Consider the following 124,158-nt stretch of genomic DNA (forward strand, 5'->3'; position numbering starts at 1 on the left):
TTTATGAAAAACGCTCATTAGAAAGCATTGCCCATGCAATCATAAGCAAGTTCAACCAGACCTTTTTTCATTGCCAGAACCAGTCCTGTAGTTTCCTTCAATTCATTTTCCACTCAAAATACTACACAGGAAAATCAGAGACTATAATATGTAGCATGGCAGTCCTGCCTTACAATTATGAAAGTGTCTAGATTATAGTTTTTTCACAGTTGTTTTGGATTTGTTGTTGAATTGCAGTTGAAGTTGTCAAAGCAGCTACTACTTGTGCATGTCAGAAATAGCATTTCTTGATCTTTGGAAATATTTGCTAATTATTTAGGGGCTGACCAGCACAGTTGGTTACAATTTGAACAATTACTGGATCTAAATATATATTTGTGAGCAAAATAAATCATATATCTATCATTTGAGTTAAACTCCCCAAAATAAGTTATGGTATTTCAGTGTGTTGTGTCACTAGATCTAAAATAGTCCACATCTGCAGAGGATGTGAATCAGATGCAAGAGTTGAATGTAATACTTTTAGAAAGGTATTGCATTACTCGCCCTGTGTCACAGATTTTGAAGTAATGTATTTCAAACTAAAGCCACAGTAATAGCACTGTGTGATTGTTGCTGCAAATACATTATATTTTTTACATGCAGTCTTTTATCACTGTGGGCATGGCCTAAACCAGAACTGGTCTACTTTGTCAATTATAAACATTTTTTACTTAGAATTCAGAGCTGCATTATGATAAAATTGTGAGGTTTTGCAGGTATAAATCTTTCTCTTCTATTTTCTTTTTTTATATAAACAAACTTGCAGTTGAAGTCCTCGATGTACTAAAGCGTCACACCAAAGAAACATGACAAGAGCTGATTTGGTAGACACTGTACAATCAGGTATTTTTTCCAGTGTAAACAGACTAACAGATAACAGCACGTGAAAAAGAGGTTGTATGCTAAAAAAAAACAACAACAGAAAAAACCCCACCATAACTATTCTAATCCAAGAGGGTCAAATCTGAAGTGGTCCACTCTAATAAGAAATTAAAGAAAAAAACAAACCACCATCGTAGGAGGAAGTTAATTAGCTGTGCAAGACGGGACACCGATACTTAAGCTGCTATCTTTTTAAATTAACAATTACTTGATCAATTCTGTTTGATTAAAGGAACATGATTGTCATTGTCATTGCTTCTTTCTTCTTCTTTTTTTTTGCTAGTGTACAGCATCTCATTACTACTGCAGATTGCATTTGAAGGCTTTTCAGCACATCTTCAAACAGAGTTGGTGGAGTTGTGGATAGCTTTATATAGGTCTTATTCCAGTCCACTCCTTATAAAAGACATGTCTTATTCATTAAAACTGAGATTTCAGTGTTAAGAATTACTTTTTATATCTGAGACAAATTGGCTGGTGAAAAGACGATGAAAGAAAAGGTATTGAAGTTAAGCTTACACAGTCTTTAATTGTTCCAAACTCTTAACCACATTCAGCATGCATTTAAATTTTAATGGTTTGCTCGAGCTTGTTGTGGTCATGTAGGTTGATGAGGGGAAAAACTGTTCTACACCCCTGGGTCACTCCGGTCACATCACCCAACTGTCCACATATTCACAGTCCAGTCCTCTTCATAGTGTGGGAAAGCGTGAGTTAAATCCAGACCACTGCTCTGAGTACAATGGCCCAAAGGTGGTTATCTCATTGCCTGAGTCACTGATCAGGGTTTTGTCTTGTCACCTTTTTTCACTCAAGCAGCATCAGACAGCTCAATCCACTCCATCAGATCAGAGCTGCTCTCTCCATATCTCTCCTTTCCCTCCTTTTCTTTCTCTTTCTCTCAATAATGGTCAATCCCACATCAATACGCAAGGCTTCTTTCACTGTGTCCATTCCCCAAGGTGGCCTCATTACCCTAGGGTGTTTTGTTTGTTTGTTCCTTGGTTAAAGAAGCTGAATTGAGCAGCCGGCAGGGGTGGATTGGAGAGAGAGAAGGGCTAAAAAAAGGGGAGGGGGAATAAAGATGTGGTTTTACAAGGGAACAAGGGGCAGAGGACACAAGAGCTCCTGTGGCTCTGGAGAGGACAGATCAGCAATCACAGGGCAGGAGGCCATGGGAGAATGCTTGCATCAGTGATGATGATAATAAGAATGATCACAGGCAATATGATGCTGGCACCGATGATGATATATGTTGTGCTCTGTAACGCCATATGTACACGTTAAAGTGAACACACTGAATGTTGTTTTAGTGACTCCCAGGAATGCTGTCAGCTTGTTCATATGTGCAGGTAAATTGCGTGACCAGGCATGAGTGTTTACTTCAAGCATGCTGTCACAGACAATCTTTGAAGTGCTTTCCTAAATACTAGTCATAGGAGAGAGCATTTACTCTCTACAAATACAGCCTGCTATTATTGCTCTAGTTTTACTGTTATTCAGATAATAACTCATTGATTAATTAAGTGAAGTGAAAAATACACTTCAGTTTAGAGAAAGGTATAGTACGTCAATCCTGATCATAGACTGTATGGAAAATATGGATGTATCTACCCTTGTTTTTGTGTTTTAGATTATTTATTTATTTGTTCAAAAAGACGTTGGCATACTTCGACAAGTGGAGAGTGTTGGAAATTTATGAGCTGTTGCTAGTGCTGGCTCCCTAGCACTTTTCAGAAGATGCATTTTTTTATTCACTCAGTGTTCTGAGTACTATTTGCCAGGCATATCTGTCCTTTGTTGATCATCCCAGAAACTGAGACAATGTTCCACATTTTAATAAGCTTATGTTTAACAAATATGTTGCTCAAAAGGAGATGTGCATCCTTACTAAAACCCAAAGAGAGCAACAACTGAAATAACAATTAATTATTTAAGTACTTTTTGTAATAGAAAAAAAGGGAATAGGAGTGTAAAATGACAACTTCATAATCTCATAAAATCAATATATTAATGATTTTTGTATTTACTTATCATGTTAGTTGAGAAAAACACAAAATAAAGTACTTGTATTTGTTCTTTATAGAACTGATAACAAAACTGTAATCGTTTTTTTTTTTTAGGGTTTTTGTGTTTTGTTTTGTTTTTTAAAACTAAGATATATAAAATTTTCAGATTACCTCTCAGCATTAGTAACACAACCGGTATTACCTCACATAATCACGCTCTTTGCTCTAACGCATTACGTATGGTGGGATTGGCCACTGGACCAAACAGAAACTCCATGTCAACACACTTTACAAGGGCGTGTTGCATAGAAATAAAGTTCCTGTGTACAGTTTTCATGAAGATACAATTTAACTATGGATGCCAAACACATTTTTTCATACAACGCTGTAATCTGGTTTTTTAGCATTTAACATGGGAGTCATTCCTGGAGCCAACCTCTAATGGCTATTAGACGAACATCAGTTTTTGACATTTCCAGATTCATTTTCATGCATGATTTTGATGCCTCACTTCCACAAGAAGTAAGCAACATTTGTCAAGCAAATATTTCCTGTTACATAACCCAAACGTTTAAATGTGGAAATTGATTTTCTCATTGGAAAGTCTTATAAAAAATTTAAAAGAGGTGTCAAATAGTATTAAGGTTAAAAAATGAAATAAAACTAAAAATAATACATCACATTTGAAATCCAGGATAACAAAGATAACCAAAAAGCAAAGCAAGTGGTTATAGTTATTATTTCAAAAGGGATAATAAGACACCTCTTTATACGAATTCACCTCTTTATACGTTACACAGTGAACTGTTTCAAAACTTTAAACTGACCATCCAAGTTGTTAACATGTATCTTATATTTCTGCTGATTTCCTTTCATATTTGTGAATCTGAATAGAAAATGACATATTCACACCAACCCACACACGCACACACTTTACACTTAGCGAAGGACATGAAGGCCGATTAATTACTAGGAGTAGGTCATTTTAAATCTGGTGGAAGGACAGCCTGTTGTTCCTGCAGAATGGGTTGTAATTAAAGGAAGCCGAGCTGCAGCAGGCAGAAAAGGCCACACATCAGCCCCTCATGGGCCTAAGATGCCACTGATGGGAATTTATGGTTCCCGCTCGCATGTGTACGTGCCCACTGCACCGCTTCAAGCCTTCTAAATCACCTTGCAGCCTGGAAATAACTGTTAAGATGCAACAAAAGTGAGCACCCTTTATAAAAAAAACTGGAAAGTTTCCTATGTATAACAAAAAAAACATTAGCTGTACATTATGCAAATATAATATGTATTCACTAAGAAGAGGTCACTAGGAGATAACGTGAAATATAGTCAATAGGTAGCAGTCAATAGAGGCAGACATCGTGCATCACGTCCACAAGAAGTACAATTTAGTATAGACAAATTTGAGAATGCTCTCTTCCCAAACAAATAGTGAATTGATTTTATGACTCCTCTCCAGCGGGGGAAGGGGATTTATTTGAACAAGCCTAAAGTGTCTACAGTACTTGACTAGGCAATGAAAACGGGACACTACATATTAAACTATTTTTCTCTCCCTTTCCATAAAAATAATATTTTTTTCTCATTTTCTACTTTTCTGCAACATTCATCGTCATTACATCCTGCCTCAAATACACATCTTCTTTTTTCTTTTGCTCCCTCCCTTTTTTGTCCCCTTCCCCTGAACCGCGCACACATCTGCCCGCTTTTACCTCTCTGGGAAATTTTTTAACACCTCGATTCCTCTCTTCTGCCGCTCAGTTCTTTCCCTATCATTCCATAAAACACTCCTTCTACCCGCTGCTTTCTGACGTCTCTCCTTCCACCTCCATCCATCTCCTCCTCAGTCCCTCCCTCCCCTTTCCCTCTCTATCCCCTCCCGACTACCCTACCACCACCACCACCACCTCTCTCGCTCTCACAGCCGTTCACTCCATTTTTCTGCACATGAGATTTGCCTAACAATAAGTGGCTCTGCCCAAGGTCAGATAAGAGAAGCACAGCCCAGGAAGCAACAGCCACTGTTTCTTTCATCCCTTTTTTTTCTCTCCTCTCTCTCCTCACAGCTTTCGAATTATCTCTGCAGCACATAATAATAATTACTGAGGACGGCAACATAGAGATAAGAATGCAGGAGCTGAAATGGCGAGAGAGAAAGAGAGAGGGGGGGAGGGAGGGAGAGAGAGAACGAGAGAAGGGGGACAGGTTAGAAAAACTATAGCAGCAAGAAGAAGCATAGTAAAGGTATATTAGAGAGGCTGTGAGGCATGAGAGAATGAGGATGGAAGGTAGAAGTCAGATGACAATGTAGAGACAGGCACGAGGAGAAGCAATAAAGGAAAAATCCAGGGAAAAAAAGAAAAAAAAAACATGTTGGTGTTATTCCATATTTTTTTTCACAGTCCAAAAAAATCCCACGACTAGACTAAAATCAACAATGTATTAGTCCTTTTAAAATAACTTCCCAGTGCTGGCCTTAAGCTATAAGGCAATTGGTTCCTACCGAAGACATAAAATGAAAAACAGCTCACTGATATATGATTTAATTTCTGAAAGTAAATTTCCAAAGCTAGGGACTGTAATTTTTAACATATACTGAAAAGCAAGGATGAATTATAGAATTTGTTGGGGAACATTTTCCACTACCGAATAATGCGTAGTTTGTGCTCTGTTGTGAGTATTTACCAGTTCAATGTGACTGGGATTTATGTCCATATTGACTGATTCTGCAACTTATTTAGCTCCGGTGCAAATGTTACATGCCAGCAGTTATAATAATGCAACAACATGCTACTAAATGCGGCAGAGTGGCTGACTGATCAGAGTGATAACAACTGGTAACAACTGAGCTCTATGACACAGAGGAATGGGACACCGTATATCAACATAATCACAACGTCATTGTTGGTATGGGTCATTTTGGAGATTTGTTGCCACCTCAAACGTCTTGTGCATGTTGGCGGTATTTCCCCACTTTGTTGTGAGCAGTGTTTGGTTCGTTACTCAATAAAAGTAATGTATTACAGATATTACACAGAACACTTTTCTTTAAAATAATCCAGAATGAATGACCTGAAATGAATTGTCTCATAATTACCATTTATCAATATAAACCTATAGACTACAGTCCCACACATCAAATCCCTATTCTAATGAGAACATCTTATGATCTTTCTCTTAGCATTTAGGTATGAACACAAGTATCACATAGATATCACCAGTGATTCTACTGTACAAACATGAAGAGGTAGAAACAGACACTGCAGTCTGACTGCTCATTAGGTTGTTACCTGTTAAAGTTCAAGGTCTGGCTGGTGGGCTAGGGTCGGCATTCACTCAGCTAACATCCCTCTGGGTTCTTGGCTAGTTTAGCATGAGCATGGTGTCTGTACATTTTCTTGCAACAACTACAGTTTTTGGAATAATCCCACTGTTCTGTTCTGCATGCAATTAACACTTTACCATCGCACAATTGTTCTGTTGTGGAATAAAAATGAATGCCTATATCCACACTGCACTGCTACTTTCCTCCTCCTGCACACAAACTGAAATCAGCTGATTGTAGCACATGTGCAAGTGGAACCGATAAGAGGAATCAGTAGGCAAGCAGACTAACCATTCCAATGAACTGAACTCCTGGGACCGTTTTCAGTTCTCATCCCTAGCCTATCTGGAAGCTTGCCGTGTAGTTTCTGTGAGTGAAATGGTATTGGTCAACAAAACTGCTAGCATATACAGATAACTCAGCACTCCACCCACTCCACTCCTGTCCAAATATTGTCACTTCATCTTCAGAGATTACATAAATCCGAGTGGGTGACAGTGAAGTGGCTACATCCATCCTTTATATACAGTCTATGGTTGACATTTAAGTGATAAATAATTCTAGCAGCTATATTGCCCTTAAGATTTGTCCATCAGCATTAAAAGGCGTAAATAGTGTTGCTTTATTTTGAAGCCACAATAACTGAAACAGAAGGTTTGGTTAGAGAGATAGTTGGGTCAACAAAATGATGGGTTTTGATATAACAGGCTGACAATGTCTAATAATTATATTCACCATTTTTCACCATCTTAACTAGGCAAATGTCTTTTTTCTTTCTGATTCAAGTTCTTTGACTGTTATTCTTCTGGAACTGTGATTTTTAGATGCATTGGAAGGCACTGAGAATGGATGTTGTTCTACAATATGGGAGGAAGCTGAGAACGCACTTATATGTGTAGCACATGTTTTTTGGCATTTAATTTGGAGGACTTGTTTATAAGGTAATACACAGAAAACATGACTTAGTAACACGAATAAACTAAGTATTTAAGTAATCATTTTTTTAGACTCTTTCATACCCAGACAAATTTCTTCATTAATTTCTGGCAAACTTCTGCCCATGTGTCATCTAATCCAAGCGAGAAGTAAATCCAAGCAGACACAAAACAAAGGAAATTGCTTTCTCTCTTTTTAATGCTAACATGTGGTTCCATAGCATTTCTGCACCTGTGACAATACAGCCCTCGCTCTCTCATCAGACCTGTGCTCTGCAGGGGTCAAATTGCCATTTTGCCTCACGATGAAGTGTCTCCTAAATTGATTATATTTTCTCAATCACTCTGAAAAAGAAAAAGAAAAGAGGGCAATTTCTCTTCATGAGTTGTTACACCTGCACACACACTCATCTGCCTGGCTGACTGCTGGGTACTGGCAAAAGCTATAAACATGTAGAACTTGCAGGGTGTCAGTCAGAACACACATATTAAGAGTCTCAGAAATTCTGATTATCTTGGCTCACAGGAATGATTTCAACAAAAAGTCAAGCAAACACAAGCACCTACACAAGCACACATACACAAATTTGTTCCTCGAGCCATCCTGCCCTGCCTAACCCCTGACCTCCATATCGCAGGGAGCAGGGTAAGCTTCAAAGTCCCTGAGCTGCTGCTCCCATACCCCTCCACACACACGCACACACAAACGCTAACCGCCACTGCTCGCCACCTCCACCCACCCATGTCTCACCCCTCAGTACTCCGCCCCCAACCCCCAGAGGACCTGCTATCAGCTGGGCTGAGCCCTTCTGCACCAGCCTGATATCCACGTAGGACTGGAGGGAGGGGCACCAGCAGGGGTGAAGTACAGAGAGCTGTGATTTACAGTGAGAGACAGAGAGTGAATAAGAAGCAGTCTTTCTGTATTTCTATTTGTTATCGTGGCTCTGTCTTTGTGTGCACCTTCCATATGTGTGCGTGTATGTCCTTCTTTCTCTGTGTGTAGCGATGATTATCACTAATGTGTTATTACTTGAAATGATGGCAGATTAGCCCCCACCTCCACTGGCCAAACCATCCCAGTTCCACCCCCTCTCACCATCCATCCACTGCCCCAGTGTCACCTCTCAGAGTGCCGGCTATAGTAATGTCATTTTGACCACTTCTTATCTCCCAGCTCAGGCCCTGTCACCTGGGTGACCCATGAACTAACCATCAAGACAGAAAGAGAAGAAAGAGGAGTAGGAGGGGTTTAGCAAGTTTGAATGGATGACTTAAGAACATGAGGACAGAAAGGCAGGGTTTAGTGAGGGTGGCTTCTCTACTTCTAAAATAGCAGTGTTAGCAAAAAATGTTTTTGTTTGAGAAAAAGATCCAGCACAGTTAATATTTCTTCATTTTCGAAAAGAGAGCCAAAGAGAGATTTGTGGAAACATTCAAGCCTTTAAATGAAGGTCTCCCATGTCAAAGTTCACTGTCTTGGATTGTGCCAGAGCACTGTACCATAAGATTATAGATATATAAAAGATGGATGCAACCACAATGGCCCTCTTCCTATTGAAAAAACAAAAGTTGTATCCAAGATGGCCGACTTCTAAATGGCCACCATGGTCACCACCCATCTTGAGGAGTTTGCCCCCTCACATATACTAATGTGCCACAAACAGGACTTTAATATCACCAACCATTCCCATTTTATTACAGTTTATCCATATAAATGGCCCACCCTGTACTTCTCATACCTGTGGTGTTTCTGTGAAAACCTTTAAGGTTAGCTATGCATCATCAAGGGCTGCACAAGACTGAGGCAGTCAGCAGGCTGTACAGCAGGTTGCAAGACTCACTTCAGAAATTACAATGCTTTGAAATGCTTTTTATCATGACCATCTACTTTAACCTTTGGTGTCAAAATGTGAGACTTTGCAGACTTTCCCTTTATAGAGCCACATGAAAAGTACAATTAATGCAGTCCTGACGGTAGAGTTTACGTTGTTCCCTTACTGGTCTCCCTGTGTGTCCTTAAGTGTTATTCATTCTGTAAAGCTGTTTTTTCTTTGTGTCCTTATTTTAGTTATTGCTTCTCACTTTTCATTTTATTTTGACTGTCTTTTATCTCCTGTGTATTTCATTTAATTTTGCTTTCCTTTTTATCGTTGTCTTGATTAGTTTCAGCCAGCCCTTGTTCCCTAGCTGTGTCCACTTTCCCTAATTCTCTTGGGTGTATTTATAATAATAATAATTTTTTCTCTGTGAACATTTGCTTCAGTATCATGGACTGCTGAAAATAATACATCCTAATTAATGCATAGTTTTCAGTTTAACCTGATTCCGAGTTCCCTGAGTAATTTCTGGGGACAGCTCTGGGAATTCCTGAGGAATAACAATTGATTGGCACGAGACTGGGCTATGACTGTTTTGTGACAGTTGGTCAGAAACATGCTCATGAGGTCATTTTGTGGTGGTGTTTGTTCTGTTCCTCCTTGCACAAAGAAGTAGATACTAATCCTTCAGCTGGGTTGATGCTCTTCTAAAGCCCTACCTAATTCTCCCTTGTAACAGCCTTTCTCCTGGTATCTTTACCACACTCTTGAAGACACAGCAAATATTCTTGCAACAGAAAATATGGATGTTCCACCCTGGATGATCCAGTGTTTTTCTGGCATCCAATCTTCTGGAATATTACCAGTTTTTCTTTTATAGTGTGGCTGCCAAAACTGAAAGAAAACTGGAGACTGTCACAATGAGGTTTAAATGTGACCGTATCTGTGTTTGATATGATATCCCTCTAAGTACCACTAAAGTCCTAAAAATTAGAACTAATTATGCTATTGCTGAACAGGTTGATTATGCATCCAAGATATTTATCTTGGAATGGGTTGGAAAAGATTAAACAGAAATAGAACTAATTGTGAGCTTACACAATTACAACAACAGCAACATGGTGGGAGATTTCAGGCAATGTGGACCTATAGAAATATCATAGCCAATTCTTCCAGAAAATACTGAGAAAGATACAATGCTCCTGGGGTCTGCTATGAATTTGACAGTGACTGTACATATGTACATCTGATTTGCATACTTGTCTGTGCAAAATCCAACACCCTCCTGTCTGATTTGGAGGCAGACTTTATCTCTATGTTTTTTCTCTCCAAATCTGCCAATGACTGACTGTTAACCCTTCAGAAATTTATCATTTGGCTGCATTGATTAAAAGATGAGTGAACTTATTATGCATTAAAGCATCATGTCAAAGCCCTGGCACGGCAAGATAGCGGCCTTATCTCGTCTCTACCTGATAAGAGACAACATGGGAGAGAGACAGGGCAGCGGCAGCAGCAGCAGGGTGGAGGGGGAGGCAATGAGCGGGTGGAGAGGTAGGCGAAAGAAGCAGAGCTGGAGGAGAGATACAAGACAGGAGGCTGGGGTAAAGGGTGGTGGGAGGTGGAGATGCAATTTAATGGAGAAACACAAAACTGAGGATATAGAACATTTAGAGCAGATGGAAGAGAATGAAGAAATTGAGAGGGATAGCAGAAAAATCTAATGTTGCCTCTGTCATAACATTAACCTCTTAACTTTGATTCTTATATTGCTTTTTCTGTCTGTATTTGAATTTTTCTCTGTTTTCATTTTTACTGTCCAGTGGCAGACTGGCAACTTGTCCCGAGTGTAACACACATTTTGCCCTAAGACAGCCACAACCTCAGCAGGCTAATCATAAGAGACGTATGGATGGATGGATGGATGGATGGATGGATGGATGGTCTAGTGGCTTATCTTTCTTTTTCCCTCTCTCATTCTCTCTCCCTCTCGCTCTCTCTCTCTTCAGAAGGTGTCTGTAGGGAGTCATGAGGGAGACAATGCAAACACAGGCCCTCTGAATAGAGAATGGGAAGAAGACAGCTGTTGGAGATGACAGCGATGGCTGTTAAAACGCAATCTGTCTCTCTTCCCACCGGCCTGTTGCAGACACACACACACACGCACGCATTCATCTGCATAGACTGTGGCTCATGTCTTTTCACAGAGGCCAGGATGTCACGGTGACACTCCCAACTGTCAAACATGAGTGTGAGAGCACACACTTCACAGCATGTGTCATGACGCACACATATGTAAATGCGCAGTATGCGAACAATGAGCACACGATGAAACGTGTCTCTATGACACACTGGTGTATAGAAAAGGTATAACAATGGATTAACATGGCACAAGCATGAGAGGGTAAGTGAAGGCTATGTGAATTTCGTACCATATTGATCACTGGTGAAGGAAATATTAAACAATTACTTAAATACAGATGCCAGTAACAGCCTATAGCTGCATTTTTCCATATTATTTGGTGAAAACATTTAATGTATATTTTTAAGGGACAAAAGCACTGTCATGACTACATTATAAATAGCATTTTATTTGTGAAGTTGGTCAAAACCAATTGTTTTTATACTTTGTGGTACTTTAATGTGTCACAAAGTGTTGTTTCATGTTATAATGAAGCAGACCATTTCTTGAGCTAATACATAAACAATTAAATAAATAATTACTTTAAAAAGTAAATAAAAAGTGTCAAAAAAACTACAGTTATTCAAATGTCTTGATGCATGCTCAATCATCCAGGTAAGGAAATCCAGGAAAGTCTGTTCATCTGGTTGTAGCGTTTTCAGTGGGAGAAACATTTCGTCACTCATCCAAGTGACTTCTTCAGTCTCAGCTGACTGCAGGTTTTCCCAATCTTATAAACAGTACATTGCATAATGACTGAAACCAGCCCAGTGAAGGAGCAATGGGCTGGGAGGTCAGTTCCTTAGTCTTAATTATGCAAATTCTCATGACCGTTGACCAACAACGACTGACCAAAACCCACTGATCAAAACCCACTGATCAAAGCCCAGTGATCAATGGCCATGAGTACCATTCACAGAGAGTTGGAGAATGGCTGCAATCACAGCACTGTAACATGGCGACAGGTGTACCCTTAGGCCCCCTCTTCGATTCAAAATGGTCTTTCCCTTTTCATGTAAATGGCCTCCTTGACTCCGTGCTCAAACCAGCATTCCTCCCTGTCCAAGATGTGTACATCCTCATCATTGAAAGAGTGTCCACTGGTCTGTAGGTGTGAATAGACTGCAGAGTCCTGGCCTGACGAGGTAGCTCTTCTGTGCTGTGCCATCCGCTTCGCCAGAGGTTGTTTGGTTTCCCCGATGTATAAATCCTGGCAAACCCCAAAACATGCTGCGCCAAAAATTGGTCCACCCCAAGTATCGGGTCCCCCGACACAAACAGAGTAACCTAGTGTACGCTGTTAAGTGCCAGGAGGATCGACACAGGAGGATCGGGTTTTGGTCAGTCGTTGTTGATCAATGGTCATGAGAATTTGTATAATTAAGATTAAGGAACTGACCTCCCAGCCCATTCTTCCTTCACTGGGCTGGTTTCAGTCATTATGCAATGTACTGTTTATAAGATTGGGGAAACCTGTAGTCAGCTGAGACTGAAGAAGTCACTTGGATGAGTGACGAAATGTTTCTCCCACAAAACACTACGTCCAGCTGAACAGAATCAACTTTTGGAGATAACTTTGCAAATGACTGAAATGGCCAATTCAGGCTCCCACAGTCAAACAACCTCCATCAACTACTATGTTAACATATCTAACTAACTTTGCAGCAAATATAACAGTTATAGATAAAGGGCTTGGCCACTGTGAGTTACAGGTAGGTACCAGTGGTAGTGCCATTACTGTCCACTTCAGCTTGAAACTGGAGACACTGGACTTCTCAGCTATGTTTGCAGTGTTAGTATGATTTCTTACAGATAGTATAAATTGCTCTCTGGTTAACTGTACTAACAGACTTTAAGTTTATTTTAAATTCTAGTATTTTATTAAGTTAGCATGTTAGCAGATATGTATCTTTGAATGCAGCTTTCATCAGCTTCTCAATTTTGCTTTAGTCTATAATTAGGAATTCAACACTTTGAACACAACACAACACAATGAACACATCCACATATTAGTTATTTAGTCAAAGAAAGAAAAAAATATTGATGAGAGCAGCTTTAAGTGTCCATCTTAATGAACAAATAATGAACTGTTTCCATCTTCATTTTGTAACTGCATCTTTGTAAAAACTCTTTTTGGATTGTACAACTGCATCAGCTATGTGAGGTAGTATTCTCAGCAAAGACCCTAAAATACTTTTCTTTTTTTGTTCTATCATTGTGTGATTACCTTCATAAATCAAGTAAACATATAGTTGAAAAAAAAAAAGTTTGGAAAAAACTTGGAAAAAGTTTGCTTGACAATTATGAAAATGGCACTGAAAAATAAAGCTTATTTTCAGAGACTCGCACATGGCTGGGTCTTTTTGCAGTTACAACTTTCTCAGCAAGAATATAAAAGTAGAGTGTATGCCAATATGAAACCATAATTCACAAAAAAGCCAGTCAACTTTTTTTAAATTAGAGTTTACACATTGCAACTTAAAATGAAATGAAAACTTTTCACTCTACAATTATGTAATTTATAGGATTCATTTAATGAGATTTCCTTGAGAGATTATGTGACAGTATGTCCACCTAAAGCTTATATCAGGAATCGTCTCAGCTCTGCATTTGCTTTGCTTTCCCTTTAAACACTTTTAGAGGCTCACTGAGATATTCTGACACTTTTTTAAACAAAAAACAGTTTGTTTGTGTTCACCATTATTTAATATAACAGAATAACAGTCACTAAATCCTGAAAAACACCTGATAGCCAGCAGCTATCATAATGTTTTCATCCATTTTTGAATTACAGCCTTCTAAATTATCATAAAAGGTGTGTAAAGGTGCATTGTTGTAGCATAGCATGTAATGCATTTTAAAACAGTGACTTGATATGTGCAGACTTCAACAAATTTACACAAGGGAAAAACTTTGAAGCTAAGACCAAAATAGTGTGCAAGTTTTGCTTATTTGTGCACAGAAGGAATGGCATTTAACTGGAAATATTCCTAACTACAGAGAGAGCAGGTTAAACATAAAACAGTGAGAGTGGGAGAGACTGGTTTAAAGTCTATTAGTCAGCCTGCAATCAGCACAAACAGCTAACTGATGGGATTCTGGGGTGGACAGAGCAATGTAAACGGGCAATTTGCTCTGTATCTGGCATCCTCATCCCCCCATGGAGGAGTAAAGAGGTGTGAGGGAGGGGGTGCAAGGAAGAGGAAAAGCAAGAAATCGCAAGTAGCGACAATCCTCTGTCGTTTTTGTTGGTGTGTGTGTGTGTGTGTGTGTGTGTGTGTGTGTGTGTGTGTGTGTGTGTGTGTGTGTGTGTGTGTGTGTGTGTGTGTGTGTGTGTGTGTTGCAGTGTGTGAGCAGTATCTCAGACTGCATACTCCACTGACAGCAGGAGATAAACATAGGCCTGTGCTACTGACCACATGATTTATCAACATGAATTTCACCCCCATCCACTATCTCCCTCCTTCACTTTCTCACTCACTATGCAGACTCAGGTGGAGCTCGCATGAAAACGCACCAGTCCACTCATTAACTGTCAAAATGCACTAATGAGAAATAAAGAGACTGTCTGAATTTTCTGGATTGAGGAGAATGAGCAGCACACCAGCACACACAAAAGAAGAGAATGAAAGAGAGACAAAGAAAAGGAAGGGCAAGGCAGACAAAGAAGAAAATGTCAGAACAAACTTATTTTAGAAAGATGACCAAAAAAAGAAAAACAGAAGACAGCATTAATCCGAAAGTATTAAAGATGAGAAGTGTCACAGACGTTGTTAAATATAAAGAGAAGGCCTTGCATTAAAGCTGTTTTCTTGCAGTCAAAGAAATATTCAGAGCTAGTGAGAAAACCTTGATGGGCACTCACTATTATGTACATGAATCTATGCACGTGCACATAGACACACACACACCTTGCAATTAGACTGTTCCCTCTGCTCGGTTTGTGCGAGGGGGCTCTGGTGTTGAAAAGGGTGTTAATACCTTGTCTTCCTGCATCCTCACTCCTTCCTCTCCTTCCTTTATTTCGTTCCTGTTACCCCCCTCAGCTTCTCCCCCACTTGGAGCACGATTGGGGCAAAAGGTGCCAGACACTCTGAGCCAGACCAGGGACTAACTCTGCTGGAGAGGGAGAGGGAGAAAGAAATAATGATGTAAAGAGGCTTGGAATTGTGCGCGTGTGTGCGCGTGTGTGTGTGTGAGCCTGCGTGTGTGTACAAGCAGTTTTCCATGTGTCTGGTTCGAACAAGTGTTAGCCTGTTTACTTACTGTTTGGACTGTGTTGATTGTCCCCCTCTAACCTTGCTTTGCTTGATGAGAATGACTTTACAGAAGTGCTAACTAGAACCCAAATGCTAGCCTACAGATAGCATGTCTCCCTCCACAATCTACTTTCTATCTGATAAACCATTCAAAGGAAAGCTGAGCAGTGATGGCAGTGAAGAACGTTACACTGATTTGGACCATTAGAAAATCCCACCTGTGTTTCCTTTATAGACATAATTTTTCTCTGGGCTAAGCTTTAAGATGACCCGTTCTACTCCTCAGTTTGACATTTATTTTTCTAGGATTCTACTAGAATAGCTTTGTATGACTCAGAGTTCAACATAATCCTTATTTATTATTTATCTTATACTAGGCTTCAATGCAAACCCACATTGCAATCTATGTCTGAAAAAAGCCATTTAAGCTCTTTTCCCTTCAAGGCCACCCTTGTTTTAAATCAACATCTTGTTTAAACAGCAGTTAGGAAGGGGTTTTGTGCTCACAGTCCGAGCTGTGCTCGAGATGACCATATTAGTGAAATCCTCTCTGTTTGTCAAGACTACTAAAACTTGTCTGAAAAGGAGCATTTAGAGCAGCCTGAAGCCTGAGAGTTTGGCTCACCAAGATCACTTCTACATACGCTGATCTCTTTATTTGAAACTTAAGCAGTGTTTAATATGAGCATCCACCACTGTAACAGGATATGTGACAGAAAATTAGCACAACAGGTTCAATTAAAGCCTTGAAAGGGACTCCAAAAACTGTTGTCCCTAGGTGTGGTTGCATTTGTGCATATTAAATTAACAGTATATCCTTTTCATGGTTCGTACACTGTCACGAACTGAGCTGCAGTTCTCAGTCTGGTGTGCATGATTTGATTTTTTCTACCTAGTACTCACAAATATTGAAAAATAGACACTATTCAGGAAAGCTAGAAAAAAAAGACAAAAAGAAAAGTCCAGTTAGTCTATTCTTGGATCTTATCCTTTTCTGCACACATGGCATATTGATCAGGATTGTTTTTAACAGACTGCTGTGAGGTCCATTAACCTATGGTGATGACAAAGCATTAAGAGGCTAATGTGTCCCTAGGGACTACAAAGGGCCAAAGAAGGATGACTAGGACAGTTCAGCAGACAACACTGCTCTGCTCCTTTTATTCGGAGTATTATTAGTTTAAAGCAATGATGCTGATGGCTTAAAGTCTCTCAGGAAGATATTATATTAAGATGTCTGTGCCTATTATTCAGTAAATATCAATGAAAAGCACTCCATTGTGTTTTGTACAGTTTTATGTTCATATTTATGTGGATTTCATGCTTTAGCTAATGAATTTACACCTTAACTGACCAATAACATCCACTTTTGGCTTTATTATTTACAATCCAAACACACTGATGCTGAAATTGTCAGAACTAGCCACAACTAGCCAGGACCAGCTGTGAATTATCCAATCAGTGTGGAGCCAATATGTATCACATTAGTCATAAACTTTTTCACAAGTATATTTTTTTTATCTAAATAAAATGCAGAGGTAACACTATATAACCGGGTTAATAAACAGTAAATTAGAAGGTAATTAAAATTCATTAATTTTATTAGTTAATTTACTTTTCACAAACAATGAAATAATAATCCATAAAACCATCAAATAATTGTCAAATAATTGGTTTGTAAAACAAACTATCAGAGTAACTCTCTGGATAATTATTTAAAATATACTTGCTGTAAAAGAAAAAAGCATGCTGACATATAACTGATGATGCATTAATGGCACAAATCGAAAGACTGGGATCTGGGGCCTGCAGTTTGTGTCCTTTTTCATTCACTGTTTAGTTTTTGACATGTGAGGAATTCAGTTGCCCTCATGTGCCACAACATGTATTTCAGGGCCAACACTGAGGAAGACCTTTGGTGTTGTAGAAAACAGAGCATTTCATTTCAAAGATCACACTAGTAACAATAAAAAATATATAGATCATGGTATATAACACATTATGTGCAGATATCATCAGAACGCTATCTCCTATAAGCTGTGATGCAATAATAATATATTCAAAAAGTAATTAGTTTTCATTTAAAAAGCTGACCTACAGTTAAACTATAGCATCAGTGATGACTGCTAAACAATATTATTGTTTCTGTACAAGTAAAATACAGTAAAGTACAGTAAAAGTGCTATTTACTACAGCTTACATCAGTTCGCTGTATACTGGCGCTGGTTACTAATGAAAAACTGATATGAAGCATGAGACACTGTCTTTGTTTAACCTTTGCCAGCAAGAGAGTAGCTTTAGGCCTCATATTTCCAAAGATAGAAACGCTGAGCAACATAGCAACACTGCTAATTATCCTGAGCAGTCAGATAACTAGGCAAGTTTAAAAATACAAGAACAGGCACCACTTTAAATATGAAGAAGTCATGAAAAAAAATATATAACAAATATATATATATATATATATATATATATATATATACATATATATATATATATATATTAGGGGTGCAACAATATTCGTATTGATATTGAACCGTTCGATACAGTGCTTTCGGTTCGGTATGCATATGTATCGAACAATACAAAATTTTTAATTTATTTTATCAACTTTTCTTCTGACGATGCTGTCTGTGTTGAGAGCTCAGTGGATCTCCATTCGACTACTCCGCCTAGGCTGCACTGTCGAGCGCAGATCCACTGAGCGTAGCACAAGCTAGCAAGACAGAAGCTAAGCTCGTTGCAACATGGCAAATTGAACCTCCCCCACCCTCATTCAGATCTGGCGTTTGGAACTATTGTGGTCTTCATGTGAAGTATGACCCTGAAGGTAAGCGCGTCATGGACTAAAGTAAAACAGTATGTCGGATGTGCCACGCAATGCTCAATTACATGGGTGGGAACTACTGCGTTAGCGCAGTTTGCTCGTTAACGTGTTAACGCTGTCCAGCCCCTCGCACGGGGCGATTCACGGTAGCTCGTTAACGGAGATTTGCCGTGTTGTGGCGTTAACGTCATTTCAGATTAACGCTGACAGCACTAGTGGGAACACAATGAATATGACTGCACATTTACACCGACATCATCCTAGTGCAAAGACAAGTGGAAGCAGACAAAAACAACAAGCACTAGTGATGTGTCGGTGGCGAATGAAAGGGGATCTTTGACGTGAACAACACGAGCCAGCTCCTTATCGCAAGCCGTGGGTTTTTTGTTTTCCTTTTCTCACCCTCTCTCTCTCTCTTTTTCCGCTTCACTCAGCATGCGAGCCTTGTGCTTTGCGCTGGGAAGAGGAGGGAGGGGCGGTACTTACACTCGCAGTAGCACAGGAACAGAGCGGGAGGAAGAGAGAGAGAAAGAGAGCCAGGGACAACAACGTCACATTAGAAAGGTATAGTAATCCTCCACATCCAATAAAGGATTCAGAAAGTTTATTCATGCAGGCCTATATGACAGAGAATGTGCATCTTCTTTTTGTTTTCATATTTTAATTTATATTTAATTGTGTTGTGGTTTGCAGTGTTTTGTGTTGTTTCAGTTTAAATTTGTTTAAAAGGAAAAAGCTGAAAATTTAAATAGTTAAAAGTTGAACTGTGACTAGTTGGTTTTTGTATTATATGATTTAGGCATGGATATGATTTATTTATTACATTTTATGTGGAGTGAATAAATAAAAGTATACTTACAGTGGCCCCTAGAGACAAAGTACGTATAAACTTCAAAACACGTATGAACTCTGAAGTACGTACAAATCCTAAAGCATGTACAAACTCCAAAACACGTAAAAACTCCAAAACAGGTACAAAACACAACAGAAGTGCTCCAGGATGCTAGGGGCAGTGTTGAGCGTTTGTTACCTAGTGGCTACACAAGCCAGCAAGTACCAACAACTGGATTTGGTGTGTGGTAGTAACAGGTAAATGAACATTTATTTTTTATTATTTGAATATATATGATTGCTTGTGTATAAATACACAAACAATACACATATGCTTTCAATTGTGTAATTTAAGTGATCTAGGTAGCTCTGTTTTGGAAGTTCAGTTCATGCTAGAAATGTGTTTTGGAGTTTGTACGTGTTTTGTCTCTAGGGGCCACCACATATATTTATATATAAACATATATAAATAAAACCACTTTTTTTTTTACATTAGTAATTCCTTTTGTGCATAATTTTATATTGTTGTTAATAATAAATGAATTAAAGCAACAAAACAACCTGAAGAGCCGGTTCGGAGCTGAAAGAGCTGGTTCTCTAAAAGGAGCCGGAAATCCCATCACTAACAAGCACGCATGCTACAAACTTTACCCGAGTCATTTAGACAGCCGTTAGCACATGATTCTCCTTATGGGGACCTGATATGTTTAATATGCTGCTGAGAATATAGCCCAGAAGAAGCGTATAGTATAGCTTTTATTTTGGAAAGAGACATTTCTCTGTAATAAACTCTCCTTTCCAAAGATGAGTGTTTTCTCAATCAGAGAGAATTATTATTTTATCCCATTTTTGTTTCAGCAACATTAAATTTAAAAACTGTACATTTGAGTTAAAATATATATTTATAATTTTAATAAATGACAAATTAAAAAAGCATGAACATTTTTTTGTATTGAAAAAATATCGAACCGTGACACCAAAGTATTGAACCAAACCATGAATATATATATATATATATATATATATATATATATATATATATATATATATTACAATTAATAAGCAAGTCAATGTAAAAGTGAATCACTAAAACAGTCTACAGATGTTTAGAGCTAAACATTTTGAGACCTTTTTCTTTTTTACACGATTTCTCTTCCAAATAAAATAGGCTAACCTGTACTGGTTTAAATCCTGTCCGATATCTTGCCTGTTTTTCCCTGCATTATTTCACTTCTGTATAGCAGCGTGATTATCTCAATAGGTGCAGTGTTATTATCACGGACAGGTGAATCGAGGTGTAATAAAACAAAATGATCCTTCAACAACCAGCTAGTTGGCAGACAGTGTGAAAGAAAGAGTTTCATGAAGAATTCTACACTGGTTGTCTTCAAAGTATTCAGTGAGCTGACAGAGCAGGATGAAGAATGTGCAGCAATTTCATGTTAATTTATTTGTTGTCTCATATTCATTCTGTGCCTGTGGCAAGCATCAGGCAGATCCAACAATGCAACTGTCCTCCTGTCATCCACTCACTTTTCTTATTTCATGCTCAGCTGGGAAGCCATGTTGTCTCTGTGACTGTGGTATCTGGCATTCAATCAAAACATCTGTGGGGCTGAAGCTGTTCTTCTTCAAATTACTTATTTGCATGTTTTCTTGATTATTTTCCTGACATGTGAAAAGTGCTGTGGAGATTCCTGCAAAGAAGCAGAAATCCTTCGGTCCTTTCACACCTTTATTCTTCTCATTTCTGGTCTTTTTTTTTTCTAGCTTGGGCCCTTTTTCAGCCTCTACTATTTCTTTATCAGATTCCCTTCCTCCATAATTACCACTTATTAATTTTAAATGAGAGCCCTAACACGTTGCATGGTTTTAATACAGCCTGTTAATATGAGAGGTAATTTATGGGCTGTGGGTGGGATGGAGGGATGACGGAATGACTGTCGTCCATCACAGAAATCATTATAGACTAGAAGCTCTCACTCTCACTTTATCTTAGAAAAAAGCTCTTGCTGACTCCTTAGCAGGAACTGATGATACGCAGGTGAGTGTCAGGTAACCCTCAAACAGACCACATATGAAAAAAGACACTCATTTAAATGTCTTTCTAAATTATCAGTGTGTTCAACTGTGAGAAGAAACCCAGAGCAAACATATTTCCCCATCTCTGCTCACACTCTTTCTCTTCTTCCATTCCACAATTTCCTTTCTTCTCCTCTCCACTCCTGTCTTTGTGTTGCATGCCCCATTTCAGAGGCTTTTCAGGGGCTGAAGTGGCGCTTGGCTATGCTGAAGTGTCTGCACTGCTGTGCCTGAGCCTGCAATTCACCGACTATATATATGTGTGTGTGTGTGTGTGTGTGTGTGTGTGTGTGTGCCCGAGCCTGCAATTCACCAATTTCACCGCTAATTAGCCCACAAAGGCTACCGGCAGGGAGGAGCAGAGGAGAAGGAGGGAGAAGAAGGTGGAAAGGGGTGGCATACACGGGAGGTCCAGGCCTGGTGGGGGTGGTGATGCTGGCACAGCTGAGACACATGGCACGGGACCAGACAGACATCTTTGTGTGTGTGTGTGTGTGTGTGTGTGTGTGTGAGGGAGAGAGAGAGAGAGAGAGAGAGAGAGAGAGAGAGAGAGAGAGAGAAATGGTGGAGAGCATATGTGTTTCTGTGAATCTGTAGCAGTGTGTCAGCACATGTATCCCATGGTCACTCTCTCCTGCTCTGGTGATGGCTGGGTTGGTTGCAGCTGTAGTTCAGCAAGTCTTAACTCCTGAGGCTAGTCCCAGCATGCCCAGTAGTCCCACTATGCCCGTTGGCACAGGCTACTGGTTCTCTGCCATCACTCTCTCTCTATCTCAGAGAAAGGAAGCGAGCAAGAGAGAGAGCGAGAGAGGTTCGCCTCCTTCTTGCCAATTGTTTTACTACACAGCAGACAGGGGCCTTCCAGGGAGGCAGGCTTCCTGCCATCAGAACTGTGGAGATTGTCCAGTGTTTTTATTTTTGTTGTTTATTTGTTTGTTTCTTTCATTGTGTTCTATGTGCTCTGTGTATTTCCACATGTACACACATTTACATGTCTATGCAACCTAAGATTTGCACAGTATGTGTACAGGCTGTTTATATTTGCATACAGTATACAGTTCTAAACGCACACAAACAGACACACAATATGTGTGCGTATCTTCTCATGCATGTGTGAATGTTCATACTGATATGTACGCAAACATATGCCTGTGTTTGTGTACATATGGATATGCACACAAACATATACTCGGTCCCTAAATAATTGAACAGTGACTTTGTTTTTATCATTTTACCTCTGCATGGCATCACTTTAAATTTGAAATAATCCAATCAAGGTATGACTGAAGTGTAGGGTATCACCCTTAATTCAAGGAGGTTTATAATTATAAATAGAGGGATTATGTTTAATACTTGGATGAGTGAGTGGTGGAGCAGGGACTGGAGCTACGGTTCATGTTGTTGCCCATTTCCTGTCCAAAGACATGCATGTTAAGTTAATTGGTGATTCCGAATTGGCTGTAGGCATGGATTTAAGTGTGAATGGTTGTCTGTCTCTCTGCCATGTAATGGGTTGGTGCCCACTGTCCCGCTCCAGCATCTTGCAGCCGTAGTTGGTTGCATGAATGGTTGGACGGATGGCCAACACTGAGGCCAGGTGAGTGACTTTGACTTAAGAAGCTCTTAGATTGCTAAAGCTTCATATTTTATACCACCTGCACTGTGATATAGTGCCTTGTTGGTTTTGGCCATTTGACAAAATCGGAGAAGAAAGTAAAGCCCTATGTAGAACAATCAATGTTGACATAGGAAGTAGTATTGTCAGGACCCAGGCTCCCCAGTGGACTGTCTCTTTTTCTCTGCTTGGTTTCCAGATCATCTGTGGCTGGGGCTCTTGAGTCTGTGCCAATCAGGGGGCTCCTACTTGAGGCATGGGATGACTTCCAGTCATCACTAAAAGGTTGATCTACACTGGAAGCGAAACCCTGGCTTCTGAAACTCAGTCTTCTTCTCGAGTATTTCCTGTGGCATCACCTTAGTGTCTTTTGTCCTCCCTGGACTCCGGACACATTTTTAGTGTGTTCCCTTCATGTCAAATTAATTATGGTGGTATAAAGAGAAAAAAATATGAAAAGTCCCTGATGGTAGATGGATGGATGGATAATTATGAAAAGAGAAAAGAAATAAATGTATTGTTTAATAGTTACTTATGTTCTTATTGCTACATGTCAATACTTGTATGCAATAAAGGTGGTGAAGTACGGGGGGGAGGGCATGTAGGTCATGTAGAATTTATCAATAATGGCAAGTACTGCAATAAAAACATGAAATATTGATGATATGTTAGAATGAAACAAAGACAGGCAGAAGGAGAAAAAAATCTGGCCTTGCTCATTACCCTGACTTTTGTATTAGAAGGTGAAAAAGATGAGATGAAAGAATCAAAACACAGAAAGCACTGACAGTAGGGAGGTAGGAAGGTAGGAAGGAAGGTAGGTAGGAAGCAATGAGAGGGAGAGGAAGGGAGGAAGTAAGCCAGGTAGGTAATGGTATATGAGTAATTGCATTAAAGGAAGTTTGCTGATTGACAGTTTTCAAACGATGCCCATTTAGCAGACTGGAGTAGAAAGGGGTCTGTGTGTGAGTGACACCTTCCTTGCCCTGTCTCTTCTCCGTGCTCACAGCTGATGGATTAAAGCTCTGGACAGGTTTCGGCCCTATTGATCTTACCTGCCACGGCTGCTCACATCAGTTGCCGGAGGAGGGATAAGACGGGACAGAGGGCAGCGGGCAGCAGGAGGGTTGCAAAATGTTTTCACACCTACCTGGTTTGAACCTTATTTTATGTGAACTTGGGGCGATTAATCAGCATTTTATTCCAGCATTAACTGTTTATCTCCAACCAAAAAAAGTCTGTAAATTCAAGTGAGAATAGGGAAGTTAATGTTGTTTGCAAGGTTTGAGCGGGTGGAAACATTTTGCTAATTAGGTGTTTCTGGACTAAATGAAAAACATCTTGTTTGCTACTTTTTAACAAGTCTGTGAAGGCTACATGGAGCCATAATGAGGTCATAATGCTACTTATCAGCATGATTATCTCTTTGAATTCATGATAATAAAAAGTCATCCTCCTACCCAAATAAAGACACAGAACACAAAACAAAAGTCTGCAAGCAGTTCTGTGAGGCTTTGAGTGTTAAAAAGAAAATTCTAGCATGCTGATATTAGGTAGTTTGTGTTTACAGAACCCTGTTCATCATTTTAGTTCAGCATATCAGCGTCCGTGTCACGACAGATAAACTGAAAGATATGTTTGGCCAACTTATTTTCTCGCATTTCACTTTTTTGGTACACTTAAAGATAACTGAGTTTAGTTAGCGAATGTGAAAACACCCCGGGCGACGTTTGTCACCACAGATTCAGCATCGAGACTCATTTCATGTGGTAGACTATCACCATCCTCCATGCTGGCTTATCTAACTAACTGATAAATAACACAGTCTGTCACAATGATAACAAGGTCAATTCAATAGGCTGACCAACAGCAATGTTTTCCCCAAAGCGTTGAGCAGTCACATCTGATGCCTGCGCTGACCTCCATGCTAATGAACAAAACACAGGAGAGAGAGGGAGAGGGAGATAGAGCGAAAGAGAGAACAAATGAATATGAATGAAAGGCAAATCTATCAGAAACACGCCTCCTTTAAATAACCCCCTCCCTCGTTCCCCTCCTCCACTCCTTTCCTCACGCTCCCATCCCCTCCAACCCGTTATATTTTATTCTCCAACGCGTGGTGAATTTAATAAATATATGCAAATGTGTGCTGTGGAACATGACGAGTGTAAATCAGGCGAGGATGTTCTTTGAGCGCTGCTGAGATTGAGGCTGAGAGCTGACCCTGGGTTAATCATTTTTCACTTCCCTATCGCATTCAGTTCTGCTGCCTGTGTGCATGTGTGTTCCTCTGTGTGTGTATGTGTGTTAGTAAGTGTGTGCGTGTGCATGTGTGTGTGTGTGTGTGTGTGTGTGTGTGCATACGTGTACAACTGTGCTTCTTGCATATGTGTCCATCTGTGCTAGGGGCAATACACAAGGCATTAAAACTTTGTACACACGATTGTATTTACTTTAAAAATTTATGCAAAATGATGCCAGCAGTTTCAAAATCTAAAATCTTAAATCTAAATTTTGTTTTTTCACAAGTTTACTTTAGATTTATTTCCATAGAGGTATATGCTGATTTATTATTATGCTGATATTTAAATAATATAGATTTTAAAGAGCTTTAAAGTAGCAGTGAAAGGTTAGAAGATAGTAGTGCTTTGTCATTGCTTCTGGGCTGCACATGCTTGGAAATGGAATAATCTAAAGCAGTTAGATTCACTAACTCTTTGTGTCGACTCAAACTGTCATTGTCATTTAATCCTTTTGTTTTGCCCTGTTTTGTTCATCTGTGGTTAGACTGACAATTGTAAACGATGCAATGTTAGCGCACTATCAGCGATCTAAATGGCCCAGGTGTGTAATGACTGCTGCCTCTTGGACTCGTGCTTAATTACTTTTCTTACATTTCAAGCCAGCAAAAGCGTTAACACATCGTTTTCCGGTTTGACAATGCAATGCAACCATCACACACTGAGATCTATTTCACACTGTTGTTTGGTCCAACTGTAAGTGTAGATTAGTATTTTAAAAGTGCCAGTAGCACTGGACAAGTGACAGATTCATCAATGACTACTCCAGTTGAGGTTAGATATTAATTAACATCCTCAACCTTGCATAAAGGGACATCCCCCATCTTATAGATTTGATATAATTAACTTGCATTTTATCAAAATGCAGCTGTTATATATATAACTAAGGTGAGATCAAAATCTTCAGCGATTACACCAAAGGGCTACCTCGGGAACTGAAAAAAATTAAGTCGACACTGAAGCCACAAACTGCAGTTTCTCTAAGTGTCACTTGAGGTTGGCTCTAAAAGGAAGTCAGTCCCTACAGACTCACATGTTAAAATGTTCAACTTTACAACACTAAAAAGTGATATAAAATATACAGATATTCTTTTTTTATAACTCATCCACCTGGTTACTAGAGTTAAGGGACACAGGCTGCTGCATATTGGTGTCTGCTATGTCTCAACTCCTTTACGAATGTAGCTCGCTAACCCAGCTAGCGTATAGCTAACAAGGCAACCTTTTGGATCCAAAAAAAAAAACCCAACAACAACAACACTGAAGCTTCAAAATGTTGAGGCCAAAACCAGTTGGAGATGCCACAGTAGCCATGTCCATGTTTTATACTGTCTGTGCTACATGTTAGCAAAAAACGCATCAGATTCATGGGTTTCGGTCTCTTGTGTGCAATTTCAGAGAAAATAAACAAACAAATCATCACAATAGTGTAGTAGTAGTGATTAGCAGAGGTTCAGAAGAAGACCATATAATGCATTAACTCAGAAATCATCATAAATAATATAAAATACTACTATCAAATCTGTTCTCCTGGTTATGATTCTGGCCCTGTTTTCACTCAAAACCAAACATGTTCTGTTTTATTTACCATATTCGTTGACATACTGAATGACATGCTCAACTTTTGCAGCTGAAATTTAAAAAAATCATTGCTCAGGGAAGACAGTGAAAAAATATGTCTTGTGGGTCATCCTATTTTATTTTATTTTTTAAGCCAGCCTTTGGTATCGTCAGAGCTTCAAAGGTTGAAACTGAATGTTAAAAATAAAGTTGCGGGTGTGAATCATGCAAACAGAACCAAAATACACTTAGAATAACAAACTGACGGGTGGCCCCGGTGGCAGCAGAGACATTCAAAGAAGAGTTCTTGTTTAGGTGTCAGAAGTTTTAGTCTCTGCTGAGAACAGAGGTCACTGCTACTGGAGCTTTTGCTGCTTAGAAATTCATGTTCTAACTTTTCATAAATGCGTCTTCGAAACTAACAGAGACCCACTGTGTTCTGATCTTTGCCTCTTTGCTGTGCTTTTTTTTCTTGTGAAATGTAAACACATTCAAAGATGACATTCACTGGTTTGCGATTTGCTCACATCATTATTCACATCTGAGTCAGAGCCCAGAATTTATTCCCAACTTGTAAATGTCCAGCTAATGTAAGAACAAAAGTATCTATATTTAGGAGTGATCTTTAAGACGGGTGGCTGTCTAAATACATTCTACAGCTTCTTTATTGAGTACCTGTCGTGCTTTCCCCTATTTCTTGTCATATATATGCTATTAGAGGGGTTGGTGGTCATGTTAAATATGGCCAAAGTTTCAAATAATGAGATCAGTGACGTCGGTGAGAGAGGATATCCCTAATATGGTCATCCAAGGTACACACTGACTGTGAACACAGAAGCCCCACCTACCTGCTGTTTACAAGGAGCAGCCGAAGAGCTAAATAGGGTTGTTTCAGGCAATAGATGAGCCCAGTATAAAATAAATAAGGATCATTCTGAACTGTTAATTGTACAAAGCTACTCTAGTCCAAGAATAAGAAATATGCAATTGAAAATGAACTGAAGAGATTCCTTTAAAGCAGGGGTCACCAACACGGTGTCCGCGGGCGTCAGGTCGCCCGCAAGGACCACATGAGTCGCCCGTGGGCCTGTTCTAAAAATAGCTCACCATAACAACTTGCCAGTAAGCTGCATCTATTTTTATTTTTTCTTGCTATTTTTTTTTTAATCACAATTGAACTTCATCAAAAACAAACACAACACGCCTCTCTGATGCACATCTGCAAGACTCACTCAGAGTTGCAGTGTCAAGTTATACCCCAGATTACAACACACTGGTGAACAGCATGCAATGCCAGGTTTCCCACTAATAGACAAAGAAAGCCATATTAGATGTTCTCAGTGGCAACATTACAGTGTCGTGTCAAAGTTGAATTTAATTATTGAAAAACAAATGTGTTTGTTAAGTGTAACATGTGACAATTTGCTTTAAAATGCTGCCAATTTAGTGAAAAGTTCTGTAAAATTTGAAAGTTGATTTTTGTATGTTACATACATACAAAAATAATGTATGTAACAGTGCATGATTTGTTAAAATTTGTTAGTGGTAAGTGAAAATGTTGTAGAAGCGATCACTTCAAAATGTAAATACTTGCAGAGATTTATAGAAATAGAGCGTTGCATATTCATATTTATCAGTTTCCTACCTTGTTTCCTACTTGCATAATTATGGTGAAAAATAATTAACATAATAAGTGTCTTTACATAGATGAATATCATTAATTATTAATGATAACACATAATTAAGTTACATTGAGGAAATTTGTTACTTGAGAAGTGTATGTCAAACTGGTAGCCCTTCACATTAATCATTGCCCAAGAAGTAGCTCTCACTTTCAAAAAGGTTGGTGACCCCTGCCTTAAAGTATTACAAACTCAGGTGATGTTCATGTTGCTGTTCATATTTTCAATTGTGACACCTGTTGCTCTATTATTTGTTTGGTGTCACCTGAAGCTACTTGAAATCCTCCCACATCCATCACTCGGCATATTTTTCAGACAGACAGTTAAACTTCAGGGATATCTGTCTGTCATAAAACATCAGCCATTGTGACTCCATTTTACCTGCTTTGGTGCAAATGAAAGTGACAACAGGTGCACCGGAGAGGCAACAACAAGATAACCCCCAAAAGAGGAGTAGTTTTCTAGGAGACAGCCACCTTTTTGAAGTTATTTTGTTTGTTTGTTTTTAGTTCAAGTTTAGCTTTTCTGCTAGTGTCCTTTTAACTGCTGGTACATGAGACAGTACCTGCAGTGCATTCAGCTTGCACAGGTAGTCCAGCTCCTTCAGGAGGACACACCCATAGTGTCATTTCAAAACAGTTGGCCGTGTTTCCCATGGCTTCAGTCCAGCATTTCCTGGAATACTGTGATGAAACAGTACTCCTTCCTTTTTTATCGAAAGACTGAATGTACTATATACAGTAAAAATCCCTATATAGCCTAATATTCAGACCAAAATAATGCAATTTGTCATTTTGCATAGTCAGCAGTTTTAAATGACCAGGGCTGACAGGCACATAATATCAGAATAATAGCTGCAAAATTATTTGTTTAAATTAAACATGTTTAAGATTAGCATCACTTGTTGGTGCTATGCAGACATGAGCCTGTAGACTAGCAACATCTGTTTCCCTTTCCTCAGCATTTCATCACACAGCTTCACCAGAAATACAATTTGGATTGTATTGAAAAAAAACGTTGTTTAGAGGATAACATCTACATTTTTTCTTTAATAAAACCGAAACCAACAGTCAGTTTGATCAACTAGCCAGCATTATTTGTACGTCCAAAGACTATTATATCTCTTCCTCAAAAACAAAACAAAAAACCCACCTCTTCCTTTATTATGACGGACAGTCATAAACACACACCTTTTTTGTCACAAATGCTCATAAGAACAACATTGTGTGGAGCTGGAAACACTCCCCCGCAAATGTGCTGCTTGCTACAGTTTCCATAGCATTTACTAAAAAACAACACTGACACGCTGGCTGTAGTAGTCTTTCATAAAAAATGTTTAAAAAAAAAAAAGATTTACATCACCAACAGAAATCTGTGGGCTTGAGGCTGAGAGACAACAAGAGGGTATGGGAGGTTGGAAGACTAATGATTTGTTGGGTTTGATACTTTTATTGGATTACTTAACAAAAAATGAAAAAAAAAAAGAGTCAAAATCAAAAAAATTAACATGCTGGGTAATTTTGCTCCAACCTCCTTCATTATCATTTGCAGAATATGAACAAGTAGTTAATATTCATGCAATACTAGAAGGTAAAAGTGTTAATTTTACTATATCTGTTCTTTCTGTGATCATACATATGAGCAGGGTCTTCACCTTACAATATAAAGTGCTTTGAGGCAACTGTTGTTGTGATTTTGCACTATATAAATAAAACTGAATTGCACTGAATTTAAGTACACAGCCAAGTAACTAATGACATTAGAGCAAGCGCACTAGTATAATACAAAAAGAGAAAATGTAAATTGTAAATATAAAACACTCAAATTGACTCTACGTGGCTTCTGTACCTGCTCACAGTTAGTTTATAGAAAGCAACAAATCTATTAACAGGAGCCTATTATTTTGAGAATATACAGATTTCAATTCTTATGATAGTGAATCATCATACGAAAAATACATATGAACCTACTTTTTCAGATCTTCTGTTTACTGCCAGGAGCATCCAGTCAGGGTAGGAGATGGGAGCTAAAACAGCTTGTTTTATACAGAGGATGAACTGAAGGACTGAACAAAGATGAACTTGAACAGGGATTTACACAAAGCTGCTCCAGCAGAGTCCTAGAATAAAAATATGGAGCTGTAGCAATAAGTCCTCTTTAAATGTTTCTATGCTGCTAAATACAAGTTTGTAATGTGTTTTGTTTTGTAAAATTATGACATGTTCCCTTCAGAAAATGAACTTAAAATTTCTGAGGGGAATTTTTGTTTGTTTTTAGTTCAAGTTTAGCTTTTCTGCTAGTGTCCTTCTAACTGCTGGTAACATGAGACAGTACCTGCAGTGCAGTGCAAGCACTTTGCATTAAAGGTGTGTCTGTGAATAAAACTGAAAGGAATTAATACGAGTAATAAAATGAACTAACAGATGCTCTCTTTTTCACCTTGTTATCAGCTCACATCATTGAAGCAAAGAAATACCAAGCAGTACCGTAATTTTCCTGCTAATGCTTTGTATCTCGGATAAAAACTAAACGGCGTGCTATTTGTTTTCTCCAGCTCTGAAACAAACTCTTCTAAAGGTAAACATCACCAGTGAGAAACACTTGAGAAAACCCTTAAGAGGCACATCAGTCCATGTGGAGCTGCTTCGAGTGAGGAGCACCCTCACCGTCTTCACACGCAGCACATTCCTGTCCTTCATTGATTGCTGGATGCCTCACCACAGGCTTTTCTCTGCTCTTTTCAAATGATTGCGCTTCTAATCAAACATAATTTACTCACTATCTCGGCCCTCTCCGCAGCCCCTCTCACCCCTCACTCGCTCACCCTCACCCATCCTCACCCCTCGCTAGCCCCTAGCCCAGGGCCTGTTGCCAAGGCAACCGGGATCTCATTTCTGAAGTGTCAGTTTGCATTATTGTCTTCACGCTTTCCAGCAATAACCTCTCTTCTCTCTCTATCTCTCTTCCTCTCTCCAGTCAGTTTTTATGTTCCTGCCTCACAAATACACACATATACATACATCCCCTACACACACCCACACACACTCCTTGGTCTCATAGTGCTTCATTTCAGTCCCTTTCGACTTTATCCTTTAGTTATTTTGTCAGTGCTAACCACTTGAATTTCCAGTCTATTTTATCTTTGAAGGCTATTTGGGTTATATAAAGCAACGCAAACAAAACATGATGCACAGAGAATATTCTGTCATAGCGTAAAATACATCACCTGAAATAAGACCACACTGAACATCTGAGTGATTTAATTGGAAATCCTTATTTGTGGAATTTATTTCCCTAAAATGGGACCTAACACATAGATGTGTCCAAACACTGAAGCAGTTTTTTTGCTTTCTTTTGTTTGTTTTGTATATTTCAATTTGGAACACACAAATATATACTCAAGTTTACATGGTTTTTTATTTTTGGAGCAAGCTGGAGCACTTTTCAAATCAAGTGAAAAGTGTAGTGGTGGACTCTTTTCCAACAAGTCCTGGACACTGGAAAACCATTATGAATTTGGTTGCTACAGTTCCTTCAATGGCCACTTGAGGCTGTCTCCAAAAGTGGGTTAATCTTCACTGATTCAGTTTCAATGTAGAGTAATATGGTTCGAATATGGAGCATGAAACTGATGTGCTGCACACAGAGTTTATAGCTATTGCTAATTGTCAACCCTCGTCTCTTGTTAAATTCTCTTTTTTACCACTGGCCTGGAGGTGAGCCCATTTTACAAGTATAGTAACTCCATTATTGTTTGTGCAAGAGACAAAATTTAAGAAAAGGAGATGAGCTTTACAAGGCTATCTGGTCTATCATAGTAGCACAAAGCTATTGCTGTTCATACACAGACAGAAAAATCAGCTCCCCCTGGATTATACCGTGTGTGCTTTACCATAACTCCTCAACCACTTGGGGCTAGAAAAATTCAAATGGTCCCTCTCATTTTACAGTCAAAATAAATCCAGGAAGGCTATCTGGTACTTGGATGATAAAGGGTTAAAATGCCCAACTTTGAAGGAGAAAATATTTTGTGCACCTGCAATAACATAAGTTTTTGTCTCTGAATCAATTTCTAATTTTATAACTATTTCTTTTTCTTTTTGTTTTGAAAGTTGCAGGTTTTGACTGGCAGCTAATTCAACACAGGCTTTCTGCTTGACCTTAACTCCACAAACTACAGTCACTGAACTGGAACTCTCTACTATGTTTGATGCTCCTTGAAGCATTTTTAATTAAAATTGTCTGACATATTGGTCTTGTTGTACACCTCAAAAAGATGTTCTTTACTTTTAGTGTGTTAAATTAGTGGCCTGTTGGTTAGCACTAATTATCCATGTATGCTTGTTGCTCCCATGTAGCTGACTGACCAAGGTCGCTAGCTTTTACTAATAACAGCACTTCAGCTTTTGGTCCATTTGGACAGAATGTAAATAATGAAACATCAAAATAGTGAGTCAAAAAAACAGTTGGTGGCGTTACAGCAGATCCATCCATCTTTTATATGCGATTTATGGTTGAAATACATTTGTTATGCACTCATTTAAAGTTAATTGATATTCCTACCCTTATCTTTGGCCATGAGCTCTGGGTAGTGACCAAAAGAATAAGATAAGATTTCGTTTAAGATATAAGCAGAGGAAATGAGCTTCCTCCAAAGGCTGGTGCGGCTCCCTTAGAGGAGGAGGAGTTGTATAGCTCAGGGCACTGAGAGTACAGCTGCTACTGCTCCACATCGAAAGAGACAGTTGACATGGTTCGGGCATCTGACTAGGATGCCAGAATCCTGAGTGTCTCCTCGGTGAGGTGTTCTGGGCATGTCCTGCTAAGAGGAGGCCCCGAGGGCAGAACCTGGACATGCTGGAGAGATTATATCTCTCAACTGGCTACAGAATGCCTCAGAGTCCCCCAAGTGAGCTGGGGAAGGTGGCCGGGGAAATCAGGGGTCTGGACTTTTCTGCTTAGACTTATTGATAAATGTAATTTATTTTAAAACAATATGATATTTTATAGGAAGTGTGTCGAGGTGCAATAAATCTGAAAATAATAATACCTGCAAGTGGACAGTTTCTTTTAACTGGATTTGATTACTTACAGAAACAGGAGGCTGGTGATGATCAGAGGCACCTGAATCAATAGAGATTTAAGAGCTCAGGATTGGAGATCTGTTGGAGGTGTCTGATACACAGCCCTAACAGAATTGTAAGCCAATTTTGAAATGAGGTGGGAGCCAAAATAGCAGCAGTGTAAGTAGATGTGCGAAGGTGTTACATACATTTTAGGCAACAGGAGTCAGATTTGAAGAGCATGACTCCACTAAAATCAGCAGCAAAATTTACAAGAAGTGAATGAACACATCTATTGCCTACATGTAGTCGTGTCAGGGCACGTTATGTTGTAAGGTAAAATGTAATACTGGAGACAATCCCATGTGTGCAAGCACTTGGTGATGGAGGGGAGGAAGAGGTCTGAGGCAGAACCACACTCAGGGACTGGTAGCAATCTGCTTATCTGGTAAGAAAACACCCAGTGTATTTGAATTCCAGGATGGAATCAGCATGGTCACAGTGACCTCCATCTGGATCTGTATGTGGAGACTTTCCATTTTATGCCACCATTACTGATAACACTACTGATAACACTACGCTACTATGAACTGTGATGTCAACGCAGTCCCGTAACCACCTATGTTTATGTTTGAGGTGCACTCAGCTTACTGCAGTAGGTGTTGCAATTCATAAAAGAGGATAATAACAGGTTTACGAATAGAAGTTGAACTGAACAAAGTGACAGCAGAGTTCGTTCGTTTTTTCAAAGTTTTTTCAACTCTCATCTTTTTTTTTTTTTAGCAATCTCCTTCTGAGTTACCTGAGAGTATTATGGGCAGAAATCTGTGCCATCAGAAACTGAATTTGAATAAGTTCAATTTGAATTTGAATTGCTCAGATTGAATCTGAATTGTAACTTGAATAAATGCTTTTGAAAACTGAATTTGAATTAGTCTAATTTGAAATTGAATTTATGGTTTGAAAATGATCATCACTAAAATGAAATTGAATTTTATATTTTGAAAATGAATTGATTTGCTTTGAAACTGCATTTTATCCTTTAAAAATTCAGCTCTCGAATAATTTCAGTTTCACTTCTCACCATTCAGTTTCAGTTCTACAATTCAATTTCAGTTCCAAAATTCAGTTTTTTGGAACTTACATCCGGTTCAAGCGCAGATTAATAGAACTACGCTTTACTAGCGGACCGAAAATGTTACTGACGGGAATCTACAGCGTCTTGAGCTGAATTAAGACTTCAGAAGTCATTCGTCATGTCGAATGACCAGCGGATAAACTCTCAGGTTGGTAATAAATGTATTACATGTATAAGAACAAGCGTCATGTTAACAAATGATAGCCGTACAGTAACTTTTATGCTTGTTGTAGCTGCTAGCTAAAAACGCTAATTTAGCGTAGTTTGCCCTGAATTCAGCTTTGACAAACAAATATGATCGACTGTTTCTAGTAGAATTCCAAAGTTGTCATCTTGTACCCTCTCAGAGTACCCCCTCTGTATGCTTGCAGAGACCCCTACAGTAGGGAAACATGCAAAACGGTGCCCACACCTTTGTATTTTAGCTTTATTTATGTCTTACACAGCATCCCAACTCTTTAGCTAACTTAATAACTTTAGCTAAAGTGAATAGTTAGTCTAATTCATTAGTGCAGCATTACTGGATCACCTCTGTTTGAAGTGATATAATGTGATATACAACTATCACTGTGTTTAACTACCATAATAATTCTTAGGGTACTGAGTGCATGCTTAATTTTTTTTTTTTTTTTCTTAACACACTGCTCCATTAATATGTTTGACAGGCTGAAGTTGTCGGGTCACCTCCTAAATCGACCATCTTATACAGGTGTTTTGTGCCAGAAATGGAGTGTCCACTGAAGACTGAAGATACTGAATCTCTACGCCTTGCCATTGATCTCTCTTGTGCCTTCATCTAGACAAGAGACATTAACTTAACCACTCTCACATGCTCTGTACCTACATCACCTTCCCTGACAGTCGTAGCTTGGCTCATCTGAGGGTGAAATTATAAGAATGTGTTATTTTGCAAAGTGCTCTCTAGGGTTCCTAAATAAAATATGGCATTGAGGTCATTTCTTTTGAATTAATCCCTTCTTCTGAAATATAAGAACCTCTCCTGGTTTTAATGGCACTTTGGATTTCTTTACTTTCTGTTCCACTTCCAAACCCAAATAGATGCTGACAAGCTGACACAGTAACATGGAAGAGGGAAAGACGTTGGAAAGGACTACTACAAATAAACCTAATGCCTAACAATGAAAAGTGTAAAATAAGAACAATAATAATAATAAAGATAAAAGATGAAGTAACAAGTTTTTAGTTTTTTGTTTATTCCAAATGATCATCTGTGACATGTGATGACAAACACCATAATGGAAGGCCTTAGTCATCACATGCTTAAACTCATCATATATTTTTGCATATGCTGAACAGGCAGTCAGACATGCTGTAACTGTGGGGTAGAAAACAGCATGAACACCATACGGCAGGGGTCTCAAACTCCAGTCCTCGAGGGCATGGAAAAGTTGCATGACACTTTGACCCTTGAGGACAGGAGTTTGAGACCCCTGTCATATGGAATGTGACAGGTGTGGTTGAACTGCATGAAGACTCTGAAGTTTCTCTTCTCTTCTGGCAGGACAGGAATGTGGCCTTGTCCTGTGAGCCACTGTAAGGATGTACTTAGAGTAGAACTGGACTGTCACCGGCCTCAGGCTCTTCACCCTTTTCAAAGACAAAGCAGTCATTTAGATAAAATATTAGATATTGTTTACCTGTAAATGCACAAAGTAAATTTAGAAATGTTATTATTGTCAAGAGTGAACAAGCACTGATAGTGTAATCTACAGCTGTGGCCAAACGTTTAGAGAATGAGAAGTGTTGTTTGCTTATTTACAAAGTTTGCTGTTTCAGTGATAGTTGTATATCACATTATATCACTTCAAACAGAGGTGATCCAGTAATGCTGCACTAATGAATTAGACTAACTATTCACTTTAGCTAAAGTTATTAAGTTAGCTAAAGAGTTGGGATGCTGTGTAAGGCATAAATAAAGCTAAAATACAAAGGTGTGGGCACCGTTTTGCATGTTTCCCTACTGTAGGGGTCTCTGCAAGCATACAGAGGGGGTACTCTGAGAGGGTCCAAGATGACAACTTTGGAATTCTACTAGAAACAGTCGATCATATTTGTTTGTCAAAGCTGAATTCAGGGCAAACTACGCTAAATTAGCGTTTTTAGCTAGCAGCTACAATAAGCATAAAAGTTACTGTACAGCTATCATTTGTTAACATGACGCTTGTTCTTATACATGTAATACATTTATTACCAACCTGAGAGTTTATCCGCTGGTCATTCGACATAACGAATGACTTCTGAAGTCTTAATTCAGCTCAAGACGCTGTAGATTCCCGTCAGTAACACTTTCGGTCCGCTAGTAAAGCGTAGTTCTATTAATCTGCGCTTGAACCGGAACCGGATGTAAGTTCCAAAAAACTGAATTTTGGAACTGAAATTGAATTGTAGAACTGAAACTGAATGGTGAGAAGTGAAACTGAAATTATTCGAGAGCTGAATTTTTAAAGGATAAAATGCAGTTTCAAAGCAAATCAATTCATTTTCAAAATATAAAATTCAATTTCATTTTAGTGATGATCATTTTCAAACCATAAATTCAATTTCAAATTAGACTAATTCAAATTCAGTTTTCAAAAGCATTTATTCAAGTTACAATTCAGATTCAATCTGAGCAATTCAAATTCAAATTGAACTTATTCAAATTCAGTTTCTGATGGCACAGATTTCTGCCCATATTCTATGCCCCTTTATCTACATATATTTGAAATATATGCACAGAGTAACCTGCTCACACAGTTGTGCCTCCAGCTTTGCACCAGGTTACAAAAACAGGGAGGTGCACAGCAAGCCAAATCAACACCAAAGCACACCGTGAGCCAGAAGTTGTGACATAATTTTTCTCAGATGCCACCATTCACAAGGGCAACAATGCCAAGCATAGACTGTTAGCGTGATCACTGCCTCATGCCTAGAAAAGAGATTTAAAATTAATTCTCATTAAGGCTTTAGTGAATTCCAGTTCTTTCCTAACATATGATGGTGGATTACCATGGTCCTGGATAATTATTTACTCCATATTTGTACTCTACAGTGTTAGATTTGGTATTATTTTTGCTATTTTGTATAATGTACTTAATGTATTTATTTTAAAGGCAATCAAATAAAGAAGAACTATAAATAATAAAAATAGCTGTACATTTTCCCCCAAAAAATAAGACTTCTTCCGTGTTTCAGGAAATGTGTTCCCAATTTTGTTTGCCTTGTACATTTGTGGGTGAGGTGATACACAGTATAGTGTTACATTCAGTTCAGGTGATCAACAGGTGGTGGTAATGGGCCAAAAAAACAAAAAACACACACAGGCATTGGTGGCTGCAAAGGCAGCACAATAGACTGCTTACTGGCAAGTATGGCTGTAAACAACACAGGATTCATACTTTGAAGACTGTCAACTTTGCAAATGTATGGAGGAAAGAAGTGAATGCGTCATATAAACAGAATGTGGTTTTGGACATAAAAGTGGATGTAAATACGTTTTGTGGTCAATGAAAATACCGAAATTGCGGCAGGTGTGGATCAGGAGGTAGAGTAGGTCATCTACTAATCAGAAGGTTGATGGTTCAAACCCAACAAAAGTATCCTTGGGAAAGATATCGACGTGGTCTACACAGTATAAATACGTGTGTGAATATTTGATAAAAAGTACTTTTATGAATCTGTGTGTCAGTGGCTAAAATAGACGTGTAGTATAAAATACTTTGAGTGCTCAAGTAGAGTAGAAAAGTGCTCTATGAGAACCAGTCCAATGGCAATGCTACACATGCACATTCAGTAGTGAAAACCATTTTACCTCAATGCTGTTTATGTTCGATGCACTGATCGAGTGTTGTATTTGACACTATAACTAAACGTACCCAATCTTGATTAATCTTTCTTAAATGATTACGTTTTTTTAATTTTGTTTGTTTGTTTGTTTTAGCTTAACTTCCACAGCCCCTTCAGTCTCAGACTCTGCTAACATCTAATTCCAAACAGAAGGACAGGGCAAACAATAAACGGCACACAGCTCCAGCCATGCATCATTTGACCTCTACCTGTGATGAACAGCACTCAGTTGAATTTTTCTATTTGGGTGGACACCAGTGGGATAATTGTCACCTCCACCTCCAGCCACCTACATTTGCATGTATAAACAAAAGTTGGCTGTTTAGACTGCTGACAACAGGAGTTCCTCAATATTGCCGCAGCTATTCCATAGCACTTTGGATAAAATCTCATTTTTTTGTCCATTTCTGCTGTTTGCTTTTCATTCAATTTTATACATACATAAAATTATATATACATACATATATACATATGTATATATATACATCTGTATATATATATATATATATATATATATATATATATATATGGTATATATATATATATATATATATATATATATATACATATGTGTATGTGTATATATATATATATATATATATATATATATAGATATATATACATACACACACACACACACACACACATATATAAATATATATATATATATAATATATATATATATATATATATATATATATATATATATATATATAACACACTATATATAATATATATATATTAGGGGTGCACGATACACAAAATTCACGGTTCGGTTCGATACTTTGGTTGTCACGGTTCGATATTTTTTTCGATACAAAAAAAAATGTTCATGCCTTTTTAACTTGTCATTTATTAAATTTTCACGGCACATTCCGCACCACATCTCTGTGCGTTCATCATTTGTTTGAAGCCAGCTCACCTCCTGCAACTACTTTTCCGAGAATACGTGCTTCTTTTGTGGTTCGGACTCCTTCTGACATTTCTTTGGAGGTGGAGGAACATCACAGTTATTGCTTAAAGGAGCTTGCTTCTTCGACATCTTTAAGAGTTCTAAACAAATGTCTGTCCTCCTCCAGAAAATCTTATGTACGCAAACACGCGTTGCAACTTCTTATCTTGTGCGCGTTTTTTATTTTGACAGCGAATGCGCACCTGCGGACCACTTATGTGCAGCCCTGGTTATTTAGCTTGTCATATTGCAGCCACAGAAATTATTTTGTCCATGAAACCATAAAGCTGCACTTTCTTTTTGCCTTATAGTCTGATTTGTCATAACTTTTCCGTTTTGTGGTAAGCTTTTCTTTGGCTGTCACTTCTTCACCCTGACCTGTCCTATTTGGCTCAGCAGAACTAAAATATATATCCTGCTGCTTTTACACACACACTCACATAACGCTCAGCGATTCTCTGCGCGATCAACCTCTCACATGTTTAAGCTTGCTGCAGGAGATTTCACTTGTCATGTTTGCATAGTAAGCTAACGATTGATAAGACGATGTCAGAGGAATTGGTGCGCAAATTATCATCACTCACAGATCAGTGCTGTCGCTCTCTATACACAGTTCGTGCGATTGCAAAGTGAAAGCAAAAAACAAGCGCAAATTCAAACGCGATTTCAATATGTCACATATTGACAGTGGCTCACCGATGCCAATGACGTAATTACCCAGCTACATTTCCGAAAGAATGCAAAAGCATTGACATATATTTTTCCTTCCTACGATAGGCTGACGGGCAGGGCAGAGATAGATTTTGGTAGCCCAACTGGAAAAATCGCTAGCCCCGGGACGTCGGACTAGCGATTTTGCGAGCCCTGTATCTGATTGAGGAATCACTCATCTTTGGAAAAGAGAGTTTATTACAGAGAAATGTCTCTTTCCAAAATAAAAGCTATACTATACGCTTCTTCTGGGCTATATTCTCAGCAGCATATTAAACATATCAGGTCCCCATAAGGAGAATCATGTGCTAATGGCTGTCTAAATGACTCGGGTAAAGTTTGTAGCATGCGTGCTTGTTGTTTGTCGGCATAAATGTACAGTCATATTCGTTGTGTTCCCACTAGTGCTGTCAGCGTAAATCTCGTTGAAATGACGTTAACGCCACAACACGGCAAATCTCCGTTAACGAGCTACCGCGGATCGCCCGTGCATGGGGCTGGACGGCCAACACGTTAACGAGCTAACTGCGCTAACACACTAGCTCCCACCCATGTAATTGAGCATTGCGTGGCACATCCAACATACTGTTTTACTTTAGTCCATGACGCGCTTACCTTCAGGGTCATACGTCACATGAAAACCAAAATAGTTCCAAACGCCAGATCTGAATGAGGGTGGGGGAGGTTCAATTTCCCATGTTGCAAGGAGAGCTTAACTTCTGTCTGGCTAGCTTGCCTTGCACTCAGTGAATCTGCGTTTGACTACTCCGCCTAGGCTGCACTGTCGAGCGCAGATCCACTGAGCGCTCAACACAGACAGCATCGTCAGAAGGAAAGTTGATAAAATAAATTAAAAATTTTGTATTGTTCGATACATATGCGTACCGAACCAAAAGCACTGTATCGAACGGTTCAATATCAATACGAGTATCGTTGCACCCCTAATATATATATATATATACATATGTAGATAGATAGATATTGGTGCAACATTGTTGGCTAATTTACAGGTTAAGGTACATTGTGGGATTAAACACATTGTTACGCAGCTTCCACCTCTTTTACATTTGGGTTGAGCAAGTTGTTTGTCTAGGGAGTGTGTGGCCCTCTTTACAATTACCTTGGACTGTATGGACTGTGCCTCATTTCATAACAAGCTGAAATTAATGATATCCCATGGAGTGACCTAAAAGCTGTAGTTTTTAGCATTAGCGTATAGCATGAGCTAAAAGCTAGCTGTTTGTCTGGGATCGTTCTCCTTCTGAGCGACTCCACCTATGCTGTTGAGTTGTACTTCGCTTGTAGCTGCAGCTTCAAAAAGTGAAACAGAGGTCTCAAGCGGCTAATAGACACTTGTTATCACCCAGAACAAATTAATGTAAAAAAAAAAAGTAGGCTAAAGAAACATTGAAAATGCATCAAAAAAAATTTTCTCCTTTCTTTTTGAGCACAGAAATGTAACCAGATATTTCCCATTATTTCAAAACAGAAAAAAGTAAGTAACTGTATGTGTATGTGTGTAAATACATTATTATTTGACTAGCACATAATATTATTAATTACACAAAAATCACAGTACACATTACTCACATTACAACCAACACTCGTCCCCAGTATACCAAAGGTTACTAACAGAAAAAGGTGTGGGTTGGGGGAATATCTGGCTAAAATCAAGTAAGTTCCAAACATTACCTGGAAGATGGGTTTTTGCTTAAATCCCAAGTCTCCTTAAAAATTGTTGGTGGCTTTTTACCGCAAAGTGTCATATTAATTCTGTGGTTTATTCATATATCTGTTACAGAGCAACTTTATCATTAATTTAGTGTTCAGTTTATAAATATACCGCTAGTTCAGTATTTACTCTTCTGGTCTCTACCAAATGCTCTAAATCAGGTGTGTCAAAGTCAAGGCCCGCGGGCCACATCCGGCCCGGCGTGCATTTATATCCGGCCCACGAGATCATTTTATATAGATTTATTATTATTGTTATGCATGGCCCAGCAATATGAGGTGCTAATAATATACAAACAACAGATCCCATAATCCAGCGCTGCAGCCTCCTTGCTGAACGCTAGGCTAACTGGGAAAATTCCTGCGTCAATCAAGTCAAACTTTTATTGCGAAGCTGGCTGCTCACAATGGTGGAGAGAAAAGTTGATTCTGAAAACAGAGCCTTTCAGCGCCAGTGGGTGACTGAATATATGTTTACAGACATTGCTGGTAAACCCGTGTGTCTTATTAGTGGATCTAATGTGGCTGTAATTAAGGATTTTAAGTTAAGACGGCACTACGAGACAAAACATCAGGATAAGCTGAAAAACCTAAATGCAGAGCAGAAACTACAGAAGGTAGAAGAGCTAAAGAAGAATCTGACATTTCAGCAGACGTTTTTCACCAGAGCAAAATCACAAAGTGAAGCTGTTGTGAAAGCAAGTTTTATTGTAGCAGAGGAGCCAAATCAGCCCGGTACCACTCTGAAGAGCTGCATGATGAAGGTGTGCGACGTCTTGTGTCCAGACAAAACGCAGATTTTGGCAAATGTGAGCCTGAGCAGAGATACAATTGCTGATCGGGTTTGTGAGATGGCCACTGATTTAAGAACACAGTTGTGTGAAAGAAGCAAAAACTTCATTGCATACTCTCTTGCTGTGGATGAAAGTATAGACATGATGGACATTGCACAGCTGGCCATCTTCATCCTTGGAGAGGAAATATTGAACATTAAATCGATGCACGGGACAACGACAGGAAAAGACATTTTTTAAAACGTATGTCAACTAGCCAGCAGGATGCGAGTAAAGATGCAGGAGGAAAACTGTACCGTGAGTTAACAGCATATCACTGCATTATACACCAGGAAAGGCTGTGTGGTAAAGTCCTAAAAATGGAGCATGTAATGATCACCGTAACGCAAACCGTAAATTTTATCTGAGCTAAAAGTTTAAATCACCATCAATTTCAGTCTTTTATGTGGGAAATAGATTCGGAGTTTGCCGACATTCCTTATCATACAGAGGTCCGTTGGCTGAGTTGGGGAAAAGTTCTCAATAGAGTTTTTGAGCTCAGCAAGGAAATCTGTCAGTTCATGGACATGGCATGTATGATGCGGTGAAGGCATTTCAAGTGAAGCTGTCACAAATGCACCAGTGCAACTTGCCTCACTTTCCCTGTTGCCAAGTAATGTTGAACCAAATCAGCGCACTTTGCTGAACTGCACCTGTGCAGATTCAGATGGAGCTGCAGTGTAATGATGCACTCAAGGGAAAGTACGACACTGAATGGGCCGCACAGTTTATTAGTTCCATTCCTGAAGCAACGCCCAGCTCCGTCTACATGCGGCTCGAACCTTGTGTATGCTTTCATTTATTTTTTCTGGGGTTTATGGCAGCATGTTCATATTTCTAACTTGCATAATTTTGACAGGATATATTTTTATGAAGAGCAAAATATTTAAAGTTTATTTTTTTAAGTTAATTTAATCTGGAATAATATTCCTGTCTGTTTTTATTCATATTTATGTTTAAAAAACATTGTTTTAGTGTGTTCAATAAATGTTTATCTTGTTTGGCCCGCGACCTAAAGTGTGCCTTGAGTTTTGGCCCCCTGTGCAATTGAGTTTGACACCCCTGCCCTAAATGTTCAAACATGATTAGCAAGTAGCTAACTACCATTTGGTGCTCATAACATTATGTACTTAAATACTGGGAAAAACACCAAATGCAATGAAAGAATTTCTCAGGTGGATGCTTGAACACAGTGAGGTGATTATACAAAGTGAGCAAGAGGCTCATAAAACAGTGAAGTGTTTTTGAAGGTCTGAAGTGAGCATTACCTGTGATCGCATTCTCATTAGAAACTAAGAAGATTGTGAAGTGTTGATATTCCCTGCACTCTGAAGATGTGTGTGAATGTGTGAAAATGCCGATGTCAGAAAAGAGAGAAAAATCCCTTCCTCCGTTTGATTTTAGCTCCAAACACCAGCTGAAGTGGGCACAAAGGAGATGAAGGATACAGGAACAGAGAAATGCTGATTTATATTGGATGTGCAGACTGCATAGCCATAAGTGAGAATACAGAGGAGTTGCTCAGTGAATACCTTTGTATTGCATAGCTCTAGGAAATTTGGTCTTGATCTATATGGTTTATTAAGTATTCGCGAGCTGACTTTCAAAGTGAGAGAAAATAGATAAAAGCTGTGCTGAAATGGTTAACCTCGCAGTTTAAGAAAGATATTAACCTATATAATATATGAAAGAAACATAAATTAAAAAAACACTCTAAGTAGTGACTGAGAAATATGAGCAACTACATACTATCAAATAAAATTATAAAATATGTTTACTTACTTTACTTGAGTGTATACATTTTATCTTTATAATTTTACACTTGCGCAGTGTGGATCTGACTGAGGAGTGAGGACACTTTGTGCTAATATGGTCCTTGTCTATTTTACTCTATCCTGGAAAATTATTTACAAACTGATATCATGTTGGAGTCATCAATGTGAAACTAGTTACTGAGAAAAGAAACTCATCAAGAAAGTGTTTGCTGAGGTTACAGATATTGGGCATCAGGGTCAGTTTCTCATAGTCAATACAATCAATTATTTCTTTTTGCAACCACGTAAGTCACCTCTCCGCTAGCCATTAAAAAGAATGCAGGTTTAATCCACTTCTGCACTGACTTTACTTTACAAACCCATCTTTTATATACAGACTAAGCTATTTCAGTTTGGTCTCACAGGATAGTATTTAGACTATAACAGAAAACCTGCTTTATAAAGTAAGGCTTTAACATGGTAGGGTGTAACAAACAGATGCTACAAGCTGCGTTAGAGAAAAAACAGCTGTTTAGGCCTTTGCTGCTTCAGTAGTGATTTTTAAGCAGTTGTAACATCGAGTTATAGAAGCACCCCTTTAAATCAAACAACAATAACAATACAAAGGATCTTGCTCTAGCTCCTTGTGTGTATCGGCTACTTTTCTCTATCTGAATATGTTTAGATTTGGGGGCATCACATAATGCATCTTCTCAACTGTATTACTTCAGATATTTCCTTATAAAACATCCTGTTTTAAGTTTAAAGAGGTTTAAGAGCTGTAGAGTGCACATTTTGGGGCCAATACTGATGTTGAAAATAACAAACTGGTTTCTAACAGTTATTTTTTACAGTATTTATTTGCTTAATTAACAATTTCGAATTGTCTTTATTTGTTTCATCCTCTGACTTTTTTCAGCTCGTCATCACACATGAAAAAGGATAAGACACACCTGATACACAGTGGCGACTTACAAGAATAAATGACATATGTCAGTATGTTGATATCAGTCAGTAGTGACAGAATTGGCTGATATTAATAATTAGCTGATATATCAATTGAAGGGAACATTTGTTTACAGTGTTCTTATAATTGTAGAGGACTGATTGATTAAAGAATAATGTGCTGTGGTTCACTGAATAAACATATTAATTTTTCAGGTTCCAACTTCACTGTTATGAAGATTTTCAGTTTTGTTTTTCTTTTTTTTATTATTTTTTTTTTTAACTATATAGCTTTGGGCTTTGAACCTTTGAATCTGTAGGACTCTGTAGGCCTGTGGGGTTTTTTTCCTTTTTCCTTTATATTTTGCAGCTCAAATTATTAATCTGTGGAAAATAATAAGATTGTCAATAATACAAAAAATACTTGGCTGCAATCCTACTTTTTTTTATTACTATTGATTGATACCAATCAGGTCCTATAAATATAACCTGTCTCTTTTGTGGTTAAATGATTTCTGCATATGAAAAGAATAAATAAATTTAAATTTGAGTGTGTCTTGAAAATCATATCTACTGTATTGCCTCTACAACTTCAACTCTGTTGTCTCATCCAAGCAACTCAGTTCACAGTGCAGGGCTGAGTTGCCAGGAGCCTCCCAGGACCTGGAAGGTTAATATTTGAAAGAAGGATGGCTCATAAATATGAGCAAAGGGACTTTTAATTAAATAAGCACTTTTTAAATATTCTCCTGGGCCTGCTGCTTTTGTTTAAACATGATTGATTGACTACTATCTCTCCAGGCAGGACCATTAGTTTCGCCACTCCCCACCATACTCTATCCCTCCTCACTTTTCCTCTGTTTTTCCAGATCTGCCAACATCTCTCCTCCCTTTCTCTCTCAATTACCTTCCTTTCCTTAACTCTATTTTCCTCCCTCCTTTTTCTCATTCATTCCACCTCCTCCCTCCCATTTTCTTTTGCGTTCTCCATGCGTCGGCTGTCAGCTTCCCTTCCTTTTCTCTTTTCATCAGTGCACGTCCCTGAGTCTCTCTCAGGAGGCCCATATTTCTCCAAACTCATGACAAGGTAATGAGGCCATGCTAAATCCTACCACGCCCTGGAGCTACATCAGAAGGTGGAGGGGGCAGGTCAGCCCCTGCCCATCCCAGCTGCCTCCACATCTGTGTCAACTGCTTTAAGGCATTTGTCATCACTTGTACTCTGAATTAAAAAAAAGAAAAAGAAAAGAAAAACACTTTCTGATTTCCACGGCAATGCAGCTAAAAAACAAATCTGCTTTTTCAACAACCCCACTCATCCTTTTCTATTTGTCTTTATCTCCTTCTGCTCTTTCTCCCACTTCTTTCTGTTCTTCCTTCATTCCTTCCTCCCTTCAGAGTGGTGCTGTAGCAGCAGCCTGCCATGCTCTGCTGATTTCTAGCTGGAAGATGAAGATCGGCGGGGGAGCTCAGTCTGGCTGTGGGCAGCTGAGCGTTGGACAGAACACACATACAGACACACACACAAAGAAAGAAATGGGAAGAGACTGTATGTGAGCCCAGCTATGAGAAGAACTGTAGGTGAACATTTGCACCTTGTCATACTGAAATCTTTAACTTCCGACACACATTATCCTTTTGAGAAAGAAGGACTCTATATTTATGTCTTTACACACGATGGAAGGACGATATATCTCAGCAACTTTGAAAATGTATTTTTGTCTCCAAGGGAGATTCTGCAGTCGCTACATTTGTCACTTGCACTGACATTTTGGTATTCTTTGTCGTTACATATTTTTTTAAACAGTAAATAAAATAATTAGCATTGCAAACACGCATTAATGATAAAGAAACAGCTCATTGTCTTGAAATTAATTAGGATGGACAACAGGATGTTTTTGATTTTTAACAAAAGTTGCATTTGCAAGAACGCACACAGAACAGCAGAACAGGCTTTTTCATAAAAAGAAAGAAAAATGGAAAATGTAAGAACAGTCGGCCAAAAATATTCAAATCTGAAGGCAAAGTCATCAAAGCTAGAAAGCACCGTGCCTTCATTAGTGCCTATTGATCAAGTGAACCGGACAACATGTTTACCAAACACTAATGATACTGCTGAAAAGTGAAATGCAAACAGAGAGATTGACATGGACAGGTCCATGTGTGGGATGGAGCGACACTCCACAGAGAGGAGGAGAGCCGGGAGAGGAGGCAGGAGAGGTGATGATGTGATAATGGAGGCGGTGGAGAGAAAACACTCCGAGGGTTGCACGGGAAGAGTATAGAGACGACGGATGCACTCCAAGTATTGGACAGAGGAGCAGGTAAAGTCGGCTGCAGGTGAATGGAAGAGAGGGGGGCTGTGTGGGAGAGAGGGAGGGAGAGGGAGGGAGAGAGAAAGCGAGAAGGGGCGGGGGCAGGCATATTAAAAATGCAGCAGTGGGGAGCAGGCCGGGGATTCACAGTAATTAGATGACAAAACGGCGGCGGGCTGGAGATGAGAGAGAGGGGTCACACACAATGCCACTGCCGCCGGGTAATTTGTAAGTGTCAATCACCAGCCTGCCAGGGGAAAAGCGAGAGGGAGAGAGGGAAGTGAGAGGGCGACAAGGGAGGAAGGGAGGGAGGAGGGAATGAAGAAGGGGTGCAGGCAGAGATAGAGGGAGTGAGACTGAATATGAGGGTGCTAGCAAGCTGACAGAGAGGAAGGAAGAAAGAGGCTTTTTGGGGTGGGAGGAAAGGAAAAATCAGAACAGGAAGAAAAAACACAAATTTAAAGATAGAACAGTGTGAGACACGACCAGAGGACAAAGAGAATAACCGGAAACTATGATTTGGGGGGGGGGGGGGGGGGGGGGGGTTGGGTTTTTTTTTAATCTCTAAAAATCTTGTTAAAAAGTGGTGATATCATTCAGTTTGTCGTTACACATTATTTTCAGTTATGCATTACTCTAAAAACAGAGTATATACACAAATACAATCAAACCCCAAGACAATGCAGAGAGTAACATTTAGTCTGCAGGGCTTGGAGAATTAAAAATAAACTAAATGTTTAGCATAACAGTTTTCAGTTCAGCAGCTTAGTTTTGTTGAGATTAAAAAGTTCTAGAAACAGTGTCTCACTTAGATTGGACAACCATGAATTTTCCTACAGACTTCCCCTCATTATTTGTTTAACAATCGTAGGACCAGCACCACAAATCTGAATGAATTAACTCATAAATTAAAAAATAAAATCTAATAAATAAATTAAACCTCTTTCCACTGTTTTCTGCATGGATGGATACTGTTATAAAATCAAAAACTTTATTTATTTACTTAAAACAAGAGTGGCCAAAAGCCTTTATTTTAGAAGCAGAAGAAAGAATGAGGAAAAATACAAAAATGACCAGAATCAAATGGTCCAGCCTTCCTTAATAAACTGTCAAGTCCCTTCTAAACTTCAAAATTCAGGTGCAACTGCACAGAGAGGTTCAGCTCTCTGAGGCACCACAGGAGTTGAATGAAAATGAGATTAACCTTAACGGGATCAGCAATGTATGTAAATATTCGTTATGTTATAGGCTAATTTATGGCTTTTTCTATGTGATTTGATAGACGAATGAATGTGTGTGTGTGTGTGTGTGTGTGTGTGTGTGTGTGTGTGTGTGTGTGTGTGCAAGACAGGTCTTTCATTCTTTTCAGAGTGGGTACAATGGGGGTGGGGAGTTGGGGTTTTGGGGGGCAGTTGTTGGCATATTTCCAGCACGCCAGTGAGTGAGGACCCAACACAATGAGCATGGAACACGGTGATGTTGGACAGCCAGCCCGTGCACATGCAAACACACATGCACGCATCAACAAAATGGGGTAAAAGCATGTCACAAGAAGAGGAAGGAAAAAAAGTACATAATCTGTCTTTACACATGCAAAATACTTGTGCCGATACTGTAGTGTAGCAGGGAGTCAGGGCTGTAACATAACATGACATAACAGCACTGACATATAAAGGACTCCTCAGGGGGGAAATGTCCTGCACTACAACTGGGTGCTTTATCTCTGGGCTTACACACACCTGTACAGGCATGGATGCATGAATACAGACACGAAAGGTTAAAATGCTGCATGCAACCAGAAACTAGGAGCTGGTTTGTTTAATAGTTAAAAAGAAAAACATAACATGGAAAAAATATATTTTCTTTAAAAAATGGGAGATGTTGATTGCTGTTTTTTCTCCTGCTTTTATTGATTCAAGCAAATATGGGTACTCAGACAGAAAGAGCTCAGAAATAATTCCTACCCAACAGGTTTAAAAGTTTGTAAACTGCAAATTGGACGAGTATTAATTAAATATGCAGAAATAAAAGTCAATTAAAAATCTTCAGAGTTGAAATACACAGATTAGAAAGAATCATCTAAATCTCACATAGACAAGGGTAGAGGAGTAACCTCCATCTCTGCCTTAATTAAATAGAATTTGGAGCACCGCAACACACACATGCACACAAAACACCTTTGAAAGTGTCTTAATTGGGAAATGATTAAAATCCTCTTTTCTTCCTTGTTTATTCTTAAGTTGACAATTAGCAGCTCATAATCAGCAACACAGTTGTTGTTACTTCTCCTCCTCATAACAGCTATTACACGTATTCTTTAAAAAGTTTAAACAGATTTTAATTTACACTGACTACTATGAAAAGGATGCCAAGGCCTTGGACACATTGCCAGAGGTCTAGGAATACTGTGGTTATTGCTTACCCCAGTGCAATCAATCAGAAAAGCTGTAGACATTTTTGATCGTTTGGAAATTGTTTAGTTTAGAAAATACCAGAAAACGAGGGGGGGAATCCCATCAGATATTACAGTTTGCTTATTAAAAGCAATATTGTACATTAAAAATAGGCTATGGGCATATAAAGTATGTATTATTTGTGGTTCATTGCATTTACTTGAAATCAGTTTTAAAAATTGAAAATTAATGTGGATCTGTTTTTTTTAAACTAGTGGATCATTTAAGTTTTTTAATTTAAAAAGCAGCTTATTTCCACATAAAATGCCACTTGCTTTGATAGCAATCAATAAATGCTGTGAAATGAAAAGTAAAATATTCTGTGGAATGAATTAGAGGGGCACTCTTGAGCAGCATGGAATGGGGAAAAATTTACAGGCACTTGATTATATTTAGTTACATTTCACCAGTGGCAAATTGCTTGTTTTGTCTGACCAACATGTTAAACGAATTAAAAATATGCAAACTCGCTGCCTCAGAACAAGTAAGCGCTAACTGAAGATGATGAGTTATTATAACATGTCTATTTCAAGTGTGATATTTCAATTAAGTAGTACAAATAACCTAAAAAAAAAAAAAAAAAAAAAAACATAAGTCACATGAACCTGATACACTGTGCAGGAGCATGTGTGCTGGACTGTACATAACTTAGGTGTGCTGACTGAAAAAAGTAAACAAACTGCAAAACAGCACACAGACACAGGCAAGTGATTACAGTGAAACACTGATAAGACAAATATGTTGCAGAGTGAAACAGGACAAACAAGTAAGAGTCTCTGCACTTGAAAAGTGTGTGTGCATGTATGTTCATGTGTGCATCCCTCTTATCTCCAATACTGTCTGACCAGAAGGGGGAACCAAAGAGGGGATGAAGAAGGGGGAAAAAGGAATGGAAAATAAATCAATAAATTATGGCTATTGCTACTACAATCACGTCCCGCTAGGGATAGAGTGGTGCTCGGACTCTAGAACAGCAATGGCAGCATGGTTAGGCTTGTAGGGTGAACAATATTACAGTTATCATTAATATTGTAATCATGTATGCTTCAATTCATCCTCTTTCTCTGTAAGATCATCATGTTTGCCTTTTTTCTGTTAAGTTTGATTTTAGTCCCTATTCTGAGATGCATAGATACCTCTTATAGATGGAAACTGGCCCACTGGGTTTGATCCTTATCAAACTGCCCCCAGACCCTGATGAGTGGGAATAACTTAAAAAACACGATGAAATACATTTTTCCCTAAAACTTAAGTGTTTAATATTACCTTCGATTTTTTTTTCCCAAACTGCCTTTGCCCCTATACTCAAAAGTTGGACTAATTTAGCTAACAGCTCATTAATAGGCCTGAACATGAACACTCGAGTCTAAGTCATGGTGTTCCGTTGCAAGTTAAACCTTAAGACTGTCCCCTGCAGATCACAGAGCAACAACAATCAAAGATGAATTGCAACATAACTGATAATGTCCATACAAGGGAAAAAACAAGCATAAATCAGTAGTATTTGAACATCTATGCAGACAATAATTATGGAAAACTCAATTTAAACTTGTTTCTCCTGGAATGTCAAAAATGGCTTGGCTTTGCTTCCTATCATTGTATGGAAACATATTTGAGACTAAATCTGATAGTTGGCCTGGAGTGGCCTGATTAGACAAGCTTGTATTTATATAGTCGTAACAGTAAAGATTCGAAGCACCTTTCTACTGTAACTATGGAGATTTCAGAAAACAAATAATATAAGACAACAGCTGTGCACAGTGCCTCCCCTATTGTGTGTGCGTGTGTGTCAGCGTGTGTGTAACCTGACAGCCTGCCACACAATAGGGGTCCAAGTGAGTGTGAATTCTATTCGTTCCCACAGCTGCCATTAACAGACGGAATGAACAGCCTCTTGCTAATAAAGTGAATAAATAAATAAAGCTTAAGAGGCCTTGTTTACCTCCTCAGTCTCTGTTGATTAGTGCTACTTAACAAAAAAGCAGGATTTGGTATGTATGTGTGGATTAACTCTTTGTCATTACAGTCAGGGTTTATATGTTTACTTTGGTAATTACAGTTACTCGAGAATCATGCTGTTTGGTGGATTGTAAATCAGATTATGGTTAATGTAAAACAGCAGCAAGTGAACAAGAAAGCAGCAAAAGTGTCTGCAGAAAGTTTTAGTTTCCACACTTCAGTCATAAACTCAATCACTGTTAAAAGACAAGGCTGTGAGAGGCAGTATTGCTGTTGTTGCTTTACAAATGTAGAAAACCATACAACATGTGGCAGCAGATTTGTATTTCTAGAATTGCTCAACGATTAGTTCATTAAGAGTGAGTGAGTGAGTGAGAGTGAGCAGCTTCCGCTTCCTTGGTGTACATCTGGCTGAGGATCTTACGTGGTCAGTACACATAAACAAAACAGTGAAGAAGGCGCAGCAGCGCCTCTTCTTTCTCAGGAGACTGAAAAGATTCGGCATGAGCCCCCGCATCCTCAGGACCTTCTATCACTGTGCCATTGAGAGCATCCTCACTGGATGCATCACCACCTGGTATGGCAACAGCACCGCCTACAACTGCAAAGCTCTCCAGAGAGTAATGCGGTGCTCTGAACGGATAATTGGAGGTGAGCTTCCCTCCCTCCAAGACATCTACAGGAAGCGGTGCCTGAGGAAAGCAGGGAGGATCATCAAGGACTCCAGTCACCCCAGCCATAAACTGTTCAGGCTGCTTCCATCAGGAAGGAGGTTCTGCAGCATCCGGTCCCGAACCAGCAGACTGAGAGACAGCCTTTTCCACCAGGCCATCAGACTGCTGAACACTTCATAGACACCTCAGCTTCACTACTGGAACTTCAACATTATGCACTCCACACTGTATATAAATGCCACTTGTTTTGCACAAAATCCACATAAAATGCCAGATTTAGCCATCCTTATGTTTTGCTTGTTTTATGTTATTGTATTTTTGCACACCTCTGTTGCTTGTGAAGCTCGCACACAAGAATTTCACTCGCATTTACTGTACCAATGTACCTGCACATGTGATGTGACAATAAAAGTGATTTGATTCGATTTGATTTGATTAAAAACACTGAATAATCAATTAATTTGCATCTATTTTGTGTGATGGATTAATACACCCATGCTGCAGTATACGCGGAAATGGTTTAAATAAACTACATGGTGCATGTGAGTGTTTATTGTAATAGCAAAGCCCAAATGAGCATTTTATCATCTTATCATGTGGCTGAGGCACACGGGAATAAAAATGCAAGTTACAAACAGAGACATTATAGAAGGAGCTGAAATAGCACTCAAGGAATCCTAAATTGAAGTCTGTGGCAGAATTGTGAAACACTAAAGATGGCGTTTGTCCTACCCTTCCCTTCAAGAGCCAAGTAAGCAGCAGACTTGGGAAACATGTGAGCTACTAATGGTTTTTTATAGAGGTTCACAACAGTTTCAGCTGTGTGGTGGCAGCTATACAGTCAAGGTGAAACATAAACTACGCCTGTTTTTGTACTTTGTAGTTGTTATCAGGACATAATAACAGAAATGTGGTCCTTATAAAACCAAAGTTTTGGAAGTCTGCTGGTTTGAAGCATTCGAGTGTGTGTTAACACAGTGTCAAGGAGGGATCTTAAACAAGTAATTGCTCCTGCCCATAAGGGAAGGGTTAAAAAGGTCCAAAACAAACAAAAGGGAAAAGATTAATTCCCATATGTGGATGTCCCAATTAGTATGCTGTTAGATAAATAGCATGGTCTCAGTTAGTTTGTTAAAGTTCATGGCAGTGCAATTAGAAAACAAGTATGTAAGCTTGTTTGGATAGGTTTGTCAGGAGAAAGACCGTTTTTGGGACAAATATCCTTTGGACAGAAGAGACCACAATGCAGATATTTGGTCACTGTGTACAGTGGCACATTTGGTGAAAACCAAACTCAGTGTATCAGCTCAAACAACTCAGACCAACTGTCAAGCATGATGGTGAAGGGGTGATGACTTGGGCTTGTTTTCCAGCCACAGGACCTTTCCATCTTGCCATTGAGCCAAGAATGAACTCCTGTTTATTCCAAAGCATTCTAGAGTCATCTCTCTGACAGGTAAAGCGCAACCAAAACTGGATCAAGCAATAATCCCAAACACAGCAGCAAATCGACAACAGAATGGCTGAAAAAGAAAAGAATCAAGGTTTTGCAGCAGGAAGTCAAACTCCAGACCTCAACCCAGCTGAAATGCTGTGGCGGGACATTAAGACAGCTTTCTATAATTGAATGCTGATAAAAAAAAAACAGTGGGTCAAAATTCCTCCACAACAATGAGAGAGACCGATAAAGTCATACACAAGGTGATTATTCTAGTTATTGCCGCTAAAGGTGGTTCTAAAAGCTTTTGAATCATGGAGTGTTTTCACACACAGCGTCTGCTCTTTGGCTTTGTTTTTGTTAACTGATCACACTGTGCAATATGTCATGTGTTGTTCATCTAACTTAGAATTCATCTAATTTAAAACTTTGTAAGTAGATAATTCAATATCCAGTCCTGACTTTTTACCATCACTGTATCCACTTGTCTAAGTTGTAAAGATCTAAGTTGTTTTTTGTTTTTTCTTGGCTTACTCTATCCACAATATGCTCAATGGGATGAGCAGAGATGCTGATGCTGTCAACATTCTGGACTGGTATTTAATACATAAAAATATTATAATATTACATGTAATATTATCATGTTCATAGCATATATTATTATATTACATTAATTATTATAAATAAATAAATACAAACTCAAAATTTATTTTGTGGATTAAATTATCTAAAGGTTCTTCCACTGACATGAAATTAATGGTCGTCTCCCCCTTCAATAGGAGTTTTACAGTACCTCAGTCAAGTCAAGAAAGCTGCCAGGTAGCAAGAGAAAGAGTTTTATATCAGAGTTAATTTACTGGATAGCGTTTTGTTGGCATTCTCCCCAGAATTTCTGTTTTCCCAAATAGAAGAACTTGAAGTCTTGTTAAGCCAAATTGTTATTTGATGATGGTCAAAATAGGTATAGGTAATAGATGGGAAAAGATGACTGTAAATCTTTGGTGACTCATACAAGAATAGAGTAGAATCAGCTGACATTTTCTTGTTAACCTTATATAAGCAGAAAGAAAATCTGTGGGAAAAGGTGTAGCTTCGCTTTGCATAAGAAGACAGAACACAGACAAAGCAGCAGGGAGCCTCTGATTTTTTTTTCTCTGCACTGTCTACCATATTCTGACTATTTTGTGTTTTTTGTGGTTTTAACTTTCTTCAATTGGTTTGACATTTTATAAACTCACAGCAATTTTAAAGTAAGATCAACTCCAAGTCACATTTTAAGGTGGTCAGTTTAAGTGATTCACAATGGATACGTTCTTGTGGGGTTTTTTAAGTGTGTTACCTCTTCTTTAAAGCTGCTTTAACATCACACCTGAGTTTTCGTCCTAGAATACAAAAGCAGCAATGCAAAACAGTATTTTAAGATACCCTTTACACTATATTACACACACACACACACACACACAGACACACACACACATCATTATCTTTTCTCACTTATCTCTAGTGGTATCTAGCCATGTAGATACTCTTGTATTTGAAATATCTTTCACTGACTTTACTGCCTACATGCAGAAACAATACAGGTGAACCTGTCTGGTTTTCACATTCAAGGCTGTAGCTATAATTGACAATACTTAGGTCATGTCCTTGAATTTTCTTTAAGGAGTATGGTGTTTTTAGTCATCCCAAAGAAATGTATTTTTTTCTTTTAAACCACATTTTGTCTTGTCACATGTTATTGCTCTATGTGTGACAGGATAATGTCACTTCAAGGTCTTCAAGGTCTATTTTATCGTATGCAGGAATACAATTTGACTGTTGATTTTGGAGGAGGTTTCCTGGAGAGAGGTACTGAAGGTAATGTAATTACTTTAAAAAGGGAGATTTCTGAACTCAGCTTTTCCAAAAATAGCAGCTATTGCATAGCCTACACAGACTGTATATAAAAAATGGATCCAGCCACGCGGATGTGACCCAATGGTCACCATTTTTGGCATTTTGAAACCAATTGTGACTAATAATGTGGGGTCTGACTGTGAAAATGAGAGACACTGAAGGCTCATTGGCTAATAATTATGACTCACAAGGAGTTAGTCAAACTGAGTAGTCACAGTCCTGATGTGTTAGCATCATTTTTCAGACCAAGAAAATCCATTTATGTTTTACTAAGATTTTAAAATGTGTTGCAAATCGCAACAAATTCACACCATAAAGTGTGGCCACATTGTGACATTCTTACAATGCTCAAAGCTGAAAAAGCAGTCATCAGTGTTCTAGGAATCTCAGGAGATTTAGGTGTTCAGAAGATAGAACAGACATTTCCTGATTCGACTAAATGGACAAATACGTTGTTTTATAACTTGGACTACTGTTAACACTATTACTGCTTTTGGCAGAAATAACAAGCAAGAAATAAAGCGACTTTTATGGTCCTCTAGTGCTGATCCAGCTATAAGAGGAACAATGATGGAAGGGGAGGATCAGTGGGAAAATGTTTAGCTGCTGGTTGAAAGACTATAGTGCGAGGCGGGTATAGAGAGTGAATGGAGATAGAGACAGAGGATAGAGGGAGGTGCTGGTGGTGGTGGTGGGAGGGTGCAACAAGATGGAGAGAGACTGCCTGCACATACTGTCAAGGCAGTTAATATAAGGTGTGGAGATAAGGCCCCACAGACAAACATTGACCAAATCAGGCATTTCAGCAGCGCAGCCTGAACTGTCAGTCAGCCTGAGAGACAGACCAACAATCAGCACTCTACCTCTGATAAGGGCTCTACTGGGCGCGTGCAGGAAATAGCCAATCTGCAGCCGGCCTGGCAAGGAGGGAGGATGGCGGGGAGTGGGATGATGGAGAGCAAAGGGGTTAGAGGGAGGGAGTGGATGTATAGACAACAAGTGAGGGGAAAGTGGCCTATAAATTTCCAGAGAAATGTGGACCGAGAGTTCACGGAAAGTGATAATACCTGAGAGAAAAAGGGGAAAGAAGGAAAGAAGAGAGAAACAGGATATTCCTGCGTACCACACCCAAATCCTTTCAGAGAGAAAGCGATTCAGTAGGGAATATAAGTGACTTGGTTAAAAAAGAGAGGGAGAAAGAGAGAGAGAGAGAGGGAGAGACAAGAGGTGTGATATCGACTCTTAAAATAGCGTCTCTCCCCAGTTTTTTGTCACCTGGGAACAGCTTGCACAGAGAATGTGAGAACTTGGTTTAGACCAGCACCTTACATTAATGATTTGCCAACAGCTTTGACTAGCTCATTCTTCAACATGCCATTCGCCTTGCCTCGCACACAATAGCATCATTTCATCCTCTCTATTGATTAATGGAGCATATAGTGTGTGCAGGCGCGTGCACGTGTTTGCAGGCCTGAATGTTTTTCAGCGTGCCTGAGTGACGAATAACGCTCTCTATTTAATGAAAGGCTCTGTACAGGCTACGAAATTCCCTCATAACAAAATAAACACATCCAAAATACTGGAGCGGATGCCAATGGAAATCCAAGTCAGTTGGAAGGCCACTCCTCGTATCTTGGATCCACACTGGCCCCTGTAGGTGACATCGAGGCACTGCAGGCTGGCAGCAAGTTTGAAGAAATAAATTCCCAGCTGTTTACCTTTGTCAAACACATTTAGGCTCCTCCAAGCAAAACAGTAAGGAGCCCCAACAGCTGGCGAGTATTTATTTTCAGAAGTGGAGTCAGAGGGGTGTCTGAGCTTCCTTGATCATGAACCAAACTGCCATTACCATGACCACTGATAACAGTAGGAATCGTAAACAAGCTAATCACCGAGGGCCTATTTGTATTCTCGTTTGTGTTTGCACACGCTGATGTGCAGGGGGGAGGGCGCAAAAACTAGAGAACAGGCGAGGGTGGCAGGGGAGAACGGGGAGGGTCTCCGATGGAGGGTGGAGTGCGTGTGAAAGGGTTAAGTTCCCTCCCTGGCTGCATGCTGCTTTCCCTTGCTCTGTCAAGCCCCATTAAACCTGCTACACCACAGCAATATGGTGCCATCAATTACAGGCACGCTGCCATCAATGCAGAGCGCAGAGGAGAGGAGAGGCAGGAGCACATAAACAGGACAAATGGCCACATAAAAGACATAAAGCCCTGCAGCCTGCCTCTCTCAAACACACACAAACACTCTCTCTCTCTGCACCTTTTACCTTTTTGAGGTGTCATTCTGTTTCTGAATGAGTCTGGGTTTGTTTCAAATACAGATGGGAAAGAGAAAAAAAACTGCACAATGCATGCATTCCTGACTCTTTCATGATACTGAGGCAAATTTATGAAAAAGGCTAAAAACTATGTGAAGATTTAGGCTCACTGTGTTAACTGCAGTGTGCTTCTACTGCCCCCGTGTGACAGATGAAAACCCAGTCACCAGTACAGAGCCAAAATAAAAGTCCAAACTTTTAAAAGCGCATATTAACTTTACAGCACTCCATGCTCATCATCAAAACACCGAAAGATCCAAAAGCAGTGAGAAATCTCCAAAGTGACACAAATCTGCATTTCATCTCTTTTGCATGTCTCAAATTCTTTGCTGTATTTCTCTCTCGGTGTCAGACAAAGAACCATTTGTCTGAGATGGAAAGCCATTTTTACTGACCAGCGAAGAGAAAAAGAGCCACTCTTTACCTTGGGTGCCGTACTGTCTTCAGTACAACAGGTCAGTGAAAGACACTGACAATGTCACAAAGCAACTGAAAATCAAACACTGGGAAAATCGTGAAGATGCAATGTTGCTGTGCACCACATACTGCTACTGCTGAGAGGCATACCTCTGCACTCACTTTAAACACCTTCAACATGTCTCTGAGAATGAAATCGGCTGAATTTGAATCAGGTATCTTTTTTTTTTTTTTTTTTAAATTACATCAAATACAAGCAACTATTCCAGTACATATTTTTTGCATGCTGTAAAAATGTGGAATTGGTGTATGTTGCCGCAGAGTAAAAGAGACAAATCTGATAAGTAAATTGTTAGGAGATTTTTTTTTAAAGATGTGATATAAAAAACAAAAACGTTCACGATGAATAGACATTTCTCAGTAGAAAATATTCAAATTAAAACATTTATTTTTGTCTTCTTTTGTGTCTCACTCGTTTGATAGCAACTGGGCAAAAAGCTTTACCCACCAAAATCTGACAGAGTAATAAGGAGACACACCGCACACCCATTTTGAAATAGTTAGAATCTTAAAGAACTGGATTAGGCAATTTTTTATTTTTTTTTTTACATCAATGACACTTGATTAACCGATGTAGGCAGCTTTAATTTTTCAATACAGCAGACACTCCCTCATAACATATCTTACAGTTAATTGTCGGTGTCTGAACCACATAAAAAGATTAACACTGATTATTTACACCAACCATTCATCTTTTAAAAGGAGGAGGAAAATGATACCAGAACATCTATATTTATTTGTAATCTAGGTAAACCAGTCCTTTAAGATGTAAAACAGAGAAACGTACACACAAGTTAAACGTAAAGTAACCTACATATTTACAAATGGCCTCCAACTGCCAGAGTTTTAGGTCGAGTTTATCTGTGAGGAAGAACTACTGCTGCCGGAGCTCTTGGTTTTCTGCCCTCTAGTGGCACTGGGCTGCCGCTGCACTCTCTGGCTGGAAGCCTCCCTGCTCTTCTCACTGTGGCTGGTACCGGCTTTACTGCGCACTCCTGAAACGAAGCAAAAAAGAAAATGCACTCAGGGAAAGGAGGAAATAAATGTTTAGGTAACTGTTATAGGACTGCTTCGCATATACCATGCAATATGGCATTTTAGAAAAATAAAAATGGAAATAATAATGACGGGGAATGAGAAAGTGCAGCTGATAAAACAGCTCGTTTTCTTATATACTTGACACTAACTATGAAGTGGCGAGAAAGTGCCCTCAGAAATTATGAACTGCAAATATAGCATGTGTCAAGAGACCTGACTATTTCACTGGTGAAGGAAGAAAATATATTTTTTTTAAATTTTATTTTATTATTCTTCAGCACAACTGAAGAATAGACAACCCGAACTCTCTTTAGCTGTTTATTTAAGTAGTCTTCAAGAACATTTCTCTAGGCTTCTGAAGAACATTTGTTTTCTTCTCTGTCGAGATGATTCAATACCACTTCAATAATGGTGAGGTCAGAGTTTTAGGAAGGCCAATCCATGACCGATTTGTGTTCTAGTTTGTGTTTTTCTATCCAGGTATGCTTGTGTGCATTGGCAGTATGTCTGGGCTCACTGCCATGTGGGAAAAATAAACCTGTTGCCAGCTAGATTTCTTTCTTTCTTTTAGCTTTCCAGATGGGACTGTATGGTGGATCAAAAACTGACGGTACTTTCTATGTTCTCAATTCAAGAGAATATTTTGACACGATTATTTAAAGTTTCACATTTGATTCATCACTCTATAAGACCTGATGCCACTGATTTTCAGTCTAGGTCTTTTGAAATATGGCATACTTCTGCATTTTCTCTATGTTTCCCTTCCTTAAGAATGGCTTCTTGATGGCCACACGTTCCACTGAGCATATTTCAAATGAGGCTTCAGCAAAGAGTAGATGGATCAGCTGAAGGGCCAGATCCACCTCTCAGGTCCTGTGTCAGTTCTTTCTGGAACTTTTTCCCTATGTCTTAAACATATGACTGTCAGATACTGTCCATGTACCGCAGACAGTTTTCTGACCCGCCAACTTCTTGTTTTGTCCTTCACTTCTCCAATGTTAACTTTGGCATTTTTTAAAGATCCAGACAAAGAATTGTTTTCTTGAATATTTTACAGGTCAGTTTCAACTGGCTCAACAGGAAAGAAAAATAAATAAATCACACCTTTAAAGATGATCAACTACAAGGACTGGACTGAAAAGGAGTGAAAAAGCAGTCAAAGAAAAACTCTGAAGGACCTTTAGAAAGCCTGGAGCAATATTTCTTAAGACCACTTTAAAAATACTGGAAATTACCAGTACTACCCCTCAGATTCCTAGAAGACATGCCTACAGAATCAATTTCAAAACCCTACATCATTATATTCTTGAAAAACCTTTAGGTCAAGGTTAGTGAGATTAAAACTCACCCGAGAGTTTTAGTAGATACACCTATGGTATCAATTTGAAGGTGCTATGTCGCTTCGTTCTCAAGTTATTGCATTCACAAACTTAAGTGTCCACACTGCCCTCCCACCCACCGAGCTGGGTGGGTGGGAGGGCAGCAATATCCCATAAGCCTTAGCAAAAATAATAATACAGGAAAAAAATAAATATATTGTTCCAGCTGATAGTGATATTGTTCATTGTTTTTGTTTTACAAAAAAGTATTTCTATAGCGTTTATACTCTCCATTTGTACTATAATCACAGATTTTAGCATTCTTTTTTATTTTGAAAGTGCTTCTTCAAGTTAAAGTTCTGTGTGTATATATATATATATATATATATATATATATATATATATATATATCTCACTAAACTGATTTAACCATTTAGAAATACAAAATCAAACCGTTGGGGTTGCTTAGGGTTAAGGTTCTTAGCAAGTCAAATGTTTAATCTGTTATTTAAAAAGTCATAAAAAGCTTGGTGCTCGCACACTTTTCTCCGCTTTATTTGTCAAGTTTAAGTTTCTGACCATTTATACTGAAGAAGACTTCTTCAGTAAGTGAAATCCTGAAAATAGAACTCAGTAAGTGCATATTGTACGAACCAAGTCAAGATCCTCTTTTCTTGTTTCGTCACAGGTTAACCATCACACAGCAACATAAAAGACTTTTTTTTTAACTTGTAAATTCAAGCTACTCTTGTGTAAAAGAGTCAATAAAAAGAGTACTTCAGAGTTTCTTTTATAACTTTCTAGCCACTTAAAAACAAAGGGAAAAAAATCCACTGCACGGTGAATAAATCTCCTTGAGTATGAAAACATCCAAGGGCAAATTCAATTTTTGCGATCCACACACAATTGCATGCATGCACATATAAAGAAAGCACAGCATGCAGTTTGTTTTCCAAAATCCTGCTCCATATCAAATGGCACATAAATACAACTTTTGTTAATGAGAAAGGCAAGCAAGTGGGCAGATGGAGGTGAAGGACAGAGTGCAGCAAAAGGGACCTTGAGAGTGAGGAGAACTAGTGTCTTGGGGGCCGTAGACCACAATCTTAGTGTTGACCCTTGTGGCTCTGGGGCCTGCTGCTGTGGGGGGAGCTGCGGCAGGTTTAGGGCTCTTTCCAGAGGCCAAAGAGTCCTCTTCTTCAGGAAACAAGACACACAGAAAAAAAGACAGAAAAGAAAGAACTGACAGGGATAGAGAGGAAATCAGAAAAGCCTGCAACACAGTGAGGATGAGCAATTTGTAGATGAGTTTGCATGACTATGCCTGTCTTCAGATGCCCTCCTTTTATGTGGAAAACTGTGCTGTGTGGGGTGAAGTGAAGATTGGATTTAGTTAGTGAGGTGGGGTAAGGGAAGAGTGCAGCACAGAACCTCTGCTACAGCACGTACAGAACTTAAATGGAGGAATGTGATTATTTCACACACTTAAAAAGCAAAGAGAGGAGCAAAGAAAGAATATAACATAAATTGTTAGAAAAAAAACAAACTTTAACATTCTGAGTCTTTGCATCAAAAATCATATCTGTAGCCACACACACTCTTGTTGTTATCAGAAATTACTGTTACCAACAACTGGGCTTGTTTGCATTGGAAAGTAGGTTGGTCTTAGGATCCCCTCTGACCAGTCCTCTTCCCTAATGTTGTCCATTCCCACCAGATCATACACCAATCAAGCATAACATTATCACCAACTGCCTAATATTGTGTTGGTCCACATGGACTCCACTAGACGCCCTAGAGGTGTGCATTGGTATCTGGGACCAAGAGGTTAGCAACAGACCCTTTAAGTCCTTTAAGATGTGAGGTGGGGACTCCATGGATCGGACTTCTTTGTCCAGCATATCTCACAGATGTTCGATTAGACTGAGATTTGGGAATTTTGATAGTTTATACAACAATAGTTTATATATCGATTTAAAAAAGAAAAACACAACATACATAATTTGTGCTAAAATAATAATGATTTGTGGCATAACTATGCTACACTTTACAAAAAACAGTGATGAGTTCTTTCTCCTTCTAGCCTTGGCTTTCATTAAAGGTGCAGGGTTTTATATTGCCAAAAATATGAACCCACAATGATTAAAAAGAGCAAAACACATCCTGAACTTTTCTGACTTTCAGAGGGTTAAACTGTAGGTGACAAATGACAGCCCTCTTTTCCAAAGTCAATTGTGACCTAGGGGGTGATATCTGAATCTTAACTAGTGTTTGTGGCTGCTGCATCCTGGACTGACCAATGGTGGGTTAGGAGGACCCAACAGAGGGAGAAAACAGGAATGGACTACAATAAGGCAGTATAAATGGGGAGACTAAAACTTCCCAGCCTGATTTCTGCAATGTTTCTTAGTTAAAAGAAGGTAGACTATGTGAGCTGAAAGATAGTCAACATTTAAATGACAAATATACATATACTTTCAGTTGCATTACATCCCATTCTTCAGATACTAACCTCTGGCTTCTGTGTGCGCTGTGGTCATGCTTGTGGTGTGGGCGCCAGCTGAAGGGTCTCCACCACAGCTTTCAGCTACCCTCTGTCCTGCACACATTGCCTTCAAGGTCTGGAAGACTGCTTGAGGAGCCACATTCATCTTCAGCAAGTCCACTATGATTCTGTGAGGAGGAGGAAGGGGGTGAGGACATAAAACCATGGTCTTCCATGTAACCCACAGATAAGGCTATTATTAGACATACTTAAAAACCTCCTGATCCACAGTGATTCCTGCAGCCTGAGTAAGTTCGAACAGCTCAATTTCTTCGGCGCTGAGGACTTTCTTCTTCTTTATTGCATATTTCTGCACGTTAGATGTGACAACCAGCGCAGGGGAGTCAGGGGCGGAAGGAATCGCTTGTTGTGCTTGTTGAGACATCACTAATGAACTGAGGGGTTAGATTAAATAAGAAAGCAAAATAAGGTGCAATGACCAAAAGAAAATACAGCGTAAAGAATGAGAAACACGGCGTAAGTGAACCTCCTCTCCGAATCAAAAATATCAACATTTATCAAAAATATAACCACAATGAGACTTAAATGATTAACACAGCAAACGCCTGATTCATTAAAATTAAAATTATACCTACCATTACGAGCGCAATGCTCAACGTTTAGTTGCTTCTGTTTGAGCCAAGCGTGACGCGCCAAAAATACGTCATTGTCATGCGTTTCATACGTGATCCTCTCAAAAAATAAAATAAAATAAAAAAAGTATGTTTTAAAAAGTTACATTATTCAGTTGTCCGTCACGTCTTCATTTAAGATTTAAATCCGTGTTTTACAAGCCCATATTAATTTTAAAAACTCTTTCCAGGAGAAAATCTTGCCGCTACTCAGTTATTTTCAAACGCCCCTGGTTATTTTTGGGGGCAGGGTATTTTTTCGTAAATTGAACATAAATGACTGGAAATATATAGGCACGGTAGCCTATGCTAGTAGAGATGCTGAAAGAGCGAAAAAGAACAAAACCGGAAGTGCTTCTGGGGATTGTCCTCTCAAACCTGCTCGGGTCTCTGCGCCGTCGTCCAAGAATGGCCGCTGCTGCAGCAGGAATAAACAAGCAGGGCGCCGTAGCGACGATGGAGCCCTGTATCCGACACGGGAGAGGAGCTAATGGGAGCACGGTTAAGGTTGTAATGTTGTCACTGCAATCTTAGATCCAACTACATGTCGATCGGTGGTGTTTGGTTATTTTGTTATGTTGAGCGAATGACCGACATCAGGCTTGCCTCTGACGCTTTTGATTTTGGGCGAACGCTGCTGCGTTGGCGTCGTTGGCGTCGTTGGCAGGGGATGTCAGAGCTTTATTTTATAGATCGGACCAGAGTCGTGTGTAAACACTGTTTCACAAGACGATCTTTTTTTTTTAGCGCTGCATTATAAACTTAGACTGGTGCACGTTGACATGGCTGGTATTTGTGCCCGCATCATGCTAGCAGATGAGCTGGCTGGTCTTCCGTCGGTAGTTGGCGTCAGTGCTAGCTGTTGTTCACTGCTGCAGCTCCTCTGTGAGGGAGCCCAGCTCAGAGTGTGATTGTGTCAGAAGATGCTTTTCGTACTGCTTTCAATGTATTCATTTAAAGATCACTGAAAGTAGAAATCAGAAGTGTTATCCAGCTGTAACGCTACAGGTCAAGATGACTGCATCCGACTAGTTATTGTTCTGTCTGAGACCTTATAGAGCATCTCTCTGCAGTAACCCAGAAGCATCTGTACCCTCCTGTGATCGGGTGCTTTAATACTGGTATTGGTTTATTTGCAGGTGCTGGAATGTGGTGTTTGTGAGGATGTCTTCTCTCTCCAGGGGGACAAGGTCCCTCGTCTTCTGCTCTGCGGCCACACGGTGTGCCATGACTGTCTAACCCGGTTGCCCCTCCATGGCAGAGCGGTCCGCTGCCCCTTTGACAGGCAGGTCACTGAGCTGGGTGAGTGATGTCATCACGCTTTCCAGCATCGTATATATAGCGGACACATATGTGTAATACCTGCTATATAAATCGTTGTAAGTGAAATTCAGTGGCTGAATCCTGAGACTGATCGTTCTTCTAAAAACAAGAGCATAAAAGAGCTATCAAAACCAACTAAGAACCTTAGAACAACATCCTGTGATCTGCACATTTCTCTTTATTTGACTTCATGCAAGCCCCATTAAAAAAAGAGACTTTTACCCAGAAGTTGTGAAAAATTGAAGTTGTCTTTATTACAGAAAACATTATTCTTGCTGCAGAAATCCATCATCCAGTTGAGGCTAAGGGTGTTTTTGAGGGCATGGAGCTCTACAGTGCTTGCATTATTTGCCTTTCAAAGTGAGTTTGCTTTCTTCACATTTGCTTAGGGGACTCTGGAGTTTGGGGTCTAAAGAAAAACTTTGCTCTGCTTGAACTCTTGGAGAGACTCCAGAATGGAGCGACTAACCAGTCAGGAATGGCAGAGGACGCCTTGAAAGGCATGGGAGAAGTAAGGCAGCTATGATTTTACTGATAAGAGATGTGTCACCTTCACACCTTCTGCATGCTTTATCCTCAATCCATCTTTTTATAAACTAGTGTATAATTCGCTGCGACGAGGATGAGAGCCACACAGCCTCCATGTACTGTACCGTGTGTGCCACCCACCTGTGTGGCGAGTGCTCTCAGCTCACCCACTCCACTCGCACACTGGCCAAACACCGACGGGTGCCACTGGCTGATAAGCCCCACGAGAAGACCTTGTGCCCTCAGCATCAGGTCCATGCCATCGAGTTTGTCTGCCTGGAGGAAGCTTGTCAGTCCGGGCCCCTCATGTGCTGTGTATGTAAGGAGTACGGCAAGCACCAGGGCCATAAGGTAGCTGCAAAACTTGTTCCCATATTAGATATAGTCACTGAAAAAGATATGGTTATATATTGCCCTATTTTCCCTAACAGCATGCTGTTCTTGAGACTGAAGCCAATCAGATTCGTGCATCCATTCTGGACATGGCCCACTGTATCCGAACCTTCACAGAGGAGGTGTCCGAGTACTCGAGGAAGTTGGTGGGCATCGTGCAGCAGATAGAAGGTGGCGAGCAGATAGTTGAGGATGGAGTAGGCATGGCACACACTGAACATGTAAGACAAAGGGCTTCTTAATAAAACATGAATGATCATGCTTCTGTTTTGGCTCTTAGATCTTTCCCATGTGTGCTTCAGGTCCCCGGCACAGCAGAGAGCGCCCGCTCCTGCGTCCGAGCTTACTTTGCAGATCTGCACGAGACCCTGTGTCGGCAGGAGGAGATGGCGCTGAGCGTGGTGGACGCCCATGTAAGGGAGAGGCTCATCTGGCTGAGGCAGCAGCAGGAGGATATGACCATCCTGCTGTCTCAGGTGTCCACCGCCTGCCTGCACTGTGAGAAAACACTTCAGCAGGTAGGAGATGTGAGGAGTACTGGTGAGTTTAGGAACTTGTTTCTTTCTTTTCCTCACCCCAATTAAGATCAAAGCTGTGGTGATTTTGGGGAAATGCTTGCGTAATGCCGTTAAAGGTGTGATGTGCGTTGCTTCTTTTGTCTTTTAGGACGACTGCAGAGTTGTTCTGGCAAAGCAGGAGATCAACTGTTTGCTGGAGACGCTTCAGAAGCAGCAACACCAGTTCACTGAGCTGGCAGATCACATTCAGCTGGATGCCGGCATCCCAGTCACCTTCACTAAGGTACACGCTGTCGCTGCTCATAGAAATTTGCTTCTGTAAACCAAATGTGTCGCAAAAAATGGAAAGGCCTTGGGTTTTCCTATAAATGTAGTAATGACACTGAAAATGTCTTTTCAGGACAACAGGGTCCACATTGGTCCAAAGATGGAGATCCGCGTAGTGACTCTGGGGCTTGATGGCGCTGGAAAAACCACCATCCTATTCAAGCTGAAACAAGACGAGTTCATGCAGCCCATCCCAACCATTGGTAAATGCACTTGCAGTTTAATGGTTCACAGGGTCACTTTAGAGTCAGGATAATACAAGTCTTTCTTTTTATATATATATATATATATATATTATCCTATATAAAGCTTGCTTTTGATCTTTGTCCAAGGTTTCAATGTGGAGACGGTTGAATATAAGAACCTAAAATTCACCATCTGGGATGTGGGTGGGAAGCACAAGCTCAGACCCCTCTGGAAACACTATTATCTAAACACTCAAGGTATGTTTTGTGCTTTCTGTGCTTTGGATATTTATAGCATGTTCTTGGATTTAACTAGTACTTTTGTGTGACTTGGACCACTGACAGGTGAAGTGAATAACTTGGAGCATCTAGTTAAATGCACAGTTTTGCTGGGAAATCTTGGCTTTGTGTGTATTTCACTTTGATGCTCACAGACGGTATATAAAAGACAAATGTAGTCACGGTGCCCATTGGGTCCAGTTTTAAGGCAGAAGTGAGGTCCAGCAGAGAGCTGATTGCAGGTGGTGTGGATACCCAAGTTTGTGAGGCGATGTAGGATTTTTAAAGTCATTCAATACTGTATTTGCATCTGCTGAAAACCTCTGGGAGTTTTAATCTTGGTAACACTGACTTTAATAGCAAGGTCAGTGGTCAACTTTCAGAAAATAGCATATGATTTTCAAACATCCATTTATCCATCTGCTAGGTGTCTAAAGGTTTAGCACTGGTGACCACCAGTATTTTTTGAATGAAGCTCTGGAGATAGTGGAAATACTTGACAAAAGATGTTGAAGATGGAGCTGTCAGCAGGGGGTATATAGGAAGTTCACAGAGAACACTCATAGATGTAGTGAAAGATGACAGGGTTAAAGTGACAGAGGAGGATGCTATGGTAGGGTGACATGGCAGATGATCCCCTGTGGCGACCCCTAAAGGGAGTAGCCAATAGGAGCTCTCTACAGATTGACTCAATTTCATAGGCAGGCTCAAGGGTGTGGTGCCAGTGAGAGGTCAAATGCACTGTGATGTAAGGAAACACCAGCAAATGGGGAAAAAAAACACACAACCGAAATGAAAATAAACACAACAAAATATCTTTACGGCAACAATAATGTGACTGAACAGCTGCAGAAGTGACAGAAACCAAAACATGTGTAGGGTTGAAACGAAACACATGTAAAAAAAGGGGAAGATTCATCAGTGATTTGAGGGAGAAAATGTTGCATGTAGTATGAAGCGCCTTGAGGCGACTTTTGTTGTGATTTGGCGCTATATAAATAAAATTGAATTGAATTGAATAGTGTTTGTTACAATCACATAACTCACATAATACTCTCGATACATGTTTGCTATTAACCGTTTGCTGTCACTTTCGCAGCAGTTCATCACATTATCGTCTCCCCAAAAACACTTCCGTTTAGTTTTGTGATTAAAGAAAAAAGTTAATTCTTTTATTGATTGATTTTTGGTGTGAGCTTTGCACAATTTGTTTCTATTTCCATTGTGTCTTATTGAAATTATGTTTTGTGAGCTTTTGTAGCGTTTTTCTCGTTGCTTGTGTTTTGTAAGTTCCAGTTTGTTTGACCTCTTAGGGCCAACGTACAAGTGGCTATTTGAGTTACTTCAGTTTTTTGAAGCTCTGAGTTTGCTTCATTTTTCAGCCCTATAAACTGCTGCTTTGTGCCAGCTTCTTAAACATTTTTTAACAATTCCTCCTGCCATGGTCTAAAAACTGTTCCGGTATGGCTCCGGGCATACAACAAAGAGCATAAGGCACTGACCGAGAATCCAAACTCCCCAGATCCCTATCCAATCAAAGGTCTGTGGAACAAGCCTGATCCATGGTGGCCCTATCTCCCCACCCAAAAGATCCTAGCTAATGTCCCAGTGCATGATTCCACAGACACTGGGACTGTATCTGACTGTTCAGAGCTGTAGGACTTACAGTGTATTAGTGTGTGATTTTACTGTTTCCCTCGATCAGTGTATGTTGACTTTAAGGTTTCTGAGAAACATTTGATCCCTATCATGTCACTAAAGCATTGCAGGTTCGAAGGAAAAATCATTGTTGTTCATGAGTAAATATACCTTTGCTTGCCAGACAAGCTTTTTGACTCCGTGCATTAAAAAAAAAAAAAAAAAAGTAATTGATTGGCTTTTTTTGTCATCTTTTTCGCAGCCATCTACTTCTAACCCACAGTACTGTGTAAAGTGATGGAATCATTAATGTTGTTACACTGTATCCTCTGCAGACCTGAAATATCTCCGGGAAATGTCAAGGCAATCCATCAGATAGTTGACATTTATGGTACAGACTGAACCATAAATGTCAACCTCTTTGTGGTGTGAGCGGAAAAGTCAGAGGATCACCAAAGTCAGCCGGTTTCATCCTTCGGGATCCATGCATATCAAACCAAAAAAAAGAACGGCTGACAGTGGCCACTGATGGGTTAAGGGAAATCACGGCACACCACAGAGTGATTGGTCAGACAACAGACCACAATAGTCTAGAGGTACTAGTAAAAGAGAGATTTTTTTTTGTTTTTATTTCAAATTCCTGGCGGGGTGTAAAGAGATGTCTTTGTTGCACCTTCAATCTGTGTGTGGTTTCAGCACAGGGAGGGAATTAAACAAAGTTAGAAAAATATACCAAAATAAACCCATCGGTTACATTGGCTAAATGAGAAACAGGTTGATTTACAGCCTCACTAAACTGTGAGGCCACACAGCGTGGTTCTGGCTAACAGCAAAGCAAACCCTCATTTATCTTGCAAAATTTAACATATTCCAGCTATCATGAGTTTATTAACTTTAAAATGTAGGCATGTGAAAGGCTTGTCGTTTACTTTAAAATAAATTGAGGACAATACAAGCACACTGGCTGAAGTACATCAAGCATGGGTTCTGTTCAGAAGGAAGAATACCAGACACTTTCACTTGGTCTTAACATAATCTACAAATAACCTTTGATTTATATATTAGAGAGCTCCACATTTTTTGTCTTGGACTCTACTGAAGTAGCTTTGTGCTTGACTCACAGTTTAAAATAATCCTTATTTTATGAGGTGTGGTGATGGGCCTCAGGAAGTTTTAGCTGTTTTCCTTTAAGCAGGCTTTATTGTGATCAACTGCCCCTCAGGAACAAGATTTACCCCTCACCCACCTGCATAGCATGTGGCCATTTTTCAAACCTTTGTGGATATTGTGTTTTTACTTGATTTGTTTTTGTTTTACATTGGTTGCTTTCCATTTTTCATTTTAGGTTTTACCTTTTTGGGCTTTTAGTACATAGGACAGTAAAGACAGGAAAATGAGCCCTTACAGGTTGGCTAAATGATGCCCATGTCAGGCGGGGTTAGGGCCTCCCTGTATAATAGGCTGACTTGGTGTCAGATGTGATTAAAAAAAAATAGAAGCACAGAAGCCTGTAGACAACTGTGCTGTTAGGTGCTAAGCTAAACTGTCCACAAATTCAAGTGAACAGCTCTGTCACCAGGCGCTTTGTTGCCAACATTTCAGTTGTTCACTAGCATACAAACAGTTGCATTACTGTCCTGTTGCTGGTGTTTAGTAGCAATACTTTCACCCTGGGAAGTAGCAATAGTTTCCCAGAGAGTTTGTAGTGCGGAGATCTGGTGGAAGTGTATTCCAAAGTCTTACAGGTAGGTTCTGTGTCCCATGGTAGTCGGGTGAGCAGGTATAACAGACAAAAGAGAAAATGAAAAAGAGCAGAGTGGACAAAAGGGTGAATACGTATGGAAAAGATCAGATAAATATGGAAGAGCGAGGTTATGAAGGGCTTCGAAAGTAAGAAGGAGGATCTTAAAATTGATTTGTAGCTGAACTGGAAGCCAATGGAGCTGTTTAAGAACTGTTGTTATATGTTCAGTGGATCTAATTCTGGATACAATACGAACAGCTGAATTTTGAATTAGCTGCAGTTTATGGAGAGATTTATGAGGTAGACCATAGAGAAGAGAATTATAATAATCTAAACAAGATGTGACAAGAGCATTGATAAGTATGGCGGTAAAGTGGTGCTGTTTGGAGAAAGTGAGGGATGCCCAGGCTTATTGCATGTTTGGGCCGTCTTGACATCCACTCATGAGTGTATCCACTGTGTGGCTTTTCCATGCAAACTACTCCACTGCAGGCTAGCTTGCCAGGCTAACCTGTTGGGCAGCAACCCTTTGCTGTGTGAGGCTGCTACAGCACAAGGAGAAATTGTGATGCGCAATGATTTGGCCACAATGCTGTGCAGAGACAGACCCTCAGCCCATCGCTACTGCTTTCCCGTTGCTGGAGGTCCACGGAGTACGTGAGGGTTTCCCCCCTGCTGATGTCACCCTGGGAGGTGATGCTAATGAAGTCTGAACTTTTAGCTCATAGGAAATATTTGAATTTATTTTTGTCACATTTATACGAGCATCACCCTTCACAGCATTTGTATGATGGAAGAAAGGGAAAGGCATCATAGGTCTGCTTTAACAGTAAACCAGATGTAGACAGAAGCCGCAATCTAACTGTTCTGAACTGAGCCTACTATGACTGCACTGGGGAGAAAGCACCTACTGCTCTTAACAGAAGAGGGGTGGTGTCAGCCTTTTAGCGCTACATGTACAAAACGTTGTACCCATAGCCATAGTTGTTGTCAGTCTTGATGAGAAAGGTGTACAGACCACTATTGGTAAATCTCTTTCTTTCAACTCTCATATTTGTGCAGCGGTGGTGTTTGTGATTGACAGCTGCCACCGGGACAGACTCATGGAGGCCCACAGTGAGCTGGCCAAACTGCTGACAGAGAAGGAGCTGCGAGATGCCTTGCTGCTCATCTTTGCAAATAAACAGGTAGTGTAAAGAAAAAAAAAAAAAAAAGACACGTAATCTTGATTAAGCTCAGATGCCAGGTTGCATCACCTGTCCACTTTACAGGACGTTCCCGGCGCTGTGTCTGTGGAGGAGATGACAGAGCTGCTAAGTCTGCACAAGCTGTGCTGTGGGAGGAGCTGGCACATTCAGGGCTGTGACGCCCGCAGCGGGATGGGCCTCCACGAGGGGCTGGATTGGCTCTCCAGACAGCTGGTAGCTGCCGGCGTCCTGGACGTCGCCTAAATGCCGCCTCCCTCCACATGCGGACTCTTTTCAATCTCCCCCCAACCCCCTGAAATCTGAACACAAACCCCCAGCCTCTGAGCCTGGTTCATCAGTTCTCCAAAAACTTTTTAACATGAGCTTCACTACAAGGCTGCAGCTTTAAACCCGACTTCTCCACCTTTCCATCTCTGAGCACCATTGTCGGCAAAGAAAACAAAAGACGTATATATCTTCTCTAGCTTCGTAATATGGGAACTACAAATATGTCTTCAAGCCTGCCCTTCCTGCTACTCCCGACCTCTGAGAAATAGTCACTGGACCTAAATCCTGAGTTGAGACTACGTCCTCCCATCCTGCTTTATGCCTTCATGTGGCTTACACACTTCATTTTTTCTTCATAGTTTAGGTGATGAGCTGTTTATCTGGCATTTATAGCTTTTGAACTTAGGTCCAGTTAAATGTTAGACATGCTCCTTGTGCCCTGACAAAGTGAACTGTGTCTGTTTTTTCTACCCCACATGTTAACTCACCATAACCCTCCAAATACGTGACCTTGAACTGAACTAAATGCACACCGGTCCATGTTGTGATGATAGTATCATTTATGTATGCTTTTTAGTGCGCTTCAAATCGTCCTGACTGTTGACTTTAGTCCCCTTTCAGTTTATTCCAGTACACTTGCAGGTTAAGTGAGATGGAACAGAAACATTGCTATGGTGTAAAGGGGACCTCTTATGCACACTTTCAGCTCCATAATTTTAGTCTTGGATTAAATTTGGAGTAGCTTTGCATGATTCTCAAATCAGAATACTACATAGTCATCTTATACTGGGGCTTTGGTGACAGTCTGCCCCACCACTTGGACTTTGCTCCAAAGTAAGGTTTCAAAAAGCTTTTTATTCCCCCATGGAAGTTCTAGTTATTCCACTTCCTTCCATAGATTTCAATTCAGGATTCTTTGGCTGCCACACGTCTGCAACAAGCTGTTTTCTTCTGATTCACACCCTTACACATTACACAACTGTATGCCTGCCATGACCATATTAGGATATCCTCTCACGCTGGCATCATAAAGAGCCAAACTTATTATAATGTCACCAATAACATACAAATAGCAGAAAGGAAGGAAAAGCATAATAGGTCTACTTTAAATGAACACAGTGGCTTCAAGCAGTCTAACGTTCAGATTTTGCCTGGTCATCTACCGTAAGCAATAGCAGCTGATTTTTTTTCTTTGGATCTTTGTGTGGAAAGTTTTTTTGTTTTGTTTTTAAGAGTGTGAACATATTTAAAAGCCACAGCGGGTAAGGTTTGATTTGAATGTAGTGTTTTCTGTTACTAAGCAACTGTTTACTGAGCTCACTGATGAGCGGGACGAGCAGACTTTACTTTGATACAAGCTGTTGTGGGTTTAAAAAAAAAAAAAAAAAAAAAAAAATCAGAGTTTTTAAATGCACCGACTCTGCCTCCGTTTTGTTGAGCGTACTGCACGCAGAATTTGTCGACTGCACTCGTCTGCCGCCTCGCTCCAGAGTTTCCATTTGAAAGCAAATGAACCACCTGCTGTTTCTTAAGTAGACTATGAGTGTTAAGCTCAGTGCGAAAGAAAAAATAAGTTGTGAAAATATTCCTCTATCCTACACAAGTTTTTTTTATGTTTTCATTTTTCTGGAGTGCTTTTAAGATGGTACACCGTTAATCAGCCTTCAGTAATTCTGTAATGTGAAAGTAGTGAAACGTTAAACCTAACACTTACACTTGTCTTGTTATTGAGGAACCATCATTTAAGTTTGATCTTTATTCATTGCTATGTAATGTTAACTATTTGTACTTATGTATAAAAATATTTAAACAACTACAAAAAGAAAAATGCACGTGTGAAAAGCCGCATAGTTTGCGACATCATTTCAATTTGTTTTGGGTTTTTTTGGAAACGTAGAAGCACAAAGTGCATTGAAACCTTTGTTACCAGTGGACTTGAATATGGCTTTTGTAAATTATACATAATGTGATGCTCTATAATAAATTTATTCGACTGGTAAAGTGACTGATGGTTAAAAAACACCTCAAGATGAACATGCAAAGCACTTCTTACTACAAATATTATTCACACAGTCACACAGCACTTGTCTCTGTCATTCTCTCTCTCTCACACACACACGCGCATCGGGGCAACTCAGGGTTCAGCATCTTGCCCGATGATACTTCGACATGTAAACTGGAGACACTCTTATAACAACATTTGGTCTTCTTTAATAAATCGCTGTACATTACATGACATGACAAAGGCATACAATTACTTTATGGTGATGTTAATAATGCTGATGTCTTCATATGGCTTGTCAGTCTTCGGGTTGACTTTGGCATTGGAGATTCTCTGGACTGCCTCCATGCCTTTAGTGCACCTCCCAAACACAGTGTGCTTGTTGTCAAGCCAGGGCTGCAGAAAAACAGAAGCACATAAAGAAATTAAAAAAAAAAAAAAAAAAAAAATCACACATATGTTGATCTTATAAGCACTTGTTGTCCATTGCTGACAGAGGTCATTATCCTTAACTAAATAAAAAGCATTTTAGTTAAATAAAAGGCAAAAAGCAAGACATTTGAAAAACACAACTAAGTTAAACGAGGGTGGTGCAGAGGTTAGCACCGTCAAATCGAGAGGGCTTGGATTCAGCATCTGGGTGGAGCCTTCTTGTATGCTGTTTGCACATTCTCTCCGGGTACTCTGGCTTCATCCCACAGTCCAAAAATATGTATGTCTTACCTAACAGTACTGCCATCCTTGTTTACACCTTGGTTACTCTAACTCTCTTTTCTGTCTTCCTCTAATGTCCATACAACTTCAACCACTGCTTGCATCATCACCAAAACTCCTTCCATTGGATTCCACAGCCGTCCTTCAGCAGCTCCACCGACTTCTGGTAGATTTGATTACAAGATTTTGCTCCTCACATTTAAGGAGATTCACAACCTCACTCCACAGTACCTCTCTGAGCTGCTGCCATTTGCACTCTCAGGTCTTCTTTCTATTTCAGAGTCCCTCCTTCCCATTTGAATACCATATAGAGCCTTCAACTGTTAAGCAGCTAAGAAAATGCATGGATGGATAGAACTAACCCCAAACTAACCAAATTTAAGTCTTAGTCAGATCAAATCTGTCAACACAACCTGCAAAATGAGGCTTTGGTGCACATTTATCGAGACTTAGGTGGATTTTTTGTTTCTGCATTAAACCAATGCTGAAACTATGTTATAAGTGCAAACCTTCTCAAGCATACACCAGTAACTACTCAATAACCTGCCCTGCTCTTCTGACAACTGTAGCTACATGTGGTTTGGTTCAGCCTGCAATGTCATTGTTTACTCCTACTCATGTCTGGTAAATATTTTCTCCCCATACTTTTAAATTGACTGGAAGAGATTTGCTAACTAGAGTTTTGGCACCAAAACTGCAAAGCAAGACGGGTATAAATGCTGATTACCCATTATGTGTAGTAAGCTCTGCATAGAGTCAACACAGAATCTTTATCCTGAGAAAAAATCCCCCATATAACAACAAAAAGACTCAAACTAACAATTCATAAAAAGTCAATTGAAAACTATATAAAAAACAAACAAACTCAAAATTAAAAAAAGAAAACAAAACTATAGTAATTCTATCTCTAACTTCACCCCCCATTTAGAATAATTTGCGTATTAAACCGTGAGTCTGGCTCATGTAGTGATGTTGTGGATTTTGAAAACTTTGGTAAATGTGATGCACCAGGTCTGTGTAGGCTTCCGTTACACTCTGAGTGCCTGACAGTATTCGTGTTTACTGTTGCCATGTTACACAGAAACAGAATGAAACCCAACACTGTGCTTGGTCATTTACATGTAACGTTACAAGATTGCTGACACTGATGCTGTTCCAGGAGCGACACCAGACTTTGCTGAATCCTGCATGTTCTGCTGCATTGCAAACGGTGTGTTAATATAAATTAAAAATGACTTCATCTGTAGTTATGGTGAAAGGAAAGTGCACAGTAATTTTTAAGGTTTTACATATCAAGATGTAATAAAACATTATCTAGGTGTTATGAGCACTTCGGTAAATACAACCTTTCAACATTTCAAGCAGGTTGAGGTGTGGACTTTGGGTGGTCCATGGAAACACCTTGATTCTTTTCTTTTTAGTCATTCTGTAGTAGGTTTGCCACTGTGCTTGGGATCATTTGCCTGTTGCACAACCCACTTTCACTTTAGCTGTCAGACAGATGGCTTCACATTTGACTCTAGAATAACTTTGGTTTACACAGAAGTTTCACCGTCAAGTGAATGGCTGAAAGATGCCCAAGTCTAACCATCACCTCACCAATTACATGTTTAGGAGCTGATGTGAGCGGTTTGCGCTGCCGTGCCATTTGGTTTCACCAAACCTGACACATTATGACCATAAGCCCTGAGATTTGTTAAATGAATATGAGACAGTGTCATATTTTGTTCTTCGTCTGAGGTTGTTTTGAGCTAATTTACCCAATTACCTAAATGTCTTTATTATGACCTGTTAAATAAAATCTTAGAGCCAATAAAGGGTGTACTTTATATAATCTTCTTTTTACCATAATTCTAATTATAAGTTTGAAATGGTAATATCACCATCTTACATGTAGCTGTCGTACTTTTTCAGAAAAGTAAATTGACATCTTATTCACACGATGATAAAATACACGTCTGAAAGTGGTTTTAGTTGGGCTACTTACAGTGGGTACCACGGTGATAAAAAACTGTGAGCCATTGGTGCCCGGGCCTCCGTTTGCCATGCTAAGTGTGTATGGGCGGTCGTGTCTCAGCGTGGCGTGGAACTCGTCTTCAAACTCCCCTCCCCAGATGCTCTCTCCTCCCATGCCTGTTCCTGTGGGGTCTCCAGTCTGAATCATAAAGCCCTGTCAACGACAAAGAGACAAACACTCAGAGCCAGAATCCCACAGTTGATCGCCAAGCTTCATAAAGAAAAAGGACAACGTACCTTGATCACTCTGTGGAATATGTGGCCATTGTAGTATCCATTCCTGCTGTGGACGCAGAAGTTCTCCACAGTTTTGGGGCATCTAAAACCAAAGAGAGGAAAAGTTCTGTTCCTGTCTTCTAAAGTGAAAGGAGGAGCCAAAAGCATTCACACTGAGGACTTACTCCACAGGGAAAAGCTTGATGTGGATGTCTCCCATAGTGGTGTGGATGATGGCACTGTCAGACACTCTCTTGGGGCCCTCGGCCTGTGTGGCGGCCATCACCTCTTCTTTTGAGGGCTTCTCGTTAAAGATGTCTCTGTCTGAATCGGCGCTCTTGGTATCCTCTGGTTCTCTCTTCGAAAACTTCAAAAAGAGACGACAAAAAACTTATAGTAAGATAGGAAAAAATGCAGCGCTGTCACTTTGAAATGAATGCCTTTCTGTCTCACCAAGTAAAAGCGGTTCTTCTTAAAAGCACTACAGAAGATGGTTGGGTCAGGCTCTACGTTCTGTAAGGCAGGGTTGTCAGAAGCTTTCATCTCCACAGTGGGTGCCACTTGCATGGCCTTTGCAACACCTTGGAACAAACTCAGCTGAACCACACGGATGTTCTCTAGCTTCCCAAGGATCCGCACACATCTATAAAACAAGAAACACAGGGCTCGGGAGTTATATGTCTATATAACTCTGTATGTGACGTTATCACATTTGACTTCATTAGTTTGTATACTACAATTAAAATACTCATTTACATCTCTTAAACATTATTTTATTACGAAACACAACTGTGATTCAGTCTCCACCTTCATTTGTGAGCATACCTGTTGGTTTCCACATTGATGACCTTGATGCCCAGCATGGTCCCATACAGAACAAAGTGGCCAGTCTCATCAAAGATGATGTTTGCCAGCCGGATACCATCCACCTTCTCTAGTTCTCTCTCCACAGCCATCCGCCTCCCAAACTCCATGTCAGGAAGCTGCTGTCTCATCTGCTGCAGCTCTGTGAACATCTAACACACATATAGCAGCTGTGATTGGCGTGCAAAATTCATAACGCTAGCAATGATCCAGGCTGAAAGGTGAATGGCAGGTTACCGTTAATGATTCATCAAACACTCGCATTAGTTTTCCTGTTAGGAATCGGAAGATCCTGACTTTCCTATCAGAAGCGATGGTGGCCATCTTCTTCCCATCGGGGGAAAAGGCAAGGCTGGTGGGATAGGTTTTGTGTTTTGCAAATTCATACAAGTCAGTGTCCGTTTTGTATTCCCAATCCACATGTTTGGGGAACTTGAATTCATTTGGAAGGCCTGTCCAGTACTCCAGCATTCCCGCTTTGTCAGCAGACACAATGACTCGAAACTTGGGATTCAGGCGGATTTGGGAAAGCGGTGCGGAGTGCATTTTGTCAAAGACATGGAGGGGGTCGTTGCCTCCCCTGCCATCATAGATGAAGATTTTCCCTGTGGACTTTTCTGAGCAGGCTACTGTGCAGATGGCATCTCCAGGATTATAGATCCACTCAGACTGGCCTGGATGAAAGCTACATATAGACAGATCACAGTAGAGAAACCAATCAAATTAAAGGAGAACTTGCACTCCAAATCTATCAGCAGTAAAAACATTATTGTGTCTGGCCAGAAAATCTTCATTTAGACTCACCCCAACTTCAGCATATTGATCATGTCAAAATTGACCACGTCAAATACTTTCATGGCCTGATCATCACCAACGGAACAGAAAAGGGCCCCTTCCGCACTGACCGCAATGCTTTCTATCACACCTGGGCAAAAAGCAAGAACAGTGTTTATACACATCCTTTTCACTCATTAAAGACATGTTATATTATAAGATACAATGCACCGGGTCTCCATAACCTCCTCTCAGTCCAGTGCCACTCAGAATGTTAAAAAGAAGTTATCACAAATTAAGTTCATACCGAGATGACTTCGAAAGTGTTTGACAAACTCTATCCCCTCGTCCTCCTTCTTCTTCCAAAATTTGACATGGCCATCCTGGCTGGCAGTGAGGATGAAGTCTGACCTGAAACAGCACAATGTTATGGCGTTATTTCAGCTTCAGCCCACTTTTCCCATCCACATCCCATCTACTGATGGAGTTAGACAATCTTTATTTGAAGTAAAGAGAAAATAAAAAAAATCAGGATTGCAAATATGGATGCATCAAAGTTTTTCTTTGTTTGCATGTTTTTTTTTGTTTTTTTTGTTTTGGGGGGGGGGGGGTTGTCATTCAATTTATGCCAGGGAAACAGATAATAATACAATAATACACTTTCAGGCTAAAAGTGATAAGACCCAACAGATAAATGTTAGCCATTACTGATAAAATGTCATCTTACAAGCTCACAGGTCAACAGCAAACAACACAGCTTATATCAGCTGATGGAACTTCATTGTTATTACAGATACAGCACTAAGTGGCTTTTCAAACAAACAATGAACAGACACAACCAACTAATAACATGTAATACAGCCTGCAAGTTAACAGAACGCTGCAGGAAATTGGCATGATTTGTCACTGGAATGATAGAAAATACATCAATAATAATTATTAAAACGGCTGCCCACTCTTAAATAAAAGAATTACTAAATTCTGGTGCTTCGTTTAGATTTCCCAGGTGATGGTATCATACACGTCACCATTTTAGGTTGACTTTCACGTTGGCACAAGCATGAATGCTAACACTGGATCAGCACAAAGAAAATCCTGGAATATGAAGTATGCTGGCAATACTAATAATTGATAGTTTAGGCATTTTAACATTGCATCGCTTTTATTAAGGTGGTTTAATAAGCTGGATGTAAGTGAGTAGTGCTGTAAAGTGGAAACGCTTCCTCGCGTATAAAGGAAAGTTTCCTTGTAGCTGCTGACTTACTTTGTACAAACTAAGTGTGTGATGACGTCCCTGTGCATATAGCTCCGTTCATACATTGCAGCCGACGGGAGGTTGTCCAGATAGACACGCTCGTACTCGAGTACTGAGAGAAACAAATACACACAGAAGTTAACGGACGGCGTTTGGCGCTTTATTAGCAGTGATTAGAGAGCAGTCGCAAAAAGCTGCCAGTGTGCCGAATGAACAGCCAGAATCCCACCTTTCCTTTTCTTTGCCTTTGTGGCTTCGCTTGGCATGGGTCCAACCCACTCGGCATCTTCTTCGTCCCCGTCCCCATCATGATCATCATCTACTTTGCGCTTCAGTTCCACATTCTTTTCAGTAGCCGCCATTGCCGTGATCGCCCGTGTGGTCCTTCCGTAAATACGGTACTTCCGTTCAGCGCCTAAATCTCTGATTTCTTTGTGCAGTTGTTTTTGTTTCAAGTCTAAGTTGCTAAAATTCTACAATTATTAATTATAAACAACATGTTATGTGTCTCACTTTTTCTCAAGAATGCATAATTATTAGGATTGATGAGATTACGCTGTAATTACACGGAACTTGTTGTTTCCAGAGGGGCTGTTGTGATAGCGCACTAGGAGCGATCCAAAAATCTGTTTCTCGGGGTGAAGTACCGAGCTAGTTTTGGATTGTTTTGTCATCAACACTCTCGGAGTTTGATTCGCGTGCGAATAAAAGTTTTTTAGATATTTTATGGAAACAGAAAAAAAACAAATTAAGTGACGTTCTTTGAAAAAAACGGAACAGAAAATCAATAATTAAACCGAAACCCCCTATGTTCTCGGAAGTAAACAATCAACTCATGTATCGCCAATATGGCTGTAAAGAGTGAAATGTGAAATGTATCACATTTAAAGTTACCTACTGTAACAAACTTTACTATCTGTATTTTCGAGGAACCCAAAGTTCAGATCGTGTGAGAATATATTTTTTATTCTGCTAACAAAACAGAAACGTAGCGGCAGGATGAGCAACATTTACATTCAAGAGCCACCAACAAATGGGAAGGTAAGCGCCAGTTTACAATTTGAACTTCAGTTTTTTCGTGCATAATGTTGCGGATTTGTAGGCACCAATAGCTAGCCACTCCTAACACTGTTTAGCTCTGAATGTATAATTTCGTGGTCTTTTCGCAGGTCCTGTTAAAGACAACAGCAGGTGATATTGACATTGAGTTGTGGTCCAAGGAGGCTCCTAAAGCATGCAGGAACTTCGTGCAGCTGTGCATGGAAGGTAAGAATTCACCAAGGAAGTGCAGAAACCACTGGAGAACAACGTCAAATTCAGTTTGCGCTAAATTAGGCCGAATTATTCCAGGCGTGCCCTTAAAATATATTGGTTTGGTAAAACTAGCCTCTTTAAGCATTAGGCCATGATGCGTGTAAGTGTCATGTTTTTATCTTATTTTGAAGATTATTGATGGACTAAATGTGAATAAATGTTGAGTCTTAGCCATCGTTACCTGTATAATTCTTGTAAGCAGAGAAATGGCTGTTATGAGTGTACATAAGACTTTATTTAATCCCAGAAACTATATTCAGCTGAGCACTGTCTTTATTTAAATGTCCTTGTTGGCTCACATTTCTTGAGGGAACTGTTGTTGCCTTATTGTTTATTTAGTATACAGTATGTCTTGATCTTCTAGGTTATTATGATGGTACAGTGTTCCACAGAGTGGTGCCTGATTTCATCGTTCAGGGGGGAGATCCTACTGGGACAGGGGCAGGCGGAGAGTCCATCTATGGCCGACCATTCAAGGTGAGGCTGCTTTTCTTCTCATTTTATTTTTAATTCTGAAGTGGATTTCTAATTCCTATGAGCAGGTGACACTAAAATACGATGTCTTCTAAACTTTCTTTGGCCTTTCAGGATGAGTTTCACTCTAGGTTGCGCTTCAATCGGAGGGGTTTGGTTGCCATGGCAAATGCAGGGCCACATGACAATGGCAGTCAGTTTTTTCTCACCTTGGGACGTGCAGATGAACTCAACAATAAACATACCATATTTGGCAAGGTAAATCTGTAAGAACATGATGACTTATTCTCTATCTGTATTCATGATTGAATGCTGTCTTCAATGAATATATGAATATACCAAGATGAGTGGCGTTTTCTCCAGGCAGGATGTGCTAAGAGTGTGCCTGACCATTTCTATTTTCTGCAATCCCCACTCCAGGTCACTGGAGACACCGTGTATAACATGCTCAGATTAGCAGAAGTTGAGTGTGATGGTGAGGAAAGACCTCTGAATCCTCACAAGATCAAATCTGCTGAGGTATTTTAGTTCATTCTATTTTACCTGCTCAGTAATATGTTTATCTAGCTCCTGTAATTTAAGCTTTTCTTTTTGTCTGTCCTAGGTGTTACATTCTCCATTTGATGACATCATACCTCGTGAAATAAAGAAACTCAAAAAGGAAAAGGATAAAGAAGAGACGAAGAAATCACAGTCAAAAGCCACAAAGTGAGTGCTCGGCCTTCATCTGTCTTTCTGATTGAAACAAGATCAAGACTGTACCCAGGAGCACCTGCATTTTTGTACATAAGGGAATATATTATGCTTATTTCCATATCTATATATAGATATATATTTTCTTGCACTTTACTAGAGTAGCTTTGCATGATTCACAATGTAAAATATTACTCATTTGTCTTATACTGAGTCTTATACCGAGCCTTGGTCTATGGTTCATCATTTATGTAAAAAAGGTTGAACCTTTAAGGTAACCCATTCTATATGCCAATGTTTTTAGTTACCCCCAGTGTTGTTGCTCCTTTAGCTTATCACCTGCCAGAAGACTACAGAGGTCATAGACCACAAAGTTATTCTGAAGTGAAATCAAGTGTTTACAAACAGTGAAAGTGTCCACTCTAGCTGCTGTTTATGCTTCTCATACACCGATCAGGCATAACACTGACAGTGGTCACACTGATTATCTCTTCATCATGGCACATGTTAGTAGGTGAGATATGTTAGGCAGAAAATTAACTTTTTCCCCCCAATTGATGTTAGAAGCAGGAAAAATATGCAGTGGTCAGTGTCATTGGCGGCCTGGCTTATAAGGCTTATTGAGGCGCGAGTGATGGCTGGCCCGTGTTTCAATCCAACAGTTGAGATACTGTAGCTCAAACTGCCAAAAATGTATTGCTGTTTCTGATAGAATCACAATACACTGTACAGTTGTGTATGCATAGGCACAGACCAGTCAGCATGCCCATGCTGACCCCTGTCCACCACAGAAAGCACCAAGCAGTAGTACTGAACTACAGAGCAATGGAAGAAGGTGGCCTGGTCTGATGAATTACGTGGATGTGCATCGTTTACCTGCCTTACACCTACAATCAGGCCTGTTTCATTTTTCAAAAATGGTGTGAGGACAAGAAGCACAACAGTGAGTTTTAAGTGTTGACTTGGCATCCAAATTCTATTTAGAGGATCTGTTGCTAGCATCATGGTGCCAGATACCATAGCACACCTTCAGCAGTCTTGTCGAGTCAGGGACCGACACAATATTAGGCAGGTGGCCATAATGCCTGATTGGTGTATGTGCTGCTATCCCTGATCTTTGGTGTTTTGTGTATATGTTGGTGTTAAAATGTTAGAAAACAATATATTCACACAGATTGTTTAGGTCAGTATGAAACCTCTGCTTTTGGTCTCTTGGCTCCTAGGGATTTATTGTACCTGTGCTAACATCATTATCATTATTATTATTATTTGAAACTTTGGCTCTGGTTTACACACTATATGGACAAAAGTGTCTGGCTACTTACACGCTACATCTACAGGAGCTGATCGGCCATTGAAACCCATGCCACGAAGCCAGTAGCACGTCATAATTGTGCTGATGTGAGGCTGAGAACTCTGTAGTTTCTAGGTCAGCAGAGCATTGATGATTACATGCATTGTGCCTCAGCATCTCAGTAACTTTATATGGTCTGCCACGCTGTGATTGAGTTGCTGTGGTTCCTAAAGCCTTCCTCTTTGGAATAATGCCACTTACAATTGATCATGGAATATCTTGGATGGAAGAAATTTCACAAACTAACTTGCTGATCCTAATTCAGGTCTATGCTCCGTGTCATGAAGCTTTTTAGAGCGACCATTCTTTCACAAATGTTGTGAAGGCAGACTGCATGGCTTACATACACCCGTGGCAATGTGACTTAAAACACCTGAATGCAAAGATTGGCAGGTCCAGTATATTTGGCCTCTCTTTGAAGAACCTGAATGATAGCCTGAACTAGAGGTAAAAAGTTTAATAGGTCCTCTTTAAACTCATTACTGTTTGCTACATGTTTAATTTATTTTTAGTGCCAATAATGTTATTGATAAAGATTTATAACAATATGTTATTTCCCTGCAATTACCCATGTTGGTGTGTTTTGTAGGAATTTCAGTCTTTTATCATTTGGAGAGGAAGCTGAAGAAGATGAGGAGATGGTGAACCAAGTCAGCCAGGTACTGGATCATAAAACCATTATATGTGGGCACCTCTGACATTTACTCTTGTGCCACTCACACATCATAACTAGGTGTATATTAGAAATATTAAAAAATTTCAAAAAGTACATAGACATGTAAATAACTGTTGTCTGGGCATTTTTCTTTTCTTTTTTTAAATAGACATTCAAGGGAAAAAGCAAAAGCAGCCATGACCTTTTGAAAGATGATCCCAGACTGAGCTCTGTTCCAGCAGTTGATAAGTAATTCATTAATAGTTATAAAACTATTTTAATTTCCTTTTTAAATTTGAATTATTAAAAAGTCTGAACCTATGTTTGCTCTGCTCACAGGGGTAAGAAGAAAAAAGCATCTGCATCTGGTGATGCAGCTTTGGTAAGTCTTTTAGATTTTCCTCCATTTGCACTCAGAGGCGAAGTATCAGCATTAAGTGTTTGATGTGTTTCTCCAGTCAGGTGACGAAGCTGACGATGATGTTGAGGACGACATGGACACAGATGAGGAATATGACTCGGAGAAGAAAGAGAAGATCAGAGAGCTCATAAGTAAAAAGCTAAAGAAGGAAAAGGGTGGAGAGAAAGTGGCAGAGCCCATTGAAGAGGAGCAAGAAAAAAAGATGAGCCGCAGGTGTGTTTTTTTTTCCTTGGTTGTTTGTTTGGTTTTTTGCAACCCTGCTGCAAATAAATTAAACTAAACTACTAGAAAAATTTAAAATGTAGCTACTGCATAATGATCTCTCTGAAATTATGTATTTTGAAAAATTTTACCACTAAAAACTGTTGTGTGTAGTTAAAATTACATGGCTGCTAAAAACAAAAAAATAGTATTTCATAGTTTTTTCAGCAGCGTCTTATGGTTGTTGTTGAACTTGTAATGTGGTGTGACATCCTGGTGGGGGAGCTATTGGACTATGTAATATATAGATGATGCTAAACCTTACCTATTGCTGATTGTTATTGTAACTTTTATTTTTCTGACAAGGAAAATATTTAGTAAGTCCAAGAGACAAAATGTTACTTTTCAATGTTTATAGCTGCATATTTTTTCTTTTTTCAATTAGGTAATTGTTAGTCTGAGATTCCTAAAGACATAGCAGTGCAACACAATGATAAACAACAATTTGAAACCCACAAATTTCATTCAGATGTGATAAATAAAAGCACCAAATTTCAGTTTATGAGAAGCAGGAAATGGTAAACCTTTAGCATCTTTACTAGAAAAATGTCGTTGTTTTAGCTCCACCTTGACCTAATCTTGAAATTTCATGACAACAAGAACAAATTCAAGAGAGATGAGAAGGATTTGTATAATATTTTAACAGCTCAGTGGCCTAGACACAGTAGAAACAATCATTAGCTCGTATTAATTAGTGCCTCTCTGCAGCAGCAAATCCTCTTGAACAGTCATGCTACAGTTTCTCTGATGCAGTCGTGGTTGGATTGCTGGAGGACTTTGTTGTACAAATTAATGTATATTTAACAATTTAGATTTGGTGTTACTTGTTCGTGAGCTATTTTAGATCCTCTTTAGTGCCACCCTTACAGCCACTTTGATGCTGACTTGCTCACCATACTGGAAAGAAGGTTTCCAGACTGAGGCACTTGAGGCATGTAGGGAGGAGTGGTTCATACCTTGGCGTCACTATTTGAAACTTTAGTCATGTTTAATTTGAGCACCCACCATTGTAACTATATATGTCACAGAAGATAAGAAAATGCATAATAGATACCCCTTTTTAAGTCATTAGTAGCAAAACATTTATCTTTAACAGGCATATATTAACTGGATTTATTTAAAATATTCCTCAGATGTATTTAAGCATTCTAATGTGAGAGATTTCTAACCTGAAATAGATGGAGAACCTTAATCTTTATTCGATTTTTAGATAAAAGTGAGCCCAAATAGTTATGAAAAAAGTAATAGGGCCAACTTGGTTATTTTTATTCATGTGTAGTGATTTATCCAGTTTCAAAAGCTGGATCCAGTGAATATTTGAAGCTGTGGTTTGAAATGAGTTAAATTACAAATACGTTATCACAATACATTTTTACAGGACCCTGTGTAGTCTTACAAAATAGTTAGTACACCCGATCATAGCTTTAGCAGCATTCACTGGAAATAATTGTTTTGTGTTTGACCCTATCAATCTCTCACATCGCTGTGGAGGAATTTTGGCCCACTCTTCTCAACATTGCTTCAGTTCATTGAGGTTTGCAAACATTCGTTTATGCACGTTTTTCTTAAGATCCAGTCACAGCATTTCAAACAGATTGAGGTCTGGGCTTTGCTGGGCCATTGCAACACCTTGATTCTTTTCTTTCTTTTTTTTTTTTTTTTTCAGCCATTCGGTTGTAGATTTGCGGCTGTGATGGGGATCACTGTCCCGTCGCATGACCCAGTTTCAGCAAAGCTTTAGCTGTCGACAGATGGCCTCGCATTTGACATTAGAGTATGTTAGTATACAGAGGAGTTTATGGTTTACTCAGTGATTGTTAGGTGCCCAAATCCTCTAGCTGCAAAACAAGTATATATCATCAGGCCTCCCCCATCCTGCTTGACAGTTGGTGTGAGGTGTTTGCGCTGATATGCTGTGCTTGTTTTTTGACTAAAATAATCTCCACTTTGACCTTGTCTGTCCGAAGAACATTGCTCCAGAAGTCTTTTTGTTGTTGTTGTTGTCGTTTTGTTTTTTTAACCACAGTCTATATAAAAGACAAGCACAGCCTCCTCTGTAGTTTATCTTCATGGTAATCTCTTTCTTGATCTTCCAGTGTCAGGAGTGACCATATTTAGACAAGAGCTTCAGTGGGCTGCCCACTAGGAGCTGTTGTGACCTGAGGGTTGTTTTGGCCAGCAGGAGTAGAAAACAGTATTCTTGAACGATGCGCAGCTCTCTTATACTCACCTATAAGCTTTTCCACAGTGTCCATGGGAGCAGGTGTGGACCACAAACAAATAGAGGCAAACGTGCTTTCTCTCTTTCTCAAGAAGGCACACTATGTCTGCTTGTCTCTTCCTACGCATAATGTTAAATCACCTCTCAACCACCTTTCCTCTCAAAAAGGAGAGGTGGTTGTGGACCAAAAAAATATGATGGAACAAAAAACAATGCAGTTAAATACTTAAAACAATAAGTATCAGTCCTGAACCAGTTGTTATACATTAAATGTCAATAAATCTGTGTGTGAAGTTTTTTGATAGTTTGATTTGATGCGTAAATGCAAAGGTATTCATTTCAGTGTTTGAGCGAATTCAGGATCTTTTTGTGTTTTAAACGTGTGACTCTTTGTTTGCATTTGTCTTCGAGGGTTTTTTGAGGGTGGGTCACTCTGACTGGTTAATGCTAAATGTTTGGATTTTTAATCTGGATAACTTTCATTCCACATTAACATAGTGAATACATGTCATGGAGTATGGCTATATCCTGGTAGTGGAATTGTATAATTCCATTTGTTTACAAAAGGCACCATAAATATTTCCAAACGTCCACTTTAGTGGCTTCAGTTTGCAGAGTCCTAACACAAAGCTGACAGCTGTAGGATACAGCTGTGTGTCTGTCAGAACATTTGCAGCCCTAACTAGAAGCATCAATGAAGTTCACACACGAGATATAAAGAAGAATCATCCTCATACAGTTTTTATGAAGCGAGAGAAACTCAAGCTATGGAAAAACTGCTCCTATTTAGGGAATACTCTATGAATTTTTGTTGGAAATTTGAAGTTGGGCGATTCACAAGACAGACTAAAAAGAATGGTCTAAATCAAAGTAGCAGAGACTGAAGAATCTTCCTGCTCCTATGCTGTTAGATATAACCTGGAAGCCATACATTTTAGACATCCTGCTTGAAGAAGTATGATGGAAGTTTGAAGTTCTTATTAAGAAACTAAGACTAATATCGTGCACCCTGATTCCATGAGTAGCAGTGGATGAACTTAAAGTTCCTGCTCACAGCCATTTTCATTCTTTACATTTGCCGTGGAAAACTTTGAGGTCAGAATTCAGAAATTTCAGACCATAAAGTCCTAGTCAATAGTATCTGAAAAGCTCCAAACAAACCACTAGATCCTCCTTTTCCCATGATACAGCTAACTTCACATTTAAACTTTAAGCACAAGCCCAAACTTAGAATACCCAATATTGTATAACTGATAAGTGTTTTTCACTTGTTACGAAACTCTCTTCAGAGCCAAAGAGACATTAAACAACTGATTTCAAAGCCTCCTTGTGACAAGTACACTAAACTTGCAGTGGCTCTTCAAGAAAAATTGTCTACTAGAAGTCCTTATCTCCAGTTCTCCTACTTTTTCCCCAACATGATTTATTTAGTTCTCACCCAATGAAGTGGAGTCTAACCTGTTTTTTTTACATTACCTCCAGCTCTGTCAATACACACCCACTTACTTTGATACATTCTCACAAACACATGCACGCACACACACCAAAGCTCGCACGTCTCCGTTGTTTCTCACTGGACCAACATCAGGACTCTGCTCTTTGAAGCAGGAAAATTGGCATTCAACACGAATTGCTTACTTAGCAGTAAACAGCACGTCTGTCCAAGCCAGCCGTATGAGCGCAATGGAGGTGAGAGTGATGGTGTGTGTGATAATATTTGGATGAAAATGACCTGTGGAGAATGGAGAGAGTGATTTAACAGTTATCTCTCCACAATATCCTCTTCACAGGTAGCTCTCAGCACACATAATCAACATACCCCTCTCTCATTAGTGCTAATAGGATAAAGAGTGGGCCCCCAGTCAGATGTGTGTGTGTGCGTGTGTGCGTGCCCTGACTGACAGCCAGCCCAATGCAGGCAGACTGCAGTATATTAAACACAAGCGCAGATTGTTTTGCTACAAGAACTGTAACCCAACACAGTGGTTTGTCTTGGCAGGGAATCAAAGAGCAGGCTGGTAGGTACAGTGTTAGTACAGGACAAAGGGGGCATTGTTGCAGGGTGAGCTTGCTCTCCCACCGTTGCTTTGCTTTGGGCTTTCAGCTACTTTGTCCGCAAGGAAGAACACCAACTGCTATCTAGTCACCTGGGAAAAAGGAGGCAGGATGTTAACAGCAGTCACTAATCTCCATTCTGTCTGATGGCCTTCACTGCTGCATGACTTCTGCTATTTGGTCTTTCATTTAATTCCTTTGTAGTTGCTATGTGTGTGAGTGTGAGTATGTGAGAGAGAGATATACAGGTTTGTAGTGACTTATGGAGTAAATTTTACAAAGCTCCCCCTATTGCTGAGAAAACCATGAAATTAGGAGCGTGCATGAATCCAAAATAGTTTTGACTTGATGTAAAAACTGTCTTAAGTTGCTTTCCAGGAGCCAGATGATATTCCACTGCAATATTCCGTCATTGCAAAATGCTTGGACTTGTTCATATTCAGCATTAAGTTTCCAAATAATAGTTTACCTGTGAATACAACTTTAAAACTAAGGATACAATTGATCAAAACACATTCATTTCTCTCAGAGTTTGCCTCAACTTGTTGTGTAGTCGATGTTGTGGGTACCTCTCTTTAAGCCTTTACACTTACAGTTTGACACTCCCTTTATGTTACTATTGATCAAGTGCCTTTGCTCTTTCAAGTGGGCCTCTTTGTCTTGAGTGGGAAGGTGGGGGGTGTTTTATAAAAGACACTACGGAATGAAGTCCCAAAAGCAGTGTATGTGGTAGTCGCCACTTTTGTTAAACCCGACGGGGCATGACTGGGGAAGCAAAACGCTTCCATATGGCTGTGGGACACAGGGTGAGCTGCTTCTGCCAGCATGGCCTGGCTCCCTCTGCTGTTTCTGGTAATGGCTTTTTAGTTACAGCAGACCGAAGATAATGACAGAACAGCACATCCTGTTATTTATTCCACTTGTTATCACTTATGTGTATTTGGTGACTTAATAATACAGATGGAATGACTTTTTTTTTAAATTCAGTGTGTCTTCCAGATTTTCATTTTCATGTCATCTGTAGAATATTCTAATTAAAATTACATTTTGTAGGGACTTGTGTGTATTTTTAGTGTAGGTGTATACACACGATACATAGAAATGTATTTAGGTGTGAATAAATGTAGGAAAATAAAGGATCCAGTACAGTGACTTTTCAATATTGATTATGATGTAGATTTTCTTCTTTAGAGTGTAAGAATACTGGATTTTGGGGCCCAATTCCAGCAGCAGTTTTGGGGTAGTAAAAAATGTATTCATCAGCACACTGCTCCTCTGTGATGCAACTCTCCTACGTGTGCTACAGACAATACTAAGTGTGTTTTAAACAAAGAAGTTGAAGCCATTCTGTATGACATTCTGTTTAATGACACTATTTCTGAAGCTACCCAAGCATCTTTTTTGAGTGTTGTACTATATTACAAAATGAAAGTTTTACAGCCAGTATAAGAGTATGCCAATATCAGTATATTATATTGGCTGTAAATTAATGTTTAATGTTCCTTTCAAACATTCCCAGCCCAAAGAAATTTTAACATCATAAAAGAAAACCAGGAGATATTCTCATCTGAGGACATGGAACCAGTGAATTTGTATATAATATATAATTTCAAGTTATCATAGTGTCAAACTCCTCGAGAGAAAAGAAAAATCTATGTTCCCTCTGGCACTCTGCCACGTGCTCTAATCAAAGCTGTGTGTGTTTTAATCTTGTGAATGTCTTCTTAATTCGTTGAGTTGTTTAGTCTATAAAATGTTACCACAATTTTCCAAAACCTGAGAGTAAATGTTTGTGGGAGAGTCAGTTTACGTTAATATAAAACAGAGGAAAACCAAATCTTCATGTTGGAGAAGGTTTTAGTTGAAAAACGACTATAAAGATTAATCATTTTTCAAACGAGTTGCTGACTCGCTTTCCGTTGATTGACTAACTAATGAATTGACCGGCCCCTGTAGTTCTATTCTTCATCTGTTGGTCTTCTGCCACGTTGGGTCTGTTTCTCTTTCCACATTTCAAACATCTTTTCAGTATTTAAAACACCTTAAGAAAGCATTCCCTTAGCCTTGTGGACAGTTTACCTTAAATGAGACATCAGACACTAATTATCCCGACCAAGCTGCAGACAGTATGTCACTGTGAATTAATTGGCTGCACTTGTCTCTTGTCATTGGTCATAACCCAGTGCGTTCTCAGGGAAAGGTTTCAGAGATCATGAAAGCATTCAGCGCTGCATTTGTACAGAAACCTGCTTGAGATAATCCAGTTCTTGGCAGCAGAGTTGTGTATGTTTTGGAACTGCCAGGTTTACACATCTCTGGACCACTGTAGCATGTCTGCACCATATGGGGCACTTGCTTGCTGGAAACAGGTCCATACAGCAATGCATATCTAAGATGTGTGAAGTTTTGAGGGTTTTTTGTTTTTTGTTTGTTTTATACAATTCAAAGTGAATAAAAAGCAAAAGTGAGGCTTGGACTGAAATCGACATCATCATCTGATACTGCACATTTATGTCAAAATATTTAAGTGAAGTAGAAAATGTGAAACTAAGTATAAATCATACAGTTAATACTCTGTGACATTAATGAGTTACTTCCAGCATAACTGATTAGATGAAGGCTAAAGCATCGTTTCAGAAATTAGGCAGGTGAAGCGCTCTAAAAAGGAACCTTGGTCCACTGTGTTGACCTAGATCACTTTGCAAAGTCCTGCAAATTCCTGTGTTGAGGTTAGATTCTTCAACTCCAGCTCACAGTTCTCCTTGGCTTTTGACCAAGCCATGGAGTGCCCCCCGAGGGGAGTTCACCCAGCCACCTTGTTATTCTAGCACATTCATCCACATCACTTGCTCAGTCATTAGACTGGATTTAATCCAACGTAGCAAAGAGAAGCTGCTGCTGCCACCCTTGTGGTGTACTTACTCTAAACAACTCTGAGGTGTTAAATTTTACTTTTAGACATACTTTTGACCCATCTTAATCACGCTGTGGCCACATTTTAAGTGAAAACTGTTTGATTTCTGTCAGTATTTACATTTCGTGAAAGCCATTTGAAGGCAAGATGAGAATACAAAGAAATCCAAAAAAGAATAGCACAGCGTGCTTGTCTATTTTGGAAAAACTATTGAATTTTTGATACAGTCATCACTTTACTATTTTTAAGGTTGTCAAATTCCTGTGTCAGCCTCAGACTCCTGCCAGACACTGGAGTATTAAATGCAAGGTTCGGAATCATGAGTACTTGGTCTACTGCCAATCACTTCATATGCTTTCTTTATGAAAAGTTAATCATCCACAGCTCTCTGGTTTTCACATTTCTTGAATTTTCAGAAGGAGTGACAGTAGCTGGCAGCCCCAAAGTACACTCAGACCGCAGGGGCTAGTAGGGAGTCACAAAAAAGATTGATAATATATCTAGTCCTGCCAGTTTTGGTCTGTTTATCTGGCAACAAATGACAACAGATGAGTGCCTCTCCGATTGGCCTTGTTTTTTTAAAATGATTGTTAAATTCGTCTCTCCTGCTGGCAAATAGATTGCCTTATTGAGTAAAGGGATGGGTAGACTTGCAGAAATGGGACAAGAAGGAGCTACCCTGTGCTTTGTCTATCCTTTATTCTCTTCTTCAGTTATTCTTGCCTTGCAATAAATGAAGTGTTGTTAAAGTGTTATTTTCTTTTGGGTTTTTTTCCTTGTTTTTTGCTGAACCTGAGTTATAAATGTCCATCTTAACATTGATAATGCTGGCTGCCTAAAAAAAATCTATGACTAAAACATGCGTTTACATACATTAGACAAAACATTGTGATTCGGACTGGGCAACAAGTGTAGAAACAGAGTAGTTTGTTGTGTTATGATGTGAGGGTCTTGGGAGGAATTTGCTGAGCCCCGAGGGGTGTCCTAACAGGTGTTGGTGGGGCTTTTCCTGTCCTTTCTGCCCTTTTTTCTTTATTGGCACCATGGTTATGGGGCTGATTGTTCAGCTGTTGCCTTGGATACATCTCCTGTTTTCCTAATGGCAACATGTCAAGGCAGGCCAAAAATGATCACGTAGTCCAGTGTGTTCTTTACTCAAAAATAGGCTTGCAAAATCCTTCCTATTAATGCCCATTAATGCCAGAGAAGTGTCAGGGATGATGTTCCTATAAAACCCACAAGATTAAAGATTAAAGGGCATTTGGAAATCCCAACTGTATGATCATCAGTACTGCCAAAACTACAGAATCTCCTCACTATTAAATGAATGGGGAGCTTCTGTATAAGGATAATATAATATAGTGTACTGCACAGCCTTTGCCAACAAGTCTTTACTATTAGAATGGTCACCTGAGCTCAGTGAGCTGTGAAAGATGGCTACTGCCACTAGTAAAATAACAACAACAATAATAATAACAAAAACTTGTAAAAAGCAACATGCCTGCAGCCTATGTGACTTTTTGGAGGCAGGTAAATTTGTGTTGACTAGGTGCACTCAAAAAAAAAAGTATTAAATAAATCATAGAAAGGATTTCCACGTGATTAAATTGCTTTATTTTAGCATTATGCAGTTCTATTATTCCAACTTAATGTACTTCAGTTGGACCAATTTATGATGAATCAACTTATTTAATGCAGTTGAGTCCAACTTAGTTTAACCCATGCAAATTACATTAGTCCAACAAAAGTAGTTGCTGCTAATAGAAAGCCATTTATTAATGCTGAAATCCTTTCCATGATTAAGTTCATTTAAAGAGTTATTTTTTGAAATGTTAAAAAAAATTTGAGTCTGGATAACATAAAACTTGCCGGTCTATTGCAGGGCTAACACAGAGAACAATTTGCAGTCACATTGACACTTATGGGTAATTTAGAATTACCATTTAACCTAACCCCACTAACTGCATGTCTTTGGACTGTGGGAGGAAGTCAGAGTATCCGGAGAGAACCAATGCAGGCCAGATGGTTGATTTGAACTCAGGACCTTCTTCTTGTGAGGCAACAGTGCTAAGCAGTGCACCACCGAGCTGTCAATGATTATTTACAACAAGTACACAATAACAAGGAAAGATATAGATAGACATAGATTTTTTTATATATATGTGTGTGTATGTATGTATGTCTGTATGTCTGTCTATATACAATAATGATAGCATACACGTGGTGTGTGTAGGCTTTTCTGCCTCTTATGACCTCAGTGATTTTCTTTTGGTTTGAAATCTCATGTGATCTTGTGGTATCGTGTCCAGGCAACTAACCACTCCTGCAAGACTGTATCATGTCATTTCAACAAGATCTTATATGATTCACCATATGAACATAAAATTCTTTTGATCAAATTTAGTGCCATCAGCGTTAATCTCGCTGTAACCGTGGTAACTTGTTAACGGAGATTTGCCGCGTTAATGCAGTTATGGCGTTAACGTCATTTTAGCAAGATTAACGCTGACAGCACTAATTAAATTACAATTTAGACTCTTCTAAATGTAAGAACCACCCAAATTCACTTTTTTGAGTGTTTGGCTAAAGAGGCTAAAACCTCAATCTTCAGCTGGTCAACCCTGTGATGTTTCAGTGTCCACAGCAGTATATATTCCTAGCAGCTAATTTCAATTAAAAAGTCTAATATTTTTTTTACTTGATAAACATTAGCAATCCTAGCACCAGCATCCTTCAATCCTTGCATGCCTTTCCTGAATATGGTTAGACAGTACCAGTGAAATAGTCAATACACGGAACAAAAGTTTTAGTCCCTGGCTACATTCGATACCAATATTATTCCCAAGTATTAGCCATTGTACCCAAATCGTATCAGATGATAGCAGACAAGTTTTGAAATTGTTACCAAGAAGTACAAAAAATTGCTAGAACATTGCATAAATGGGAAGAGCAGGATCAAGCATGTTTTTGAAACTTGATCCGTACTACTAGTAAGGCTGTTAAACCCTCTTTTGTTGTGTGTGTGACTTTTTTAAAACATCTTAATGAAAGTGCAATATTAAATTATTGGAGCTCAGCTTGCATTTGCACAATCTTTGTTAAATCTGACAGTTGGTATTAAAAAGGTTTGTTGCTGCCTTCATCACCTTAAAAAAAACAAAATAGTTAACTGGCCACCTACTGCAGTAATTCTGCAGTAACGTGGATGGAGAGTTTTCTTTTATCATTTTAATCAAAGAGTACCACCAGAGAGACAAAAACCCATTCATCATGTGGGAGTGTGAATGGCAGCTGGAGTCTTCAAATTATTACGTTCTTTGCCCACCTATGGGTTTTCACATCTGTGTCGCATTACAATGCTTTATGTAAAATATGTCTTAGAAAAGAGGTTTGTTGTTATTGATTCTTTCTTTAGACTGAGCTGAGCAAGCAACATCCTCGCATAGGCAGATTCTGCCAACCAGTTTCTACCCTTGGCAACTTAGTTTGGATTCAGCTGAAGCAATTTTTTTTTTTGATACTGACCTCAAAATAGAGGACTAACAACTGTATGTCTGACTGATTCCTTATGTGTATCCTCAGAAGAACCAGGAAAGCTAACAAGGAAGAGACATGACATCAAGTCAGACACAGCTGTTAATATTTGCTGAGCCACTTACAGTTAAAATATCACTCAGTTTGATGCCTCAGTACTTTGCCACAGACAATGTCAGAGAATTAAACAAATATAGCACTAGCTACAAACACAAGAATCAAAGTTCCACATAAAAGGAACGAGAAAGGATATAAATGAATGTCTGTCCAGAAAAGCAGATGTAGGAAACAAAAGCAGCCATTGTTTGGTCTGGAGATGCCTCAGATGTTTCTAGGCCAGGGGCCCAGACTGTGCAGCTTACCTGTGCTTTGTGGCTCTGCAAGTGAATGGGATGAAAACAGAGCTGTCAGGCAGTACAAAAATATTATCATTTCTTAACATAACATATCTGCTCTGTAACTGGCAGAAGTCTCAGTCATATGATGGGGAACAATAATCAGCATTGCTGGCCTTGTATGAGCTGGGCTTCAGGCCGCCTGCCAAAAAGGACACCACCTTGGAGTTAAGGAAGTGAGGATGTGCCTTGGCCTGCCTCTGTCATCCAGTTAAAGGTTTTACAAGGGTGACTAGCCAGGAGAGGAGTGCCTGGGATAGTTATTGCAGTGCCACTTGAGCAGAGGAAGTATAAAGTTTTTTATTACTTCTGCCACTCAGAGCATTGTGTATTTTATGTATCGAAAAACATTCATATTTAACTTCATACAACTTGTGTAGTGCTCTGATTTATATTTAAATTAAATATGTGCATGTTCTTTTGTACAAATATGAACATGATACTGACCTCATTAACAAATTTTGTTGAGGTCAAATTTAGCTTTAGATTGCCCCCCCCCCCCAAAAAAAAGTACTGTAAATCAGTTTTAAAAACCAACCCCAGACATTCATCACTTTCCATTTATATCGCAAAAGGGATGAGTTTATGGTCTGAAACACAGCTTTGGTTCTTGAGCAGCTCAGGTTGAGCGGTTTGGAGACAAAGTTAGAGAGTGAGACATTTAGAACATGTGTCAAGGAGAGAGACTGAATATATTACACACATAGGATGCTGAAGCTGGAGCTGCCGGGCAGGAAGAAATGAGAGGGACCTGAAGGAAGTTCATGGATGTAGTGAAGGGCATGCAGCTGGTTGGTGTGACAGAGGAGGATGCAAGTGATAGGGTGAGATGCAAGCAGATCTCTAAAGGAAGCAGTCGAAAAAAAGAGGAAGATGATTTTGGCTTTAGACTGACTGGCTTTGACATGGTTCTTGTTAGTTATTACCTGTGACTTGACTTGGAAAGTGTCTAAATCAACCTGGGATTAAATTTTTGAGTTCTTGATCTTCACTTGAGACCAAAGTTCAAATTCCAGACTCGCCTCTCGCCACTTTGGTCTTGACCACAATAAAAAGATGGGTAATACCCACTGTGACATCATCCACTGGTTAGTGAAGTCCTGTTTGAAGTGTCAAGTTGAGTGATTTTGCTGTCACCATTTGGATGTTTTGAAACACGATCAGATGAGCGAAGAACCGATTTGACTGAGGAATCGGGGGACGCTGGTCGTTTGCAGGCTAGCGTCTTGTTTGACTCTAAATGGGAACTATAATTTAAAAAGTGAACATCATGTTGCATTCAGTAAGACTTCAAACAAGCAACTAAGGGCACAAACTCTCGAGGAAAGTGTTTTCTGTTTACTGAACCAACACCAGCTTTTCCACGTGCCTTCTTTATTCTGTGTTTCGTATGTGTGCCCACCATAATGACAAGTAGCAACTTGTTTATAAAGACATTTAATATTCTTAAAACGTAAAAAAAAGTATGCCTTGTGTGTGTTTTGTGATGAAGCCAGTGGAGCCAAATGTCTGTTCAAACTATTCTCTTCTTGTTTGTAATGGATGACTTTTTTCTTTGGGCCTGCCGCTCTGGGATTCTTCTCGTCTGTTAACAAGTGTATTCCTTTTATAACAGATGTATACGTTGAGTTTATGATCTCAAAACTGTATTTCTCCATTTACAGTGATGAATTACGGAAAGAGGCGCGACAGTTGAAGAAAGAACTGCAGGCCATAAAGCAAAGAAAAGAAGAAAGTTCAAAACCTGCAAAAGATGAAGTCAAGGAGGGTATGTGTGCAAATGTTTAATCCCCTACATGCACTCTTAAGTGTCCTGGTGTAACCCATTATATTTTACATTTATTGGTGGCAGATGATATAGTGGGTGTATATCATATGTATATAATATATATTTATAGGTTTATGTTTTTTTTTTTTTTAATGATCTTTAAAAGTAGATCTAAGTGTGAAGTAAGTCTCTAGGAGGGTGGTCTGTGCTACATTCTCTGCTAATGGACACTGAGACAGGCAACCCTCTGATTTTGTCAATTAGTTGCAGACGTCTATTTCCCCCCCACCACCTAAACGGCCTGCATTTTTGTGTTGAAGCTTTCTGAAAATTGCATGGGTAAAAATTGTTGAGTGGCCGCCATGGTTGCACATCAAACCCAATGTGTTTGTTAGTTTGCAGCTTTGGCCCAACTAAATTCTGTACAAATCTGCCCCCAAATCTCCTCTGGTCTTCACCACACTCCAGTCTGTCATAATGCCGTCAATCACTGGATTTTTGCTGACGCTGAAACGCATTTTTGAGAATTACAAAACCCACTCAGACACAGAGGTTAGCCTGAGGTTGTGTGTGTTGTTGTGCAACAAAACAAAGTGGTTTACAGGGGGTGTCTGCAGGGAGCAGCCTAAGTGTGGGATTACCACCAGCCAAAATTTACAAAAGTCCACGAAGAGCTCTTGTTGCTCAAACATTGTTTTTGTCTCCACAAACACTGATGGAGTCATGCTTTTAAGTAGACACACAGACCCTAATGTTTATTTGCTGCCAATTGGCGGAATGATTTTAGATTAAAGAGGACAAGATCCAGTCACGATGTTGTACTCCAATACTATCATTAACTACAATTCTTTTGCTTTCTCTACATTTGAGTTGCTCTCAATTATATCTCTGTTCTAACACTCAAGAAGACGTAGTCTCTAAAAAAAAATCCACTTATTGATTCAGGTGTTGAGACAGTAGCAGCCTTGCATTGTTATACCTAATGGCGAGTAGCCTAATCTCCTCTATTATCTTACAAGGTATTTAAATTCAGCCAGGGGCCTTTGTTTTGTTCTTTCCTGTCAGCTTAGCCAGAGGCAGGGGTTTCTTTTAAAGAGTTCCTCGTTACATTTTTGTGTTGGAAACAAAAGTTAATTCCATTAAATGGAATGGATAGATGTCACGGGCCAATGGCCGCTGCAGGGGAGACGGATGTCTGCTTAAATGCAGTAAATCTTGTAACTCCACTCAGCCACAGACGAGCACTGTGGTGAGGTTTTTGTTTTATCTCATCTCACTGGAGAAGCTGTGCAGCAATAAGGGCTACGCACACACGCGCACACACAGAAACAATGCCATCCCTTTAAGCTAAAAATTTTCTCCTGATTCTGCTTTGACCACTTTGTTAAGGTCAGCGTCTGGTGCCATTCGCTCACATGTCTCTTTAATTGGTCAGTGCTGACTCAGTGAACACATGATGCTTGTTTGAATTATTTTGCATCTGTAACAAATCATTGGGGGGGTTGTCATATAATCCACTAGATATGTTCTTGGTAAATTATGTCATCTGAGATATGGCAAAACAGGAACGTCATGATGGCATCTCCAAATTCCCATTTTCTGCAGCTGACAGTGGAAAGTCCTAGAGATGATCAGTTTACTATCACTTACAAGGCAGTTAAGATTATCAAAGATTATTCTACTGCAAGTAATTGAATACTTGAAATAACATAGAATAAATGTAAAAAAATAAATAATAATAATAATAATAGTAATTTATTGTGCCTGCACTAAAATATTCTTAAATGCATATTCTTCAGCCTTAAATATACCATCAGTGTGTATATGATTCTTGATCTGCATGCCTGCCTGATGTCATTCTGTGTCCATTCATTATCCTCACTCACCGTTGTGCCTGGCATTAAACTTGATTGGCCTGAAATGCAAACCGTCTCTTCAGAATTCACCTTTAACACACAGTTTAGTTCATCACAATCATCACTTCAGTTTTCTCTTCAGCTTTCACAGAAATTATAGCATGTTCCTGCAGTCTGGATTTCTCTTTCTTGGCATGACCACTGGGTACCAGAGCCAAAAATAAGAGAGGCATTCTGAACCTACTGTCCATTCAAAACCCTCTAAAATGATGTGGCAGCATACTGTATCCCACTTAGATATTATACAGGTCTGCGTGTGTATTCCTGGCGTTGTATTACACTGGTGGCTTGTCAGTCATGTTGTTCATTTTTAGGACATGTATCAATTGAATGCAATATGAAATGCCAAATACTGTGATTGGAATTATTATTTTAACTGCTCAGCAGATCAACTGGGAGTCTTAGACCAGCTTGATTGTTTTTTCAAAACACATCTCTGCTATTTTCATCCACTTTAAACCCTCAAAAGCACTGCTCAGATAAAATAAGGTAACTTATTGCCTTGTTTTTGTTTTTTGTTTTTAGTCAGATATTTTCCTAATTTGATAGCATGCGATCAAATTAGATGTTTTTACTGTTTGATTACAGTAAAAACATCTATTATGTCATCTCAATGACACCCAGGAAGCAAGTACAAGTACAACATGGTGACCAGAGGACACAGAAAACTGATAACATTCAGTGACAACGGGCAACATAACCACTAGAAACATTATGTTGCCACTTAAAAATTTCTCTGCTTTGAGGCAAGCAATTGAACCTACTGCCAATTAGAGGGTTACCTAGGCAACTCGAGACAAAAATGTTCACTAGCAACCAGCAGGTACAGAGCAATGCAAGTCAGGGAATTGAATCTGAATTGCCAACGACTCTGAAACCTGCCAGTAGGGGACATATGATAGAGTAGTATAAATTAGAGGCTTACCTAGGCAACAGGAGCCTGGGATGTCCACTAGTTACCAATCATCAGCTACAAAGTGATGCAAGTAAATCACAAGCACATCACTTCTTGCATGGACTCTCAATGATGGAGTCCCTTTAGTTTTCGTAATGTCTTGCTTATTTTGTTTATGAATCACAAAAGGCAGTATATCACTGAATTGTGGTTACTTTAGTAAGGCATGTGTCATGCATCTATACAACAGCAACACAAAGCCATCTAAAAATTCATTTCAGAGAGGTTTTTTTGTGTTTCTTTTTAAACAATCAGCAGAGCAGCTTTTAAGTTTACACAGTTTACTCAGTTTAACTACCTGTATTTATTACTTCTTATTGTGCCACTTTGACTTTGTTAAAAACTCCTGATTGTTTAACAGAGAATGGGGAAAACTTGATCCTGTAAAAGGGGCGTTTGTCGTCCACAACACACCTCGGTTGCTATAACAGCAGCTTGATTTGTAGCTCTCTAGATCCCAGGTGACAGGAAAGGGGAGGAATATAATTTAAAATGTCATCAAACTCAGGGATAGTCAGTGACAACAGCTGGAGAAGGGATGTGTGTTCTTCGCGCATGACCTCAGGGCATCATCAGTCAGCATCCGGCATGTCATAGGTTGCAGCAGAGGTGACTGGGCAAGAGATGGAGGAAGATCACGTGTTTGTGTCATAAATCAAGTCAGAAAAAGGGCTGCCCCTCTAAGCAGCACAACAGACTTCAGTAATGACACCAGTCAAGTGGGGGAAAGTGTTATACTTTGATTTTTTTCCCCCCTTTTTTTGTGATCTGTGTGCATTTGGTTTGGAAATTAAGTGATTTCTTATTTGGCGTTATTTGCAAAGGATCCACCAGAATTTCACTCACCAAAACTGAAGCACTCACTTCTTGAATCAGCTGTACTGTACCACGAAGCAAGTTACATTATTCAGTTCAGTTTTTGTTTGTATAGCACCAAATCACAACAACAGTTACTTCAAGGTGCTTTATATTGTAAAGTAAAGAGAGAAACATCAGACAACTCCCTTTGAGCAGTTGGTGACAGTGGGAAGGAAAAACTCCCTTTTAACAAGATAAAACCTCCGGCAGACCCAGGCCCAGGGAGGGCGATGTCCTGACATTTGGTTTGGAGCAACTCCTTCTAATTTTCTCAAAGTGCATAATGAATTATTGTTTAAAGACACACAAATAGTTTTTTTTCTTTTTCTTTTTGTAGTTATAACACATTTGTATTTGTCTTTTATTCAAACCAAGATTGACCAATGACTTACATGAAACATGACCTGTCCAGTTTGTTATTCTATTTTTTTTAATCATATCATCCTGAGAACCAAGGAAAAAGGAATCTCCCCATTGCACTTTTTTGTGATTTCTTTCTTCTTTTACAGCTAAAAGACGCCACTCAAACACATGTGATATCAATGGAAAGCTCCTCTATTTAGTACTTTAGGACTTAGTAGGTTACCTGAAATAAGTCAAAAGATATAGACCAAAAACAAATATCCATTACAGAGGACATAAATGAACAGCCTGGTTCTCAGGAGGATATTTAAGGGTTTCAGTTGGTATAGTTTCTAGTTAGTTGTGCATGCTTGGGTCATTTAAACAAGCTTTTCAGTAAGGTCTGGTTCATATGCCTGCCTTAAGTTCTTTGTTGTTCTGTTAGTTTATTTTGGGAAATATGTTGTCTCATGAACTCATAAAATAGCAGCTCTCTCCTAAATGACAAGCAGGGGCCTCGTGTGTTTTCTCTGTTGCATCATTTATTTAGTGCAGCTGAATATGTCAGAGCATCCAGTCAGGAGTGGCACAGCTTGGCGAGTGAGGTGACGGTGATCTGGGGCTTGTGTCTGTGTGTGACATCACATTTTGTTGTGGAAAGAAAGTGCTCAGACAGCCAGCAGACTGTGCTCACTGTCTGCCACTCTGTGACTTCACAGACTGTACGCCTGAACTCTGAGATTTACAGAAGCACATTAACTGCATGAGACACCGATGTCAGCACGCTGATTGTCTCTCCTTCTATTCACGATGAGAGAATTTTTCACACATACTGCAGAGAGGACAGTTTGGTGGAAAAGTATTCCCAGCATACTGTGATTTTACCCTCTCTGTCTGTACTTTGTGACACACACAGCTCATACAGTACATCTGTTGCACTAGACGGCTACAGTCTAGTTTCCTTCCTTTTATTTGTATTAGAGATGAAACTAAGGAATATCTTCATTATCAGTTAGTTCAGTTGGTTGTGCTCTCACTTATATTTTATGTCTGTAAATTAGACAAAACATAGAACATATAAAGAAGTAAAAATCCAGGGTGGCATCGTTATACACCATTTTTGGTGCTGTTTTGTCTGACTTGCAGTCTAAAACTGCTTCAGTGTTCAGAAGATTATGAAAAATAAAAATATTTACATTTAAGAAGCTTTATTAAGTGTTTTTGTTTTTTTTTTCCACTTCATGGGTTTTGTCCAGCCAGTGATGTGAAACAGAAAAAAGCAAAAAAGAATGAATCAACAACATGATTAATTCTCTTCTTTTCAGTGCAGCTTTATTTCCACATTAGAGATCAGCGATGATTAGCTAAAGAATCTCCGACTCCTGCAAGTCAAGTTCCACATACGTTATAATTTAGTCTAGTATATTTTGAAGTAGCAGCACGGTGGCACGGTGGTTAGCACCGTTGCCGCACAGCAAGAAGGTCCTGAGTTCAATTCCACCATCAGGCCGGGGTCTTTCTGTGTGGAGTTTGCATGTTCTCCCCATGTTTGCGTGGGTTCTCTCCGGGTACTCCGGCTTCCTCCCACCGTCCAAGACATGCAGCTTGTGGGGATAGGTTAATTGGATAATCCAAATTACCACTAGGTGTGAATGTGCGAGTGAATGTGAGTGTGAATGGTTGTCTGTCCTTGTGTGTTGGCCCTGCGACAGACTGGCGACCTGTCCAGGGTGTACCCCGCCTCTCGCCCTATGACAGCTGGGATAGGCTTCAGCACCCCCCGCGACCCTGAAAAGGATAAGTGGAAGCGAATGGATGGATGGATGGATGGATATTTTGAAGTAGCCTAACAGTTGTATCAGTTTCTGTTTGTAGTCAACAAAGGCTGTTAAGTACAGTCAGTGCAGTATTTCGACATTTATAGTTTTCATTATCAACTGGAGGATACGCTAATAATAAAACAATAAAATAATGAGTCTCTTTGTCTTATTTGAATTCAAAAGTTTAAAAAGAGCTTTTGATCTTCAAATAAACTGCTTAATTTAAAAAATAATTTTAAAATGTACTCCTGTTCAGTCCTTTCAAACAGGTTCAGACACTTGGAGATTGTGCAAACCACTATTTTCCTTACATTTGTCACCTTCTATAATCATTAAAAAATAATAATAATAGATTTTTTTTTAATTCCTTGATAATATTTCAGTAGGACCAGTTAAGTGACCTTCACTGCTCTCAAATCAGCTGAATGTGGTTCACACTTGCTCTAATCTGTGCTAAAATTTAACTGACTCGGTTAAATCTTAAGGCTCGTTACGTATGTCATGTTTGATCAGGAAAAAAATGAGGGATGATTATTTAATTCCTTCTTTGTGATGGTGAGCAATAGCATGGATACGTACAGAGCATGACAGTCTGAGATGGACGGACTATCTTTTCAGTTTTCTGGTATTCATGGTCATGGAGCATGTACAGCAGCATCTGTGAAGGCTTTTCCTTTTATGTTTTCTTGCTGCTCTTGTTCTGTTTTTTTTTTTTTTTTTACCTGTCGTTTGTTAAGTAGCAGTTAATTACACTTAAAACTGAACATCTAAAAATAAATATTTATTCATTTATTTTAAATCTGGTAAAACATCCCTGAATTCTGTTCAGTTTAGGAACAGTTTCACAAGTGGTCAAAAAGAGGAAAACAAAGACTATTATTAAAAACCTCTCCAGTTATCTTTGCATGAACCAGTTTGAATTTTAGACCATCCAAATAATGTAATTTTGTAAAAGTTAAAACTTCTTGGCCGGCTTTCATTCTGGCTCCCTCAGGCCAGAGTCGCTCATCCAAACAAGCTCAAACTTGGCAGTGCACTTAACTCATTTCCTTGGCAACACAGCCTGCAAGCTTGAAGTGGTTTGGATAAACAGTTGTTGAGATAGGTAAAGAACAGTTGGAAGTACGGACATGCAGAGATTTCTCAAGTTGTTAGTTAAGATTTGTCTGATTTCTTGCTTTGCTGCTATAACAGCTGTCTACTTTGTCTCTTTTGACTCTCTAAAGTGGAGAAAAAGCCAACCAGTGAAGCTGTGGCTGAGTACTTGGAAGGAAGAAAGAAATATGAAGGGCTCAAGAACCGAAAACTGAAAAAAGGCTCAAGCAGAGAAGAACAGGCAAGAGGGCACAATATGTTGCACTAAATTACTGAAATTGAAATAGACTGTAAATTCTGTAGTTGTTAACGTGTGTTTTAATGATGTCTGATCTTTACGGTAGACGCTGGCCCTGCTCAACAGCTTCAAGTCCAAGCTGTCATCGGCCATCACTGAGGGTCCACAGGAGGACGTGGAGGAGCTGGCAGAGGATGATGACAAAGGATGGTCAGTGAGCTTGACACTATTCGAGATAAATAAGCGGAAAATTTTCATTTTCTTCTTTCATGGTCATCTTTTAGGAAAGAATCCAGACATTGTTCATTTATTTCAATTTATGCAACTGAATAAAGCAAAGTCAAGCATGATCATGAGCCTATCCCACCTGTCTTAGGGTGAGAGGCAGAATACACCCTGGACAGGTCGCCAGTCTGTCACAGGGCTACCATTCGCACTCACATTTACTCCTGCATTGGGCAATTTAGTGTTTCCAATTAACCTAACCCCGCTAACTGCATGTTTTTGGACTGTGGGAGGAAGCTGAAGTACCTGGAGAGAACCCACACAAGCACGGGGAGAACATGCAAACTCCACACAGAAGGACCCTGGCCTGACACAATTATGTTAAAAATGACTATTTAGTTCTTTAAAATTTGAAGACATTTAAAAGATTAAATGGAAGACGGTTAAATTGTCATTTAAATGTTGCTTTTGGTTATTTTTTTAGTTAAAACTTGCTGATTATAGTGTTATACTCATAGACAGTAATAAAGTAATATGATGTCAGCCACTGGTGTCTGGATTCCCATTTTTTGAGATTACCGTTTTCCGCCATCAACATCTTGGTTGCAAGAAAACTGATGTAACAAGAAGAGGTGGGTCTGAGTGTAAAACCACTGACTCATCGGCAGATGGTTTGTGACTGACAAGTCAATGAGCAAAACATGGTATGAGCAAAAAGGTCAACAAAGAAAGCCTTGTCTCCGCCCACCCCCATAGCTTTCTATGGAAGGAAAAGGCTCGGGCTGGACGTTTGTTTGCAACCCCAGCTATCGCCATCTGGTGGCTTTAAGACAGAATGCAGTTTTTAAGGCACTTCCGCAGTGGCTTCATTTTTCTGACAGGGAATCTTTGTCCATGTTTTTTGTTTTCTCTGGTTAGACTACTTTAATACATGAACAAACTTACTTGTCCAACTGTTAACAGAAATGCTGATTTCAAGAAAAGAAAAGTACCACATCGTTGGTCTATAACTTAAATTCACTGTTCACTGCAGTCAATAATAGTAGAAACTCTGAGCAGTACGTGAGCACATCAGTCCTCCCAGAGCCCAAGAAGCAGTCCGGCGTACACACCATTTTGTGGACAGTGAAGTTTAAGCATGACAGGCTAACTAGAAAAAAGATGTTTTATTATTTCATTCATATTATGATGACTATCGCTAAAAGACAACATAATATCAGGAGCAACAAACATGAGACAATGGAAAAACAAAATCCTTCCTTGTACAGATGAACCTGAACTCTATAAGATCTAAAGCTCACTCCAAGTTCTGATAAATGTGTGTGAAAGTTCAGGTTGTGTGCTTGTGTATGTGTGTCACGTTGGGATTTCAAGCCACAGCCACCAGATTGGCCATCAGGAAATCAGGCCTGACTGTGTGTTTTCCTCTCATATTCTGTTTTTCACCAAAGATCTCAAAGTCTAACTGCACAGAGTGAGGGTTTGAAATGAATACCATGTGTTTGAACGTGAGCAAAGTGTCTGTGTGCAAGAGATTTAGAATAACAAAATCTGTAGTTCCTATTAGTCTCAAGAAGCCCCCTTGAAGTTCAGTCTGGGTGTGCGTTTGTGTGTCAGCGTGCATATGTGGGGGTCCTAATGAATTTGAGAGAAGCCTTGGCTGGCGTTTGGAGCCTCTCCCGGCTGTAGACACCTAACGGTGTTGCCCCTGCCAGGTATGGTGAGAAGGGAGGGACGGGGCAGTAGCATAGCAGTCCTAGAAAAACACCAGTGGGGAAGTCTGTGCCACTCTAGGAGTACTGCGAACAGAATGTGGGTTACAACAGGTCAGACATTGGAAGTCAAGTCTGGGCCAGAGGAGGTAAACTATTCCATCTGTGTCTGTGTCTCCAAATTCTGACTCTCCCTCTACAGCCCCCTCCTCCCCCAACTCCTTCTGCTTTGCTAACACACAACCTCAGAGCCCACTCTCTCAAAGCAAAGAGCCCTCCATTGCTTTCACCATTCCTCCATATTCAGTAAATCCCACCCCCTGCTTGAGTAAAAAGAATGCAAGACAAATAAATAGAGGAAAAGCTTCTGTAGACTCACGTTATGGCAGCACAGCGGTTTTGATAAGCCCCTAACGCTGCCTTTCCACATCATGTTTCAGAGCTGGATGACTCTGAGGTTGTATGACCGGCAGACTGTCATCACAGAGACTGCTAGACAAATTATCAGAGGCGGCATGCTCACGCAGCAGGAGTCCTCAGGGCCTGCCAGAGTCTAACCGTGACATTCTAGATGAGCTGTCACAACTCCTGCCGATTTCAAATGAACACAGGAGAAAATCCAGATTGCACCAACATACTAAAACACCCTAACCGCACAGACACGTAGAAGAGGTCATGCACGCTAGAACAACCCTTGTTTAAGTTTACAGCATGGAGTTTTGTTTTTTAATACAGGCATGTGGAAACACACTGAAACAATCTGTTGATCGTGAACTTTGAAGGAAACATTTAAAGATTTTCTTATTTTAGGTATGAACAAAACTACGTTTGCATTTCCATCTGCTGCTCTGGTTTCATACGACAAGCATAGCATGAGCTGATTGTAAATAGAATTTGGCGCCACAATTGTTCCACCATGTAATGTTGGTTGGTATTTTTCATCGAAGGATTGACTCAAATAATGCACATAATATGTGTACTAGCTCAAGTTTGGGTTTTCATACATGAATTCAGTTCCCTAATTAAATCTCAAGTTTTAAACCAGTTTTTGACAGATTTCTAAAAGTTGTGTCGTCGTCTTTTTATGACAGGTTGTCTAATAGATTTTTTTTAAAAATTAAATAAAACACTAAAGCACTGTACCTATATGGTGTGTGTGTGTGGTTTATATTTTACTTTCCCTTCCCCCAATTCCAGTACCAGCACCAGGGGGGAGATGGGGGGTAATAATTTATAAAGGTATCTGAGTATCACACAACCAGTTCTGAACCAGTTACAGTGTAAAGCCACCTTTGCAGCAACCCTGTGAGGCCATAATTAGGCACAAGTTAACATGCTTAAAGTGATGCTTAAAATGCTTAAAACATTGTAATGATGTACACTTGTGTGAATTCAGGTTCACAACAACAATTAAGCCAGTCATTTTAGAACTACCAGTTATCCTAAAGGTTAACTGCTGGACAAAGCTGGAGTACCTGGGGATGATGGAGACCATGAAACTCCACAGATAAAGGCCCAAAGCTTACCAGCAGGTTAAAAATGCAAACCTTGCTGCGAGGGAACTGTGCCATTCACTGCCATTGCAGCTATGCTGCAAAACTAACTGGAACCATTACCGATTAAGATAAAAATGTAGTGATTACAGTTTTGCATTTTTGCCTTTTTTACATTTTGAAAAAGACTTGAAGCTGGGAAAATTACTTTTCAGCTCAGGAAATGAGGCTAAGAAGAATGTGAATGCAAGTTAACCATGATTATTATGTCAGTTCTTTGTGTTAGAGTGCTAATGTGTGGGTCTGTGGAAAAACTGTAGCAAAGTTACAGGACCACCAGAGTCACTAGGGTTAATCCCCCTTGGACTTCACCTTGGTGTATTTTTTGTTGGGAAATGCCCTCCTTCTTGTATCTGGTTTTTTAGAAAGCCACAGTGAGGGTAAGCCACACTAGGTAAATAAACACAATACTATAGGCCTAATGTCAAAAAACACTGGTGATTTTAGAGCATCTATTTAAGTCATTTTAGCTACTGTTTAAAGAACACTATTATATTGACAAATTAGACTCTTAGTCTTGATTTAACATTTCAACTGGGTTTAAAGGTTCATTAAGTAATCCTTTCAGATCCTTAAATAGATAAAATAATGTTGTAGTTTCAAAATATACGTTGATTAGTGTGTAATTATCTGCCAGAAAGCTCGATTTTAGTTTCATCTGACCAAAGGACAATTGATGGTCAACAGTTTGCACCTTTTCAACCAGCCTCTTGATCTTGTAATCCATTCCAGTCTTGTGTAGGTCTACAGACTTGTTCCTGCCACCCTCTTTGGTTTTCCCCAATGGTGATGTTTTATAGGCTTTTCTATTCTACTCAAAGCTCATTCACCCATTCAAACACATTCATACAAGCACTATTTTCTATGCCTAAATGCTTTCTATTTAACATTCACACATTTTCACACTCCAATGATCACATTGGAGTGCAACTAAAGGTTCAGTATCTTGCCCGAAGGACTGAACCACCAACCTTCATATTGGTAGATGACCTCTGTCTACCTCCTGAGCTACAGCCACCTATCAGGAGTATCTGTAATTGATTCTTTCCCACACAGCCACAGAGCCAATCTGCAGGAGCCCAAATTCTAGCTGGGTTGTATGGCATCGAGTAGTTATTTCACTCAATGAAATGTAAATCCATTTATAATTTTTATGTAATATTTTTTTCTGGATTTTTGGTTTATATCCTGTCTCTTTCCATTAAAATGAAGCAACCATAAAAATTAAAGACTGTTAATTTCTTTGTGTGAGCAAGCTTATGAATTCAGCAGGAGATCAAGTAGTTATTTTCCCCTGCTTCAACTAATTATTGGGTTTGTTGTTATGAAACTTCTCAAAGCAAAAGAGAAACTGGCCTCTAGGTAACGGTTCCACAGAGCAGTGATTTAGTGGATCCTGTCCTGCTGTTCTTTGAACTCTCTCCACCTCCTCTCTTTGTCTGATTTAGGATGGCCCATGTTCTGCAGTTTGATGAGCAAAGCAGAAAAGTCAAGGATGCCAACATGCAGGATGAGGACACCTTTGAGATCTATGACCCACGCAACCCCGTTAACAAACGCAGGAGAGAGGAGAGCAAGAAGATCCTGAAAGAAAAGAAGGCCAAGAGGTGAGGTCACAAGGTCGTAGGTCGTGCCGAAGCCATGTGACTAAAACCAAAACTGGCCGTACAGCATCCGGCAGTCTACCTTTTCATTGCTTCAAACCCGGCTTTGTTGAACCATTTCCTGGTGCGAACATTACAAATGAGGATGCTGAGCCGAAAACATGATGTCCCCGTTTTCTGTGAGGAAACGGCTTCTTCACAGCTTCACCTGAACAGTTACTCATCAGGAGGAAAAAAATAGTGAACCTTACATGTAATGTTCATTTATATGACTTTGTATTTTCTGTTTACAGTTAAATGTGAGCCTTTGTTAGAAAAATAAATACCAATCATAAACAGCCTGTAATGACTCTGTTCTGTTTGATTTTAAACAAATGTATCACTAAGGAGCCATTTTTCAGGATAAATTGATACTCTAATGCAGTTTGTGAGGCCTTTCTTGCTTACATGGAAGGGCTATAAAACCTGGTGTGTGTGCCCACTCTCTTCTTTCCATCTGGCATCAACTATTCGTGTTTGGACAGCTCATCCATCCTCTGCTTGCACTGGTGCTATGGCTGACTTCCACATTCAAGTGTTTCTTCAGATTTAGTTTGAGCAAATATGTAGTAAAGTAAATCTCTTGTGTGGACACCCTACTATTCACTTAGCTTTCAGCCAGTCTGGGACAAGTAAGGCATATACACCACAAGAATACTTGCACAAAAAATGCTTGCCTAATATCATTTAGGTCAGGGTATGGATACGGAAAAGCTGAGTGTCCTGTGGTTTCTGGCACAAGGATGTTGACAGGCAAGTGTGGCTTCTTTTGGCTTGACGGTGATGGTCTTTGTCATGTTACACAAGCCTTTCCTAGATAGTTTTTGTGGTGTCTGGACCCGTTATCACTTCTGGGGAACCCTTGTGCAGTCAGGGAAGGTGTTTGATGGTCAGCATCAATGTTTAGGTGAGCGGTACATATCAAATGAATGCTATGACCTTCATGAACCTCAACAGAATATAGTATTGTTATGTAAAATGTTTTAGTCAGTCAGCCTGGCTCTGGATTTAATGTTGAGGCTGATCAACGAATGCACATGCTCCAAATCAGCTATATATTATGGGTCTTTACCATTGGAATGCTGCTTCATGGTTATAGCCAGTTAAAACAGCAGAAAGTACCACATTCTGTGGGTCTTTGGATATGAAAAATGAATGAAAGAATGATTCAAACCCAAGCAACAGGGAGTAACATTTCACAGGTATCCTAATATGCAGATTTCCAAATGCTTTAAGTATGTTTGCATGAATCTGAGTTCAAATAAAATTCATCTATTTTATACTGGGCATTGGTGCAGTCCCATAGCTCATCCTCTGTCTGGGGAAAAAAAAACATTTTAGCTCCCTTTCCCCCTGTCTTTAAGCCAGCTTTCTTGGCAGCCCTTGCTAACAGAAGGTTGGCAAGGAGCAGGTAGAAGGAACAGCAGGTGGGAGGAGCTTCTGTGCTTACAACTAGAGCACCAAAGTGCTCTCACTTACCAATCAAAATCAAGAAGGGGTGGGTCTTAGAATATCAGCTCTCAACAGTTGCAAAGAAGAAACTGATTGTAGTTGTCACTGAGGAGCCAGTAAATTGCAACTTAACACTGAAGAAGTAGCCTAGCAATGATTACAGCGCTTGAGAGAAGCCCTCTAAAACTGAGGTCATGGGGGATTTCAGTTAAAAAATGGCTGGCTGTGGACACAGACCCTAGAATGGACAATTGATACCACACTTTTCCGTAAGACAAATATGAATCTACAGCTGTTAGTGGCTCAGCTTAGCTGGAACTGGAAACACTGTGCCACTAGTCTGGCACAGTCCACAGAGCAGGTGTAAAAACATCATTACACATTTAATGAACAGTTACGAGAAGTATTGATTTTCTCAGTGAACTTTCTGCTATGATTGCGTACTTCGCAAAATATTAAATAGAAAAACAACTTTTTAATGCTGGGGTAAAAACCAGAGACAGCTCAGTCATCCGGACACATTTCTTTTTCATTGTCCTGCTCGGGTCATCACTGGAGCAGTCAGGGCTTGTTGAAAGCAGAACTGTTCAAACACAACCCAAAATGATCAGCTGCCATGTGCGACCAGGAGCCGCACACTTTTTTTTTAACTGGACTTGTGGGATTATGCTTAAATTTCAATATGAAACGAGACGTACAGTTAATGTTACATTAAGAGGCCAGCTCTGCCCAAGCTGCTGAAAATTTAAAACAGGTGATACAGTGGCCTGACCGACTCTGTGCTTCTGGGTCTTGCTCACGATTAAATGTGCCAGTGTTAATAACTGAGATATTCTGAAATGTAACGAGAGATTCACTTTTTTCTTGAGTATGTCATGTCATAAAACAAACCTTGTAATACTCCCATGCTCTTTCGCTCTAATTTCTAATGGCCACACTGGCCTTGAAGACACTCCTCACATAAATTAGTTCTTTACAAGGACTCTGCTTGCCAAGTAAATCGGTAATTTATGTTTGAAGGGAAGCCAGAGAGAAAGACAAGGTGGAGAATATTTAACATTTCTCTGCGTCACTGCACCCAACTTCAAGTAGAAAATATCCCTCTTTTGCTCATCATGTGATTCCGGAGGAATGAGATGGGAAGGTAATGGCATTATCATGCCCTTCCACTGCCTTCTCCTTCTGCCCTTCGGTGTATGCATTAAAAATGACAAGCTAATTCTTCTAATGTCTAAAGACATGACTAATTAAATTAAACATTCATTTTGGAGCCAGGGCGTTTTGTTCTTCTCTTTCCATGTAACTTGTATTTATGACATTAAAGAAGGGATTTACCGTAAAGCCCATAAGAAAGCAAGGTTCTTTAGATTTCTAGATTGCAAAACCACTGGGGGCATCTGATCAGTCCCAAAAGTCTGTATGGAGTCTCTATTACAATGACAAATCCAGAGTCAGATAAACAGCTATCTCCAGCAATGAAAAGTACAAGGAGACCTGGTCTGGCCCCCTCAGTGCCCTTATCTCAGCTTGATGGAGTCAGTCTGGGATTACATGTGGAGACAAGACAGAAGAACTGTGGCAAGTTGTCTCAGTTGCTTTCTCATATGTTGAATAGCTATGCAAGAGAACACATGTGTGTTACTGTGACCATGAGTCCTCCCTCTATAGCTAACTCCTCTGGGTGCAATGGCCAGAAGAAAAATGCAAGATCAAAGAGGAGATGGTTTGTACAGGCACAGCAGAGTGTCATTGTTAAGCTCTGGCAATTCCCAGACGTCCAAGGACAGAGCAGTGAGTTCATTTGTCTCTGCTGTCAGCTTTTTGTCTGCACCTTATTGTTGAAGGACAAATTCAAAATTTTCTCACTCTATCCTAATACAGCGCTTGCACACACGACTACACTGAAAGATTTGCTGGTGCTCAGACTGCTCTTCTTGTCCATACATCAGATAAAGTCATTTCACTGTCAGTGGTGAAAGCTTATGTTGTATCAGGACTCTGCAGTTTAAGTTAGTTTAATTAAACATGTATCATTGAAACGTGGAATATGGGGTTTAGGAACAAATTCTTTCTTCCTCCTCAGACAGGGTTTGCTTGTGAAGGTGAAATAGTGTGATAGTAGATACCGAAATGAAATTTTATCAGATCCATAAATTTAAAAGATAACCAGACAACAGCGCACAGTGCATTGGTTTACAATGCTCAGAAGCAAGATTGTGCACTTTCAGAAAACAATGTTTATTTGTGTAAAATAGTGTTTTGTTAGAATAGAATGTCCTCCATCCAGGATCCTAATTACATAACAGTTATGTTATATTAACAGCCAAATGTCTCTAGCTGTTTAAACTGCAGCATATTAGTTTTTCTAATCAACAACAAACAAATTTGTACTGAAAAGAAGGATGAGCGCAAGTAGCAACCTTTTGAGGTTGTGATATCACAGAGAATCACTTCATCAACACTTGTGAAACAGGACAGCAGGACAGCATTACCCTGTTGTTTAAATATAGTCATGTCCTCTTTTAAGCAAGAAAACAAAATGCCAGTGCCAAAATTGCTAAATTCAAGGCTTAAATAGTAATATCATAGTGCAGCTATGCAAGGTAATAGACATGAGCATGACATCTGGCACAAACCTATTATACTACAGTTGCACTATAGAAAACGGCGACAGGACCAAAACTGTTGTGAGCATGTGCATTGGACTTGTGATCTTGTTGCTTTTGAAATGGTTGCTTGAAAGCATGGGACCACACCTGCAACCACCTGCAGTCAGCTGCCATCCTCAAAGCAACGTATGTGCATCAGTTTGCGGTTGAACTAAGTAAAACTGGAAAGAAAGTACAGCAAATCTTTTGCAATTTTTGTTATGTTTCCAAATCTGTTACTGTCTTCATATACAGAACTTCACATTAATTGTTTCCTTTCCATGTCTAGCAAAACCTCAAAGAGTTTAAATATATAGTGATTGCAGTCACTTCGAGTCAGTTTGAAGTTGTTTGGAGATAGGTTGCCTCCTACCAGGCAACCTTAAGACTGAAAGTGGTCGTCCAGAGGTTGAAGGTGTTGCACGCTCAGCCTCTGGTCAATAAGTTGTTTCATCCCAACTATTTGCCGTCAGTCACTGATAGCAAAAAATTCAACACAATCACCAAGCAATTACCAATTGTTCCTAAGAGGTTCCTGTTTTAGCTCTAGTCTACCTGAGCCATTACTGGAATTGATGCTAAAATGTAAAACTATGAATCTATTCATTATTAGCTTTAGCTGTCAACTGAAGTGGTGAACACAATAAATCAGTATATGAGCAAATTAGAAAGGATTTCTACACTACACACAGACAGGAGGAAGAATTACAGTCACCAATAACTCTTTTGATGTACATATGTGCATGTGGGTATTGTTTTAAGGCAGAAAAATGTGAATTGGTATTTTAACATCTGCTGAATCAGGGCTCCTTCTCCTTTAATATGCTTTGCTTAGATTAAAGTCCTCATGTCACTGATCATATTTCACAGCTACTTTATAAGATTTATTTTTCATATAGGCCAAGTCTTTCTCTTCCCTATTACAGCGCTTCCTCTCTTTTTTCCCTCTGTATGAACACAATATTCTCAAAAAGTTCTTCTTGTGTTACACCAGACCAAAATTAGCAAGTGCTTTTGTTTTAACATACTAAGCTGATAAAGTAACACAGAGCAGTCTTTGTCTGGCAGTGTTGCTATGTTCTTTTTGTTGCTGGTATATTTATGGATCATAGTTGAGACTACTTAGACACACCTTGAAAATGACATGCCAGAGCAGAGATGCCAGCCAGTGCTGGGTGATGCAGAGAACTGCCCGGGTGTTGGGATATGAGCAATAACATATTCATTTTGCCAAATATTAAGTCCAACAAAGGCCTGCCTGTGAAATTTCCAATACCACAGCAATTGGACAGGGCTGAAAAAGAATGAATGCAATTCTCTAGAAACTGAGTACACTGAAGGACACCAGTGTAAACAATAAATTAAGGCCAAGACTACAACTACCACCAAGGTTAAACTAAAAAAAAAAAAACCCTCAGAAAAGCTGCGTTTTACCTCAAACTGGAACGAGTCATAGAATTGAGTTACATGGGCAGGAGTTGCTTTGTCAGATTTTATGAAATGTTTCCATTTCAGATCTAAAAGTCTAAGATGAATTTATTTCATATACTGACAGAGTACAGGAATATGTAAATATACCTGTATTTTGATAAGTGCCCAGAAATGTATGGTTCACATGGGCCTCAATGTGGTTTGGATTCAGTGCAGACAAGAATTCTATCCAGTCACGGTATACATGAATCCACTGTTTAATGACTGTTTCCTCAGCTTGGCCCCAACATGTGATGCAATCTGACATATTAGAAATAATGGCGTGCATGAATGTCTTAGCAGCACTGAGTACTGCATTGAGAGGCAGCCTCTAATGCACCTAAAATTGATGAGATTATACTTAATAGTTTTGATCATTTTTCTTAATGTGATTTTTACTGATATTTGAGTCAAGAATCATCCCGAGGTATTTAAACCCACTCACAATTTCAATCCTCTCACCTTTACTGAAGGTTTCTGCTCTAGCAGGTTGTTGTATTATTCAACCCAACCAATCAGCATTAGATCAATTCAATAGGGAAAAATGAATTTTCCCCAACTGATTGTGAGTGGTTGCTGGTAATTGCTGTGAAATCACTATTATTATTATTATTACTATTTCCCAGTATTGGTCAGTGACCCCATGGTAACCATTCGTTGCTAAAGAATAACATGTATTCCCTGACCAACTGCATGGCAGTTGTTTGCAGGAGGTTGCTTGCTACTGCCATGTGAAATTGGTTGCAAATCTGTATAAAGCACTGCACCAAAAAACCTACTTATAAATGCTTTGGGCACTAGCAGATTGAAGCGGTTGCCTGTAGTTTGTATGGAAGACACCGACTTGTTTTCCATACAAACCTGGCAACCATCAGTCCCAATAAACAAGTGGTTGCCAGAGAGTCATGGACTAAGATAAGATAAGATAAGATAAGATAAGATAAGATAAGATACCTTTATTAGTCCCACAAGGGGAAATTTCACATAGACTAGTGTCTATGCCTGTGTGACTGAGGCCTGAGGTTTTTTTTAACTCCCACAGTCCCAGATGGATGGATGGATATTTTTTAATTATATTTCTCTAGAAGTGGACATTGCTAAGTTTTTCAAGATGTCTTACAAGAAGCACAAAGCTTATCCTCAGGCAAAGAAAAAAATGTTACAAGCTCAGACAGGTTGTCCTTCATCTATATCTCACTGTGACTTTTACAAAAATCACACGGTACTGCTGTTGTTACTTCTGACACATACTGCTCTGTTGAGTTCAGTGCTTATTTGGTTGCTGTGTTACATTACCTAAATAAAGTGTAATCACTTTTGTGCCATGACTATGTGTAGTATGTTTCCCAACTTGTTGTATTTCTTGTTGTGGTTTCTGATGGCCAGGACACTGGAGAACAATTTAATAAAATCAGAAATTATACATTCTGATTGCCTAGGGTTAGAGTTTGGGTTGGGTTTGGAGTCATCACCAATTATGATTTAGACCTCCAAAAGTTTACAGTGGCTCACAGAACCTGATAGAATACTGAAAATCCAAATATTTCCTTCTGCAACTGAAAGTTATGATAGCTGCAGTAGTTTTATGAAAATTGTGTTATCTGCACAATTTTGTTCGTAGGTGTGACTTGTCCTTTTTTTTTTTTACCATCTTAAAGACAAGAACAAGGGTGGTAATGGACTTCTGTTCTCTTATTATTACAACTTACTGATGAATCTCTTTTTCACTTAATTGAATTGCTTTCAAGCAGACCATTTCATCTTTACAGCCACTTTTTCACTGTAACGAGAGAGCGGCGAAATTACAGACACTATTAAACAGGATGACTTTTTCCTCCAGAAGACATTTTGTTACCTCATAAATTAATTACAATTACAGGCTACTAAAAGAATAGATCTTTAAAAGGTTTCACATTACTGGAGCTGTCAAACGCTTGGCGTGCCTTGACTGGATGTCCTCAACATGTCCATGTATTACAAAGAGATTCACCTTTTACTGTAGCAGTGAAGGACATGCAAAACAGAGACAGAAGCAGCATTACAATGCAACTGAATGGCCTTGTAGTTTTCTGCACTGCCTCCTCATTACCATTTGTTCTCATTAGCTTACTCTCATTTATTAGATGTAGACAGCTGGAGCAGAAAAGGATGAATCACAACATCATTCACTCCTGATGGATTTCATAATGTCCTGAAGTGAGGATGTCCTTAAGCGTGCTGCATATAGAGTATGCAGTTCAACAGCACACACACACACACACACACACACACACACACACACACACACACACACACACACACACACACACACACACACACACACACACACACACACACACACAATTATTCAGCCCCATCCACAACCAAGCAAGGGCTCTTGGCTTTATTCCACTGGCCTAAGTGATTGGCTATTGATTGCTTAAACATATAATCCACTTACCTGCTGTCTGTCCTGCTGACAGAGGACAGTAATGTAACAAAGCCGTATCCTTTAAAGACAACCCAGCTGGTAAAACAGTACACACTGCTTTTGGAGAAAGCCAAAATTGACAGTTTATTTAGCTTTCTGAAAACAGGGAGTAGTAAAAACAGCACTATGGCGCTGCTACTAGGATATCGCTTGAATCCATTTGGTAACCCTTTAAATTTTCAAAAATCTGAGTCTTCTAGCCCTGTTTTTGATTTGGTTTTGATGATGAAGAGAGAAAGATTCCAATTAAAGAATCCTTAATAGAAATCTCTGGGAGAATTCTATAATAGCAAAGATGCTGAACGCCCCACCTGTGATCCCAGTAGAGCCGGTCAAAATAGGAAAAGATGTAAGTCAGTGCAACAATGAACTTTGTTGCACTGATACATGCAAGTTAGAGTTTATGTCACTTTCAGCTACAGTGGGGCAAAAAAGTATTTAGTCAGCCACCGATTGTGCAAGTTCCCCCACTTAAAATGATGACAGAGGTCAGTAATTTGCACCAGAGGTACACTTCAACTGTGAGAGACAGAATGTGAAAAAAAATCCATGAATTCACATGGTAGGATATGTAAAGAATTTATTCATAAATTAGGGTGGAAAATAAGTATTTGGTCACCTCAAACAAGGAAAATCTCTGGCTCTCACAGACCTGTAACGTCTTCTGTAAGAAGCTTTTCTGTCCCCCGCTCGTTACCTGTATGAATGGCACCTGTTTGAACTCATCATCTGTATAAAAGACACCTGTCCACAGCCTCAAACAGTCAGACTCCAAACTCCGCCATGGCCAAGACCAAAGAGCTTTCGAAGGACACCAGGAAAAGTATTGTAGACCTGCACCAGACTGGGAAGAGTGAATCTACAATAGGCAAGCAGCTTGGTGTGAAAAAAATCAACTGTGGGAGCAATCATCAGAAAATGGAAGACATACAAGACCACTGATAATCTCCCTCGATCTGGGGCTCCACGCAAGATCGCTTCCCGTGGGGTCAAAATGATCATGAGAACGGTGAGCAAAGATCCCAGAACCACACGGGGGGACCTGGTGAATGACCTGCAGAGAGCTGGGACCAAAGTAACAAAGGTCACCATCAGTAACACACTACAACGGCAGGGAATCAAATCCCGCAGTGCCAGACGTGTTCCGCTGCTGAAGCCAGTGCATGTCCAGGCCCGTCTGAAGTTTGCCAGAGAGCACATGGATGATACAGCAGAGGAGTGGGAGAATGTCATGTGGTCAGATGAAACCAAACTAGAACTTTTTGGTATAAACTCAACTCGTCGTGTTTGGAGGAAGAAGAATACGGAGTTGCATCTCAAGAACACCATACCTACTGTGAAGCATGGGGGTGGAAACATCATGCTATGGGGCTGTTTTTCTGCCAAGGGGACAGGACGACTGATCCGTGTTAAGGACAGAATGAATGAGGCCATGTATCGTGAGATTTTGAGCCAAAACCCTCCTTCCATCAGTGAGAACTTTGAAGATGAAACGAGGCTGGGTCTTCCAACATGACAATGATCCAAAACACACCGCTCGGGCAACAAAGGAGTGGCTCCGTAAGAAGCATTTGAAAGTCCTGGAGTGGCCTAGCCAGTCTCCAGACCTCAACCCCATAGAAAATCTGTGGCGGGAGTTGAAAGTCCGTGTTGCTCGGCGACAGCCCCAAAACATCACTGCTCTCGAGAAGATCTGCATGGAGGAATGGGCCAAAATACCAGCTACTGTGTGTGCAAACCTGGTAAAGACCTATGGTAAACGTTTGACCTCTGTTATTGCCAACAAAGGTTATGTTACAAAGTATTGAGTTGTATTGTTGTTATTGACCAAATACTTATTTTCCACCCTGATTTACGAATAAATTCTTTACAAATCCTACCATGTGGATTCATGGATTTTTTTTTTCACATTCTGTCTCTCACAGTTGAAGTGTACCTCTGGTGCAAATTACTGACCTCTGTCATCATTTTAAGTGGGGGAACTTGCACAATCGGTGGCTGACTAAATACTTTTTTGCCCCACTGTAAACAGGGTGCACCTTTAAGACCAATTGTCTGCATGATCAATTCAGTCACCTCTAACATCTCTAAGTTTCTGGCTCCGATCCTCAACCTGTTGGTGGGCAGCTCTGAATATCACATCCAGAACACCTTGGCTTTTGTTGAGAATGTGAGAGATGTCATTATGGAGGCAGATGAAACCATGTTCTCGTACGATGTTACATCTCTCTTCACTTGCATCCCAGTCACGGAAGCGTTGGAGGTAGTTCGTAAGAGATTACAGGATGACCCCAGCCTCAGCAATAGGACCACTCTCAGCACCGACCAAGTGTGTTTGCTTTTGGAACTGTGTCTTAATTCCACCTATTTCACATACAAGGGTCAGTACTACAGGCAGAAACATGGGTGTGCCATGGGTTTCCCAGTTTCACCCATCGTGGCCAACTTGTACATGGAGGAAGTGGAAAAGAGGGCTTTGCTATCCTACCCTGGAACAACACCAAGTCATTGGTTCAGGTATGTGGATGACACCTGGGTGAAAATCAAATCTCAGGACGTACCACAATTCACGGATCACATTAACTCGGTGGACCGATACATCAAATACACCAGGGAGGATATGAAAAGTGGAAGGTTAGCCTTCATAGACTGTGAGATTTCCATCAGTGGTGGGGGACATTTAAAAGCTGATGTGTATAGTAAACCTACACATAAAGATCAGTATTTAAGGTTTGACTCTCATCATCCACTGGAGCATAAACTGGGTGTCATCAGGACACTACAAGACAGAGCGAACACCATCCCCACTGACACAGCGGCCAGGGAGGCAGAAGAACATCACATCAAGAAGGCCCTGAGTAGATGTGGTTATCCCACCTGGACTTTTGTCAAAGCTGGAAAGGCGCCTAAAGAAAGCTCCAGCTGATCCAGGAGAGAAGGACAACCGCTGCCTAAGAGAAAACCCGTAGTGATCCTGTACGTGTCAGGAGTATTGGAACAGCTGAGACACATTATTTCTAAACACCGAGTCTCTGTGGCTTTTAAACCCCAAAACACGCTGCGCCAAAGATTGGTCCACCCTAAGGACCGGGTCCCCCAACACAAACAGAGTAACATAGTGTACAGGAGGATTTGAGCGCGGAGTCAAGGAGGCCATTTATGTGAAAAGGGAAAGACCATTTCTGAATCGAAGAGAGGGCCTAAGGGTACATCTTTTGCCATCTTACAATGCTGTGATTGCAGCCATTCTCCAACTGTCTGTGAATGGTACTCATGGCCATTCATCAGTGGTCTTTGATCAATGAGCTTTGATCAGTGGTTGTTAATCAATGGTCATGAGAATTTGCATATTAATGATCAACAAACTGACCTCCCAGCCCATTGTTCCTTCAGTGGTGCTAGTTTCAGTCATTATGCAATGTACTATTTATAAGATTGGGGAAACCTGCAGTCAGCTGAGACTGGATGAGTGACGAAACGTTTCTCCCACTGAAAACGCTACAACCAGATGAACAGAATCAAACTTTGGGGAATTACTTCAAGTATTGCTGCTAAAGCTGGTTCTTTCCTCTTTTTCACATGACTGTGAAAGTCAGTAGCTGGAAAAATATGATTTTTACATTATTTAAGATGTTTTTAAATGACAGTTTACTTTTGATGACCTGGAAACTTTATTTCACTCAATCATTTAGATAAAGGCTTTAATATGTTCCCAAACAACAGATTGGAGGTTCTACTAAAACAGCTGCCTAGTTGTGAGACTTTGGTTTAATACAGCAGTGTTCTTCTAGATGAGAAGAGCTTCCACTAAAGTTTTCCTCTTTTTTTCCATTTTCCACCAAAATAAAAATAGCCACATCATTAGCCACATTCTGCTGCACAACCCGCCAGTAACAACTCCGTTCTAGGCTTCCCGTGGTGTATACAAATACATTTCTATGTGCCATATTTCAGTTCATTCACAAACACTGCCCTGCTGAAATATAACAGTATGGCATCCATATACACATTAGTGTGTTTAGTCCACTGAGAAAGGTGTGAAGAAAAGCACATTGTCCTGGCGTGTGTGATAGCATGGCTGTTGCCTTCTCCTATGAAACTAGTGGCCCTCAGGCCTTTGATCTCACCCATGGCAGTTCAGTCTGGGCCTCAGCTGTGGGAAAAAGCAGCAGGGCTTAACAGGACAGAGCCCAGTAGATAGCAGGTGCTGAAGCCATGACCTTCCCATCCCAGGCCAGCATTCCTGCCTGTCAGACCCCCCGGATCCACGCATGTAGTGTCTCCAGCCACACCATCTGGAGCTGTTTGTCCTGCTGCACTGCGTTCAAATGGAAGAGTGTCCAAAACACTTCAAGCACTCATCGCACATACTGCAGTGGCACAGCTCTTCTGATTAAGATAAACCTTTACAGTGCTACTCTATGTTATTCATCACTATGCTAATCCTCACACCTCTCAGCTGGAGAATAGGCACACAAACAGAGGTATGACAGGGCCACAGGACCACAGCCAAGAGTAAATCCACAGGTATTTGGGGTTTTAAACTTCAAGGGGTGGCAGATTGTTAAGTCGGACACACAGCAGAAAACTCTCGGAGGAATTCCAGCATGTAGTCGAGCCTGAGTTCTCAACCTGGGAATTGTTGGTGTCTTATCACTGGTGTATCTTTGCACAGCTTTGTTTTGTCATAGCTTGTAAGATATTGTGTTGCTGATAAAACACAGCAATGGCTTCTTTCATTGTCAGGAGTTTGCTAGAGAAATCTGATCCTCGTCCTCTCCACACCTCTTATCATAAGTAGCCTGCTAGCTCCTAGTCTTACTAAGCAGATGTACTGGGAATCACACTATCACTCCTCCATTCAAGTGTCTCCCTGCAAGTCAGAGAGACTAATTTTATCTCCTTAACTATTAAAGGTAACATATAACGGTAAAAAGATTACACTTTTCTTTCCTGTAGTCTTCATGTTATAACTAGTTGTGAGCATGCAATGAAGTGCTAGGTGGGGTACTCTTGTTTGTGTTTTGTGCAGTTGAGCGATTAGCTTTTTTT

At 39.7% G+C, this 124,158-nt stretch overlaps 4 protein-coding genes and 1 long non-coding RNA gene across 6 annotated transcripts; 2 read left to right on the forward strand and 3 right to left on the reverse strand.

Annotated features, from left to right (window-relative positions):
* Nucleotides 1–59,392: 59,392 nt before the first annotated feature.
* On the reverse strand, nt 59,393–64,742 carry mzt2b (mitotic spindle organizing protein 2B). 2 transcript variants are annotated; one of them, XM_040007213.1, is made up of 5 exons: nt 64,364–64,742; nt 63,977–64,162; nt 63,735–63,895; nt 62,282–62,419; nt 59,393–59,860 (listed from the first exon to the last, which is right to left on the reverse strand). In XM_040007213.1, the coding sequence occupies exons 2-5, from the start codon at nt 64,150–64,152 to the stop codon at nt 59,712–59,714; spliced, it is 624 nt and encodes a 207-aa protein (XP_039863147.1). In that variant the 5' UTR covers nt 64,153–64,162; nt 64,364–64,742; the 3' UTR covers nt 59,393–59,711. The 2 variants fall into 2 exon arrangements, with proteins under 2 accessions (XP_039863147.1, XP_039863148.1); XM_040007214.1 differs by lacking the exon at nt 62,282–62,419 and having other exon boundaries at nt 64,364–64,705.
* Nucleotides 64,743–64,776: 34 nt separating this feature from the next.
* trim23 (tripartite motif containing 23) lies at nt 64,777–74,379 on the forward strand. The gene is made up of 11 exons (XM_040007211.1): nt 64,777–64,906; nt 65,539–65,701; nt 66,112–66,233; nt 66,323–66,601; nt 66,682–66,864; nt 66,946–67,161; nt 67,310–67,444; nt 67,562–67,691; nt 67,821–67,931; nt 72,397–72,521; nt 72,606–74,379. The coding sequence occupies exons 1-11, from the start codon at nt 64,808–64,810 to the stop codon at nt 72,783–72,785; spliced, it is 1,743 nt and encodes a 580-aa protein (XP_039863145.1). The 5' UTR covers nt 64,777–64,807; the 3' UTR covers nt 72,786–74,379.
* Nucleotides 74,380–74,997: 618 nt separating this feature from the next.
* On the reverse strand, nt 74,998–81,046 carry ppwd1 (peptidylprolyl isomerase domain and WD repeat containing 1). Its single transcript, XM_040007209.1, has 11 exons — nt 80,880–81,046; nt 80,660–80,762; nt 79,703–79,806; nt 79,426–79,546; nt 78,859–79,306; nt 78,583–78,773; nt 78,211–78,400; nt 77,943–78,124; nt 77,779–77,860; nt 77,513–77,695; nt 74,998–75,207 (listed from the first exon to the last, which is right to left on the reverse strand). Exons 1-11 carry the CDS (start codon nt 81,010–81,012, stop codon nt 75,064–75,066), a joined length of 1,881 nt encoding a protein of 626 aa, XP_039863143.1. The 5' UTR covers nt 81,013–81,046; the 3' UTR covers nt 74,998–75,063.
* A 416-nt stretch (nt 81,047–81,462) lies between these two features.
* On the forward strand, nt 81,463–111,362 carry cwc27 (CWC27 spliceosome associated cyclophilin). Its single transcript, XM_040007212.1, has 14 exons — nt 81,463–81,691; nt 81,820–81,916; nt 82,329–82,441; nt 82,553–82,696; nt 82,859–82,957; nt 83,043–83,146; nt 85,075–85,144; nt 85,310–85,389; nt 85,480–85,522; nt 85,599–85,774; nt 98,606–98,709; nt 105,827–105,936; nt 106,040–106,143; nt 110,872–111,362. The coding sequence occupies exons 1-14, from the start codon at nt 81,650–81,652 to the stop codon at nt 111,032–111,034; spliced, it is 1,449 nt and encodes a 482-aa protein (XP_039863146.1). The 5' UTR covers nt 81,463–81,649; the 3' UTR covers nt 111,035–111,362.
* Nucleotides 111,363–114,255: 2,893 nt separating this feature from the next.
* LOC120718639 lies at nt 114,256–121,350 on the reverse strand. Its single transcript, XR_005692534.1, has 3 exons — nt 121,183–121,350; nt 119,619–119,625; nt 114,256–114,275 (listed from the first exon to the last, which is right to left on the reverse strand). It is a non-coding gene; the product is annotated as an uncharacterized LOC120718639 (long non-coding RNA).
* Between the last annotated feature and the right edge of the window lie 2,808 nt (nt 121,351–124,158).

Source organism: Simochromis diagramma, unplaced genomic scaffold, assembly GCF_900408965.1.
Source record: "Simochromis diagramma unplaced genomic scaffold, fSimDia1.1 OVJJ01000682.1, whole genome shotgun sequence".
Taxonomy (NCBI): Eukaryota; Metazoa; Chordata; class Actinopteri; order Cichliformes; family Cichlidae; genus Simochromis; species Simochromis diagramma.

Coding starts and splice junctions, on each gene's coding strand:
- cwc27 (XM_040007212.1), top strand. CDS start 81,650: ATGAGCAACATTTACATTCAAGAGCCACCAACAAATGGGAAG. Junction 81,917..82,328: donor CGTGCAGCTGTGCATGGAAG/GTAAGAATTCAC, acceptor TTGATCTTCTAG/GTTATTATGATGGTACAGTG. Junction 98,710..105,826: donor AAAAGATGAAGTCAAGGAGG/GTATGTGTGCAA, acceptor GACTCTCTAAAG/TGGAGAAAAAGCCAACCAGT.
- mzt2b (XM_040007213.1), bottom strand. CDS start 64,152: ATGTCTCAACAAGCACAACAAGCGATTCCTTCCGCCCCTGACTCCCCT. Junction 63,896..63,976: donor GTGGATCAGGAGGTTTTTAA/GTATGTCTAATA, acceptor TCCTCCTCACAG/AATCATAGTGGACTTGCTGA. Junction 59,861..62,281: donor TAGTTCTCCTCACTCTCAAG/GTCCCTTTTGCT, acceptor GCTTCGTTTCAG/GAGTGCGCAGTAAAGCCGGT.
- ppwd1 (XM_040007209.1), bottom strand. CDS start 81,012: ATGGCGGCTACTGAAAAGAATGTGGAACTGAAGCGCAAAGTAGATGAT. Junction 79,547..79,702: donor ACACTTTCGAAGTCATCTCG/GTATGAACTTAA, acceptor CTTTTTGCCCAG/GTGTGATAGAAAGCATTGCG. Junction 77,696..77,778: donor TATTCCACAGAGTGATCAAG/GTACGTTGTCCT, acceptor TGTCGTTGACAG/GGCTTTATGATTCAGACTGG.
- trim23 (XM_040007211.1), top strand. CDS start 64,808: ATGGCCGCTGCTGCAGCAGGAATAAACAAGCAGGGCGCCGTAGCGACG. Junction 65,702..66,111: donor CAGGCAGGTCACTGAGCTGG/GTGAGTGATGTC, acceptor ACATTTGCTTAG/GGGACTCTGGAGTTTGGGGT. Junction 66,865..66,945: donor GCATGGCACACACTGAACAT/GTAAGACAAAGG, acceptor TGTGTGCTTCAG/GTCCCCGGCACAGCAGAGAG.